This window comes from Hyla sarda, chromosome 2, assembly GCF_029499605.1.
Source record: "Hyla sarda isolate aHylSar1 chromosome 2, aHylSar1.hap1, whole genome shotgun sequence".
Classification (NCBI taxonomy): domain Eukaryota; kingdom Metazoa; phylum Chordata; class Amphibia; order Anura; family Hylidae; genus Hyla; species Hyla sarda.
In genome coordinates this window covers 302337466-302481644 of record NC_079190.1, presented here as the reverse complement: position 1 = coordinate 302481644, position 144179 = coordinate 302337466, and the positions used below count along the sequence as shown (strand labels likewise).

Genomic DNA, 144179 nt, shown 5'->3' with positions numbered 1-144179 from the left:
TTTTACCTGGGGTGCCCAAACTTTTGATCCCCACTGTAATATCTGAAAATAATGGAGGAAGTAGTAATGAGATAGGGAGGGAGACTGATTATTTTGCATTATCTACATATTTTCTGTGGTACTTCCTCTTTTACAGCCCTATCTTCAAGGTGCCATGCTCTGAAGTATCGGTCAGTGTTCTGCACATGCTGGTTGATAAAAAGGTATGGAGTTATATGATGAGCTTTCCCAGTTTGTGGTTGAGTTACCATATTTGTGTTTTTGCTGTTTTTCTTTGTTTACTCCACTGGAAAACCTCTTTTTCTTTTTTCTTTTTTTATTAAATCAACTGGCACCAGAAAGTTAAACAGGTTTGTAAATTACTTCTATTAAAAAATCTTAATCCTTCCAGTACTTATCAGCTGCTGTTATGATCCACAGGAAGTTCTTTTCTTTTTGAATTTCCTTTCTGTCTGACCACAGTGCCTTCTGCTGACCCCTCTGTCCATTTTTGGAACTGTCCAGAATGGGAGCAAATCCCCATAGAAAACCTATCCTGCTCTGAACAGTTCCTAAAATTGACAGATGTGTCAGCAGAGAGCACTGTGGTCAGACATAAAGGAAATTCTAAATGAAAAGAACTTCCTGTCGAGCATATATAGGAGCCGATAAGTACTGAAAGGATTAAGATTTTTTAATAGAAGTTATTTACAATTCTGTTAGTTTTTGGCACCAGTTGATTTTAAAAAAAAATAGGTTTTCCAGTGGAATACCCCTTTTAATTTTAACCTAAATTGTCTTGTGAGCTCTGCAATGTAATCACCATTGCCATGGTTCATCGGATCATTTAGGATTAGGAAAGACTTGTTTTGCCAGGTGCTTCTTATAATTACATAGGAGTTAACTAAGGTTTTATTTATTTTTTATTTTTTTGCGGTGGTTTGGAGCAAAAAAGTTGCATGCGCTATTAGTGCAACTTTTAAGTACCTTTTCAGCACACAACAGATTTGATAGAAATCACTGTTAACAGTCTATGCTGTGTTAGGGGATTCAGTAGTCAGGAATTTATAAAAAAAATAAAAATAAATTTAAAAAAAGTTGCAGATTCCCTGTTTTGGAGCAAGTCTCTGCCAGGCAGGCACCATACTTAAACCATATGCCTGTGCCTAGTCATTTTTCTAACTCTTAGTGGGCACACTACCCTAACATGTGTCTCACTGTATGGTATAAAACTACAGCACCCAGCATACCCTGGCAGTGAGCACATGCTGGGAGTTGAAGTTTTGCAACAGCAAGAGAGTAATAGGTTGGGGCTTGCTGCCCTAACATGTATCTCTCTTTATGGCACACAACAACAACTCCCAGCACACCTTAAGTTTTAATAAATGTGAATAAGCCCCAACACCCAAAAAAAAAAAAGTTACTCTTTTCCCATTGTACAAAAAGAAAAGGAAAACCATTAAATAAACACATTTGGTATTGCCGCATGCGGAAATATCTAACCTATTAAAATAAAATGTTAATGGTCAAGTGCAGTGACTGGCGTAAATGTAAAAAAAAATACCAAAGTCCAAAATTGCAGATTTATGGTCTCATCATATCTCAAAACAGCGCAAAAGTGGTACCGATAAATACCTCAGATGATGGCTCAAAAAGCCCTCACACAGCCCGTATATAGGAAAAAAGTTAAGGGAGTCAGCAATGCAATACAGCAACATGCAGCACTTGACACAGCCACTTGTCCCTTAAGTTTGAAATTTTGTTAATTTCCCCTAGCTGTGTATTGTTCAGACAAACTGGTCATATGCTGTGTGCCATTTCATACATTTGATGCCCATCAGCACTTATACCACTGAAAGTTGTTTGTAAAACATGTCTACTACAGACAATAATGAAACATTCCCCCCACAATCTAAGAAAAAACTAATTCATTTCAAACTGTGTTTTTTGACTATGCGGGAACACAGAAGAAATTGTTGAAATTTGTTATACCCAGATAAATTGCTTACATGGTTAGACATGTATTTGACATATTTGCTGTTTTTCTCTTAACAGCTGCAGTATTTGCATCTTTTTGTTGAAACCATTCCTACACCAGGTCTACTAAAGAATACCCAAGACCAGATTTAAAAAAACAAATTAAAAAACTTATGCAAGTGTAAACAGAGTTTATGCTTTATTATAAATGCAGCTGTAGTTGTAACCAAACCTTTTTGTTTAACAGTTATTTGGCTGTATGCTACTTAACCCAAGTCATTCTTGCTATTAGGGATTTCCTGATACCATTTTTTTTAAGACCGAGTACGAGTACCGATATTTTTTCTTTCTTTAAAGCCTACCTGTCAGATCACTCAAAAAACAGAACTGTTATGTTTCTCAGTATCTCATCCTGATCATGTACATATCATTTATGTGTGTATAACCTATATTTCTCTCAGAATTAGCTTTATTTCTGTATTACCTTAATGTTGTCGACCAGAAGCAGGGGGGCGGGTCCCTTTCTCCTCCTCAGGTGACAACCACTCCCCCTCCCTCACTCTCCTCAGTCACTGGTCTGGGGAGTGAGCATCTGTAACCCTTTCCTTTTTGGTTTTATGCTATACACACACTGTGTGCTTACAGCTTTTGCAAAACGACAGCTCCCAGCATGCCCACACATCCTTTGAGTTGTAGTTTTGCAACAGCTGAAGGCATATGATTGGTAAAACTCAGATTTACAGCTGTGTTCCTCCTACTTTTGCAAAACTACAACTCCCAGCATGTCTACATATCAATTGGCTGTGCAGGAATGCTGGGAGTTGTAGTTTCTCAACTGCTGGAGGCATATGATTGTAGTCCCCCTGTATTAGACACACACACACACACACACACATTGACTTCATTTATTCATACACATGCACATTACCTAGACATCACAGATATACACACATACATATATATCTACACACATATATACATGCAGGGACACTTTTTAAACACAAAAAATCCTCCATTCAGTCCCCATCTTCAGTTACCAGCTTCTTTCATCATCTGCTCACAGGCAGCAGTGTACTCCCGCCCCTCTGCCCTTCTCCTCACATGAGGAGACTGTGAAGTAAACACACAGTGAGGGAGCCGATCACAGCAGCTTTAGATCTGCAGACCTGTCAATCATGAAGTGGGTCCATGACATAGGTGATATCGAGTGGACATAGCCAGGCTGGAATGTATCCCAGGAGGCAGGGAGGCCGTTTTTTGACTGGCTTTTTCAGTATGAAATACTGAAAATTTCTTTTATGAAAGCAATTGCAAAACCTATTGGTTTTGCATGCTTTACAACATATCAAAAGATTTTATATCTGACAGTGCCCATTTAAGGGTACATTCACACGGGCGGATCCACCGCTGAAGGACCGCTACATGGTGCCTTTAGTTGTGCCTGCTCGGAGTGGCAATACACCGCTACGAGCAGACACACTGCGATGTGTGAGTAGCAGCGTGCATGACTTGTGTATTCGCACATCGCGGACGCTCTCTGCCTAGCTCATGGGGTGCAGCCGCGATGTGACACTGTTTCAGTGTGTCTGCTGGTAGCAGCATATTGCCGCTCCAAGCAGGCACATCTAAAGGCAGCATGTAGAGGTCCTTCAAAGGCGGATCCGCAGCGTAAAATACGCTAGGGATCTGCCCGTGTGAACGTACTCTTAAGGGAAAAGTTTTTTTTTTTTTTAACTTTCTATAAGGGAAAGGGCTTTTTTTTTTTATATTAAAAGATTTATTTCCTTTTTTTTTTAGGGGGTGATTCATATTTATTTATTTTTATTGGGAAGGGATTAATTCATATCTTTTTTTTACAAAAATGTTTTTTCACTTTTTTTTGGTCCCTATAGGGGACTTTTTGATTCAATCTGTAGATTGCATACTGATCAATGCTATGCCATTAGCAGAGCAGTGATCAGTGTTATCGGTGCTCCTTTACTACTGCCTGCCATGGTTGGCTTCAGTAATGGAGTGGCGTTCGGACGGCACGGAGCAGGGTAAGGGACCACCGGCTGTCCTCACAGCTGATCGGGACACCGTGATTCCGATCAGCATCCCTGAGCTAACCTGCAGGACTCTCAGGACTTCTAGACGCTGAGATCAACTGCTCGGCACGCTTCATAGCTCGGTTCCGGACGCAGGGCGTGAATTTATGCCCAGCGTCCTCTAGGAGTTCAGCTGACCGCACCTCCATGATACCTGCCGGCAGGACTCCCGCCGGTGGGTATCGGATCATGTTGGCCATTTTGTGTATAATCTAAGTAGGCCACAATTCTCAAGTTTCATCTCTACAAAAAGTGCCAGTCTGGGAGTAGAATACTTCTTGTCTTCTTAGATATTTATAGCTATTTAGATAAGATAGACAGATAGATAAGGGGACTAGTTACACTCTCTAGACGACACTACTACAATTCAGCCAAGGGAAAAAGGGGGTGAATGGAGAGAAAGGGGGTTGAGATAAGAAACTGTGAAATAATGTCTCATCGGAATGAACATTAGTTATATATATATATATATATATATATATATATTAATCAGTAGGACCTATGATATTGTCATATACTGTTAGTATTGTAAAGGACATCAGTATATATCTATTATCTTATATATGATTCTCATAGGGAGCATTGTTCAATGTTATTGTAACTAACAATCAATTACCAAGACTAGACAGACAGATTCACACGACTGTGTGAAAAAGAATCATCCATTGTATCATTATCTTTCCAATAAATTTGGATGTCTAGTTGGTGAATGTCTATATGAGAATCCAGGTTTTAATTACTTATATGTGTCACACCTACAAAATTGTGGCTCCATAAGTCAAGTGTGGAATGTGGGTTTAAGACCAGTTATTGACAGTTAACCCTTAATGGTAATGATGCTAATTGCTTTTGCAATAGCACCCCATAGCCTATGACTAGTTGACATTACACAGACAGGAAATGCATTATGGGCGATATGCTCAATGCATTCTGGGTATTATAGTGTTGTCATAGTCATTACCATATGTACATGCCCAACCTACATTCATTGGGGAATTCCAATGTGAACTGTACTGGGCTGTAGAGAACACACAGACACAGGAGAGAGGTCCAATCAGGTGGGAAAGCCATGTGAGATTCCAGCACACTGACTGATCACACTGTACCAGACCAATGGCTGTCCATGACGATGAGATGGATCGTTCAGTGTTCCTAAGAGCTGAAGCGAGGTTCTTACATAGACTTGGTAAGAGACACAAAAATGGTATTCCATTTAATTAAGACCAATTTGGATAATGTGGATGGAATTATACCATTTAGATTGGCAAATAAATTAATTAAATAAAATAATTATCTCCATATTGAGATTATAGTTTTAGGATATTGTGAGACTTCATTCTACCTGTAGAAGAATCAGGACTCGTAATCTATCAAAGCATTAAATAATTGCTTAGACATTGATAGAATTCCTACTTGCCAAACTAAGTGTTATAAGTATATTTCCCACACAGGAAACTTGCTTCAAGTTTTTCCTCCTAAAATATAGTCTGGCGAGATCATAAAACTCTATTTGTCTTAATGTCTTACCAAGATCATGTATAGAAAAATAGTCCAGAATGGGGTGGAAGTATTCTTCCATGTTTATATCCTAAGATGGATTTCCCCTTTCTTGGAGTCATGTGATTTATAGTTGGTTAGAAGGGGGCGGGAGTGTATTTAGCATTCCATATTGATATGTCTCTGATTAGATATTGCCCATTTTAATATCATGAGTTTCCTCTGAACACAGTGATATGTAACCTTTTTCTTATATGATATTCCTAATCTAGTAGCTTTTGTTTTATTTTATCAAGTTACTTACTACTCACATGTATTGTTCTACTATATATAGTCAATTAACAAGCTTGTAATGTTTACTAATATATCTAATTGATATTCATTTGAATATATCATTGTGTTTGTTACTCATTTATGTTTATAACCTTATAACCAATAAATCTGCATACTTTTATAATACCTGTGTATTATTGTATATTGCAAAACTACATTCATCAGCATTAATGTCGTCCCGTCATAAAAAGAACTTGTTGATATTTGAGGAACTAGTCGGACTCAGATGTGAATTGTATTGATTGGCGTTGTCTACAATTCACCAGGTCATAATTTTGATATTTTTAATAATTTTCCAATTTTTCATAACTAAGAATTTTTATGACCATAATACATTCAGAATCGAGTTATTACCGTATGACAGGGACATATGCACATTTGTGTGAAACTAGCCTCAGTCTCTGACTCGAATCACAGCCTCTGCTGATGCTTTAAGGGTGTGTTCACACGCGATTATTAGCAGCAGGTTTCCTGCTGCGAGTTACACTACCATTGATTTTAATGAGTTCAAATGAATGGTAGCGTAACTCGCAGTGGATTTCCCGCAGCGGGAAACCCACTGCTAGTTACTAGCGTGTGAACGCACCTTTAAAGTAGGTTTTAAAATAGCTTGGATTATTTGTATTTTAGCTTTTTTTTTGATTTTTTTTTACACCTAGACTATGTAGTAACTAAGTCTGGGTCCATGTTTTGTTTTGGTTGTACATTGTCTTTATATGTTGGAGTAAGAGCAAAAAAGTATGCCGTTCCATACTGTCTATTTTCCAGATACAGCACTCGTGTGGTAAGTGGTAAGTCTTTGCTTTTGGGAAAGAAACTGAATGTAGTCACTAGTGGACTATGTTTGGCCTATTAAAGTCAGTGGTTATATGGCAGCATACCTTTTAGATGGCATCCCGGCAATTTACAGCTCAATTGTGACATCAGCCTTTCCAAATCTGTAGGATTCCTTTGACTTTGCTTTGACTTTGCTTTGAAACACAAGCCATTAGACCATTTTTCAAGTAACTTTACCTGCTCATGGCTGTGGATGTGGAAGTTTATAGGGGAGAATTTACCAGACCAGCATTTCACACATTTATCTTTTTTTTCTTTTATTAGTATGGCTCTTGAAAATATAGTTGAATGTATCATTCATATGTGGATCATGTGGACAGATGGCATCGCTGTTTTTTTAATTCTTTTTTCTTTTTCAGGAAAAACTAAATCAATCAGAGTTTGATCTCTTGCTTAACCATCTAGGTCACGCTGCAGAAAAATTCTCCAAGTCTATGGCATTTTCTAAATTATTACTGGTTCTTTTGACAAGTAAAAAGAACTTGGTGAGAAATATTTTTCCATTTTGACGTTATTGTTGTTAATGCAAGCAGAACAATTCTATTTACTGAAATTAGCTTACAGTAAAATGAAGAATGTAAGAAATAAAGTAAAAAAATTGTCACTGTTGTGCCCAACTTGAATTGCTGCGGTAAAATCATGTACATCGACTCTGCAGGGACTCGCACAGATGTCATGTGTTGTACTTATGGGAAATGTCTGACAACATCACAGCTCTTGCAGAGTACTGAAAAATATAGGGTTGGTTATAGAAGATTATTTTCCTATTCTAATTCCTGCCTATTGGGAAAAAATGTTAAAACTACCAGGGAACACCTTTAGGCTAGATATCAGCACAGATTATTTTCTGGCTTTTTTTCCCCTCTTTTTAAACTTCCATTGCAGTTATTGAGCCAAACCCAGAAGTGTATTAAAAAGAAATGGGAAATACGAAGGACATAGTTACACTTCTCCTTCCTGCTGAACCCTCTTCTTACTTTGGCTTAAAAACTGCAGTGGCAGTTTTCAAAAAAAGTCAGAAAGAACCTGTGTGGAAACCTAGCCTTAAAGGGGTATTCCGGGCAAAAACATTTTATCCTCTATCCAAAGGATAGGGGATAAGATGTCTGATCGCAGAGGGCCTGCTGCGGAGACCCCCCGCGATCTCCCTGCAGCACCCCGCGATCAGACATCTTAACCCCTTATGCTTTGGATATGGGATAAAATGTTTTTGCCCGGAATACCCCTTTAAGGTAAGATCATAAAATACCCTTCATTCAGTGCAGTATAACCTATTTATTTATTTCTATTACGCCTAGTGTACACATTACAGTTACCTCTTATGATATGCAATTCAGTGTTTGTATGTTGTGTAAAGTAAAGTTTCTAAAATAACACCATAAGAAAAGACGATATACCCAAAAGCGCACACCCACTATTCATGTACAATTAGAAAATATACTTTATTACAATTTTCACATGGATGATAAAGCAGACAAGGACACTTAAAACCATCTAAAAGACCCAAAGGCCCCTACACAACAGGGGGGAACCCCCCCAAAAAAGGGAAGACCACTCCCAGGGCACCTGTTAAATCAAGATATTGCAATGGTCCCAATAGTCCATATAAATACAACCTCATTCAATATGGAAAAGTAGGGCTATTGACAACAGATGAAGGATAACCCCGCAGGTGCCCCCCTGGACCCCACATGCTCCGTTTCCTGTCTGCAACTTCCTCAGGGGTGTTGTTAAATCACACAAACTCCGCTTTATATATACAACTTAATTACATAAATGAAACACAGGAGGAGATACCTGGTGGGCCGTGGAGACATTCAGACTTGCAGTGCAGGACGCCAACAAGCGCCCGTTTCCACTTCCGGGTATTCCCCTAGTCACATCCGTTCTGGTCAGTAATCATGCGCATGCTCACATCACCACACACTCCGGTCCATCATCACTCATCAGCGTATGCGCTATATATGCTGCGTTAGATTCTCCACACCATTGCCAGCACATTTGCATTGACTTCCCAGTGTACTGCGTGTCAATACTTGTGTGCTCTCATGCATTGCATATTCAGCTCACATGCATCATGATACTACTGTCCAATGCGCATGCGTCCTAGCAACCATTTCTCTATACCCACAATTCTGGCAGCCCAAACAATAGGATACAATATAAAGGCAATCTATTAAATTTACCATACACCCTTAGCAAAATAACAATTCCCACACTTATATAAAAATGGATCATTTGTGATTTGAAAAGCCCATAAAGAAATGTTTCTGTCATTGTGTACCTCACCATATTAACCTATGTACAATACACAACCATATATATATATGTATATGCATATACATCTCCCATACATACACACACATATACACATACATATATATACACACATGCACATATACACAAATGCTTACACATACATGTATGTGTAAGCATGTTTGTGTGTGTATATGTGTATGTATGGGAGATGTGTATGTATATACATATGTATAAAAGTATGGTTGTGTATTGTATATAGGTTAATATGGTGAGGTACATATATGTGTAAGGGATAGTGCTTTTGATAGAAATTCCTTTATGGGCTTTTCAGGTCACATATGATCCATTTTTATATAAGTGTGGGAATTGTTATTTTGATAAGGGTGTATGGTAAATTTAATAGATTGCCTTTTATATTGTATCCTATTGTTTGGGCTGCAAGAATTTTGGATATAGAGAAATGGTTGCTAGGACGCATGCGCATTGGACAGTAGTATCATGATGCATGTGAGCTGAATATGCAATGCATGAGAGAACACAAGTAGTGACACGCAGTACACTGCGAAGTCAATGCGCATGTGCTGGCAATGGTGTGGAGAATCTAACGCAGCGCATATAGCGCATGGGCTGATGAGTGATGATGGACCGGAGTGTGTGGTGATGTGCAAATGTGCATGATTACTGACCAGAACGGATGTGACTAGGGGAATACCCGGAAGTGGAAGCGGGCGCTTGTTGGCGTCCTGGACTGCAAGTCTGAATGTCTCTACGGACCACCAGGTATCTCCTCCTGTGTTTAATTATTTTAATTAAGTTGTATATATAAAGCGGAGTTTGTGTGATGTAACACAACACCCTGAATGACGGGCAACAGAACGTGTGGGGTCCAGGGGGGCACTTGCAGGGTTATCCTTAATCTGTTGTCAAAAGCCCTACTTTTCCATATTGAATTAGGTTGTATTTATATTATTACTTACAGGCCTAATATCCTTATCATCTTCAAACTGAGGAAAGTTTATATGTGATTTGCACTTTATTTATTCTGTGATGTTTCTGGGCTATTGGGACCATTTCAATATCTATGTCTTGATTAAGCAGGTGCCCCGGGAGTGGTCTCCCCCTTTTCTTGGGGGGGGGGGTCCCCCCTGTTGTGTAGTGGCCTTTGGGTCTTTCAGATGGTTTTAAGTGTCCTTGTCTGCTTTATCATCTATGTGAAAATTGTAATAAAGTATATTTTCTAATTGTAGATGGATAGTGGGTGTGCACTTTTTGTTATAACGTCTTTTCTTGTGGTGTTATGTTAGTTTGCTGTATAAAGTTTATCTAGAATTATAATACTTATTAGTTTCATTCACTGGCAAGCTGTACAATCCATTAACTTCACTGTAGGAAAAAGTGGAAGTAAACTTAAATTACTGCAACCCCTGCTTCCTCCCTCAGGAGACAGCAAGCTAGCCAGAAAGATACTGCTAAAATAACTTAAATATCTTATCTAGAAGGGGAATTGAAGGCTTATTCTTTCCTGCGATAACAACAGCATTTGCATTAATATAACCAAGCGATCTTTTTATACTTTTTACCCCTCCCCTATCAGAATGCACAGTCAACCAACAGGCTTTTATAGATTTGTAGCCTGTGATCAGGTGCACTTCCACTGTATCAGTAACACAGCAGAAAAGATCATGTGAGTAAATTAGTGAGAATAAGAAAAAAGTTACCTAAACCCACTGGGAGGTTTTCACTTCAGGAATGCTTTAAGGCTAGGTTCACACTACATAATTTCCGCATGCAATTCCACTTTGAAATTGCAGGCAGAAATTCTGCTTACTAAAATGTATTGTATAGTGAATGGGTTTCCACAGGGGAAAGAGAGGCACAAGGGGGAAATGATAAAGCACAGGGGGGATCACAGGTTGAAATGATGAGGCAGGCTACATATTCTTTTTCCTCTGAGATATTTGTATTAGGACTTATGATTTGCTGGACTAGTTGCACGTTTTACTCACACCCTTTTATTTTAACATATAATCTGTTAAGAAGGCAAATAATTGGTAAAATTAACATGCTAAATTTAATATACATGTCAGTTACCAACTATATAAAATAGTAATACCATAAAAAAATGCCCATTGTCATGTTTTGACCCCCTATAGGTTTTATTTCTACACCTACAGAGTTGTTTGGGGCCCACTAGACACCTGGGATGCATGGCAAAAACTGTTTAAAATTGAAACCATTAAAGGGGTTATCCAGGCCAAAACTTTTTTTTTATATATCAACTGGCTCCGGAAAGTTAAACAGATTTATAAATTACTTCTATTAAAAAATCTTAATCCTTCCAATAGTTATTAGCTTCTGAAGTTGAGTTGTTGTTTTCTGTCTAACTGCTCTCTGATGACTCACGTCCCGGGAGCTGTGCAGTTCCTATGGGAATATTCTCCCATCATGCACAGCTCCCGGGACGTGACATCATCATTGAGCAGTTAGACCGAAAACTTCTGAAGCTAATAACTATTGAAAGGATTAAGATTTCTTTAATAGAAGTAATTTACAAATCTGTTTAACTTTCCGGAGCCAGTTGATATATATAAAAAAAGGTTTTGCCTGGAATACCCCTTTAAATGACCAGCATCTGATTGATCTACTATGTTGGTCATTACTAGAAATATAGAATTTCTGCAAATTTTGAGGCCAAGGTTTTACAAGTGGAGTGGATGGTTTTACAAATTGAAAATCATTTTGTTACACTGGAAACATAAAATGCAGTGTATATAAAAGTATGCAGCATCAGCAGCATTATTGAGAAAAGCAAAGAAAGACACAAAATATATATGACATTTTTCTGGTTAGTCTTTGATACCAGAGATGTTGGCGGAATGGTGGAAAGTAATTTTTTTTTTTCTTAATAATACCTGGGCATATTGATTTAAAAATAAATAAATAACTTTCTCCCCTCCCATCTCTTTTTTTATAGATATACTGCTATGAAAAAGACATATCTTGCAAAGATTCTCTTGTCTTTCATTAAGGTCTAAATGTTATATAGTTTGAATATAATTACCTATTATTTCTCATTAGAAAAATAAACAAAAAAAAATGTTTTCCCATTTTTCCAGGCATTACAGTCTGGTGTCAGATGCTGATGGGCTCCTGAGCGCATGCCATGGAGTATAGTTCCTAATTGTTGTTTGCCCCTGTGCAACAATATTTGTAGTCAAAATAGCTGTTGTGGTATATGTTACTTTGGGCTTTTCTTGTCCTGGCTCTTTAAAAGTCATTAGGCATCCAATGCAGTGATCTGCAACCTTTGCAGCTGGTGCAGAACTATAACTCCCAACATACCCAGACAGCCTGCTCCAGCTGCGGAGCCATAGGTTGCAGATCACTGCTCTATATCACGCAACATGCTGGGAGATATCATTTTGTCAGATCCAACAAAAAACATTTTTCTTTAATATATTACTCAGTACCTAATCCTGGCCATGTACATCAAATTTTCATGTGTTTAGCACCTTAAATTTTTTTAAATTACTTTTAATTTAGCTCACTAGTCTGAATTCCTCTCAAAGGGAGGGGGCGTTGCCTCAATGTGCAGGTCTCTGCCCCCTCCCTTAGTATTCTGTCTGTTCACATCTCCTCTAGCATTAGCAAAACTACAACTCCCAGCATGTCCTCACTGACAGTAGCGGGACACAAGCTGACTGTGGGAGGATTTTTCCTCCAGCCGTGAGCCCTGCACTCACAGCTTTCAATCAAGGAAGTGTGCCCATGATGCAGGGACACAGCAGGAAGGGGGGGGGGGGGGGGGCAGTTGTTTGACTGACTGGCTTTTTCAGTATGAAATACTGAATATGTTCTAATGAAAGCAATTGCAAAACCTATCAAAAGTTGTTGTACCTGACAGTGCCCATTTAAGTCAGCAGCATAGAAACATAGAATTTATCGGCAGATAAGAACCATTTGGCCCATCTAGTCTGCCCAATAATCTGAATCATATCAATAGTCCCTAGCTCTATCTTATATGAAGGATAGCCTTATGCTTATCCCATGCATGTTTAAACTCCTTCACTGTATTTGCAGCGACCACTTCTACAGGAAGGCTATTCCGTGCATCCACTCTCCATTACTCTCTCAGTAAAGTAATACTTCCTGATATTACTTTAAAAAAACTTTTGCCCCTCTAATTTAAAACTACGTCCTCTTGTGGTGGTTTTTTAAATACCTTCTTTTAAATATGCTCTCCTCCTTTACCGTGTTGATTGCCTTTATGTATTTAAAAGTCTCTATCATATCCCCGTCTCTCCTTTCTTCCAAGCTATACATGTTAAGGTCCTTTTAACCTTTCCTGGTAAGTTTTATCCTGCAATCCATGTACTAGTTTAGTAGCTCTTCTCTGAACTCTCTCTAGAGTATCTATATATCCTTCTGGAGATACGGCCTCCAGTACTGTGCACAATACGCCAAGTGAGGTCTCACCAGTGTTCTGTACAGCGGCATGAGCACTTCTATCTTTCTACTATTTATACCTCTCCAAGCATTCTGCTAGCGTTTCCTGCTGCTTTATTACATTGTCTTCCTACCTTTAAGTCTTCTGAAATAATTACTCCGAAATCCCTCTCCTCAGATACTGAGCTCAGGACTGTGTCCAATATTCTATATTTTCGCCGAGGGTTTTTACGCCCCAGGTGCATTAACTTGCACTTATCCACATTAAATTTCAGTTGCCAGAGTTCTGACCATTGTTTGTTTTCCTAAATCCTTTTCCATTTGGCGGAACCCTCCAGGAACATCAATCCTGTTACATATCTTTGTGTCATCAGCAAAAAGACACACCTTACCAGCGAGACCTTTTGCGATATCACTAATGAAGATATTAAACAAAATTGGTCACAGTACAGATCCCTGAGGTACCCCACTCATAACAAGACCTTGCTCTGAATATAATCCATTGACTACAACCCTCTGTTGTCTGTCGCTCAGCCACTGCCTAATCCACTCAACAATATGGGAGTCCAAGCTCAATGACTGTACTTTAATGATAAGTCTTCTATGTGGGACAGTGTCAAAAGCCTTACTAAAGTCTAGATATGCGATGTCTACTGCCCCACCGCCATCTATTATTTTAGTCACCCAGTCAAAAAAATTAATAAGATTTGTTTGACATGATCTCCCTGAAGTAAACCCATGTTGTTTTTCATCTTGCAATCCATTGGATTTTAGATGTTCCGCAATCCTATCCTTTAGTAGGGTTTCCATTAATTTCCCCACTATTGATGTCAGACTTACTGGCCTATAGTTTCTTGATTCCTCCCTACTACCTTTCTTGTGAATGGGCACGATATTTGCTAATTTCCAATCTTCTGGGACGACTCCAGTTACCAGTGATTGGTTAAATACATCTGTTAATGGTTTTGCTAGCTCACCACTAAGCTCTCTTAATAATTTTGGGTGTATCCCATCAGGCCCCTGTGACTTATTTGTCTTCACTTTAGACAGCAAACATAGAACCTCTTCCTCTGTAAAGACACATGCATCAAACAATTCATTAGTCTTCCTCCCTAATTGAGGTCCTTTTCCTTCTTTTTCTTCTGTAAAAACTGAACAGAAGTATTCGTTAAAGGGGTAGTCCGGCCCTGAGGCATCTTATCCCCTGTCCAAAGCTGTCACGGAAGGGCGATACTCCGGGCCCGTGGTCGCCGCCCCGCCGTTTGTCAGCTGGCGCCGCGGCATGCAGCTCAAACAGGTGGGTGGTGAATACAAGATTGCGGGGGTCCCCAACTGCGGGACCCGCGTGGTGAGACATCTTATCCCCTATCCTTTGAATAGGGGATAAGATGTTTCAGGGCCGGAGTACCCCTTTAAGGCAGTCGGCTAGCCCTTTATTATCTTCTATATACCTTGTTTTTAATTTAGGTATTCCTTGTTTTAATCACCTTTTTTCATTTAAATATCTGAAGAATGTCTTATCCCCTTTTTTCACAGACTGAGCTAGTTTTCCTTCTGCCTGCACTTTAGAAGTTCTTATAACTTGCTTGGCCTCTTTCTGCCTAGTCTTGTAGATTTCCCTATCTTCATTGCTCTTTGTTGTTTTATAATTATTAAATGCTAGCTTTTAGTTTCTGATTTTGGCAACTTCTGCTGAGTACCACAGTGGTTTCTTCCTTTTCCTGCTTTTACTGACAAGTCTAGTGCAATTTTCTGTTGCCTTCAATAATGCGTTTTTTAAGTAGTCCCATTTCTCCTGGACTCCATGTAATTCGTTCCAGTCTGATAGGGACTCATTTATGACTAATCTCATTTTTGAAAAGTCTGTTTTTCTAAAATCTAAAACTTTTGTTTTTGTGTGGTGTGACTTCTTCACTGTTCTTATATTAAATAACACTGACTGGTGATCCCTTGATCCCAAGCTTTCGCCTACAATAACATCATATACCAAATCCCCATTTGTGAACACCAAATCCAAAATGTCCTCCCTCCGGGTTGGCTCCTCAACCGCTTGTTGTAGAGATAATCCCAGTAGGGAATTTAGAATATCTGTACTGGCAGAACTAGCTATTTTGTTTTTCCAGTTTATATCCGGAAGATTGGAGTCTCCCATAATTATAACTTCTCCTTTCATTGAAATTTTAGCTATTTCTTCAACTAGTAGATCATCTAATTCTTTAACTAGATAGTTGACTATATATCACACCTACACGAGTTACTGTCTGATTACCAAACTGCAATGTAACCCAAACTGACTCTATGTTGGCCTTACTAACTTGTATTAGGTTAGATTTTATGCTATCTTTCAAATATAGGGCCATTCCTCCTCCTTTCTTGCCTTTTCTGTCTCTTATAAAGTATAAAGAGTATCCTGATATGTCCAGGTCATTACTTTCATTAAAGGACAACTGTAGTGGAACACTTTTATATATTCCCGGGCCTCAAAAACAAACAAAATAAACTTATGCATACCTTCCTACGAGCCCCCGTTAGTCCGACACAGGCCTCACGGTCCGGCAGTGCTAACCTCCTTCCACTTTCTGGGGACGGGGACGCTGCAGAGCTGCCTGCGTATCACCTGCCGGAGCGATGTCCCGCCCCGGCCGGTGATAGGCTGAGCCCACTGTCATATAAGAAGCTGGCCAGAGCTCCTAACATGACAGTGGGCTCAGCCTATAACCGGCCGGGGCAGGACATCGCTGCTGCTGGTGATACGCCGACGGCTCTGCGGCGTCCCCGTCCCCAGGAAGTGGAAGGAGGTTAGCAGAACTTCAGAAAATGAAACTGTGGATGCAAAATCCTGTACATCATTACCAAGTGTGATAAAAGATTTCTTCACCTCTGAAACTTCATTGCAAGCCAGGCCATTTGTCCCTAGATGTACAAGAACATCCATGTCCCCTTCCTGCTTTGCTTGCTTAACGATATTAAGAATACGTCTTCTATCTCTTCTAGCAGTAGCACCCGGGAGACATCTCACAAAACCATTTTCCTTAAGCTCCACACTTCTTATGATTGAATCACCCAGCAACAGCTTTTTCCTTTCAGATTTTACTTTATCATCTTTGTCCTTGGCTGCAGTCTTGCATACATTAGACATAGGAGTGAATGGTTCCTCACCTTCTGTGCTTGAGCCAATATCCATGTTGCCCTTACATTCTGAGAGCAGAGCCATATTTTGTCTGTTGTATATCTTCCTCTCCCTTTTATGTGTGTGTGTATTGTGTTATAAAAGGTAATCCAGCTAAATCAGTTTTTCACATAAAAATTCTAATAAAATATGATTCTACAAATTGTTTTTTTTTTAAATTAAAGTGGCAGGGAAAGTCATTTGTTTTTCTGCCAAGCACATCCTTAATTTTAAGTTTCGGTCCAAAATGTGCACCCCTATTTACTTCATAAGACTGTGTGCAAACTTTGCACAAATGCACAGTATCATGTAAAAATCTATCTTTCTAAGAGTTGCTATAGCTGGCTGCCTGATTTACAGTGTATATAGTCATGGAATCCCAGAGATTAGAGTTCGCTCCGTGCACCAAATGACTGGTGCCGCAGCAGAGATCGCGTGGGTCCCCAGCGGCTTGATTCCCACGATGCAACATCTTATCCCCTATCCTTTGGATAGGGGATAAGTTGTTTAGAGCGGAGTACCCCTTTAAGTATCACCATATTGTTTTCATATAGGTTAGCTATAATGCCATTTGTCATGACTGTCAATACTGCTGTGTTAAAGGGGTTTTACCAAAAGGACAAATACGTCTAAACTAAATATATTTACTATGTACAAGCATTTCTGAAAATGTCTTGTTTGAAAGATATATGTACACTTACTAATCTCCATGTGCCTTTTTTCCTTTTTTTTTTCTTATTCTTGGTGCACAAGGAACATCCTCTAAAACGGTCTGGCATACTCGGTTCAACTGCATATTGCTTGTTAGTCTCTACTGTGCATAGAGAATTTTACAACTTTTACGTAACTGCTGGAGGGATTGCAGTCCAGTTACCAGACTTTCCGTAAAGGGCTTTTACCATGAATCTAATGTGAAATAAGGTACAAGTTTACCTAAAGTGGAGTTCCCTTTTAAAGAATCTAATCGACAACTGCCAAAGCACTGTTCCCCTTTCTGTTTTGGCCCCCTTCTGTCGGTGTAAGGCCTTTTTCACACAGCAGTATTTAGGTAGGTATTTTGCGTTAGTGTACGTTGCAGATCAGTGTTGGCAAAGAAGGCAAAGCATCTAAGAATAGTAGCTGTGTCTATTCTTGGATGCTTTGCCTTCTTTGCCAACACTGATCTGCAACGTACACTAACGCAAAATACCTACCTAAATACTGCTGTGTGAAATACTGCTGTTCCTCTGTAGATACGGAGGAAATCACACAAAAGCAGTTTGCTGGGGAAAAATCATATAGCTTGTGTGCATGTGCTGAGAGAAAACAAAACACCCATGGCAAACTACAAATTCCTAAACACACACCTCACAACAAACATGTATTACTGGAGGGACACACCTACAAAGTCTGATACTAGGAGCAGGTTACAAACTGAATATCAAAAGCCTCAAAATGATTGAAGATTCTGTTTACTATAGGGTAAAATATTTCAGGTGCATCACACAGTGCATGAAAGTATTTTATATTTAATTTGTTTTTCAGGTACAGCCATCCCATATTGGACTCCTGACTAATTCACTCAACTCAAACCAAACGTTTATGAAAAAGTCCTTGCAAAATGCTCTGAAAAAAGTCCATGAGAGTTTTAAGTGAAATATTTACTGTACCTGTAGGCATTGGAGGCAGCATACAGAGGTATTGACTTTATATTGGAAGGCTGGTTCACACATCTTAAAGGGAACCTGTCGGCACATTTTGGGGCATAAAAGCAAGGGCAGAGGGCACGATAGTAACTAGCAGCGGATTTTCCACTGCGGGAAATCCGCTGCGAGTTACGCTACCATTGATTTAAATGAGTCCACAGACAGTCCGCAATAGTGTCAGATTTGCAGACTGTCCACGGACCCATTCAAATGAATGGTAGCGTAACTCGCAGCGGATTTCCCGCTGTGGAAAATGCGCTGCTAGTTACTATCGTGTGAACGCACCCTTAAAAAGGTTTCCTACCACGTGTTTGTTGCAGGAAGTAAGCGGTGTAAATTACCCCAAAAATATTTTTTGTCTGATGCAGAGTATGCTGATGAATGCTAGGTAGTCATCGTGGAAGAGACCAAGCCGCAACTAGTCATGGCTCTCTGCCTGTAATTGCATTCCGCAGGCATGATTGAAAGGCAAAGGGGATTCTATGGCCCAGATTTATCAAACTATGTGAGAGTAAAAAATTTAGTGATTTTTCCATTTTCCACAGCAAGCAATCACAGCTCAGCTAATGAGCTCTGGTAAAGTGAAAGCTGAGCTGTGATTGGTTGCTGTGGAAAAATCACTTCAACTTTTTCTCTCATACAGTTTGATAAATCTGGGCCTATATCTTTTGCTGCCATGATGTAGAAGCCGCTTTGCCTGTCAATCACACTTGCATAGCACAATTACTGGCAAAGAGCAGTGACTACTTGTGGCTTGGTGTCTGCCATGATGACAACAGCATAGCATTCATTACCTTACCCGCGTGCGGAATTAGAAGTAATTATTATTTTTTTTTTTTATTGAGCAGTAACACCGCTCACTTCCTGCAAGGAATACAAGATAGTAAACCATATTAAAGGAGTACTGCAGCCATAGACAAATGAAGATAGGGTATAAGTGTCTGATCGGAGAGTACAACTGCTAGGACCCCCGCGATCTCCCGTACGGAGAGCTGGCACTGCCTTGGCTCTTCGCGGCTAATGCTCGTGTTGTCGACATCATTAAGAGGTCACCAGACACGCCCCCTCCATTCAGCTCTATGGGGGAGACGGGGATGCACAAACGCTGCATCTCCACCTCTCCCATAGAGATACATGGAGTGTTGACCGCAGCATCATGCTGTGACCAACTCGCCTCCTGCACGGGGAGAGCCATGACAGTCTGATCGACCCCCCCCCCACAATCAGACACTTATCCCATAAACAATTTTGTATAAAAAAATTGGTTGCAGTAGCTTAACTTTGGTTGAACATGGATATTTGCACTCAAGTACAGGTGTGAAATATCATATCTGTACCCTTGCATATTATTGTATTTCTTTTTTATTTTGCTATTGCAGATTTTGATTACACTTTATGCACATGTGTATGGGGGACAGTCATCTTGCCATATCTGCGGTTATCTGAAACGATAGTCTGGAGATGGTCATTTACTTCTTCTAGACAAGCCCCGTGACCCGTGCTGAGGTCGTTGCAAGGAAGAGGACCGTGTCATCTGCCTCTATCTGTATAAAATAGTCACCACTATATATAATGGCTCATCATATTGCTCATAATTATATTCTTCTATACATGTTATTTTCTATGGATCTAATATACTATGTATATATTTTTGTGTATAGATACATTTGTAAAAAATAAAGGCACCAAGTATACTCTCTGAAATAATGCTATATATTGCTAATGTAGAATAGAATCAGTTCTCTATGAGAACACTGTAAGGTCCATTTCAAACAATCAAATGCCAGTAATGGAGGTGCATGGACGAAAGAGCTAGAAGTTAATTAACATCACAACATGGAAGATAAATCCTGCACTCCCCGCAAAAAATCCGGTAGTTGTATCCTCCCATCAATGGGATATTCTGCAAGGGAGATGCTGAGTTTGCACGGGGGGGGGGCTCAGAGGCTACAGCCAGTGGTTTATTGCGATTGACGCACATCTCCCCGCCTTTATCTTCCATGCTGCAATATATATTTTTGTGTATGGAATGCAAATTACTTAAAGGGGTATTCTGGTTTTATACATCTTATCCCCTCTCCAAAGGATAGGGGATAAGAAGTATGATCGGAGGGGTCCTGCCTCTGGGACCCCCACGATCTTGGTGCTGCCTCCGAGATGTGACGTCACGGCCACACACCCTCATGACGTCAGGTCACGCCCCCTCCTTTCATGTCTATGGGAGGGGGCGTGACGGCCGTCACACCCCTCCAATAGACATGAATGGAGGGGGTGTGGCTATGACATCACGTATAAAGCCTGAATACTCATTTAAAAATTTGCCAACTGCTTGGAATTGTGTTTAGAAAAATGTATACCCACATCACCTGCCCCCACAAGTATACGGTGGTATTTTAACAAAATTTTAAGCAGTGGCCAAGTTTTAAAATAATTCAAGAGATTCTGGTTTTGTTTTTTCGCTTTGCTTAGGCTGCCGATAGAGATGAGTGAAGTTACAGTGATTCGATTCCTCACAAACTTCTCGGCTCGGCAGTTGCTGACTTTAGCCTGCATAAATTATTTCAAATTTCAGGTTCTCCGGTGGACTGGAAAGGGTGCATACAGCCCTAGTAGACTCTCTCCCAGGACTGTATCCACCTTTTCCAGCCCACCAGAGCACCTGAAAGCTGAACTAATTTAAGCAGACTAAAGTCAGCAAACGCTGAGCCGCGAGGTTCGTGACAAATCAAATCACTGTAACTTCGCTCATCTCTAGCTTTCTCCCTTGCTGCTGCTTTTCTGACAGTAATAGTCTGATAGTCCTTGGTGTGCAGCATTTACTTATGTCAGAGTTTGCACAAGAACCTGCTTGCAGCATTGTCTCATCTCGGCCACTAATTGGCAGGTACTTCTACCAACACAGCACCAGGATCTACTGTGCAGTAGGGACTGACACAGTGAGGAAGGTGGTGGAGTAGAGGGTTAGAAGGTAGTGTAGTATAGTTTTTTTTCTGCTTATGAGCAGCCTGAGCACAGTTAGAAGTCTAGTGGCAGCTTTTTTAAACACAAACAAAACATAGAAAACTTCATTTTTTTTTTTAAAACAAAGTATATTAGAAAGATTTCTTATTTACCATAAGGAGTGCAATAGCAAAAATGTGTTTTAAATGAGAGTGCCCATTTAATCAAACCATTGCTTCATTCCCACCTGCAACTGACAAATTATGCACTATTTCACAAAATACTATTCAGTTAAAGTGGCATTTTGACCCTTAAAACACATGCAATGGTCTGAAAATAGTAAAGAATAACATTTTCTGCAATATTTGTTTGGAATTTGCCATAAGTCACTAGGGTCCCACGTTACCTCAAGTTTTTAAGCACAAATGCATAGTTACAACATTGAAAAAAAATCTCTGGATTATCTATTTAGGTGTCTCCCTACTTGTCCAGAGCAAATTTTCCCCCATCTTTTCACAGACTTTGGACTCCTGCTGGCCTGGCAGAAGTCCAAACACAGGAAATGCAGTCTGGAGTGCTGAGGGTGGTGTGTGCAGACTCATCCAATCATATCTCCTCTGACACTTAACTGCCGTTTGCTGTTGGTTGCAGAGTAAGGGAGGAAGTTCTCCCCTGTAAGTCTTGAGATGATGTCACGTCTGCTGGGTAACTCTCCTTCCCAGTCTGTGAACCTGAGGCGGAGCAGAAAATACAGAGCAATATCAAGGTAGAAAACTAAAAAATAAAAAATAATAAATAATAAATAATAATAAAAAATAATAAAAATAAAGGCATGGGGTGGTTTATCAGGATGGCAGTGAACTGGGAGAATTATAAAATTTATCAAGTTACTGAAAGGTACTCTTTAAGGGAAGTAATATTCATATTTCCTTTATAAAAGAGAAATGACCCGGCACCCAGGACACTTCTTGCGAACACTTGCAGCTTTATTGCTAGGAGCGGGATACACTAGGATGCACAAACCAACAGCGCAGTTGGTTTGTGCATCCTCATGTATCCCGCTCCTAGCAATAAAGCTGCAAGTGTTCGCAAGAAGTGTCGTGGGTGCCGGGTCATTTCTCTTTTATCAAGTTATTTGATTCATCTGACTGCTAGACACGGGCACCGGATAGTCTGCTGAGAATGCACAAACCAACTGCGCTGTTGGTTTGTGCATCCTAGTGTATCCTGCTCCTAGCAATAAAGCTGCAAGTGTTCGCAAGAAGTGTCGTGGGTGCCGGGTCATTTCTCTTTTATCAAGTTATTTGATTCATCTGACTGCTAGACACGGGCACCGGATAGTCTGCTGTGTGTTCGTTCACCTGCTGATTTTTGTGGTGAGGATGTAGAAGAGGTTTTCTTCTGATGACTCTTCCATGAAGATTGTACATATTTGTACAAGTATCTCTTTATAGTGGAATAGTGTACCACAACTCCAGTGTCTGCCAGATCTTTCTGGAGGGATTGTGCAGTCAAATGTGGGTTTTGAATTGTTTTTCTCACAATCCTGCAAGCTATTCTGTCTATTTTTCTTGGTCTTCCAGATCTTGCTTTAACTTGCACTGTTCCTGATGACTGCCATTTCTTAATTACATTCCGAACAGAGGATATTGACATCTGAAAACAATTTGCTATCTTCTTATAGCCTTCTCCAGCTTTATGAGCGTCAACTATTTTCAGTTTCAGATTTCTAGACAACTGCTTAGAAGAACCCATGGTGCTGATTGTTGGGGCAAGGTCAGATGAGTCTGGGCATTTAAAACCTTTGAGATTGACATCACCTGGTCTTCCCAGATGATGATTTAGAACAATCCATGACACTGGCAAGTCTCAGCTTTGCAAAGGGGTCAGTGCATGCTATAAATTCTGCAGGGTGCCCAAACTTTTCCATTTTTTTTTCCATTTAAATGATGGAAATAAAATCCAACTTTTGTTGACATATTATAGGAATGTCTAATCTTTAATTTGATGCCTTTTGGAGATTTTCCATCTTTCCTTCACTTCTTTATGCACATTAATATACCTGGGGTGCCCAAACTTTTGATCCCCACTGTATATATTGCAGGAGCAATATTTTCTTGTATTTTTTGGAATGAAAGTTTTTTAAACGTGTTGTGTGTGTGTGTGTGTGTGTTTTTTTTTATTTATTTTTTTATTTACTTTACTGGCTAAGTAGTGGAAGCAGTCTTATGGACAGAGTACATTACTAAGATGGGGCTTAGCGTTAGCCACAAAAAGAGCATGTGCTAACCTCTAATTATTACACCACTACCCACCGCCACAGGGGTGCCAGGAAGAGCTGGTACCAACAGGCCCTGAGTGTCAAAAATGGCGCTCCTGGGCCTAGGCGTTAACAGGCTGGGGAAGTTACCTCAGACTGTTGCTGCTAGGTTGGTATCTGGCTGAGAATAATAATAGAGGAACATTTTTTTTATTATTATATAATTTTTTTTATGCAAAACGTGTGTGTGGTTCCCCGTATTTTCATTCTCAGCCAGATACCAACCAAGCAGCTACAGCCTGACGTTACCAGGGTGGGTGAGGACCATTGTTTTTTTGCCCTCCCCAGCTTAAATAACGCCAACATTTTTGGGGGGTTTTGCCGTAGATTTTGTGGAGAAATGAATGATGTCATTGCAAAGAACTGGTGGTGCAAAAAACAAGCCCTCATATAGGTCTGTAGGTGGAAAGTTACAGGAAAAAATGTTTTGTATATATATGTGGGAAGCCTTTAAGGCTGAATTTGTGCAAGGGGCGTGAATTCCCACGCCCCTCACCTCTAAGCGGAGCCATGATGGGGGCACGACTATAAAACGCCCCTCCACCATGCAGGCGGGGCGTACGAGTCATTTTTCGGAAGGAGTGGGTGTGTGCAGGGGGCGGAGTGGTTCCAGCACGGTAAGCCCGGGTTATCCCGGTTTCACAGCAGCCACCCACCTAATGTTCCCCTCGCCCGTACACCGCCACGCTCCCGGTGTCCGCCGGGGAACCTCGCCCCGTCGTTCACTCCCTCATGCGGCATCCATTCCCTAGCAGCAGCGGCGGCGGCGTTCACAGCCGCCCCGTGCGCTGCCTCGTGCCTCCCGATGGGTGTCCGCGGCGGTGCCACGTGGGAGGCCGGTCACGTGCCTGCGACACTGCTCTGGCCTCCGCCGCCGTCCCGTTCACTCCTGCGGCGTGTTCAGGCATCTTGTTGCCGGGGCAGCGCGGCGGGGTCACGTGGTGCGTGCAGGGTGGTTCAGAGCAGCGCAGCCTGCTGGCGAAGTTTGGAACTGGCCAGGCGGGCTGCCGCTAATCAGTGTGCAGGATACGGACAGTGGCCTCGCTAGTGTGGAGCTTGTCTGTGCCCTGCTTGGGTGTGCTTTGGGGGATGGACTGCTCCTTGGCATGCTGAGGTGGCCCCTCCCCAGAGGATACCCTCCCATATTTCTGATGTAGACCACCAAGTGAAACCCACACTGGTTGTCCTGTGGCACCTTGAATTCACTGCAGAATATTATTCACGTGTGCATGCATGAATTACAGAGTCCGTGCCTCAGCATTTGTCCCATAGCTCTCACAGCATGCTTACCGTTGCAGTCATTTATAACATTCATACAGTGCAGTCATTTATAACATTCATACAGTGCAGTCATTTATAACATTCATACAGTGCAGTCATTTATAGCATTCATAACGTGCAGTCATTTATAGCATTCATACAGTGCAGTCAATTATAGCATCCATACCGTGCAGTCAATTATAGCATTCGTACCGTGTAGTCATTTATAGCATTCGTACCGTGCAGTCATTTATAGCATTCGTACCGTGCAGTCATTTATAGCATTCGTACCGTGCAGTCATTTATAGCATTCGTACCGTGCAGTCATTTATAGCATTCATACCGTGCAGTCATTTAAAACATTCATACCGTGCTGTCATTTATAGCATTCATAACGTGCAGTCATTTATAGCATTCATACCGTGCAGTCATTTAAAACATTCACACCGTGCTGTCATTTATAGCATTCATACAGTGCAGTCATTTATAGCATTCATACCGTACAGTCATTTATAACTTTCATACTGTGCTGTCATTGATAGCATTCATACTGTACAGTCATTTATAACTTTCATACTGTGCTGTCATTGATAGCATTCATACCGTGCAGTCATTTATAGCATTTCATACCGTGCAGTCATTTGTAGCATTCGTACCGTACAGTCGCTCATAGCATTCATACTGTGCAGTTACTTATAGCATTTATACCATACAGTCGCTCAAAGCGTTCATACTGTGCAGTCACTCATAGCGTTCATACCGTGCAGTCACTCTTAGATTCCATACCGTGCAGTCCCTCATAGCCTCCATTCTGTACAGTTACTCAGTGTTCATACTGTGCAGTTACTAATAGCAGCCATACCGTGCAGTCACTCATAGCGTCCATACCAGGAAATCACTCATAGCGTTCATATTGTGCAGTTACTAATAGCATTCACACCGTGCAGTCACTCATAGCGTTCATACTGTGCAGTTACTAATAGCATTCATACCGTACAGTCACTCGTAGCTTTCATAACGTACAATCACCTATAGCCGTGATTCCGTGCAGTCACCCATAGCTGTCATATCGGGCAGTCATAGCGCCCATACCGTCCAGTCTCTTAGCATTCGTGCGGCACATTGCTTATACGCTTCCTACGCTCACATCGGTGACATGAGTACGGTATTCACACTCACAGCATCACTGCTCTTACGACATCGCAGTTCTACACCGCACGTAGGTTACAAACGCATACACGATCACGGCGTCTCACGCTGCGTGGGGGCGCTCGCGGCATATGCTCTGCATGCGTGGGCTACATGCGCCCTTAGGGAGACATGCGGAGCGTGCGGTCAGTGTTTGGCGCGGGGTGTGCGCCCATGGTGTCACATACTGTGGGTACAGTCAGGGTCGTGTACAGCTCATACGCCCGCAGTGTCATGCTTTGGGTAACAGTCAGTGTTGTACACAGTGTATACATTCCCACTGCCGTGCAGTGGGTACAATTTACAGTGTCGTGTAGTTAGTGTTGTTTACAGTACATACGCTCATAGCGTCACATAAAGTAGGTACAGTCAGTGTCGTATAATACTTACGCTCGTAATGTCACATACAGTGGGTAAGTTGCAACGTTGCATACAGTACATACGCTTAGTGTTCATGTTAGGGGTACAGTTCAGTGCTGTGTACGGCACATGCGTTCATGGTGTTATGTGCAGTGGGTACAGTTAGAGTACAGTATGCAGTACTTATGCTCACAGTGGCATATGCAGTAGGTACAGTTAGTGTAGTATGTAATACATACGCTCATACTTCATATGCAGTAGATACAGTTACCGTCGTACACAGTACGCACGATCATAGTGTCACATGCAGCAGGCATGGTCAGTGTTGGATACAGTACATGCGCTCTTAGGGTCACATGCAGTAGGTACAGTCACAGCATGGCATGCAGTACACACGCTCACAGTGCCATGCAGGAGGTATGGTCACATTGTTGTATAACAGTACATACGCTCACAGTGTCATATACCAGCAGGCACGGTCAGTGTTGTGTATAGTGCACGCGCTCATTGCGTCACATACAGCAAGTACAGTCACAGGGTTGAATGCTCATACCACCAGCATCGCTTATGTGCTCGTCGTTGTCATGTTGCACTCACGTGTGCCTTCCATCTCATACGTGCTGATGTCTAGCTTCATACTGTGTTATCGTACACATGCTCATAGCTCATACAGGTCATACACGCATAGCTTCACACGGTGTACACTACACATAAATTCATAGCGTCATACTGTTCAGATGTTCATTGCTTGTACGGTACAGGCACAAGCAGTTACTCTCCACATATGTCTGGCCATTACACTTCATACGTTGTGTTTTCACGGAACATACGATTGTAGCATTCTACGGTACATACGCTTGCAATATTGGTTATCACATGGGTGTTTCCCGGTACATAGCAAATGCTGTATATTGTTTTACACTAACATACCTATAGAATTTAAGCACATGTTACAGCATTCTCCAGTCACTGGGTATAGGCTCGCAGCACGCATGTTGTATTTTCACTAAGTTAAGTTGATGTTGGGCATGATCATGGTTGCTATAATGCTTGTCCTTAGTGTACTGTATGGTAGCAATCTGTGTCATGTTGTTACATTCCATTACTCGCGTACTCTGCTACAAGTCAGGCATATACGAGACGGTTTCTCATCATGTTCATCCACATAGTGTTGTCACAAGCTCACTACCATAAGTAACATACTATGCACACATTAGTTTCACCACGCTTATTTTGCTCTGCAATACAGTTGATGTACCGGCTATTGGCTTCTGTAGCTGACAGGATTCACGTACATCACCATAGTAACTGCACGTAGTCACAGTTTAAGCGTCCGTATCTCGTCACACACTCACTAGTTACCTTTCGTCTTGTCCAAGGGAATGCATAGGTCTTTGTCGCTGGAATATTCTTATGCATATCGTCATGTCCTAAAAATAACTACGTCACGACACATAGGTGGTTGTACCAGTCATACCTGCCACGTCTGCGGCAGGAGGCACTGCTTATTAGTTGTTACAGACACGTCTTTAGAGCTACTACCTCACAATCCATAGGTGGCTTTGTAATCCAGTCATGCCTGCCACACCCGCAGGGGGTGCACTGCATAGTTGTTACTGACTCATCTTCAAAGCAACTACGTCATGACACATAGGTAGGGGTATACCCGTTATGCCAGCCACGTCCGCAGGGGGGTGCACTGCATAGTTGTTGCTGACACGCCTTCAGAGCAACTACATCTCGACACATAGGTAGTTGTATACCTGTCATGCCTGCCACGCCTGCAGGGGGATGCACTGCATAGTTGTTACTGACTCGTCTTCAGAGCAACTACAACATGACACATAGGTAGTTGTATACCCGTCATGCCTGCCACGTCTGCAGGGGGATGCACTACTTGGTTGTTGTTACTGACACATCTTCAGAGCAACGACACCGTCATACATAGGGGTTCCACATCATCGTCTCCTGCCACACCTGCAGGGGATTTACAGCATAGTCAATGTTTCCCTTACTCAAGTCATAAAGTTTATTAATTTCACGACGCACAAGTGGTCATCGTCTCGAACCAACCAATCTCGTCCACGCTTGTCAGCGTCACGCAAACTTCCGTCACGTCCACAGACACTAGGGTTACTCAAGACCTGTCACACCTACAGGTATTAGGTTCGAATCAGGTTTGTCTCGTCAGGCAAAACATCTATGCAAAGACCTGTCACATCTACAGGCACCAGGTCGCTTAAATGCCTGGCAAAATCTACCGAGGGTCTGTCACATAGGTTGTGTGTCACCAACTAACAATTAATTTTTGCCACTTATTTAGCAGGGAGTGGAGGACACGTCATGCCTGACAAGCTTTATTGGTTTCCCCTTTCTGCAAGGCACAGTAGGTATGTCGACACGCACGAATCAGCTAGTACGTAGTCAGGTCCCGTTTCCAGTGTCGGGCCGCACGTAGTAGGCATGAATACCATGGCTTCGCTACGTCAAGCACTGCCTCTTGTGTTTGCTAGCCAGCAGGCATAACTCTTGTTTCTCTAGTTCAGTTATTACAGTTAGGGGAGATAGATATGACTAGTGTGTGGCCTTGGTCATCATGGTTAGGGACAATGTTATTAATTCTACTTATTGATTTTTTGCCCTCTATAGGCGTGCCCTCAAACGCGGTTTTGGGCACAACTCAACCGCTTTGTTAGTCTTTCTCTTTTTATAGGTGTACAGGGTTGCATGTAAAGTACAGTCTCAAGTATGAAAGAACTTCATCCACCTGTTAAGTCAATGTATAGCCGTGTATAATTTGTATTCAAATATTGCAACCACGAGAACGAATGTAAGCCCTGTGCACAAGTGGGAAGCCTTTAAGGCTGAATTTGTGCAAGGGGCGTGAATTCCCACGCCCCCGCACCTCTAGGCGGAGCCATGATGGGGGCACGACTATAAAACGCCCCTCCACCATGCAGGCGGGGCGTACGAGTCATTTTTCGGAACCCTCCCAACCCGCCCTTATTTTCATCATTTCACCATAGGGCATGCCCTCTATAGGCGTGCCCTCATACGCGGTTTTGGGCAAAACTCAACCGCTTCGTTAGTCTTTCTCTTTTTATAGGTGTACAGGGTTGCATGTAAAGTACAGTCTCAAGTATGAAAGAACTTCATCCACCTGGTAAGTCAATGTATGGCCGTGTATAATTTGTATTCTAATATTGCAACCACGAGAACGAATGTAAGCCCTGTGCACAAATATATATATAAATAAACTGGCCCCAGAAAGTTAAACAGATTTAGCAAATTGCTTCTATTACAAAATCTTAATCCTTTCAGTACTTATGAGCTGCTGAAGTTCAGTTGTTGTTTTCTGTCTCTGATTACACCTGTGTCCGGAACTGTCCAGAGTAGAACCAAATCCCCATGGCAAACCTCTTCTACTCTGTGCAGTTCCCGAGACAAGCAGAGAGGTCAGCAGAGAGCACTGTTGCCAGACAGAAAAGAACAACTCAACTTCAGCAGCTAATAATTATTGGAAAGATTAAGATTTTTTAATAGCAGTAACTTAAAAAAAGTTTTTTTCTTGAATACCCCTTTAAGAGCATTATGATTCTTAGACGGTGAGGTGGAAAAAAAAAAGTGAAAAAATGAAAAAAAACTTCTGTCTTTAAGGGGCTAAGGACTCTGCTCTGGATTTCAGTGTCCTTTTCTGGCTCTACTACTCTTTCCCTAGCAGCTGGGTTCTTCAGGGATCAGTCCTGGGTCCTCTACTCTTTTCTTTCAACACATCCCCCATTAAAAAAAAAGTAGATTTGTTGTCCAGTACCATTTCTACGTGATAACTCGACTATATACCGTGACCCCTTGACCTATGATGGCCCGACATACGATAATTTCAACATGCGATGGCCTCTCAGAGGCCATCGCATGTTGAAGGCAGCATCAACATACGATGCTTTTTATGTCGGGGCCATCGCATAAACTGCTATCCGGCAGCACTGACTGCTTCAGCTGCCGCCGGATAGCCGCTTACGGTGCCCCATGTGCTCCGGTGATGGTCACTCACTTGTCCTCGGGGCTCCGGCGCCTCCTCTTCGGGATCCTCTACATCATCAGCGCTCTCCATCGACATCATCACATCGCTGCGCACGCCGTCCCGTCATCCAATAGGAGCGGTGTGCGTAACGACGTGATGGCGGCGACTGAGAGCAAGGATGCCGGGGAAGCAGAGGCCTTGCCAGAGCGTTGGGGACGTGGCAACAGCGATGGAAGGCGACATCCCGGGCAGCGGTGACGAGCGGTGATGGTCCGGAGCGGCGGGACAGGTGAGTATAACTTTGTCTAACAGTGGTCTACAACCTACGGACCTCCGGAGCCAACGGCTGTCCGGGCATGCTGGGTGTTGTAGTTTTGCAACATCTGGAGGTCTGCAGGTTGTAGACCACTGTTCTATATTTTACATTGTACAGATCCCTCAACATGCGATGGTTTCAACAAACGATGGTCTGTTTGGAACGGATTACCACCGTATGTTGAGGGACCACTGTACAGTACTTCTTTCTGTGACATCACCCCTACAAAATACCAAAGACTGTCTCTCTGCTGTATCAAACATCATGTCATCTCTATATCTAAAACTGAACTTCTTGTATTTCCTCCATCAACTAATCTACCTAAACCATATGTGTGTGGTACTACCATAACTCCCGAGCACAAAGCTCGCTTTCTTGAAGTTATACTAGACTCAGATCTGTCTTTCATTCCCTATATTCAATTCCTTCATATTTCTGCCACTGCACCTCAAAAACATCGTCAAAATAATCTGCTTGTTTCTCACTATCGAAACTGCTAAAACTCTCATTATTGCTTTAATTCTTGCCTTGACTATTGTAACCCTTTACTAACACGCCTTTCCTTCTCTAAGCTCTCCCCTCTCCAGTCCATCCTAAATACCACTGCCAGACTCCTCATCCTCTCCAGCCATTACAGCGATTCCTCCCCCCCTGTGCCAGTCACTACACTGGTCACCCATTCAGTCCAGAATAGAGAACAAAGGGGGAGATTTATCAAAAACTGTGCAGAGGAAGAGTGGTGCAGTTGCCCATGGCAACCAATCAGATTGCTGCTTTCATTTTTAAAGAGACCTGTGAAAAATGAAAGAAGCAATCTGATTGGTTGCTATGGGCAACTGCACCACTCTTCCTCTACACAGGTTTTGATAAATCTCACTCACAAAGCTCTCCAGAGTGCTGCACCTCTTTACATCTCCTCCCTTATCTCTGTCTACCATCCGACACTTCTCTGGAGTGCGATACCCAGAACCCTCATACTGATACCAAAGATCCACAATTTTAAACGTGCCCTAAAGACACATCTCTTCACGCAGGACTATAACATCCCCTGATTCGGTCTCCCATACTATCACTTTGTCCCCTTCTGTGACCTCTGAGACATCTAAAGTGCCATATTTGCCATATCCTCCCATGCCTTACGCACTTTAGACATAAGGTGATAAGCTAGTGACTGGTTCACCCTTATTTATGTAACATCCCCTATTTATAAAACATGGCTTTGTATCAATAAAGCCATTGTATCAATAAAGCACTTTCTGCCTTTTGATTTAACCCCATTCCACTTTATTTATTTATTATCCTGTTGGATCAGCTCCCGATTCCCCCCACTGACATCAATGCATCAATGGGGAAGATAAAATCCACAGCTGTTCTGAATTCTGCTGCAGATCTATAGAAAACTGTATTTTTGGAATGCATTTTGACTTTTAATCTTTAAAATGTAGGGTCATACATCAGTCCTGATTAACTATTTTAAACCCAAAATGTTTTGTCAGGCTGCGTGCCAAAAACCCCACTAACTCTCCATTTTACTGAGAGAACCAGAAAAGTGGGTGTGACCACCAAAAAGGGGCGTGGTACGGACATTTTCACAAAAACCCAACATATTTACTAAAGTTTCCACAGAAAATGTAGTGGATTTGATCTGAGGAAAACTCTGCAGATCAGAGCATGTGGGGGGAAAAAAAAAAAACTGTAGGATGAAATGCAAAATGTACAAAAACCTTAGTAAATACCATGGAAAATAAATTGTAGGGAATTAAAACCCACAAAGAAAACTACACTCCACTCTTAACCACTTAGGTACAAAAGGCGAATTCACAACAGCGATCTGCGACAATTCCGATCATACGGGTCACATGTGACCCGAAGACCCAGAATTCAAAGGTGATCGGTGGTGTACTATACACCACCAATCACCTCCTGTAGCTGGGGGGGGAGGTGGCGATCCCGTCGCCTCCCCAGGAACGCTGCTTTTGATCGTCTGACCAATAGCAGCTGGCAGAGGAAAGGTTAATGTCCCCTTCTCTCAGCTCTGCTAGCCCACCTACTTCAGTCAGCGTCTGCCAAGATCTGTGCCCCTCAGGGCTGAAAAAGTGTCCTCCAGTGTCCAATAGCTCAGGGTGAGTTTCCAATACAGGGACAGGTAGGAGCTAAAAAGAAAATAAAAAAAAATTCCCCTAATAGATCCTTAAGGGTTCCCCACAGATTTTGCAGCTCTTCCCGGGCCCTTTTAGGGTGCTTCATTTGCCCCCAAGCATTTTCGGTGGAGGAGGCATACGCTTTACTTGCCTCCGACTCCAAATCTGCCAGTGAGGACGAGGAAGAACCTACTTTTCTGTGTTCTTCCTTGTCCCCCTCATCATCTAGCACTGATGATGATCCCCCTGCATGGCGGCGGAGACTCCGCCAGGCGAGGCCACACATCCCTCATGATAGTGACCCAATGGCTAACTCTAGTACGAGCGTCCATGCTGCTCGCAATAGGAGTTCGTCCCCCCAGACAAGCGTACCGGAACTCCCAGTGAACCTGTCTGGAGACCCACAGAGGGATATCAGCCACGGATTCGTGTGTTTGTTGGCGACTCAAGAATGTGGATTGACACAGCCGGATACACTAAAATAGTGAAAAAAATAATTAAAATAGTCTTATCATGTGGCGGAGCAAACTAACTTGTACGCCCAACAGTTCATTGCCCACCACCCAGATTCGCTTTTGGCTAGGACCAATGAATGGTACGCCATCAATGCAGCCGAAATGAGGACATTTTGAGGTCTCGTGCTGCATATGGGCTTAGTCAAAAAACCAAGTGTCAGGCAGTTCTGGAGTGGGGACAGTATGGTCATGGCACTGAGGCGGTTCTATGCCATTCGGAAATGCCTGCATTACACTGATAATGCGGCATTTCCCCTCCCTAAGTGAACCAGCCTATGACCGGCTTTACAAAGTGAGGCCGGTCCTAGATCACTTTGTGGCAAAATTTTTGGAGGGCTACGTACCCTTCAGGGAGCTCTCAGTAGATGAGTCTCTTATCAGTTTTAAGGGGAGACTCCTTTTCTGCCAGTATATTCCCTCGAAGCGTGGACAACTTTTATACCAGCATCCCTCTGTTCACATCCCTTGCCGCCAGATGCACGGCCGCTTGTGGGACCTTACGGAAGAACCAGAGAGGCCTCCCTCTAAATTTGATCCAGACATTTATGCCCAAGGGTGAGCCGCGTGCCTTTACCCATAAAAACCTGTTGCTGGTCAGGTATAAGGATAAGAGGGATGTCCTTATGCTGACCACAATTCATGGTAACGGCAGCTCACCTGTCCCTGTGCGAGGTACCACAACAACGGTCCTCAAGCCTGATTATTCTGGACTACAATCAGTATATGGGGGGGAGTTGATCTCTCTGATCAAGTCCTCAAGCCATATAACGCAATGTAGAAAACACGGGTATGGTACAAAAAAGTTGCGGTCTACTTGGTGCAGGTTGCCATGTACAACTCTTTTGTACTGTCCCGGTATGCTGGCAACAGAGGGACATACCTTCGGTTCCAAGAAGAAGTCCTAAAGGTCCTGATCTTTGGCGACCGGGAAAGAGCAGGCCGGAGTTCCCAAGGAACTGAAGTTATAGGTGCCAGGATCGTCCCAGGCCAACACTTTCCAGGTGAAGTCCCCCACACTGGAAAGAAGGGACGATCCCAGAAAAAATGCAGTGTGTGTAACAGGAGGAGGATATGGAAGGACACCACCACTCAGTGTGACACTTGCCCCGATCATTCGGGCCTCTGCATTAAAAACTGCTTCAGGGAGTATCACACTTGCATGCGGTACTAAATTTTCCCTTTTCATTTTTCCATAATATGACCCCGATGTACCAAGTCCTGAGTACATTCCAAGTTTTAACCCCATAAACCATTAAATTGCCCAAAAAATAAAAAAATAAACTGATAAGACCTCTGGGGGTATTTTTTTTCCAAAAATGGGTCATGGATCACTGAGTCATTATCAGCAGGGACTTTTTTATGTTGCCTCAAATGTGCAGCGCTCTCTCTCTACCTGAGCGTGGTGCGAATGTGAGGCAACAGGTTAGGGACGGCCACACACATCACATTCCCAGAATGATGATTCAGAGCATAGGGTTTGGAGTGTGCATATTTTTTAGTTTTGGCTATGCTCTGGGTCATTATTCTGGGAACATCACCTGTTTTATAATTTTATGTCCCACTGTACCCCAGTTATTTACCCCATGTAACGCTCCTTGAGGGGGGGGGGGTCCCACTGTTCTGGCTCCATAGGCAGCTATGCAGAAGCTCAAGGCCCCTGACTGCGCTCCTGCTCTTCTGTGACCGGTGTGCACCCGCAGAGCTGCTAACATCCAGATATGAGGTCTGTCCTTATTCCAAAGAAATGTATTTACAAATTTATGGTGACATTTTCTCCTATTACCACTTGTGAAAATGAAAAAATTGGGGTAACCCCAGCATTTTAGTGTAAAAAATTAAATTTTTCCTTTTCACATCCCACTATAATGAACATTTATCAAACACCTGTGGGGTGTTAAGGCTCACTGGACCCCTTGTTACATGCCTTGAGGGGTGTAGTTTCCAAAATAGTATGCCATGTGTTTGTTTTTTTGCTGTTCCGGCACCATAGGGGCTTCCTAAATGCGACATGCCCCCCATTTCAGCAACATTTGCCAATGGGACTCCTTCTCTTCTGAGCATTGCAGTGAACCCACAGTGCACTCGACGTCCACACATGGGGTATTTCCATATTCAGAAAAGAGGGGGTTACACATTTTGGGGGCATTTTCTCCTATTACCCCTTGTAAAAATGTAAAGTTTGTGGAAAAGCCAGCATTTTAGTGGTAGAAAAATTTCTCAAAAACATGGGGCGTGGTCTGGATGAGGAGCTGAGTGATCGCACTCTACAGTGCTCCCGCTAGCCCGGCTCTTATTACCCTGATAACCCCGTTTATCCTGGAGCCCGACTCACCTACCTGGATCCCTGGTCCTGTGGAGCGTCAGGGTGTGGTCTCGGTGCGGCCGGCGGAGGGAGTTGTGGCCAGGAGGAGCTGGGGTGCTGTGCCACGGGACGGAGTGGTGCCAGAGGTCCTGGTGAAGAGGAAAGGTGCAGGGGAGACCGAGTGCCGGAGAAGAGGCGGTGGGGTCCAGGAGAGGATTGGTGAAGGCCCGGGACCTGTGGTGTGGTAGTCTTCCCCTGGGAGCGGCGGCCATTGCCCTCTGTGCTTCGTAGGCGTGGCCTCCTGTTTCTGTGGAGACTCCCGCGACGGGGCTAAGTCTGAGTGCTGAGTGGGGACCCCTCCTGCTGTAGTGCCCTGCTCAATTGCCTGGACTGTACTCCGGTGCCCTGCTCATTTGGTGCCCTCTACCTGGTTGCTGCTGGAGCCTAAGGAGTTGCTGGGACTTGTGGTGCCATACATTGCTGAAGAATCCTATCTGCTTGCTGTGAGTCCCTGGAGAGTGCTGAGGGTGTAGTAGGGCTGCCATCATATTCACTGCCCTGCGGTGGGTTCCTGAATACCCCTGGGATTTGTGGTGCATCACTTCCTGAGGGTGCCTGTGTGGACTGCCCCTGTGAGTCCCCCCTCTCTGCTGCTGTAGTTGCTGGGATTTGTGGTGCTTAAATTGGCTGCTCCTCCTTGCTGACTGCTGCAGTGTTCCCTCTCTACATCTCCTGCTTGGACTTAGTGTGCTGCTGAGACCTCTAGTGCTGCTCCCTTTCTGCTGGAGGAGAGGCTGGGACTTGTGGTGTTTGCCTTGCTGGCCATCTCCCTGTTGACCCTTGCGGTGCTGCCTCTATACATCTCCTAATCGGATTGTGTGCTGCTGGGATTTCTAGTGCTTGGTCACTCTGCCCTGCTTGCTGAACTTTGTGGTGCTCACGGGGCCCAGGACAATGGGTGGTCCGAGGGGGCGTAACAAAAAAACAAAACCTGCGGCCGAGGCTGCGAGACATTCTACTGAGGATGAGGCCTCCTCTGATGAAGGGCCTCCATCTGAAGATACTCCCAACTAGACGGGACTCCTGTGTGCCTACCCCGCTGGCCTCCAAGTATTCAGCTCAGGCCGCTAAAGCCCTTAGCCAATTTGCTAGGTCTGGGGAGGCTGTGGATGGTTCCTTCCCGGTTCCGTCTCCACCCCTGTATCCGGGATCTCCTGGTTCTGAGCGGTGTGGCTCCCCCCCCCCCCCCCCCCCCCCCCCCCTCACTCATCCGGCCTGGCGGACTCTGTGGATCAAAAGTTTGACCGGTTGCTGACTGCATTCACCTCTTGCCAGTCCATGATAGTATCCAAGGTTGATGAACTCAGACAAGACTTCGTTATCCTGCGTCATGAGACCCAAAAACTTTGTGAACGTACTGGGGATGTGGAACGCCAGGTTTCTACTATAGAGGATACTATTCAACCCATTCCAGCTCAATTGTCTGCTATGCAGAGGCAGATTAAGACCGTTTTGGACAGAGCTGATGACATGGAAAATAGGCTCCGGCGCAATAATATCCGCCTGGTGGGCCTCCCTGAACGAGCAGAGGGCACTGATCCTGTGGCCTTCCTGGAGAAGTGGCTGAAGGAAATCTTACCACCTGACACCTTCTCGCAATACTTTACAGTGGAGAGGGCGCACAGAGTTCCGGCCAGACCTCCCCCCTCACCCCCGGGGGCTCCTGCTAGGCCTTTCTTGGCGAAACTCCTTCATTACAGAGATAGAGATGCTATCCTGAGAGCTGTACGCACTAAAGGGGAGGTGCGCTTTGAAGACAGCCGAGTTGCCTTCTATCCTGATTTTTTCGGTGGAACTACGAAAGCAGCGCACTAGGTTCACAGAGGTGCGGCTCTGACTCCGCACTAAGGGCTACCGATACACCATGTTGTTTCTGGCTCGTCTGCGGGTGGTGGATGGATCTGCCACCAGATTCTTCACATCGCCAGAAAAGGCTCTGCACTGGGTGGATGCGGCTCTGGGGGCTCCTGCCGCGGCCCCTCCGGACTGAGTTGGGCGCTGTGTGCTGCTGGAGCTCTTCTTCTTGCTTCCTAGTTAGTTAGCTGTTAGCCAGGGGATAGGTTAGGCTCCCCTGGGCCCGACCTAGGACTTTTGCACTGGACTCTGGCTCTTTCTCCGCCCATAGGGTCCTAGCATGGGAGTGAGTTGGCCCGAGTTATTTAGTTATTGGGTTGGGTTGGTGGGGGGGGGGGGGGGTGCCTGGGTCCGCTTGGGTCTTTTGTACCCTCCATACCTCCGTAAGTTTAGAGTTTAGGGTATAGGTCTGCACAAGTTTAGTGTTAGACAGAGATTGTTGGGGATGCATTTGTTTTGCCTTGTTTTTCTATTTGTTGGTCTCCCTTTTTGTTTGTCTATCTGATCTTCTGTATATGTGGTGTTTTTGTTTATTTGTTGGATGTATGGATGCGTGTGATCCCGGTTCTCGACCTCCCCTTGCTCCCGGTCCCCCGTGGATCCCTCCTGCATTTCAGCGATATAGTGGTACACGATGGGGGTAATAAAGGTGGTTAGTTGGAACGCTAGGGGGCTTGGTTCTAAGTTTAAAAGGGCCCTGTGTTTGGATTATGTAAAGCGCCAGTCTCCCCATATTATTTGTCTCCAGGAGACTCACCTCACGGGGCAAAAGGTTCTGGCCCTCAAGGGCCTGGATAGCAAGGGGCTACCATGCTTCGTATTCTACTTATGCTCGGGGGGGGGGGGGGGGTCGCAGTACTCGTCTCCAAGTCTTTACCGCTTGTTGTCTCTCAGGTGGTCTGCGACCTCTTCGGGAGGTTTGTTATTCTTCACTGTTCCCTGGTGTCTTTTTCCTTTGTTCTCGTCTCTGTGTATGTCCCTCCCCCTTTTCATGTGGAGCTGTTGGAACTTGTTACTAATAAGCTTCTTTCTTTTCCCCCTGATCCTGTTCTCTTTATAGGTGACTTTAATGTAGTTCCGGATCCAGTCCTCGATCACACCACTGCTGCAGATCCTGGCTCGGCCTCATTTAATTCCTGGCGAGCGACGTTGGGCTTGACCGACCTCTGTAGGTGGAAATGCCCTACGGAGGCATCCTTCTCCTTTTACTCCTCGGCTCATAGGTAATTTTCTCGTATTGACCTGGTGTTGGCATCCAAGGATCTCCTCCCGGCGGTAAGAGACTTCTCCTACACCACTAGAGAGATCTCAGACCACTCTGCTGTGTTAGTAGTTTTACAACTTGGCCCTAGTCCCCCATCCAGTATTTGGCGCATGCACCCCGGGTGGTTACAGGCTAGTGCAGTTGGGGATGCGCTTGGGGTTGCCCACACTCAATATTGGGAGCATAATGCCTCTTATCCTGACCCGTTAGTTCAGTGGGATGTATATAAAGCTACAATTAGAGGGGCTTTCATAGCTGGGGTTGCGGGACAATGGAAGATCAGGTCGGCCATGGAGAGTAAACTGCTACAGGAGGTGGGTGTTTTGGAGGCGGAGTATGTCAGGAACCCCTCTCCGGACAATGAGCGAGCATGGGCAAGGGCTCAGAGGTCTCTTTTAGTTGTACAAAAGGAAAGGGTTCAGCTACGGATGGCGGCTAGGGAGGCGGCTCTATTTGAATTTGGTGATAAAAACTGTAAATTGCTGGCTTACCTGGCTAGGGATAATAGTCCTCCGACCTCTATTCCCTGTATTAAGGGGGGGGGGGGGGGGTGATGGTGACAGATCCTGGACAGGTTAATTCTGTTTTCCGGGCTTTTTATTCGTCCTTGTATGCGGCCCCTCCTGTGCCGTATCAGGGGGAAATTCTGTATTTCTTGCGGGATTTATCTCTTCCCTCAGTCGGGCTCAGATGGAGGCGTAAGATGCTCCAATCACGCTGGAGGAGGTGGCTCAGGCTATACGGGATCTTCCTCATGGGAAGACTCCTGGGTTGGATGGGATGGTAGGGGATTGGTACAGCATAAATGAGGGGAGACTGGCCCCTATTCTTTGTAAGGTATTTCACTCTATAGCTGCAGCTGATGCGCTCCCGGACTCTATGCAGGAGACGCTTATTGTTGTACTTCCTAAGCCCGGTAAGGACCCACTGTTTCCTGACTCCTATAGGCCTAGCTCCCTTTTAAATGTGGATATTAAGATTTTGGCTAGAGTCTTGGCTACCCGCCTGAATGGGGTTATTTGTTCCATTGTTCACCCGGACCAGACTGGGTTTATGCCCAGTAGAGCCACTGATGTGAATGTCAAGCAGCTACAACTCAATATAGCAGCGGTGAAGGGGGGATTCCCATCTGGTGTGGTTGTCAGTTTAGATATATATCTAAGGCCTTTGACTCAGTTTTGTGGTCCTATCTCTCGGAAGTATTAGGGACGGTTGGGTTGGGCCCTCGGTTCTGTGCTTGGGTGCGCTTGCTGTATGATAGTCCCCGGGGCCTGTATCCGAACTATTCTAGAGGTTTCCGACCCTTCCCTCTGGGATGGGGAACTAGGCAGGAGTGTCCGCTCTCTCCCTTCCTTTTTGCGCTGGTGATGGAGCCCCTGGCTGCAGGTATCCGGGGTGACTTTGATATTTGTGGTATCCCCAGAGGGTCTATAGTTGAGAAGGTGTCCCTCTATGCCGATGACACTCTGGTATATCTGGCAGACGCCGAAATGTCGCTGGTGTCCCTTATGGACCTCCTTGGTAGATTTGGGGCCATTTCGGGTCTGACAGTTAATTGGGCTAAATCTTCCCTTATGGCTCTCTCCCGTCCCCTCTCCCGGTTGGGGTGCAGGTGGTTTCTCGCTTTCGTTACCTGGGAGTGGATATGACTCCGTCCCTGTCTGACTATATTCCTCTGAACCTGGAGCCATTACTGCACTCCACTGTGGAGAGACTTAAGGCATGGTCTATGCTTCCTCTGTCACTGGCTGGTAGGATTAACATTTTTTAAATGATCTACCTCCCTAAATTCCTATATTTGTTTCACCTGGCCCCGGTGGCTCCCCCTAAGAAATACTTTAGTTCGCTTTGTGGTGCTCTGGGATCCTTTTATTGGCAGGGGAAGCCTCCCAGACTCGGTCGAGCCCTTCTTCAAGCCTCTAAGCGGCGTGGCGGCTTAGCTGCCCCTGATATCTCGAACTATTTTCTTGCCTTCCAGCTAGTCTATGCAGCGTGGTGGATCGACCTGGTTCTCTCGAACTCTCCTACGGCTCTGGCTGGTGCGATTATGGGGTCTTACGAGGCTCTGACGAACACGCTCTACAGGTATCACTCTGGTTCTACATTCCTTCTTCCTCTGCTGACTATTGCCAGGGTTTGGTCCGTAGTGTCGAGCAGGGTTCCGCAACCTCTGGTATCTCCTAGGGCACCCTTGTGGGGGAACGTACATTTGCCTCACCTACATGGGTTACAGGTAGCCAGTTTTTGGGGAACACAAGGAGTCAAATTTGTGATCCACTTGTTCCGAGAGGATCAGGTTTTCCATTCCTTCTTGGAGATGAGAGAGCGTTATGGCATCCCTGAGAATGCCCTGTTTAGGTATTTCCAGCTTCGGCAAGCGGTTATGGCTCAGTTTGGCTCCTTGACGTTTACTCCAGCTTTTTTGGATGTTGAGCTTCTCCTGGGCACCACGGACCTCTCCAAGCCTCTTACTCAAGCCTATACCCTTCTTCAGTCATTAGGGCCGAGCCCTTTCTCACGGGCCTTTCTGAAGTGGGTTGAGGATATCCCTGGTCTTACTAAGAGTCAGTGGAAGGAGGTTGAGGGGTCGTACTATGCGACAGTGGTCAGTAGTAGGGATATGCTGATTCAGTCTAGATACCTCCTACGCTTGTATTACACCCCTGCTAGGCTTAAGCGCATTGGGATCTCTGTCCTTGGACTTGTGCTTTTGGTGCTCCTCTGAGGTTGGTACTTTACATGCGGTGTGGGAGTGTCCTGTCATAGTTGTTTTTTGGAGGGAGGTCATGGGTTTTCTGGAGGAACATTTAGAATTTCCTTTCATACTGGACCCACTGGTGTGTTTGTTGGGGGTTCTTAATGACCTGATCGCTAGTAATCATAGACATTTATTGCTACATTTCCTACTGTTCTGTGCCCGTAAAGTGGTTGTCATGAAGTGGAAGGATACCTCTGTCCCTCCTTTGTCTAGGTGGATAGCCCTGGTAAATAAATATGTTCCGTTGTACCAGGCATTGTTTATTAGTCGTCGGTGTCCCCGGAAGTTTGACAAGGTTTGGACTCCCTGGCTGCTTTTAGATGTTTCTGCTGATCCGCCGGGTGGTGGGTCTCTGTTGACAGACGCTGGTTGATTTCGCATTTAAGGAGTTGGGCTGGGGGGGGGGGGGGATTGCCGGGATGTGTGTGTGCTGGGGTGTCTGATTGTCTTTACCCTCCCTTGTTGGTCTCAGTAGTACCTCGTGTACCCGAGTGTTCTTTCCGCAACACTCTCCTTATTGTTGATGTGGACCCTGGGACCTCATGGGAGGGACTCTGTATGTGTGATTCTTGTTTCGCCATGTTGGCGTTGCTTGTTACATTTTTTATTGGAAATTTTTTTATAAATACTTTTTTTTTAAATTACTCATCCAACTTTAATGAAAAGCTCACTGTATGCCTTCTTAATTTCCTTGAGGGGTGTAGCTTCCAAAATAGTATGCCATATGGGTTTATTTTTTGCGGTCCTGGAACCATAGGGTCTTCCTAAATGGGACATGTCCCCCAAAAATCATTTCAGCAATATTTGCTTTCCAAAAGCCAAATGTGACTTCTTCTCTTCTGAGCATTGTAATGCGCCAGCAGAGCACTTGACGTCCACACATGGGGTATTTCCATACTCAGAAGAGATGGGATTACACATTTTGTGGGGCATGTTCTCCTATTACCCCTTGAAAAAAATAAAAAATTTGGGGGAAAACTAGCATTTTAGTTAAAAAAAAAAATATAAAAAAAAACATTTTCACATCCAAATTTAACGAAAAGTTGTCTAACACCTGTGGGGTGTTAAGGCTCACTCTACCCCTTGTTATGTTCCTTGAGGGGGGTAGTTTCCAAAATAGTATGTCATGAGCATTTTACGTACACGTATGAGGTATTTCCTACTTGAGAGAATATTGGGTTACAAATTTTAGGAAGAGTGTAAAAAATTAAGATTTTGAATTTTCTCCTTCAATTTGCTGCTATTCCTGTGAAACACCTAAAGGGGTAACAAACTTTTTGAATGTCATTTGGAATACTTTGAGGGGTGCAGTTTTTATAATGGGGTCATTTATGGGGTATTTCTAATATAAAAACCCTCCAATTCACTTCAAAACTGAACTGGCCTGAACTTTCAATTTTGAAAATTTTGTGAAAGAATGGAACATTGCTGCTGAACTTTAAAGCCCTCTGATGTCTTCCAAAAGTAAAAACATGTCAACTGTATGATGCAAACAGAAAGTAGACATATTGTATATGTGAATCAATATATAATTTAATTGGAATATCCATTTTCCTTATAAGAAGAAAGCTTCAAAGTAAAAACAAAATGCTATATTTTCAATTTTTTCATCAAATTTTGCCATTTTTCACCAAGAAATGAAATTTTTCCACTAACATAAAGTAGAATATGAAATTTTTCCACTATCAAAGTAGAATATGTCATGAAAAAAACAGTATCGGAATCAGAATGAAACGTAAAAGCATCCTAGAGTTATTAATGCTTAAAGTGACAGTGGTCAGATGTGCAAAAAATGTCCGGGTCCTTAAGGTGAAAATGGGCTGGGTCCTTAAGGGGTTAAAAACTGCTTCAGGGAGTATCATACTTCCATGCAGTACTACATTTTCCCTATTCATTTTAATTTCCCATAATTTCACCCCAATGCACCAAGTCCAGAGTACAATCCATATTTTAACCCCATAAACCATTAAATTGCCCAAAAAAATCTATCAGGTTTTTTTTTTTGTTGTTGTTTTTTTTATTCCAAAAATGGTTTATGGGTCACTGAGTCACTATCATCAGGGACTTTTTTATGTTGCCTCAAATGTGTAGCGTTCTCTTTCCACCTGAGCAGTGTGCGCATTTAAGGCAACCGGTTAGGGATGACCACACACATCACATTCCCAGAATGGTGATTCAGAGCATAGGGTTTGGGGTGTGCATATTTTTTTGTTTTGGCTATGCTCTGGGTCATCATTCTGGGAACATAACCTATTTTGTCATTTTACAGCCCACTGTAGCTCACTGTACCGCACTTTAGTAACGTAGTGTACCCCATGTAATGTGCTCCTTGAGGGGTGTTCCGCTGTTCTGGCTCCATAGAAGCCCAGTAAATGCTCAAGGCCCCTGACTGCGCTCCTGCTCTTCCGAGACCTGGTGTGCACCGGCAGAGCAGTTTACGTGATATTAGGTATGTCTTTACTCCAAAGAAATGTATTTACAAATTTACGGTGACATTTTCTTCCATTACCACTTGTGAAAATGAAAAATTTGGGGTAACCCCAGCATTTTAATGTAAAAAAATCTAATTTTTCCTTTTCACATCCCACTTTAAAGGAAAACTGTCAGCTTGCTCCCCCTGCAGGCTGGTAGTATGGGGGACGCTGATCAGTTTGATGCCTACCGTTCCCGAATCCGCTGCGCCGTTCGCCAGTTATCTTTGATTTTTGGTATATGCTAATTAGGTGCTGACTGGCACAGGCCGGACTAACTGGCACTCTGACGTCAGCGCCGCTGGCCGAAGCGCCACCCAGCTCCTCAATATTCCTCCCCTCCCTCTTCTCCCCACTCTGTAATGAAGAGGGATAGGCAGAGGGAGGGGAGGAATATTGTTGAGCTGGGTGGCGCTGCGGCCAGCGGCGCTGACGTCAGAGTGTCAGTTAGCCCGGCCTGTGTCAGTTAGCAACTAATTAGCATATACTGAAAATCGAAGATAACGGGCGAACGGCGCAGCGGATCCGGGCACGGTAAGCATAAAACTGATAAGCGTCCCCCACAATACAAGCCAGTACCACTGGTTAGTGCTGGGGGGAGCAAGCTGACAGTTTTCCTTTTAACAAACATTTATCAAACACCTGTGGGGTGTTAATGCTCACTGTACTGCTTGTTACATTCCTTGAGGGGTGTAGTTTCCAAAATCGTATGCCATGTGTTTTGTTTTTTGTTGTTGTTTGCTGTTCTGGCACCACAGGGGCTGCCTAAATGCGACATGCCCCCCAAAAACCATTTCCGCTAAATTTCCAAAAGCCAAATGTGACTCCTCTTCAGAGTATTGTAGTGCGCCCGCAGAGCACTTGACGTCCACACATGGGGTATTTCCATACTCAGAAGAGATGGGGTTACACATTTTGGGGGGGAAAAGCAAGGGTTTTTTACTCTTGTAAAAATTTAAAATTTGGGGGGAAACCAGCATTTTAGTGAAGAAAAAAAATTCCTTTATACATCCAAATTTAACGAAAAGTTCTCAAACACCTGTGGGGTGTTAAGGCTCACTGTACCCCTTGTTACGTTCCTTGAGGGGTGTAGTTTCCAAAATAGTATGCCACTTGTTTTTTTAGTTTTTTGTTTTTTTTTGCTGTTCTGGCACGATAGGGGCTTCCTAAATGCAACATGTCCCCCAAAAACCATTTCAGAAAAAGAGTCCTCTACTGCGCCCGCATATTACGAGGTATTTCCTTACTGGAGAGAAATTGGGTGAAAAATTCTGGGGGGGATTTCTCTCCGTTTACCCCTTGTAAAAATTCTAAAACTGGGTCACCAAGAACATGCGAGTGTAGAAAATGAAGATTTTGAATTATCTCCTCCACTTTGCTGCTATTCCTGTGAAACACCTAAAGGGTTGAAACACTTACTGAATGTCATTTTGTATACTTTGAGGGGTGCAGTTTTTATAATGGGGTAATTTATGGGGTATTTCTAATATGAAGGCCCTTCAAATCCACTTCAAAACTGAACTGGTCCCTGAAAAATTCAGATTTTGAACTTTGAAGCTATCTGATGTCTTCCAAATGAAAAACATGTTGGATACAAAGAGAGAAAACGGTGCGCACCTCGTGCAGGTAAACCAGGTATGATCGTAAATAAAATAGATAGGTGGGCCAGCAGGATGGTCCCTTACCTTGGAGTGTTATGCTCAGAGCATAACACCTACAGTAGCTTTGGGATTAGAGAGGGGTCGCAGCATCCAGGTTCCTCTGGACTCTGAGTGGCGGAGTCCAGTGCATCAATAGAAGAGCGGAGCGGATAATCCGATCACGGAAAAATTGGAACATCTGAAGGAGCGCAGACCTCTAACGGCTTAGTTAAAGTTATTTATAATAAATAACTTTAACTCAGCCGTTAGAGGTCTGCGCTCCTTCAGATGTTCCAATTTTTCCGTGATCGGATTATCCGCTCCGCTCTTCTACCAAATTAAAAACATGCCAACTTTATGATGCAAACATAAAGTAGTCATATTTTATATAGAGCTGCAGCTAATGATTATTTTAATAATCGATTAGTTGTCGATTATTTTATCGATTAATCTGAATCATCAAAATGCCAAAATAAGGGGTCCAGGTGATTCTACTTGATGAATTATGTACAATGGCCATATTAAAAGTTTCTAGAATGTTAAGTGACCAAACAGCAATTTTGGACTTTTTTTTTGTTTGTTTTTTACATTTACGCCGGTTGCTGTACAGAATCATCATTATTACTGATTCTGTACAGAAACCAGCGTACATTTAATATTGTTGCATGGGTAAATGTCTGAACTATTTACCTCTTAAGGACGTGGGGCATATGCATACGTCCGTGGGATCCGGATGCCTGCTGAAATCATTCAGCCGGCATCCCGGGACATCCCCCCCCCCCCCCCCCTTGTCGGCGATCGCAGAAAATCGCATGTCGATGCAGACATGCGATTTTCTGCGATTCTGGTTCCCGACGATCACCGGGCGGGGACCGGAACGGGATGCCTGCTGAAATCATTCAGCAGGTATCCCGTCTCATCGCCGGAGGGGATCCTGAGATCCCCTCATACAGACGATCGCCGCAGTACACCGGTAAACACTTACCGGCCGTCTGCGGCGCTTCCGGGTCACGTGGGTCACATGTGACCCCATGACGCGGATAAGGATGATGATCGGTGGTGTAACAGACACCAGCAATCATCACCCATAACGTACTGGGGGGCGGCACTGTTGCTGCGGCCCCTTGGCACAGAAAACAGTAAAGGTTAGCTTTAGATTAGGTAGGGACAGTTGGGAGTTAAAAAAAAAAAAAAAGATTATTTTTAATTTTTTTTGCAGCGTACAATCAGTAGGTGTCCGTGGGTCCGTAGCACCTTTAGCTGCGTGACCCCGGCCCAACTGGGTCGCGCAGATCTTTTTTTTTTTTTTTGCTTAACGTGTGGCTGGACCCTCTTAGCTATATAAGAGCAGTCCGCCACCGTTAGCTAAAGCCCACCCGCTGCTGATCAGTCCCGTAGTACTGATCAGCGGTTTTTTTTTAGGTGCAGGCACTTTTTTGGGTTATAGCGGCTTTTTTATTGCAGGCCTGTGCTGTGTGGACGGACCGTACCTCTGTGTGCGGCCTGCCCCACCGCTGTCAGGGATTTATCACTGATCAGCGTTTTTTTTCGGGGTTAATCGTTTTATTATTACATTTTTCGGGTATTTTGTGTGGGGGGTCTGTGTACGTGCCACCAGCCACTGTTGTGGGCTGAGTGGCTGGACCCCCCACTGACGTCTGTGCTCCCTGTCACCACCAAGCGCTAATCGGTGCGCACACCACTGATTAGGTACACGCTTTTTTTTGGCGCAGGGCTTTTTTTTTTGCGCTAGAAGTCCTTTTTTTAAAGTTTTTTTTCCCCCTTTTTAGTTTATATGCTTTCTGTTAGGGCGGATTTAGTTAGGTTACCGCAGGTTAGGGAGGTATTATCGCACCACTTGCAGCACATACACCAATAAAGTTTTCCCCCCACGTATATACACTTCACCCCCATTAGAGTAGGGAAATGGCCCGCATGGCGTTTTCAGCAGAGGAGGCATATATGCCATACTTGCCTCCGACACTGAAAGCGTCTCAGAGGACGAGGAAGACCCCACCTTCCTTATTTCCTTGTCCTCCTCATCATCTAGTTCTGATGGTGAGCCACCAAGTCGGCGAAGACGCCGCCAAGCGGGTCCGCAAACCTCCTCTGCTCCTGACCCTGTGCCCCATGCTAGGATGAGTCCCCCTGGCGCTCATACTAGTCAAGCCCCCCGGCCAAGTTCACTGGTGCTCCGTACCGGAGAACTTATCTGAACTGAGCCAGCGGACCACGAGCCCGTGATTCCTGAGTTTGTTGGCGACTCATGAATCAAGATTGACATTGTCGGGTTCACTGAAATAGACTTCTTTAGTTATTTTTTCAGTGACGACTTTGTCAATCTGATGGTTGACCAGACAAATCTATACGTCCAACAGTTCGTCACCGCTCACCCGGGCTCACTCTTGGCTAGGCCCAATGGCTAGGCCCAATGGCTGGTTCACTTCGGGGCCAAATTTTGGGAGGCCTATGTCCCTGGAAGGGAGGTCACTATTGATGAGTCTCTCATCAGCTTTAAAGGGAGACTCAGCTTCCGGCAATACATCCCTACCAAGCGAGCGCGGTATGGCGTGAAGATGTATAAACTTTGCGAGAGTACCTCAGGGTACACTTGCAAGTTTATGGTGTATGAGGAACGAGATTCCCGCATTGAACCCCCAGATTGTTCCCCCACTCTGGGTGTTAGTGAGAAAATCGTTTGGGGCCTTTTGCACCCATTGCTAGATAAAGGTTACCACCTTTACGTGGATAACTTTTATACTAGTATCCCTCTCTTCACATCCCTCGCCACCAGATCCACGCTTGCTTGTGGGACAGTCCAGAAGAATCAAAGAGGCCTTCCTTACTATCCCCTGCAGACTCCTATCCCCCGGGGTGAGTCCCGTGCCTTTTCCCATGACAACCTGTTGCTGGTCAGGCATAAGGACAAGAGGGATGTCCTTATGCTCACCACTATTCATGGGAACGGCAGCACCCCTGTCCCTGTGCGAGGTACCGTGGGACCGGTCCTCAAGCCCGATTGTATTCTGCACCACAATCGGTATATGGGGAGAGTTGATCTTTCTGATCAAGTCCTCAATCCATATAATGCCATGCAGAAAACACGGGTATGGTACAAAAAAGTTGCGTTCTACATGGTACAGGTTGCCATGTACAACGCTTTTGTACTGTCCCAGTACGCTGGCAACACAGGGACATTCCTGCAATTTCAAGAGGAAGTTCTAAAGACCCTCATCTTTGACCGCCAAAGAGCGGATCAGAGCACCTCTGGAACTGTGGGCCCCGGATAGTCCCCGGCTAACACTTTCCAGGTGAGGTCCCCTACACTGGAAAGAAGGGACGATCTCAGAAAAAATGCAGTGTGTGTCGCAAGAGGGGGATTCGTAAGGATACCACCACTCAATGCGACACTTGCCCCGATCATCCGGGCCTCTGCATTAAGGATTGCTTCAGGGAGTATCACACTTCCATGGAGTACCAAATTTTTTATCCTTTCACCTGATTTTCATTCCCCAGAATTCAACTCCAATGTACCAGTCCAGAGTACATTGTCTTTCAAATTTTAAAACCAAAACACCACCACTCCCCAAAAAAAAAAATCCCAAAACCTCTTTCCCAATACCCCTGTTATCTTTTTTTTCCCACCCAAAAAATGGGTCATGGGACACAGTCAACAGCATTGGGGTTTTGCAGTTGCCTCAAATGCGCAGCGCTCTCTCTTCACCTGAGGGGGGTGCGCATTTGAGGTAACAGGTTAGGGACAGCCACACACATCACATTCCCAGAATGATGATTCAGAGCATAGGGTTTGGGGCAGGCATAATTTTTACTTTCGGCTATACTCTGGGTCATCATCCTGGGAATTGGCATATTAGTATTAAAGTTGCAATTTTCATCCCCCCCCCAATAGTACACTTCATCCATTCCTGGAAAATAAATTTAGGGAACACCCGTCTGTTCCAAATGTCCACTTCACTCCTGTACACCTTCCCTAGGGGGTGTACTGTTTGTAGTATTCTCACATGTGGGTGTTCCTTTCTTGTATTTTCCTCTGAATGTATGTAACTGCTAGGTCCGTAACAAACATCCGCCTCAAATGCGAAGAGTTCTCGCTCAAGAGCTCTGTCGTATTTCCAGGCGACAATTTGGAGTCACATGTTAGTTGTTCCCAGAAAGATGAAGCAGAGCATAGGTTGAAAATTGCAATTTTCCAAAGCTACCCTTCATCCATTCCTGGAAAATAAATTTGGGAAATACCCGTGCATTCAGAATGTCCTCTTTAGCCCTGTACCCATTCCTCAGGGTGGGTACTTTCTGTAATGGTGTCACATGAGGGTGTTTCATTTTTGTATTTTTCTCTGAATGTATGTAATAGTCATCTACTGATATGCCATAGGCCTCAAATGCAAACAGACCTCTATGACTTATGAGCCTTGTTGTGTGCCTGCCCAACACGTTACCCCATATGTGGATGTGTTTCCATAGTCAGAAGAAAAAGCACTCCAAAATTTGTAACCCAATTTCTCCAATTACCCCTTGTGAAAATGTCAAAAATTGGATAACCCCAGCATTTTAGTGTAAAAAATCTAATTTTTCATTTTACAGCCCACTGTTCAAAAAACCTGTGAGGTATAAGTACTCACTGTACCCCTTGTTACCTTCCTTGAGGGGTGTAGTTTCAAAATTGGGGTCACTTGCTGGGGTTTTTTTTTTTAGCTTTTATGTCAGAACCTCAACCATTGCAGTGCAAAGCACCACTTTAGTCCTCAAATCTCATCGGTGCTGTCTCACTCCTAAGCCCTGTTTTGCACCCGCATAGTGCTTTACTGCCATATATGGGGTATATTCTTATTCTGGAGAAATTGGGCCACAAATTTTGTGGAGCTTTTTTTCTTACTACTTGTGAAACTAAAAAATTTTTGGTTGATACCAGCAATTTAGTATTAAAAATCTAATTTTTCACTTTTACGGCCCACTTTTCAAATAACCTGTGAGGTGTAAGTACTCACTGTACCCCTTGTTACGTTCCTGGAGGGGTCTAGTTTCCAAAATGGGGTTCTGCTGTTCTGGCTCCATGGGAGGTTTGATAATGTACATGACCTTGACTTCAATTTCAGCAAAATTCTCTCTTCAAAAGACCAATGGCGCTCCTTCTCTTCTGAGACCTGTAGTGCGCCAGCAGAGCACTTAACATCCACATATGGGGCATTTTCTTAATTGGGAGAAATTGGGCTTCAAATTTTGGGGTCCATTTTCTCCTATTACCCATTGTGAAAATTAAAAATTTTCAATTTAGTGTAAAAAATTTTTTTTTCCATTTTCACGTCCAACTTCAACGCAAAGTCGTCAAACACCTGTGAGGTGTTAAGGCTCACTATACCCCTTGTTACGTTCCTTAAGGGGTGTAGTTTCCAAAATAGTATGCCATGTGGGGGTGTGGGGGCTTCCTAAATGTAACATGGCCCCCAAAAACCATGACAGCAAAATTCATTTTCAAAAATCTCACAGTTGCTCTTTCCCTCTCTAGTCATGTTGTGAGCCCACAGAGCGCTTTATGCCAACATACGAGGTATTTCCGTACTCGAGAGAAATTTTGCTACAATTTTTTTTTCACCTAATACCACTTTTAAAAATGAAAAAAAATGGGGCTGCAATGGGGCTCCTCTACTTTGCTGCTATTCTTGTGAAACTCCTAAAGGGTTAACAAACTTTCTGAATGTCATTTTGAATATTTTGAGGGGTGTAGTTTCTTTAATGGGGTCATTTGGGGGGTATTTCTCACAGAAAGGCACCTCAAATCCACTTCAAACTTAACTGGTCCCTGAAAAATTCAGATTTTGAAATTTTCATGAAAATTTTGAAAATCGCTGCTATACTTTGAAGCCCTCTGATGTCTTCCAATATAAAATTTATTTGGAATATCAATTTTCCTTACAAGCAGAGAGTTTCAAAGTTAGAAAAATGCTACATTTTCAAAATTTTCATGAAATTTTGGGATTTTTCACCAAGAAAGGATGCAAGTAACGACAAAAATTTACCACTAACATAAAGTAGAACATGTCACGAAAAAACAATATCAGAATGAAAGGTAAAAGCATCCCAGAGTTATTGATGGTTAAAGTGACAGTTGTCAGAATTGCAAAAAAATTGTTCCGTCCTTAAGGTGAAAATGAGCTGCGACCTTAAGGGGTTAAAATAAAATGTTAATGATTTACTTTAATTTTAATAGTTCAGACAATTAACCATGTATAGGAAAAGGGGGAGCGGTTTATTTACATTTTATTTGTTTTTATACTTTACACTTTTTAAATAGCACTCCTATACACATGGGGGTATTTTCAGACTGCATACCCCTCCCCCCCATGTGTATAGCAGTGTATATGTACTACACACTGTTTTACCCATGGGGGTATGTGCAGAGCATTGCATCCTTGTGTCTGTAGTACAGACACAAGGATGCAATGCTCAGCACATACCCCCATGTGTATACTAGTATGTGTACTACATGCACACTGCTATACACATGGTAGTATGTGCAGAGCATTGCATCCTAGTGTCTGTACTACAGACACATGGGTGCAATGCTCTGCATATACCCCTATGTGTATAGCAGTGTGTGCAGAGCATTGCACCCCTGTGCAGAGCATTATACCATGTGTATAGCAGTGTGTGCAGAGCATTGCACCCCTGTGCAGAGCATTATACCATGTGTATAGCAGTGTGCATGTAGTAAACACACTACTATACACATGGGGGTATGTGCAGAGCATTGCATCCTAGTGGATGACACTAGGGTGCAATGCTCTGCAGATACCCCCCATGTGTCTGTCAATATGCAATAACTGCAGTAACAGTAGCAGGGCACAAGAAAACTGTCCTACCGGCGGCAGTTGTATGGAGTCCTCCATGGCAGGCTTGAGGCTCCATAAGTGTAGAGCGTCCACAATCGGCAGGGGAGGGAAGGAGAACAGAGCAGCAGCACACGATTGGTGAGCAGTGAGTAGTGGAGGGTGGGTCAGGGGACTTAACTAAAAACATAACAGAGGCTGCGGCGGTCCGGACTAGCGTGTGACCACGCGACCGCAGTACCGTTATGACAGCTGGCGCCCGAACAACGAATCAAACGATTATTCGATAACTGGATTCGTCGACAACGAATCCCGTTATCGAATTTCATCGATAACATCTATTAATCGTTGCAGCCCTAATTGTATATGTGATTCAATATAGAATTTATTTGGTACGTCTATTTTCCTTACAAGCAGAGAGCTTCAAAATTAGAGAAATGCTACATTTTTATGAAATTTTTGAATTTTTCTGAGAGAAATTATGCAAGTATTTGCGAAAATTTACCACTATGTTAAAGTAGAATATGTCACGAAAAAACTGTCTCGGAATCAAATTCCTAAGTAAAAGCATCCCAGAGTTATTAATGCTTAAAGTGACAGTGGTCAGATGTGCATAAGACGCTCTGGTCCTTAAGGGGAAAATGGGCTTGGTCCTTAAGGGGGTAATAAACCAGTGCCATTGTGTAGACACTGCATATTTCTCCCTGCAGTAAATCCACCAAGCAGAAAATATACAGTGTGTTTTACTCCAGGCAGCAGGCCTGTGTGCGCAGTGAGGTTTAGAGGTAGGTCCAGTGTGTCACACTGGCCTTCACATCCCTTAGTTCCATCCTTGTAAGTTTGAGGTCCCTTTCCTCCCTCCCACACATCAGCCACCCCACCTATTGAAACACAAATGAGCTGCATTCCAATCAATAGACCAGTTGCAAAAATAATCTCTCTCCCACTGAGCAGTCGCTCCACCCATTGAAGTAGACAGACTCCCTGCCATCACCTGACTAGTGATGTCACGTCTGGACACACTGCAACCTGGGAAAACCCGAGACCTGAGTAATTTTGTATCCTGTGAAAAATAAATATCGGGGCAAAAGTCATAGAAGAATTGCAAGACCACCGTCACACACAGGTAAAGACACTATATTATGAACAGCAAAAAGAAAAATAGCCAGCACAACCATCTAATACACAGGTGTACGCTGCTGTGGCAAATACAAGGTATACAAAAAAGAAGGTTGCAGCAGTACTCTTGGTGAAAAAATGGAGGCTCTAATGGGAACTTTTTGATCATAATGTTTTCCCCATCCACCTCATGGAGGTGATCTCATTTCGGATGGGACCCTAACACTCAACGCTGCTGGGCACATGGCCGCTGACTGCGTGACATGCTGGGTCCACTATCAATTTAAAAAAAAAACTCCTGTGAAACAGGGAGGGGTGCATGGCTAAAGAGGGTGCCACTCCCCCTAAATTGCGCAACAAAAATAAAAATAGCCAGCACAACTACCTAATACAAGGGTGCAAGGTGCTGTGGCAATTACAAAGTATACAAAAAAGAAGGTTGCAGCAGCACTCTTGATAAAAAAAAATTGAGGCTCTTAGCGCACTTTTTGATCAAAACGCGGCACCCATCCACCACGCCGAGGTGGCCTAACACTCATTTCATTTCATCTCATTTTAGGGGGAGTGGCACCCTCTGTATTCGTGCACCCCTCCCTGTTTCATAGGAGGTTTTTTTAAAATGATAGTGGATCCAGCATGTCACCCAGTCAGAGGCCATATGCCCAGCAGAGGTGAGTGAAATGAGTGTTAGGGTCCCATTCGAAATGAGTCCACCTCTGCGTGTTGGATGGGGGACACGTTTTGATCAAAAAGTGCGCTAAGAGCCTCCATTTTTTTTATGCAGCTGCAACCTTCTTTTCTGTATACTATGGGGGAGATTTATCAAGGGATTTAGAGCAGTTTTTTTGCTTACAAAAGTTACACAAAAAGTCGCATGTACGTCTAAGCAAATTTTTTGTGCGACTTTTGGCTGTAAGCAAAAATTAACAAAAGAGCATACCAAAGAAAATTTCAGTTTTCACTTTGCAGTAGTCAGGGATTTATCAAGTGCGAAAGTCGCACAAAAGTCACAACCGCCTCCAAAGCAGCGTAAATGTAAGCAAGTCTGGAGCTGGCTTACAAGACTTGCTTTGGAGAACGGAACTTCATAGTTCCCGCTGGGAGCCAAGATCACGGCTCCGGCAGGAAATATTAAATCATATCTGTACAAAGGAGCCCGGGCTGGCATTACTGTGCAGCCGCCCGGGCTCCGTTTTACCCCCCCACCCCTCGATAATCTCCCGCCGACAACCCCCCCCCCTACCCCTCATCTCCCCCTGCTCATCTCTTCCCTCACCCCCGCTCATTCATCTCTTCCCTGTCATCTGCCGCAATACCCCCCCCCCACTTTTCTTTCCCCCACTGCCGCTCCCCCCAGCTCGTCTCCCCCCTGCCCAGTAATCTCCCGCAACCCGTCGCTTATCTTTCTTCCGCCGCTGGGCAGTTTCATCTTGACACCTGTACATCTCCCACCCAGCCGCTTGCTGTTACAGGACTATAACTCCCAGCATGTCCTTTCAGTGAGGACATGCTGGGAAATGTAGTTGCAGCGGTGAGCAGGCCGGTGGTAGATGCATATTTCCCGGTCTGGGCTGTGATTGGCTGAGACCGACCAGCCAATCACAGCCCAGACTGGCATATATGCGTTTACACTGTAGCTTCATATTCCGGGGAGCCGGCCAGCCTGCATATACCACCAGCCCGCTCACCGCTGCAACTACAACTCCCAGCATGTCCTCACTGAAATGACATGTTGGGAGTTATAGTCCTGTAACAGCAAGCGGCGGGGTGGGAGATGTACAGGCGGCAAGATGAAGCTGACCAGCGGCGGAGGAAAGATAAGCGGGGGGTTGCGGGAGATTATTGGGCAGGGGAGAAATGAGCTGGGGGGGGGGGGAGAGATGAGCTGGGTGGAATGAACTAGGGGGTGGGCGGGGGTGCCTCCAGCTGTTGCTAAACTACAACTCCCATTACAGGAGTAGTAGTTTAGCAACAGCTGGAGGCACCCTGTAGCTAAACTACAACTCCCATCATGGCAGTTGTAGTTTAGATACAGCAAGACTCCAGCAGTTGCTAAACTGAAGGCTTGCTGGTGCTAAATTACAAATGATGGGGGTTGTAGTTTAGCAACAGCTAGAGGCCTCTTGTTTGCAAACACTGGTTTAGGGATTTTTTCCCAAAGGCAGGGGGCCATAAACGTACAAACCAATTTCTGTGTTCTTTTCTTCTCATTTCAGATCCATGTATGGACTTCAGATTCGGTGGACTACGTCGATGACCAGTGTTTTTCTTTATTTGCTCTACAGGCTTAGTAGTGGAAGCTGTCTTATAGACGGAGTCCATTACTAAGCCGGGTTTAGCCGTTAGCCCCAAAAACAGCTAGTGCTAACCTCCAATTATTACCCTGGTACCCAACACCACAGGCGTGCTGGGAAGAGCCGTTGCCAACGGGCCCGGAGCGTCAAAAATGGCGCTCCTGTACCTAGGCAGTAATAGGCTGGTGTTATTTAGGCTGGGGAGGGCCAGTAACAATGGTCCTTGCCCACCCTGGTAACGTCAGGCTGTTGCTGCTTGGTTGGTATCTGGCTAAGAATAAAAATAGTGGGAACCCTATGCATTTGTTTTTTTTTTATAATAAAAAAAGGGGTTCCCTGTATATTCAGTATCAGCCAGGTACCAATCAAGCAGCAACAGCCTGACGTTACCAGGGTGGGCAAGAACCATTGTTACTGGCCATCCCCAGCTTAAATAACACCAGCCTGTTACCACCTGGGCTCAGGAGCGCCATTTTTGATGCTGTGGGCCTGCTGGGTCTGGCTCTTCCTGGCACCCCTGTGGTGGTGGGTATCAGGGTAATATTTGGGGGTTAGCGCTGTTTTTTGGGCCTAATGCTAAGCCCCGGTTTAGTAATGGACTCTGTCTATAAGATGACTTCAATTACTAAGCCTGTAAAGGAAATTTAAAAAAAACAACACATTTAAAAAACTTTTATTCCAAAAAAACACTCCCCCACAAGCCCTCGTTAAACATTTTATTAATATTAAACAAAAACAAAAAACGTGGTTCATCGTAGTCCACCGAATCTGAAGAAGTCCACAGGATACATGGATCTGAATTGAGAAGAAAAAAAATGGGTTCGCACATTCAGGGGGAAAAAAGTTGTAAAAAAAAATGTAATAAACACACATACATTATATATATATATATATATATATGTGTATATATATATATATGTGTGTATATATATATATATATATGTGTATATATATATATATATATATATATATGTGTATATATATATATATATATATGTGTATATATATATATATATATATGTGTATATATATATATATATATGTGTATATATATATATATATATATATATATATGTGTATATATATATATGTGTATATATATATATATATGTTTTTTTTTTCCAGCTGTGACTTGAGGTGGGGTAATAAAGTGTTGTTCTGAATTCATATTTATTGGTTTTTGCTTATGTGTGCTAAAAAAAAATGGTATTCAAAAGTGATTTATTGATTTTTGCTTATGTGAGCCAAATTTATCAACCCCCCTGTGATAGTATAATAAATGTGTCACACATAAGTAAAACCAGGAAAAAAATTATAAATCTCCCCCTATGTTATGAACCACACTAACTTTACAGAACTTGTAGCATAGTCAAATAAAAATTTTTTTTACTGGAATACGCCCTGCGCCTGCTCCCCTTCTATGACTCTGGCTTAGGAGATGTGTCTAATGCCAGACATTACCAATCTCTGTGATGCCCGCCATTATTGAGCACCGATAACACTGATCAATGCTATGCTATGCGTGCGTAAATGTTTGAACTATAAAGATATAACGTTAATTAAACTGTGCAGTCAAAGTCCAAAATTGCATATTTTTGGTCATTTTGTATACCCTAAAAAAATTTATTAAAGGCGATGAAAAAGTCCAATCAAAACAAAAACGGTACTGATAAAAACTACAGATCAGGGCGCAAAAAATTAGCCCTGAAAGAGTTATGATTTTTAGAAGGTGAGGAGGAAAAAAACGAAAATGGAAAAATGGAAAAACCCTGAGTCATTAAAGGGTTAATGGCTTGAACATAGTTTCTGGGGGCTAGGTTTAGGCCACTTTCTGCCTGTATATTATATTATCCAGTGGGTCTGAATAGCACAGCAGACCACACTATTTAACCCCTTAAGGACGCAGGACGTAAATGTACGTCCTGGTGAGGTGGTACTTAACGCACCAGGACGTACATTTACGTCCTAAGCATAACCGCTGGCATCGGAGCGATGCCCGTGTCATGCGCGGCTGATCCCGGCTGCTGATCGCAGCCAGGGACCCGCCGGCAATGGCCGACGCCCGCGATCTCGCGGGCGTCCGCCATTAACCCCTCAGGTGCCGGGATCAATACAGATCCCGGCATCTGCGGCAGTTCGCGATTTAAATGAACGATCGGATCGCCCGCAGCGCTGCTGCGGGGATCCGATCATTCATAACGCCGCACGGAGGTCCCCTCTCCTTCCTCCGTGCGGCTCCCGGCGTCTCCTGCTCTGGTCTGTGATCGAGCAGACCAGAGCAGGAGATGACCGATAATACTGATCTGTTCTATGTCCTATACATAGAACAGATCAGTATTAGCAATCATGGTATTGCTATGAATAGTCCCCTATGGGGACTATTCAAGTGTAAAAAAAAATGAAAAATCCCCTCCCCCAATAAAAAAGTAAAACGTCCGTTTTTTCCTATTTTACCCCCAAAAAGCGTAAAAAACATTTTTTATAGACATATTTGGTATCGTAAATGTCCGAACTATTAAAATAAAATGTTAATGATCCCGTACGGTGAACGGCGTGAACGGAAAAAAAAAAAAAAAGGCCAAAATTCCTACTTTTTTAATACATTTTATTAAAAAAAAATTATAAAAAATGTATTAAAAGTTTTTTATATGCAAATGTATCAAAAAAAAAGTACAGATCATGGCGCAAAAAATGAGCCCCCATACCGCCACTTATACGGAAAAATAAAAAAGTTAGAGGTCATCAAAATAAAGGGATTATAAACGTACTAATTTGGTTAAAAAGTTTGTGATTTTTTTTAAGCGCAACAATAATATAAAAGTATATAATAATGGGTATCATTTTAATCGTATTGACCCTCAGAATAAAGAACACATGTCATTTTTACCCTAAATTTTACGGCGTGAAAACAAAACCTTCCAAAATTAGCAAAATTGCGTTTTTCGTTTTAATTCCCCCCAAAAATAGTGTTTTTTGGTTGCGCCATACATTTTATGATATAATGAGTGATGGCATTACAAAGGACAAATGGTCGCGCAAAAAACAAGCCCTCATACTAGTCTGTGGATGAAAATATAAAAGAGTTATGATTTTTAGAAGGCGAGGAGGAAAAAATGAAAACGTAAAAATTAAATTGTCTGAGTCCTTAAGGCCAAAATGGGCTGAGTCCTTAAGGGGTTAAGGACGAAGCCCATTTTGACCTTGTGACCAGGCCAATTTTCGTTTTTTCCTTCTCCCATTCTAAAAATCATAACACTTCCAATTTTGCACCTACAGACCCATATAAGGTCTTGTTTTTTGTGTCGCCAATTGGACTTTGTAATGACATCAATCATTTAATAACAAAATCTACCTCAAAACCCCAAAAATATATATTTGTGGTGTGAAATTGCAAAGAAAAAATATATGTTTTGGGTTCTACTGTTCTACATTTTTCGGTGAAATCCGCGTGGCACTGCGCCGTCACCATTGATTGCTACACAGTGCTCGCAGAATTCCGCACAAAGAATGAACATGTTCATTCTATGTGCGGAACAATTTCAGCAGCGGAGTTGTGCGCCGCTGAATTTCCTCTGTGTGACTTTTACACTGATTGTAATGTTCACTGTGCGGAATTCCCCTAGAAGACATACCCTTAGAAGGAATCATTAGATTCCTCATACAGATCAATGGAGTTCCATAGAACTCCATTTATCTGTGCTCATTTGATTGAGCCTGGCTAAAGAAGGCTCAATCAAATGAAGAGCCACAGACACCAATGATGCAGAGGTAAGCCCTCCGGCTACCTCCACAGTAATCGTGCTGCGGGGGGGGGCGATCAACCCCGGTGATCTAAAGGATTAACAGCCGGCCGCAGAAATTGCCGCATGTCTGCTATTAGTGACGGCCCCCAGCTACAAGAAATAGCAGGGGGCTGCCTGATATGGTCGTTAACCAGTTAAATGACGGACATCGGAGCAATCTTCGATGTCCGTCATTTCAGGCAGATGTCAGCTGCTGATAGTAGCAGGTATCTCCCGTTTATGATGCGGACCCAACCCACGTCATGTCCGCTCACCCTACCCATGACTTCCATGTATGTCATAGGTAGGGAAGGGGTTAAGCCACACCCACCGAAATTATTGGCTGAAAATTCCCTTGCCTGAAAAAGACATTTTCGGCCAATAATTTTCAGCAGCCGAAATTTTGGTGCACCCCTAATTTTAATAGTTTGGACATTTACGAACGTGGCGGTACCACATATGATTATTTTTATTACATTATTTTATTTAAAAAATGGAAAAAGGGGGTTGATACAAACTTATATTAGGGAAGGGGTTCATTCACTTAACTTATTTTTTTAGTCCCCATAGGGGCTATAACATGCAATCTTCTTATTGCATATACTGATCAACGCTGTGCCACAGCATAGCATTGATCAGTGTTGTCTGTGCTCGGCTGGCTTTGAGCAGCAGAAGACCCATCGGATGATAAGGAGCAGGTAAGGGCCCTCCCGCCTTCCACTCAGCTGATGGGGACCTGCGATGTCGCGATCAGCTCCACTGCACTAACTGGCACTGGTTAACCTGAACTTTAGACACTGCGATCAACTTTGATTGTGGCGTCTAAAGGGATAATGCAAGGCATCGGCCCAATTGGCGGTGTCCACTGTGTTTAAATAGTTTTCCACTCATGAAAACGGTTTAAACCCCGTTAACGGGACTAGGGCATACAGGTACACCCTCGGGCCTTAACCCCTTAAGTACCCAGGGCATATGGATACACCCTGGCTTCCTGGTAGTTAAGGACCCAGGGTGTACCTGTACGCCCGTGGGAGTTTCGGTCACCGCTGGGCGGGGACTGGACCGGAATGCCTGTTGAAGTCATCAGACCCCCCCATGTCGGCAATCGCTGCAGTCATCAGACCCCCCATCAGACCCCCCATGTCGGCGACCGCCGGAGAATTCACACCAACAATCTGCGCCGATACGGGTCACGTGTGACCCGCTTACCGGGAGATACTTGGTGATCGGGGGTGTAGGATAGACCCTCAATCACCTCCTGTATCTATGGGGAGGTGGCGATTTTGCCACCCCCCCCCCCCCCAGGAGCGCTGCTATTGGCCGGACGATCGTCCAGCCAATAGCATCGGGCAGGGGAGGGGTTAATGTCCCCTTATCGCAGCTCTGCTGGCTCACTGAGTTCAGCCAGAGGGCAGAGCTGTGAGAGACCATTTAGTCAGGGGGAGTTGTCAGTGAAGGGAAAGGAAAGAGGTAAAAAAAAAAAAAGAAAGTAAAAAATTCCCCCCCCCCCGACCCCCTAATAGGTCCCCAAGGGTCCGCCGCAGCTTTTTCAGCATGACCAGGGCCCTATTTGGGGTTCAGGGTGCTGCGATTTGCCCTCCCCCTTCCCCCCACCCATATGATTTCTAAACACACACCGTTATATAATATAGTCACACCAAACACACATTACATACTTCCCCCCCCCCCCCCCACACACACACACACACACCCCCCGTACCAGCCACCGTAGAAAAAAGGCGATGGCTCACCAGGCATTTTCGGTAGCGGAGGCATACGCTTTACTTGCCTCCGACTCTGAATCTGCCAGTGAGGACGATTCTACAGTCCTGTGTTCTTTCTCGTCCTCCTCATCATCTAGTACTGATGAGGAGTCCCCTGTACGGGGGTGGAGACGCCGCCAGGCGTGGCCACGCACCCCCCATGATAGTGGCCGGCACTAGTACAAGCGACAATGCCGCTCGTACTAGGAGTCCGACCCCCCAGACAAGTGTACCCGAGTCCCCTTCCAGTGAACCTGACTGGAGACCCCCAGAGGCTTATCAGCCACGCATTCCGGAATTTGTTGGCGACTCCGGATTGACACGGCTGGATTTACCGAAATTTTACAGTTTACAGTTATTTTTTCCGTGACCGCTTTGTCAATCACATGGTGGAACAGATGAATCTGTACGCCCAGCAGTTCATCGCCCACCACCCAGATTCTTTTTTGGCCAGGTCCAATGAATAGTACGCCATTGATGCAGCAGGAATTAGGCCATTTTGGGGCCTCCTGCAGCATATGGGCCTGGTGAAAAAGCCCAGTGTCTGACAGTACTGGAGCGGGGACATCCTATACCAGATCCCACTTTACAGTATGGCCATGACACGGAAGCGGTTCGAGGCCATTCGGAAATGCCTCCATTACACTGATAATGAGGTATGACCACCCTGAAGTGATCCCGCTTATGACCGGCTTTACAAAGTGAGACCGGTCATCAATCACTTTGGGGCCAAATTTTTGGAGGCCTACGTACCGCTTAGCGAGCTCTCGGTAGATGAGTCTCTTATCAGTTTTAAGGGGAGACTCATAGTCCGCCAGTGTATTCCCTCGAAGCGGGCGCGGTATGGCATGAAGCTCTAAAAACTTTGTGAGAGTACCTCCAGGTACACTTACAAGTTTAGAGCATATGAGGGACGAGATTCCCGTATTGAACCCCTAGATTGTTCCCCCACTCTGGGTGTTAGCGGGGAAATTGTTTGGGACCTTGTGCACCCATTGCTGGATAAGGGTTACCACGTGTACCTGGACAACTTTTATACCAGCATCCCTCTGTTCACATCCCTTATCGCCAGATCCACGTCCGCTTGTGGGACCGTGCGGAAAAACCAGAGAGGCCTCCCTCTAAATTTTGTTCAGACACCTATACCCAAGGGTGAGTCCCGTGCCCTTACCCATGAAAACCTGTTGCTGGTCAGGTATAAGGATAAGAGGGATGTCCTTATGCTGACCACAATTCATGGTAACGGCAGCTCACCTGTCTCTGTGTGAGGTACCACAACAACGGTCCTCAAGACTGATTGTATTCTGGACTACAATCAGTATATGGGGGGAGTTGATCTTTCTGATCAAGTCCTCAAGCCATACATCGCCATGCGGAAAACACTGGTATGGTACAAAAAAGTTGCGGTCTACTTAGTACAGGTTGCCATGTACAACTCTTTTGTACTGTCCCAGTATGTTGGCAACACAGGGACATTCCTCCAGTTCCAAGAAGAAGTCCTAAGGGCCCTGATCTTTGCTGACCGGGAAAGAGCAGGCCGGAGTTCCCAAGGAACTGAAGTTATAGGGGCCAGGATCGTCCCAGGCCAACACTTTCCAGGTGAGGTCCCCCACACTGGAAAGAAGGGACGATCCCAGAAAAAATGCAGTGTGTCACAAGAGGGGGATACGGAAGGACACCACCACTCAGTGTGACACTTGCCCCGATCAGCCGGGCCTCTGCATTAAAAACTGTTTCAGGGAGTATCACACTTCCATGCGGTACTAAATTTTCCCTCTCAATTTAAATTTTCCATAATTTGACCCTAATGTACAAAGTCCAGAGTACATTCTAAGTTTTAACCCCATAAACCACTAAATTGCCCAAAAAAATTTTTCATAAAAAAAAAAAAAAACTGATAAGACCTCTGGGGGTATTTTTTTCCAAAAATGGGTCATGGGTCACTATAATTGGGGACTTTTTATGTTGCCTCAAATGCGCAGCACTCTCTTTCCACCTGAGCGGGGTGCGCATTTGAGGAAACAGGTTAGGGACGGCCACACACATCACATTCCCAGAATGATGATTCAGAACATAGGGTTTGGGGTGGGCATATTTTTTAGTTTTGGCTATGCTCTGGGTCATCATTCTGGGAACATAACCTATTTTATGTCCCACTGTACCCCATTTTAGTAATTTAGTGTACCCCATGTAATGCCCCATGAGGGGGGGGGGGGGGTCCCGCTGTTCTGGCTCCATAGGCAGCTATGCAAAAGCTCAAGACCTGGTGTGCACCCTCAGAGCAGTTTATGCCCAGATATCAGGTATGTCCTTACTCCAAAGAAATGTATCTACAAATTTACAGTGACATTTTCACCACATGTGAAAATGAAAAATTTGGGGTAACCCCAGCATTTTAGTGTAAAAAATCTAATTTTTCCTTTTCACATCCTAATGTAATGAACATTTCTTAAACCCTTAAGGACCCAGCCATTTTACACCTTAGGACCCGGCCATTTTTTGCACATCTGACCACTGTCACTTTAAACATTAATAACTCTGCAATGCTTTTAGTTATCATTCTGATTCCGAGATTGTTTTTTTCGTGACATATTCTACTTTAACTTAGTGGTAAATTTTTTTGGTAACTTGCATCCTTTCTTGGTGAAAAATCCCAAAATTTGATGAAAAATTTGAAAATTTTGCATTTTTCTAACTTTGAAGCTCTCTGCTTGTAATGAAAATGGATATTCCAAATATTATTTTATTCACATATACAATATGTCTACTTTATATTTGCATCATAAAATTGATGAGTTTTTACTTTTGGAAGACATCAGAGGGCTTCAAAGTTCAGCAGCAATTTTCCAATTTTTCACAAAATTTCCAAAATCACTATTTTTCAGCGACCAGTTCAGGTTTGAAGTGGATTTGAAGGGTCTTCATCTTAGAAATACCCCACAAATGACCTTGTTATAAAAACTGCACCCACCAAAGTATTCAAAATGACATTCAGTCAGCATTTTAACCCTTTAGGTGTTTCACAGGAATAGCAGCAAAGTGAAGGAGAAAATTCACAATCTTCATTTTTTACACTCGCATGTTCTTGTAGACCCAATTTTTGAATTTTTACAAGGGGTAAAAGGAGAAAATATATACTTATATTTGTAGCCCAATTTCTCTCGAGTAAACACATACCTCATATGTCTATGTAAAGTGTTCGGCGGGCACAGTAGAGGGCTCAGAAGGGAAGAAGCGACAAGGGGATTTTGGAGCGTACGTTTTTCTGAAATGGTTTTTGGGGGGCATGTTGCATTTAGGAAGCCCCTATGGTGCCAGAACAGGAAAAAAAAAAACACATGGCATACCATTTTGGGAACTATACCCCATGAGGAACGTAACAAGGAATAAAGTGAGCCTTAATACCCCACAGGGTTTTCACGACTTTTGCATACGTAAAAAAAAAAAAAAAAATTTTCACTAAAATGTGTGTTTCCCCCCCAAATTTCACATTTTTGCAAGGGTTAATAGCAGAAAATACCCCCCAAAATTTGTAACCCCATCTCTTCCGAGTATGGAGGTACCCCATAAGTTGACCTGAAGCGCACTACGGGCGAACTACAATGCTCAGAAGAGAAGGAGTCATATTTGGCTTTTTGAGAGCAAATTTTGCTCGGGGGGCTTGTCGCATTTAGGAAGCCCCAATGGTGCCAGAACAGCAAAATAACCCCCACATGGCATACCATTTTGGAAACTAGACCCCTTGAGGAATGTAACAAGGGGTACAGTGAGCATTTACCCCCCACTGGTGTCTGTCAGATCTTTGGAACAGTGGGCTGTACAAAATTTTTAATTTGCGCAGCCCACTGTTCCAAAGATCTGTCAGACACCAGTGGGGTGTAAATTCTCACTGCACCCCTCATTACATTCCGTGAGGGGTGTAGTTTCCGAAATGGGGTCACATGTGTTTTTTTTTTTTTTTGCGTTTGTTAAAACCGCTGTAACAATCAGCCACCCCTGTGCAAATCACCTCAAATGTACATGGTGCACTCTCCCTTCTGAGCCTTGTTGTGCGCCCCCAGAGCACTTTGCGCCCACATATGGGGTATCTCCGTAGTCGGGAGAAACTGCATTACAAATTTTGGGGGGCTTTTTTCTCTTTTACCTCTTGTCAAAATGAAAAGTATAGGGCAACACCAGCATGTTAGTGTAAAAAATGTATTTTTTTACACTAACATGCTGGTGTAGACCCCAACTTCACATTTTCATAAGGGGTGAAAGGAGAAAAAGCCCCCCAAAATTTGTAAGGCAATTTCTCCCCAGTACGGCGATACCCCATATGTGACCCTAAACTGTTGCCTTGAAATACGACAGGGCTCCGAAGTGAGAGCGCAATGCGCATTTGAGGCCTGAATTAGGGATTTGCATAGGGGTGGACATAGGGGTATTCTACGCCAGTGATTCCCAAACAGGGTGCCTCCAGCTGTCAACGGCTGTCCGGCAATACTGGGAGTTGTTGTTTTGCAACAGCTGGAGGCTCCATTTTGAAAACAGTGGCGTACCAGACATTTTTCATTTTTATTGGGGAGGGGAGGGGGGCTGTGTAGGGGTATGTGTATATGTAGTGTTTTTTACTTTTTATTTTATTTTGTGTTAGTGTAGTGTAGTGTTTTTAGGGTACAGTCGCACGGGCAGGGGGGGTTACAGCGATTTTCCCTCTGCGAGTTTGAGCTGCCGCACAAAATTTGCTGCATCGCAAACTTGCAGCCTGATACTCACTGTAAGCCCCCTGCCCATGTGAATGTACCCTGTACATTCACAAGGGGGGGACCTCCAGCTGTTGCAAAACTACAACTCCCAGCATGCACAGTCTATCAGTGCATGCTGGTAGTTATAGTTTTGCAACAGCTGGAGGCACACGGGTTGGGAAACACTGAGTTAGGAAACAGACAATGTTTCCCAACCAGTGTGCCTCCTGTTGTTGCAAAACCACAACTCCCAAACATTCTCAGGCATGCTGGGAGTAGTAGTTCGGCAACATCTTTAGAGCCAGATGTTGCTGAACTACAACTCCCAGCATGCTTGGAGTTGTAGCTTGCAACATCTGGAGGACTACAGTTTGCAGACCACTAATACAGTGGTTCCCAATCTGTGCCCTTCCAGATGTTACAGAACTACAACTCCCAGCATGCCTGGACAGTAAGGACATGCTGAGAATGTGTAGTTTTGCAACATCTGGAAGGGCACAGTGGTCTCCAAACTGTGGACCTCCAGATGTTGCAAAACTGCAACTCCCAGCATGCCCAGATGCCAAGGGCTGTCTGGGCATGCTGGGAGTTGTAGTATATAGGGTCCCAATACAGCAATGCATGTCGCTTTACGGCGACGTGCATTGCTGTAAAGGGCCCGACCGCGGCTAAAGATCTACTTACCTGTCGCCGCCGCCATCTTCCTCGCCGGGATCCGGGTCTTCAGGGACGAGGTAAGTACCGGGGCCGGTCCCCAGCACTCCCCCGTCCCCCGCCGCATCCTCCGGTCTTCCTCCCGTCCTCTCAGGACTTCCAGGGGCCGGGCAGGACGGGAGGAAGTAACCGCCCCCCCCCCCGCGCGATTGGTCGGTTAACTAACCGAAAAATCGCAGGGGATCGGAGGAGGTGGCCGGCTTGCCACCTCGCTCCTATGCTTTAGCATGGTCCAGCCGGGATCATGCGAAATTACCGGGCGGTCGGGCAGCCCGGTATCGCCGCAGATCGCAAGGGCGATTTCCCTTGTGATTTGCGGCGATCGCCGACATGGGGGGGCCTACATGGCCCCCCTCGGCGTTTTCCCTGGATCCCTGCTGAAGGATTTCAGCAGGGATCCGCTTCCGATCTCCGCCGGGTGAGCGGCGGAGACCAGGAAAAGACATGACGTATGCATATGTCATGGGTCCTTAAGACCCAGGGTGTGATGACGTATGCATACGTCATGGGTCCTGAAGAGGTTAAACACCTGTGGGGTGTTAAGGCTCACTGTACCCCTTGTTACGTGCCTTAAGGGGTGTAGTTTCCAAAATAGTATGCCATGTGGGGGATTTTTTTGTTGTTCCGGCACCATAGGGTCTTCCTAAATGGGACATGTCCCCCAAAAACCATATGTGACTCCTTCTCTTCTGAGTATTGTAGTGCACCATTAGAGATGGGATTACAAATTTTGGGGGGCATTTTCTCCTATTACCCCTTGTAAAAATGTAAAATTTGGGGGAAAACTAGCATTTTAGTGAAAAAAAAACATCCATCTTTAACAAAAAGTTGTAAAAAACCTGGGGTGTTAAGGCTCACTGGACCCCTTGTTACGTTCCTTGAGGGGTGTAGTTTCCAAAATATTAGGCCATGTGTTTTTTTTTTTTTTTTTTTGCTGTTCTGGCACCATAGGGGCTTCTTAAATGTGACATGCCCCCCAAAAACCATTTCAGGAAAAACTCACTCTCCAAAATCCCACTGTTCCTCCATCCATTCTGAGCCTTGTAGGGCACCCACATAACACTTGACATCCACCTATGAGGTATTTCCTTAATCGTGAGAAATTGGGTTACAAATTTTAGGAAGATTTCTCTCCTTTTACCCCTTGTAAAAATTCAAAAACTGGGTCTGCAAGAACATGCGAGTGTAAAAATTGAAGATTTTTATTTTCTCTTTCACTGTGTTGCTATATCTGTGAAACACCTAAAGGGTTAAACTTTCTGAATGTCATTTTGAATACTTTGAGGGGTGCAGTTTTTATAATGGGGTAATTTGTGGGGTATTTCTAATATGAAGGCCATCCAAATCCACTTCAAAATTGAACTGGTCCCTGAAAATTTTTGATTTTGAATATTTCGTGAAAAATTGGAAAATTGCTGCTGAACTTTGAAGCCCTCTGATATCTCCCAAAAGTTATCATAAAGTAGACATATTGTATATGTGAATCAATGTATAAGTTATTTGGAATATCCATTTTCCTTATAAGCAGAGAGCTTCAAAGTAAAAAAAAATGCAACATTTTCAATTTTTTCATCAAATTTTGGAATTTTTCACCAAGAAATGATGCAAGTATCGACAAAATTTTACCACTAACATAAAGTAGAATATGTCACGAAAAAACAATCTCGGAATCAGAATGAAAAGTAAAAGCATCCCAGAGTTATTAATGCTTGAAGTGACAGTGGTCAGATGTGCAAAAAATGGCTGGGTCCTACACTGAAAAAAAACAAACTTTATTTTATTTTCATTTTTTTAAATCAACTGGTGCCAGAGAGTTAAACAGATTTGTAAATATCTTCTTGTAAAAAATCTTAAAACTTCCAGTACTTATTAGCTGCTGAATACTACGGAGGAATTATTTTCTTTTCTTTTTGGAACACAGATCTCTCTGCTGACATCACGAGCACAGTGCTCTCTGCTGACATCTCTGTGCATTTTAGGAACTAGTGAAGAAAAGAGGCCAAAAGAACCACACAAGGTGCCTAGTGCATTATCCCAATTTGCAACCCAAAGTGCTAATATTGTGCTCACCTTGAGCACAATAGATATGCGCATATTGCCCAAATGTATTGGGTGCAAAAGTGTGGTGGATTCCCGGGAGTGCTGCGATGCCGTAGGGATGTGAAGGTAGGTGCAGGACTGTCCACAAATAGTACAGGAAACAAATGAAAACGATCCCTCTCTAGGCGCTGCTTCTCCCCTAATGGATTCACACAGAAGAGGTTTGTCAGATGAAATATATTTTTTATAAGCGAATTAGCCAATTGACTAATAAAGAATATATTTCATCTGACAAACCTCTTCTGTGTGAATCCGTTGGGAGAAGAAGCGCCTAGAGAGGGATCTTTTTTTGATTTGTTTCCTGTACCTTTTTAGGAACTGTCCAGAGCAGCATATGTTTACTATGGGGATTTTCTCCTAGTCCGGACAGTTCTTAAAATGGACAGAGATGTCAGCAGAGAGCACTGTGGACGTGATGTCAGCAGAAAGCTCTGTGTTCCAAAAAGAAAATAATTTCCTCTGTAGTAAGGATTAATATTTTTTAATAGAAGTAATTTACTAATCTGTTTAACTTTCTGGCACCAGTTGATTTAAAAAAAATAAAGTTTTCCACCATAGTACCCCTTTAACCCCTTGGGGACCGAGCCCATTTTGACCCTAAGGAAGGGAGCATTTTTTTGCACATCTGACCACTGTCACTTTAAGCATTAATAACTCTGGGATGCTTTTACTTATGCATTTGATTCAGAGATAGTTCTTTCGTGACATATTCTACTTTATGTTAGCGGTAAGTTTTTGTCAATACTTGCATCATTTCTTGGTGAAAAATGCAAAAATTTCATGGGAAAATTAGAAAATTTAGCATTTTTATAGCTTTGAAGCTCTCTGCTTATAAGGAAAATAATGGAGTTTATTTACTAAGAGTCGAGTGTAGGTTTCTTTGTGGGTTTTGATTTCCCACTGGTATTTTCCCAAGGTATTTACTAAAGTTTTGTAAACTACATTTTGCACTTTTCCCTACATTTTGCTTTTTTTTACAACTGTTCTGATCTGTCGGGTTTTTCTCAGCTCTAATACACCACTTTTTCGGTGGAAACCTTAGTAAATATGTTGGGATTTTCCAAAACTGTCGTGGACACGCCCCTTTTGTCGGGACCACGCCCACTTTATCACATGGTCACGCCCCTTTCCGGGTTTTCCTTGTAAAATGGAGGGTTTTGTTTTTTTTTTGGTCGCAAATTGTGTCGCAAGGGACGTGCGACACAATTTGGGCGCAAAACCCGACAAAAAAGAGTCGGGATCACGTTAGTAAATAAACCCCAATATGTCTACTTTATTTGCATCATAAAGTTGACATGTTTTTACTTTTGGAAGACATCAGATGGCTTCAAAGTTCAGCAGCAATTTTTCAAGTAATTTTCAAAATCTGAATTTTTGGTGAATCAGAATTTTTTAATTTGAGGGTCTTTATGTTAGAAATACCCCATTATGAAAACTGCACCCCTCAAATTTCAGGGGTATTCAAAATGACATTCAGAAAGTTTAACCCTTTAGGTGTTTCACAGGAATAGCAGCAAAGTGGAAGCAAAAATTCAAAATCTTCATTTTTTACACTAACATGTTCTTGTAGACCCATATTTTTTTATTTTTACAAGGGGTAAAAGGAGGAAAAGCCCTCCAAATATGTAACTTTATATGTGGATATAAAGTGCACTGTGGGTGCACTAGAGGGCTCAGAAGGGAAGGAGCGACAATGGGATTTTGGAAAGCAAATTTAGCTGAAATGGTTTTTGTGTAGTGGTCTCCAAACTGTAGCCCTCCAGATGTTGCAAGACTTCAACTTCACGCATGCCCAGACTGCCCAAGCATGCTGGGAGTTGTAGTTCCGCAACATCTGAAGGGCCAGATGTTGCTGAACTACAACTCCCAGCATGCCTGGACAGTCTCGGCATGCTTTGAATTAACATCTGGAGCGCTACAGTTTGGATACCACTTTATAGTGGTCTCCAAACAGTGCCTTTCCAGATGTTGCAAAACTACAACTCCCAGTATGCTGAGACTGTCCAAGCATGCTGAAAGTTGTAGTTCTGCAACATCTGAAGGGCCAGATGTTACAGAACTACAACTCCCAGCATGCCTAGACAGTCTGGGCATGCTGAGAGTTGTAGTTTTTTTTGCAACATCTGGAAGGACAGTGGTCTCCAAAATGTGGCCCTCCAGATGTTGCAAAACTACAACTCCCAGCATGCCCAGACAGCCAAAGCCTGTCTGGGCATACTGGGAGTTGTAGTTTTGAAACTCCTAGATACAGCAGTGAAGACAACTTTACGGCAATCTTCACTGCTGCATCTGGGAAACTGCCCCCCCTGCCGCCTCCTGTCGCCTCCTGTCAGCCGCCTGTCCCTGGTTGCCACGCGAGCCCAGGTAACTGGCATTGGCGGTCCCCGCCGCATTTATCGCCCGCACATCGCCGCCATCTTCCCCCGCTCTGCCCCCCGACATCCAGGGGCAGACAGAGCTTGGGAAATAAACATCCCCCCCGAATCGCAGGGGATAGGAGGAGGTAACACCCCTGCCACCTCACTCCTATCCTTTAGGATAATTCGGGGCTGCTCCGATCATCCCTATTTTCCTGGCTATCGGGTCATCAGAGACCCGATCAGCCCGAAATAGCCGCGAATCACCGATCTGAATTGAGGACCCCCCCAGGCATTTGCACGGAATGCCTGCTGATTGATTTCAGCAGGCATCACGTTCCGATCCCCGTCCAGCTAGCGGCGGGGATCGAAATTCCGACGGGCATACAGGTACGCGCTTGGTTCTTAAGTACCAGGACACGGGCATATCCATACGTTCGTGGTCCCCAACAGGTTTAATACCTGTATACCCTTCGTCCTGGTAGGGTTAGGCCTGCTAAATAAACATTTAGAGAGGAATTCATCATTGTATTCAGAGCTTTTTTTTTTTATAGAATTCTTCATAGCCATGTCTACGGTTAAGTTTACCGTAGAGCACTTTCTACTGTAGAATCGAATTCATTAACTGCGGTTTTTTTTTTATGCAAAAAAAATGCGCAAAAGCACTTATCTTGCGCAAATATACACCACTTCGGAGGACACGTACCAAAGTGTCAGAAAGCATCTTAGAATGTGAAACTTGTGTTTTCCTTTGCATTTTGGAAATATAATATATTAACTATTTTGGGAAGTTAGGACTACTACTCCCATCATGGGACAAACTCTACTTATGTTGGGAGTTATTGTTCAGGGGCTGAGGGGCAGATAACACCGGGTCATTCTCCAGAGACCCGCAACAATCCGCATGAATTAACTACAAAAGCCGGCGGCATATGCGGCTACACTGCGCTTTTCACCAATCAGAGCTCCCGTCTTCCGGCGGCGGGAATTATGAATTAGTGTATACAGTATTCCCCGCCGCCGGGAGATGGGAGCTCTGATTGGTGAAAAGCTATACACCAATTAGAGCTCCCGTCTCCCGGCGTTAGGGATTATGAATTATGAGAGCTGTATACAGGAGCCAGCGGGGAGCGCAGTTGAGCCGCCGGCTTGTTAACTTAATAAATGCAGATCGCAGCGGGTCTCTGGAGAATGACCTGCTGCGATCTTACCCTCAGCCCCTGTACTATAACTCCTATCATGGACAGAGTCTGTCCCATGATGGGAGTAGTTGTAGTACTGAAGTGCTGAGGGATGGCACTTGCCACTACTCTCATCATGGACAGAATCAATCCATAATGGGAGTTACAATCTAGGGGCTGAGGTGCAGATTGCAGCAGGTCATTCTGATAAGACCCACTGTGATCTGCATTTATTAAGTTAACAAGCCGGCGGCACATGCGGCTACACTGCGCTGCCCACCGACTCCTGTATACAGCTGTCAAATTTCATAATGCCCGCCCAGGAGACAGGAGCTCTCATTGGTGAATAGCTATCCACTAATCAGAGCTCCTGTCTCCCGGTGGCAGGGATTATGAATTATGAGCGGTGTATACAGGAGCTGGCGGGTAGCGCAGTGTAGCCACATGTGCCGCCGGCTTTTACAGTTAATAAATGTGGGTCTCTGGAGAATGACCTGCTGTGTTCTGCCCCTCAGCCCCTGTACTATAACTCCCATCATGAACAGAGTCTGTCCCATGATGGGAGAAGTTGTAGTACCGCAGCCCTGAGGAATGGCACTTACACATCCCCTGGCTGTGGGACTTTTAGAACTACTACTCCCATCATGGACAGACTCCATCCATGATGGGAGTTATAGTCCAGGGGCTGAGGTGCAGATCGCAGCAGGTCATTCTCCAGAGACCCACTGCGATCCCCATTTATTACCTATACAAGTCGGCGGCACATGCGGCTACACTGCGCTCCCCGCCGGCTCCTGTATACACTGTCATAATTCATAATCCCCACCGGGAGATGGGAGCTCTGATTGGTGAAAAGCTAGTTACCAATCAGAGCTCCGGTCTACCGGTGGTGGGGATTATGAATTATGACAGTGTATACTAGGGATCGACCGATATCTTTTTTTAGGGCCGATACCTATACCAATAATCGGTGGAGGTTAGGGCCGATAGCCGATAACTTATACCGATATTCCGGTATAAGTTATCGGCTATTTATTCCCCCGCGACACCGCTGCAGATCATTAATTTAAAGCGGGCGCTTTAAATCAATGCACTGCAGTGGCTTTTACGGTGCCATAGGCCGCCGCCGCCGCCACCCGCTTCGCTCTTCTCTCCCCCTGCCTGTCTGGGGGTCCTGAGTCCTATCACCGCCACCGCTCCCCCCACCGCCGCACCGCGACCGCCACTGCACCGCGACCGCCCCCGACCCGCCCGGGCCCCATTGCCTCCCCCATCCCCGGTTTTAGAATTACCTGTTCCCGGGGTCCACTCTACATCTGGCTCCGGTGGCATCCCCCTGAGCTGTCACTGTGCGCACTGACGGTGACGTCACGTTGCGCACGTCACTGCGCACAGCATAACGCAGGACGGAGCAGGAGCAAGAAGTAGCGTGGGCCCCGGGAACAGGTAATTATAAAACCGGGGATGGGGGTGGGGGGTGCGACGCGGTGGGTCGGGGCATTATCGGCAAGGCAATTGCCGATACCGATAATGCCCAAAATCATGATTATCGCCGATAATATCGGCCATACCGATAATCGGTCGATCCCTAGTGTATACAGTATTCCCCGTCTGTAGCCGGCGGGGACTCCAGTTGAATCAGCATGTGCTGCCGGCTTGTTAACATAATAAATGCAGATCGCAGTGGGTCTCTGGAGAATGACCCGCTGCGATATGCACCTCCGCCCCTGGACTATAACTCCCATCATGGATGGAGTCTCTCCATGATGGGAATAATGAACACTGAAAAAAATACCTTACTAGAGTGAGTAACTGTGCACTAGAAACTGACAGTGCCGTTAAGATAATGATGAAAAGCCATAATGGTGAAATTAATATATACAAACTTTATTGAGAAAATGCATAAAATCACAGAAAAGATTCAAATGTGCAAAAAAAACTGAAAGTAAAGGCACCAGAGTACAAGAAATAGGTGGGCAAAGGTCCTGGAAGTGCTAGTAAGATGGAGCATACATTGCCATATGTGAACTATGATAAGTGAGTAGCAGGTCAAGCATAGGCATAGGCCATACAATGACATAAGTTCACAATTTCGGTATCAGAATGCAGGAGACAACCAATAAACCATTGCATAATAAGGGTGCCAGACCTTACCCACCAGACCCCAACGATCGTTTGGCTTCCAATGCTTCCTCATGGGGTGTGACTAGGGTCTCATCACCAGACCATAAGTAGTTAATGACCACCAATCAGATATGAGCCCCTTGATAGACAAACACAATCCCCCAATCAAATATCAGCAGTATCCCCCAATCAAGTGATGGCTCCTACCCTCCTATGTGCGCTAGTAATGGAAACCAGGTTCTCAGCAAGATGTTTATGCAGTGGCCGCTCGCATTCTGGAGTATGCTGCATGTACTTCCGGTTTGCATTGGAAATCATGTGACCGTCCGGTCACGTGATCATCCCGTATGCAACTGAGCGCACCAGGGAGCGGTGACCCGCGTGACCAAAACACTGGCCATGTGACCCGGCGTCCCCGCGCGCATGCGCCGAAAGAAATAATATCTGCGGAGATGGAAAAGCGCAGCGCATGATGCGAAAATTAGAAAGAAAGTGCAAACACAAAGTGCTAAAGATATAAGGTAACCAAATAGCTAGGCAAGTGCAGAAAACAAGAGAGCAAACTGCAAATGTGAACATGCATTGAACTAGGTGAAATGAGTGAATCAAACAGTGCTAGAGGAAACCCACTATTTATTAGTGACATCATCATTATATGGAAGGGTTCTCGGGATGAATTGGATGACTTCATTAAAGGAGTAGTCCAGTGGTGATTCAGTGGTGAGCAACTTATCCCCTATCCTAAGGATAGGGGATAAGTTGCAGATCGCGGGGGGTCCGACCCCTGGGGCCCCCCGCGATCTCCTGTACGGAGCCCCGACAGCCCGCTGGAAGGGGGCGTGTCGACCTCCGCACGAGGCGGCGGCCGACACGCCCCCTCAATACAACTCTATGGCAGAGCCGGAGCGCTGCCTTCGGCAATCTCCGGCTCTGCCATAGAGATGTATTGAGGGGGCGTGTCGGCCGCCGCCTCGTGCGGGGGTCGACACCCGCTATCTCGGTGGAGAGCCGGGGCCCCGTACAGAGAGATCGCAGGGGGCCCCAGTGGTCGGACCCCCCGCGATCTCACACTTATCCCCTATCCTTAGGATAGGGGATAAGTTTTTCACCACTGGACTACCCCTTTAAAGAGTTAAATAACAGCCAGCATAATATAAAGTTGACATATGAAAGTGGCAGATGTGGCATGGAATTTCTAGACATCTTGTTTCATGTTGATGATGATGGTTACCTACACTCTGATCTCTATAGGAAACCTACCTCTACAAACGCATTCCTGCATGCAAATTCAGCCCATCCAATGAAACTCATCCGCAGTATACCCATCAGTCAAGTTTTACGTGCGAGATGGATCTGTTTGTCTATGTAGTCTTTCGAATTACAAGCAAGGGAGCTCAGTCAAAGGTTCCGGGATCGTGGTTATGATGAGACATGTATTAAACGGCATACAAGAGAGCGAAATTCAACAACAGAGACTCACTACTTCAGCAAAGACCATCCAAACATATGGATAATCAGGTGAGATTTATTACGACCTATCACTCGCAATCCAGTCTTGTCCGTCAAGTTATGAAGAAATACTGGGATATCTTGATGGTTGATCCTGTCTTAAAACTATATCTGCAACCTTATCCATCACTTACATACAAAAGAGCAACCAACCTTCGGGACACATTGGTCCACAGCGATTATGGTGGCCAAATGCCTTCCAGGCTCTTTGGTTCTAAAGGTCCCGCATGGGGATTTAAAGCATGTGGATCATGTGTAGCATGTTGTAACTTAGTTGTGGACACCCATTTCTGGGACTCCAACTGATCAAAACAATACAAAATTACGCACACAATAACTTGTAATATGATCGGCATTGTATACCATGTCGCTTGCCCTTGTGGTCTCATTTATATAGGCCTTACCACAAGGGAATTCAAGAGAAGGATCCGAGAACACATCTTGGACATACTGGCTGCAAAAGATGAACATGTCGTCACATCCCTGACAACTATACCACGTCATTTTAAACTACAATACTCCTGCGACCCTTCTGGCCTCCAATTCCGAGGTATTGATCGGATTTTTCCGGGATCCAGGGAGGGTAATTGGAAGAAACTATTAGCACAGAGGGAAACTCAGTGGATCTTCAGACTCAGAACGGTTCACCGGATGGGTCTGAATGATTCACTGAGTTGCCCCCTTCCTTTGAGCGTTCTACCACCATTCTACCACCAGTACTCATGCTTTATCGGGTTATAAATTATTCAATTAGTCTGTTACAGTAAGATCCGATCCGTTAGTGACTGTCCTATGGGCTCTCACCTTTTATTTCCATTTTATTACCTTTTGGTTTTTATCATTGGTTTTAAGTTATTCTTCTTATTTCTATTTTCTTTCAGCAGTGTATGTCGCTGCGGTTTGCTCAAGCCTAGACTCGTCTCATCACTATTCGCAATACCATTTTTTTTCTTCATTTGCCTTCACATTTGCCTCCTGTATTGTCCTTTTTTACTCCTTGTTTTTTTTTTTTTATCATTGTTTATATTCATTTACAGTTATATTGACATTTATTTTGATGTTCATTTTCATTATTATTCATTTTATTTTTTCTATTTTATAATCCATTTTAATATTTTTTTGTCACAGGTATCTAAATTTAAATATATTATCCATCACTTGCCGCTAATCTACTGTGTATTTTACATTTTCACTAATAAATAGTGGGTTTCCTCTAGTACTGTGTGATTCACTCATTTCACCTAGTTCACATTTGGGGTATGCACTCTTGTTTTCTGCACTTGCCTAGCTATTTGGTTACCTTATATCTTTAGCACTTTGTGTTTGCACTCTCTTTCTAATTTTCACATCATGCGCTGTGCTTTTCCTTCCCCGCAGATATTATTTCTTTGGGCGCGCGGGGACGCCGAGTCATGTGGCCTGTATTTTGGTCACGCAGCTCACCACTTCCTGGTGCACCTGCGCACAGTTGCATTCGGGACGGTTACATGACTTCCGATGCAAACCGGACTCTGTGTACTCCGGAATGCAAGCGGCCGCAGCTTACACATCTTGCTGCGCACCTGGTTTCCATTATTAGCGCACATGGGAGGTAGGAGCCATCACTAGATTGGGGGATACTGCTGGTATTTGATTGGGGGATTGTGTTTGTCTATCATGGGGCTCATATCTGATTGGTGGTCATTAAATACTTATGGTCTGGTGATGAGACCCTAGTCACGCCCGGCGAGGAAACATTGGAAGCGAAACAATCGTTGGGGTTTGGTGGGTAAGGTCTGGCACCCTTATTATTCAATGGTTTATTGGTTGTCTCCTGCATTCTGATACCGGGATTGTGAACTTCTATGGCCTATGCTTGACCTGCTACTCACTTATCATAGTTCACATACGGCAATGTATGCTCCATCTTACTAGCACTTCCAGGACCTTTACCCACCTATTTCTTGTACTCTGGTGCCTTTACTTTCTGTTTTATTGCTTATCTGAATCTTTTCTGTGATTTTATGCATTTTCTCAATAAAGTTTGTATATTTTAATTTCACCATTATAGCTTTCTGCAACATCATTATCTTATCGGCACTGCCATGATGGGAGTAGTAGTCTCCTAAAGTCCCTCAGCCAGGGGATGTGCAAGTGGCATCCCTAAGCGTTGCGGTACTACAACTACTCCCATCATGGGACAGACTCTGTCCCATGATGGGAGTAGTAGTCCAAGGGCAGAGGGATAGATCGAAAGGGAGTCTCACTCCTGAGACCCCCTGCAACCTTTACTGCTCCACCCCCTAGTGATTACATAATTAGGGGGCGGAGCTACACTGTCCAGTCCTGAGTCAGTTCTCATTATGCGTTTTGCATAATGGGAACAGAGCATTTCTGGCAGTGTGTTCCCAAACAGGGAGACTCCAGCTGTTGCTTAACTACAGCCTCCATGACGGGAGTTGTAGTTTAGCAACAATTGGAGGCTCCCTGTTTGGGATCACGCTGCATTATGTGCACTCTCCCCAGGGGAGACTGCGACGATGACCAGCTTTTTTTTTTTATTTCAATAAAATGGTTAAAGAGGGAGTTTTTTTTTTTTTTTAAATAAAACATTTTTTTTCAATGTGTCGTGTTTTTTTATAATAGAATTTTCAGGCTTAGTAGTGGAAGCTCTCTTATGGACGGAATCCATTACTAAGCCAGGGCTTAGTGTAAGCCCCCAAATCAGCTAGCGCTTACCCCCAATTATTACCCTGGTACCCACCGCCACAGGGTACCAGTACCAACAGGCCCGGAGCGTCAAAAATGGCGCTCCAGGGCCTAGGTGGTAACAGGCCAGTAACAATGGTCCCCGCCCACCCTGGTAACGTCAGGCTGTTGCTACTTGGTTGGTATCTGGCTGATACTTAATATAATAGGGGGAACCCTATGCTTTTTTTTTTTTTTTAAATAAAGTGTGTGGTTCCCCCATTTTCTCAGTATCAGCCAGCCAAGCAGCAACAGCCTGGCGTTACCAGGGTGGGCGAGAACTATTGTTACTGGCCCTCCCCAGCCTAAAATAACACCAGCCTGTTACCGCCTAGGAGCGCCATTTTTTTTGCTCCAGCCCTGTTGGTACCGGCTGTCCCGGTACCCCTGTGGCGGTGAGTACCAGGGTAATAATTGGTGGTTAGCGCTAACTGATTTTGGGGCTAATGCTAACCCTCAGCTTAATAATGGATTCTGTCAACAAGACTGCTTCCACTACTAAGCCTGAAAATTCAATTATAAAAAACACAACACATTGAAAAAAATGTTTTATTTTAAAAATATATATAAAAAAAACTCCCCCACAGCCCTCATTAACCCTTTTGACATTTAAAAACCGCTGTTCATCACTGCAATCCACTGAATCTGACGTAGTACTCTGCATTCACATATCTAAAATAAGAAAAAAGAAAAAAACAACAAAACTACAACCATTTCTGTGATTTCTACACGATCAAAAAGCTGGTTTGAAATTTTTGATGTCAACTGGACTCTCACCCCTTTGAAAATATCATGTAAAGCAGACAATATACGTGGACACGCCCACTTTTGAAAAACTGACGTGAACAGTGTAAACCGCAGCACAAAGCTCTTTGAAAATGTGGTTGATACTTTTTGGCGCCAAAATTGATTTAATTTTTTTGCCACAAAATTCTTTGAGACTCTCCCCCTCTGTGTACTTTATAAAGATTTATGATTTTACTATTGTGTAGAGTTTTGTTCGGCACACACTGCTGCTCCAGCACTTCTAGCTATGTGAGCAGTTTACCATGTGAGGTAGAGAAGGAGTGCACGGTAGAGCGGGCGGGGCGGGCGTTGTTATATTTGCACAAAATTTATCAAAGTATGTGCACAACTTTAGTAAATCTTGAGAAAGAGTGTAAATTAGACAGCAGTGTAAAGAGGTAGAACTGTGTCTAAAATAGACACCGAATGATACATGTCCCTCCAAACACTACACAAATTGGCCAAAGGGGAAATTTTTCAAAACCTGTGAGGTAGAAAAGATGCCCAGTAGCAACCAATCGGATCATTTCTTTTATTTTTCAGAGGCCTTTTGAAAAATTAAAAGGGTATCTAAATTTTCCTCTGCACATCTTTTGATAAATATCCCCCAAAGTCACCAGGCCTCTACATTCAGGTCATTAAAGCTAACAGACTGCTGAAATGTGTCACAGTATATATCAGTATTGTTTTTAATGTGGACATAGGGTGAACCCAGCCTAAATCTTCTACTCCAACAATGTCACAACTTGGCAACACCTGCCAGGTGCGCACGTACCCCCTAGCTACCCACCACCTATAAAAACTATCCGCTTCGTTGTTCTATACACGGGTAGCAGCGAGGAGTTGGTCTCACACAAAATGGCTGCTGTGTGAGAATCGCCTCCTCCCGTCTCCTTTGTACTAATCTACAACGGAGCAGCTATGTCGTACTGTCCACTACGCGCGCGGCCGTACTCACGAGCACAGTCTACGCCGTTTACGTAGCCCACCCCCCTCCTTCTTCGGGACAGCCGTGACTGGCGGCGGGAAACGGGAACGGAAGTGACGGAGAAGGAATAGGATGATGAAGCTGAAGAGCAGCCAGACCCGGACGTATGACCGGGACGGGTATAAGAAGCGGGCGGCGTGCGTATGCTTTCGGAGCGGGGCCGAGGAGGAAGTGTGTATACTTCAGTCATTTGCCTGCGCATGGGGAGGGCTGTCCGGGAATAAGGCTCTGTTTACACAATGTGTCATTCCGCTGTGACGGAAGGCGGTAATGGTGGGAGAGGCGGCTCTTGTCTGTCGGCTATACAGAGTCAGGGCGGCCCCGGGAACGACAGGTTTTGTAGAGTAGGTGTCGGCTTCGTGTCTACAGGGCTGGCCAGCTCTCCCGTGGCCGCTTCACGGGCTCTGCTCCGTCCGGTGTAGTGAAGAAAACGGTGTCTTGAAGCGTTCTGTGTCCCGAACAGCTGATGAAAGTGCTGTTCGGTGATTCGGTTGGGAGGATCTATTGGAAAGGTTCAGGGTGTAGGCTGGTTTCTATTGTTTGCAGTAAGGCAGGGTTCACACCTGTGTTTTAAGCACCAATAGGAGCCCTTTAGTGCTGAGCGATATGGCCTAAAATTAATATCACGGTATCTTTTTTTTTACTATCACGGTATTACCGCCTGTCCCCCCCCCCCCCCCCCCCCCCCCCCCCGCCACCCCGTGAGCAGGGTCCCTGTGCCCACTAGCGGTGTCAAATGTGCCCCCTCCCTCCCCACGAGCACTACTATCACCGCTAGCGGGGTCCCTGTGCCCTTTAGCTGTGTCAAATGTGCCCCCCACGAGCGCTACCATCACCGCTAGCGGGGTCCCTGTGCCCACTAGCGGTGTCACAAGAATTCTGAGCGCAGCTCTGTTCCCCGTCCCTGTCAGCTCGTAGGGTACGAGAACAGATTTAAAAGCCTCGCGCGCAGCTAACGTAGTACTGAGCATGCGCAGTACTATGCAAATAGCGTAGGGCTAACGCTGGGCTCCTAGCGTTGCCTACGTTAGCCCTACGCTATTTGCGTAGTGCTGCGCGTGAGGCTTTTAAATCTGTTCCCATACCCTAAGAGCTTACAGGGACGGGGAACAGAGCCGCGCTCGGAATTCTTGTGACACCGCTAGTGGGCACAGGGACCCCGCTAGCGGTGATGGTAGCGCTTGCGGGGGGCACACTTGACACCGCTAGTGGGCACAGGGACCCCGCTATCGGTGGGGATTGATCGTTCTCGCGGGGACACAGTAAATGGATTAGCCGCGCTGGGCTCTATAATTCATCCGGAGGGTGGGGGAGGGGCCCGACCGGTATAGCGGTATGGGCAAAAATCCATACCGTGGGAGAAAAAAAAACTTTATCCGGTTCATACCATTATACCGCCCAGCACTAGAGCCCTTGTCAAGTTCCCCTCAAAATGTATTGGACCAACCAGCCCAAACTGCTGTTCTATCTTGTCTGGTGAAACCCAAACCCCTGAAGCATCCCTTTAAGGTCTATTCACATGTACAGATTTGATGCAGCAGAAAATCCTGCAAATCAAATCTGTGCATAATACTGTAAGGCCCCTTTACACTACAAAATGACTCGGTTTTAAAGGAGTACTCTGGCGCGCACTTTTTTCATTTTATCCCGTCCGGTCTGCAAAATAAAAGAAAACGCACTTTCTCTTACCTGCCAATGAGCCCCCGGAGCTCCGGTACACTCCGGTACGGGTGTTCGGTCCCCGGGCTGTATTCTTACTTCCTGTAAGTCACACGGAGCTTCAGCCTATCACTGGCCGAGGCGGGACATCGCTGCGGCCGGTGATAGGCTGAAGCTCCATGTGACGTGCCGAGCTAACAGGAAGTAAGAAGAATACAGCCCGGGGACCGAACACCCGTACAGGAGCTCCGGGGGCTCATTGGCAGGTAAGAGAGAGTGCGTTTTCTTTTATTTTGCAGACCGGACGGGATAAAAAAAAGTGCGCGCCGGAGTACTTTTTTAAAGATCCGTACGAAAAGCAGCTTTAAAACGGCAGTTACAAAATCCTATATGGCCGTTTTAACAGGATTTTTCTAATTATATAGCCGTTTTAACCCGTTATAACCCATTATTAATTACGGCTGTTATTTTGTGAAGGAAGATAGTAACGGGAGAAATGGTTAAAACGGCTATTAGAAAAATCCCATAGCCTATAATGGGATTTTCTAACGGCTGTATAGGATTTTGTAACTGCCGTTTTCAGCTGATTTTCAGACGGAACTTCGTACGGATCTTTAAAATGGAGTAATTTTGTAGTGTGAAAGTGGCCTTAGTGTGAATAGACCATTAAGGCTGGGTTCACATCCGTGTTGTGGAGCTCTATAGCTGAATTACTGGGCTGGAATAGAGGGTGTCACAACTGATGTCAATGGAACCAGACAGGCCTCATTCACTTTGAATGGGGTCTACCAGGGTTTCCATTAGATGTCCATTATTTTGCAAGTTTTAGCAGGGGGAAAAATGGAGCTGCGAATGCTGATGTGAGCATAGTCTAACTCAGTGGAGATTATTGGACTTTACTTATGTCTGGTTTGTAATGGATATGCCAGTGACAGTTTTCACTACACAGCAGAACAGAACCTCTAATTCGGGTTTGAACTTGACCTTAAAGGGGTATTCCAGGCAAAACCTTTTTTTATATATCAACTGGCTCCTGAAAGTTAAACAGATTTGTAAATTACTTCTATTAAAAAATCTTAATCCTTCCAATAGTTATTAGCTTCTGAAGTTTTCTGTCTAACTGCTCAATGATGATGTCACGTCCCGGGAGCTGTGCATGATGGGAGAATATCCCCATAGGAACTGCACAGCTCCCGGGACGTGAGTCATCAGAGAGCAGTTAGACAGAAAACAACAACTCAACTTCAGAAGCTAATAACTATTGGACGGATTAAGATTTTTTAATAGAAGTAATTTACGAATCTGTTTAACTTTCTGTAGCCAGTTGATATATAGAAAATGTTTTGGCCTGGAATACCCCTTTAAATTTGGCAGTATCCTTAAAAATGCACATGGTACAACATGTGAAATCAGCCTGAGTCCACATTAGTGGTAAGAACCTGCCAGACCACTGGTCTGAAGTGCAAAACTGGTCCTCGCTGTCCGATTGTCGCTCCATTGCTCCAAGCCTGATATCCAGGCTGGAGCAGTCAAGCACAGGTTACACAGATCAATGCTATACTATGGCATAGCATTGTTTAGTGTATGCAGTCAAAAAAAAAATTTGAATGTGATTTAACCCCTTCCTGAATAAGTTTCAATCACCCCCCTTTTCCAATTAAAAAAATGTATGTAAATAAACATGGTATCGCCACGTGCGCAAATGTCTGAACTATAAAAATGTACGCCCAGATTTATCAAACTGTGTGAGAGAGAAAATTGAAGAGCTTTTCCCATAACAACCAATCACAGCTCAGCTTTCACTTTACCAAAGGTTGTTAGCTGAGCTGTGATTGGTTGCTCTGGAAAAATCACTCCACTTTTTCTCTCACACAGTTTGATAAATCTGATCCATAACGTTAATTAAACTGCACGGTAAATGGTGTTTACGTAAAAAAAAAAAAAAAAGCCAAAATTGACAATTTTTGGTCACTTTGTATATCCTAAAAAAAATGTATAAAAAGCGATCAAAAAGTCCCATCAAAACAAACATACATACATCCCCGTATACAGAAAAATTAAAAAAAAGTTTTAGGGGTCAGAAGATGACAATTTTAAACATACTTATTTGGGTGCATGTAGTTATAATTTGTTTTAGGTAGTAAAACCTTTATAAATTACGGTATTTATCGGCGTATAACAAGCACTTTTTAGGCTAAAATTTTTAGCCTAAAGTCTATGTGCGTGTTATACGCCGATACCGCCCCAGGAAAGGCAGGGGGAGAGAGGCCGTCGCTGCCCGCTTCTCTCCCCCTGCCTTCCTTGGGGTGTAGAGCCCTGCTGCCGGCCCTTCTCACCCCCTGGTTATCAGCGCCGCTGCCCGTTCTGTCCCCCTGACTATCGGTACCGGCGCCGATAGCCAGGGGGAGAGAAGGGGCAGCGGCACCCATTGCCGGCGCCGCTGCCCCGTTGCCTCCCCCCATCCCCGGTGGCATAATTACCTGGGTCGGGTCCGCGCTGCTGCAGGCCTCCGGCGTGCGTCCCCTTCGTCGTTGCTATGCGCTGCGCGGCCGTGCATAGCAACGACGCAGGGGACGCACGCCGGAGGCCTGCAGCAGTGCGGACCCGACCCAGGTAATTATGCCACCGGGGATGGGGGGAGGCAACGGGGCAATGGGTGCCGCTGCCCCTTCTCTCCCCCTGGCTGTCGGCGCAGCTTCTCTCCCCCTGGCTATCTGCGCCGGCAATGGGGCGCCGACACCGATAGTCAGGGGGACAGAACGGGCAGCGGCGCCGATAGCCAGGGGGAGAGAAGGGCCGGCAGCAGGGCTCTAGACCCCAGGAAAGGCAGGGGGAGAGAAGCGGGCAGCAACGGCCTCTCTCTGCCTTCCTTTCCTGGGGATGTATCGGGGGATACACTCGCACACACGCACCCTCATTTTACCATGGATATTTGGGTAAAAAACTTTTTTTTACCCAAATATCCTTGGTAAAATGAGGGTGTGTGTTATAGGCCGGTGCGTGGTATACCCCAATAAATACGGTAGTTATCCTTGCGACCGTATGGACCTACAGAATAAAGATAAGGTGTCATTTTTATCAAAAACTGCACTGCGTAGAATTGGAAGCCCCGAAAAGTTACAAAATGGCAGTTTTTTTTTTTTCAATTTTGCCCCACAAATATTTTTTTCTGGTTTCGCATTTTGTGGTGAAATGATTGATGTCATTACAAAGTAAAATTGGTGGCGCAAAAAAAACCCTCATATGGGTCTGTAGGTGGAAAATTGAAAGCGTTCTGATTTTTAGGAGGAGGAGTATAAAATGGCCTGGTCCTTAAGGGGTTAAGTGCATGCATGTCTGGGACATGTCACAGGCTTCCTTCAGAAATAGATCATAACTTTTTTTCTTGGCCTGAAACAAAGACATAAACAAAATTGCACTTTATTTTTGGACCTCCGTGACAAAGTTTTAGTTGCACTTATCCCAAAATAGTGTGTTAGTACATGTGTTTGTTTTTTGGCATTTTTCTCGTTACGTTTTAGGTCATTCTTTAGTGTATGTGTCATTTGCAAAAAACTTTTTATATAATGTAGATAATAACATTACATGTATATTTGTAATATAGTTTGGTTAAAAAATTTGTATTTTTAGCTGAAAAAATGCTGTCTTGCCACTGCAGGGAGGGCAAGCGGGGCTCTGTGCGGGGAGGGCAAGCGGGGCTCTGTGCGGGGAGGGCAAGCGGGGCTCTGTGCGGGGAGGGCAAGCGGGGCTCTGTGCGGGGAGGGCAAGCGGGGCTCTGTGCGGGGAGGGCAAGCGGGGCTCTGTGCGGGGAGGGCAAGCGGGGCTCTGTGCGGGGAGGGCAAGCGGGGCTCTGTGCGGGGAGGGCAAGCGGGGCTCTGTGCGGGGAGGGCAAGCGGGGCTCTGTGACACACGTGAACTCACATAGCATGATGATTGATGAGCCAGGAGCTTATTTTTTTTTTACAATGATTATACAATTTTTTTAACCAATGTATATTACAAATATGCATATAATGGTATTATTTACATTATATTAAAAGTTTTTACAAACTATTTTAGAATTTATATTGCAGAATGTGTGAGAAACAAAGCCAGTAAAAAAATATATGCACACACGTTTACATATGCATGTTTTAAAGGGGTACTCCGCCCCTAGACACGCCCCCTTGGATACAGAACAACATGTCTGATCGCGGGGGGCCCGGTCACTGGAACCCCCCCAATCTCTGTGCTGGAGCTTCGACATTATGGTCACCAAAGACTGGGGCTTCCGTGATCGTGACACCACTCCGCCTCCATTCATGCCTATGGGAGGGGGCGCGACGGTTGATAGACAGCCTTCATGCCTCCTCCCATTGAAATGAATGGAGGGTGCATGGCGGCTGTTAGGGCTGGGCGATATGAGAAAAAACGTGTATCACAGTATTTTTTTTTTTGGAAGTGATGGCGGTTTCGCGGTATATAACGGTATTCCCCCCCCACCCCCATCTGACCTGGGTGCTGCTTCTCTCCCAACACCCCCCCCCCCCCCCCCCCACAATTATCAGCTGTGCTGTCCCTCATCTGTCCCCACATCATGTCATGTCATGCGCTCCTCTGCTCATCCTCCTATGAGTTGCGGGCCGCCAGCGCTAGGAATCTGTACTACAAATAATGTTTCCCGAGCTGCAAGAATAAACAAAATAAACTTTATCTAACCTGCCTAAGTTCCCCCGTTGCTCTGCTACCGTCTTCACTGTCCTGCGCTGTGGTCCTCTTGCAGTTACCTTGGGACAGGAAAGTCACAGAGCAGCCAGCCTATCATCGGCCGGGGCGGGACATCGCTGTGGCCGGTGATAGGCTAACTGCTCTGCGACGTTCCCATCCCCAGGACCGCAGCGGAGGGACCATGAGGAGGGACCACGTCGGAAGGTAAGTTAAAGTTTGTTTTGTTTATTTATGCAGCGTTATTTGTAGTACAGATTTCTAGCGCCAGGCCCGCAAATGGTATGAGGATGAGCAGAGGAGCGCACGCGGGTGACATGATGTGGGAACAGATTATCTGCGCTGATAATTCGGGGGGGGGGGAGGGGGGGCGGGTTTGAGCAGAATAGCGCTCGTGGGTAAAAATATGATTAGTTCCCCGATATGGGGACAGCGCGCTGTGGCGGATAATTCACTCATTCGATGGGGGGAGGGGCCCAACCGGTATTGCGGTATTGGCAAAATTTATATCGTGAGGGGGGAAAAAATCGGTATTCGGTATGAACCGGTATACCGCCCAGCCCTAGCGGCTGTGATAGCCAGTCATCCGGCACAAAGTGGTGTTTGCTCTGTGTATCAGATGACTGGGGGGCCCCAGCAGCTGTAACCCTGCTATCAGACATGTTGTCCCCTATCCTTTGGATAAAGGATAACATTTCTAGTGAAGGAGTACCCCTATAAGTGTTTTTTTTTTCTTCTCTTCACATCTATGGGAGAAAAAACACCATAGTTAGTGTGCTGCGTTTTTTGGAAAAATTGCTACCTAGTCTCTCAAAAAAAATGCCACTCAAGGGGGAGAAGAATGCTATAAACAAAAATCATTGTAGGTATAGCTTTTATGTTCTACTACTGTCTCCCAGTTAACATCTAGATGCATTGTTTTTTTTTTCTGTAACAAACATTAATCGTTTATGACGTTTTTATCATAATTTTTTTCAGAAAAAGGAAACCCCCACCAGGGAATCTGTCATCTATTGCATTCCTCCCAAACTGCGGGCAGCATAAAACTGGTGCAGGTATCACGATCCCTGCACACTAAGAATTACTCTGAGCATGTCAGAGTAAGGCTAGGATTCCACTGAGGTTTTTGTTTTATGTTTTTTTTTTAGGCTTAAAAACTGCCACAGATTTTTACCTAAATTTTTGTGTTCTTTTTTCTGGTGTTTTTGCCTTTGAGTGGAATTAGCACTTTTGGCCCCTTTTGGCGTTCTTTTTATTTTAATTTTTCAACATAGAGGTCCGCAGGTTGAAGACCACTTATGAAGGGATTGACAGGGGGTGATGATGAAGGGGGGGGGAATGATGATGATGAGGGGTCTGGATGATTACATGGGGGCGGGATGATGTATTTCCCACCCTAGGCTTATAGTCGAGCCTAGGGCTGCAACTAACGATTATTTTAAAAATCGATTAGTTGTCGATTATTTAATCGATTAATCAGGAAAAAAATGTCAAAATGCCAAAAAAGGGGTTCAGCTGATTCTACTTGAAAAACTATGTGCAATGGCCATATTAAAAGTTTCTAGCATGTGATGTGACCAAACAGCAGCAATTTTGGATTTTTTTTTTTTACGTTTGCGCCGGTTGCTGTCATTATTAATGATCCTGTACAGAAACCAGTGTAAATTTGATACTGTGCATGGGTAGCTGTCTGAGCTATAAAAAAAAATGTTAATGGTTTACTAATATTTTAATAGTTCAGACAGTTAGCCATACGGTAGTATCAAATATGTAAAAGAAAAAATGATTTTACTTTTTTGTATAGCAATAGGAAAAGGGGGATCTAATTTTTATTGGGAGCAGTAAATGTAATTATTATTATTTTTTTTTAATATAGCACTCCTATACACGTGTATATGCAGATTGCAGTCCATTGCTTTTACAGACCCCTTTAGACAGCAGGCCCCCCCCCCTTTAGACAGCAGGCCCCCCACTTTAGACACCAGGGCCCCCCTTTAGACCGCAGCCCCCACCCTTGTAGACAGCTCACCTGCAGCTGTCCTCTGTCGGGGCTGCCGTTCCGCTGCACAGTTCTAGCGTCCGCATCATGTAGTCCTATGGAGGACCATGTGACACACACGTCACTCTGCTTCCTCCGTAACGTCATGCCGGGCGCAGGGGAGGAGGTGGAGTGTTGTGTGTGTCACATGGTCCTCCATAGGACTACATGATGCGGACGCTAGAACTGTGCAGCGGAACGGCAGCCCCGACAGAGGACAGCTGTAGGTGAGCTGTCTACAAGGGTGGGGGCTGCGGTCTAAAGGGGGGCCCCGCCGCTTCCTTGCTCCTAGCGCCCCGCCAGGACAAGCCTATTTTCTGCTGCTCATCTCTGTACCCGACGGAGATGAGCAGCACGTCCCGGCGCTGCGCTGATTGCACTAAGAGCAGGGCAGGGGCGGGGACATGTCGGGCGGCGGTGAATAAACGAATGAATGTAGCCTATATGCGGGACATGTCGGCTTCATTCATTCACTGCCGCTGCATTGCCATAGAATGAAATTTGCCATAGAATGAAATGCTCCGCCTCAATCACATCCTTTTGGCTCACACTTGTCACGTGACATATTTAACCGTCACGCATCGACGCGCACAGCAGTCTGTTTGGCTATCACAGGGAGAGGATCTCCTCTCCCTGTGATAGCTGAAGCTGCACGGAGCCATCCGAAGGCAAATCTCATTCTATTGCAATGCATACAGACTGCGCATGGCTAGCTGGCCTGCGTAGGGAATGACAACTGAGCACGCGCAATACTAACTTTAGCCCTACGCTATTTGCGTAGTGCTGCGCCTGCGCAGTACTACTTTACCTGCACCCGATGCTCTACTGTATGTTCCCCGCTCCCTGAGAGTTAACATGATGGGGAGAAGTAAGCGCTCGCAGGGATGCACGCTGATGACAGCGCTATCGGGCATAGGGATCCCGATAGCGCTGTGGATCTATCACGCTCGCGGGGAGGCATGCTGATGACAGCACTATCGGGCATAGGGATCCCGATAGCGCTGTAGATCTATAAAACAGTAAATGTAATAAAAGAGTAAATGTATGAGCTTCTGTGGCCCGATTGAATCGGGCCACAGAGCCCATGTGAGCTCCGTGCAGCTTCAGCTATCACAGGGAGAGGAGATCCTCTCCCTGTGAAATCCAAACTGACACTGCTGTGCGCGTCGATGCGTGACGGTTGAATATGTCACGTGACAAGTGTGAGCCAATAGGATGTGATGGAGGCGGAGCATTTCATTCTATGGCAATGCACCGCCACTGACGGCAGACACCGAATCGGGCGATTATTCGATAACGGGATTCGTTGACAACGAATGCCGTTATCGATTTTAATCGAATAATCGTTGCAGCCCTAGTCGAGTCAATAATTTTCCTGGGTTTTTGGGGTAAAATTAGGGGCCTCAGCTTATATTCGGGTCTGCTTATACTCGAGTATATACGGTATATAAGTAGTCAGGGGTGTGGAAATTTTAAAAAAATAAATAAATACTTGTCCAAGGGACTAAAGCGGAACACAATCCACTTGTCCTGGTAGATGAAATAATTTCAACCAAAATACTACGTTCCATTACACTAGACCACCAGGGATGGTTATAAGATCCCTTTAGACACTACTCTCAACTTTGACAGCAGTGATCTAATGGTTTACTAGCCGGCCATGGCGATCGCAGCATGCCAGGCTATTAGAGGTGGGAGAGTTGTAGCTCCTCTTACGCCCGAGGCAACCACAGAAAAGTCTAGATGTAACTTTTTGATCACCTTATAAAAAATTTCTCATATGAAGTGACCAAAAATGAGCAATTCTGGACTATTTTTTACATTTACACCGTTCACCATACGATTTAATCAACATCATATTTTAATGGTTTGGACATTTTCACATGCAGCGATACCACTTATGTTTATTTTTGTACATGATTTTAATTTAAAAAAAATTGGAAACTTTTATTAGGAAAGGGGCTTATTCACATATATACGCACTTTTTTAGACTTTTTAGTATTTTTCAGTCTTCATAGGGACTTGTATATGGAGTCTTTTGATTGGAAAACACTGAACAGCGCTGTTACTGGGGGGGTGTTCTGCTTCTCCAGTTTATGTGGTGCATTTTATTTACTCTAATTTATGTGTCATTACGTTGCATTTAGTTACTAGATAAGTACAACACCCAGCATGCCGTGATACAGCCTATGGTTGTGTGGGTGTTGCAGCATGTTGCACTGTATAGTAGTACAGTTAAGGTTATTGTGTAGCATGCTGGGAGTTGTAGTTTTTGTTTGTGCAGAGCCATAGGTTGTGTCAAGAAATACTGGGAATTGCAGTTAGTAACTACAACACCCAGCATGCCCTGATGCAGCGTATGGCTCTGCAGCTGACCCGAACCAAAACTACAACTCCCAGAATGTTACACTTTATAGTTCCACAGTTTAGGTTATGGTGCAACATGCTGGAAGTTGAATTTATGGTTCGGGCGTATTTGCGTGCATCCGTGGGGCTCTTGGTCGGCGGGCGAGATTCTGGTGGTGCAATTTAGTGCGGGTGGCCAGAAGCCACTAAAAATAAATAAAATTAGATTGCACAACTGGCAGCAGCACCCCCCCCCCCCCCCCCACCACACACACGAGACACGGGCCCTTGGGCACTGCCCTAATGCCCGACGTGTCAATCCGCCCCTATACAAAACATACATATCATACGTGCATCGGCCACTGCCCCCATATCATACACACACCCGCCACTGCCCCCCCACATCATACATTACATACACACATCACACATACATCATACACACATACACTCACACCATACAAATGCATACATCATACATACACCCGCCACTGCCCCCCCCACATCATACATTACATACACACATCACAGATACATCATACACATATACACTCGCACCATACATATACACCATACATATGCACACATCATACATACACCCGCCACTGCCCCCCCACACATCATACATTACATACACACATCACAGATACATCATACACATATACACTCGCACCATACATATACACCATACATATGCACACATCATATATACACCTGCCGCTGCCCACCCCACATCATAAATTACATACACACATCACAGATACATCATACACATATACACTCGCACCATACATATACACCATACATATGCACACATCATACATACACCTGCCGCTGCCCACCCCACATCATAAATTACATACACACATCACAGATACATCATACACATATACACTCGCACCATACATATACACCATACATATGCACACATCATACATACACCCGCCACTGCCCCCCACACATCATACATTACATACACACATCACAGATACATCATACACATATACACTCGCACCATACATATACACCATACATATGCACACATCATACATACACCCGCCACTGCCCCCCCCCACATCATACATTACATACACACATCACAGATACATCATACACATATACACTCGCACCATACATATACACCATACATATGCACACATCATACATACACCCGCCACTGCCCCCCCCCACATCGTACATTACATACACACATCACACATACACAGTTCACATACACTCACACCATACATCTGCACACATCATACAGACACACATCACACATACAGACATCATACATTACATACACACATTACACATACACTCACACCATACATATGCACACATCATACACACATCACACATACAGACATCATACATTACATACACACATTACACATACACTCACACCATACATATGCACACATCATACATACACCTGCCACTGCCCCAACACATCATACATTACATATACACATCACACAGACATCATACATACACACACATACACTCACACCATACATATGCACACATCATACATTACATACATACACACATCACACATACAGACATTACATTCACACATACACTCGCACCATACATATGCACACATCCCACCATACATATACAACCACCCTTTCTGCCGCCACTGCCTGCATTCTTGGCCTCCTCATCTGAGCTGGCCATGCGTGGACATCAGAGCTGTAGTCCCAGCGCAATAGCAGCTAGGCCGCATGAACTCTCTTTTCACCCACAATAAAGACCCACCGGCTGGTGTGAGGTTGCATGGGTTTGAAAATCTCACCTCACACCGATCGTCCTCTCCACTCCCCTCCCCCCACCCCTGCTTTGTGTTTTCCCCATGCAAACTTGAAACCTCCCCGTGGTAGATCAGGTCCTGTGGAGACAGAGCAGGGGGAGGGGGAGGGAAGGAGCTGTGTACGATGAGGGGAGGAGCTGTGTACCGAGCTGTGGACGTCTCTCCCCCTGTCGTCTTGTGTAATGTAGAGCTGTGTCCTCCATCCTCCGGGAGGGGGAGATAAAGGGGCGTGGCTTAATTGTGTCATGCAAACATGTGACCTCGACACTCTGAGTGCCGGTGTGAGGTGCAGACTTGCATCGGTTCCTGCGCGTCACACGGGCATTAAAGAAAAATAAGGGAGAAGTCTGTCTGTCCCTGCTTGCCCGATACAGGGCTAAATCTATGAAAAATTCACTTGTCCGGCGCCCAGAACTACATGTCCCGGGCGTCAGGCGATAGGATTTCCACATCCCTGAGTAGGGTATCATTTTAACCGTATGGACCTGCAGAATAAAGATAAGGTGTCATTTTTACTGAAAAATGCACTGCATAGAAACGGAAGCCCCCAAAATTGTCGCACAATGATTTTTTTTGCCATTTTGCTGTAGATTTTTTGGTAAAATGACTAATCTCACTGCAAAGTAGAATTGGTGGCGCAAAAAATAAGCCATCATATGGAATTTTGTGTGCAAAATTGAAAGCGTTTTGAATTTTAGAAGGTGATCAGGAAAAAAATGAAAATGCAAAAAACGGAAAAACCCTGCGTCCTTAACCCCTTAAGGACACATGACGTTCTCATACGTCTCCATGTCCGAGTCCTTAAGGACACATGACGTATGAGAACGTCATGTGTTTTGCCGGCCCCCCGCAACCATCTGGAGCGGAGCCGGCGCCCGATGCCTGCTGAAATCGATCAGCAGGCATCGGGGCATATCGCCCAGGGGGGTCATGATGACCCCCCATGTCGGCGATCGCGGCGCATCGCTCGTCAATTCAGACGAGCGATGCGCTGCGATTCCGTTCCCCGCCGCTCGCCGGGCGGGGATCGGAGCCGGATGTCTGCTGATTTCTATCAGCAGACATCCTGGCAGTGTGCCGGAGGAGGTCCGGAGGACCTCCTTTACCGGCGATCGCTGCAGGACGCCGGTAACTACTAACCGGCGTTCTGCAGCGGTTCCAGGTCATCAGGGTCACGTGTGACCCTGTGACCTGGATATAGATGGTGACTGGTGGTGTAGTATACACCACCAATCACCATCCATGCTGTACTGGGGGCTGGCATTGTGGCCACCCCCTCAGTACAGTTGTGATTGGGTGGCCAAAGTGGCCACACCAATCACAATGTAATGGGAGGGGATCTGGTGGGCTAGGAGCACGTTGCTCCGTTCTGCCCACCATTCCACAGAGATCTGGTGTGCAGGACGGAGCCCCGTGCTGCCCACCATCCCCTCAGTAAAAAAAAAGTGCCCCTTGCCCCCTTTCTGTGGCCCCTTGGCACAGAAATCCCCAGGGATAGCTTTAGATTAGGTAGGGACAGGTTAGGGTTAAAAAAAAAAAAATAGTTTTTAATTTTTTTTTTTTGGCGTACCTCAGTGGGTGTCCGTGGGTCCGTAGCACCTTTAGCTGCGTGACCCCGGCCCTGCTGGGTCGCTGCGGTCTGCCGTCAGCCTTTTTTTTTGGCGCAGATCTTTTTTTTTTTTTTTTTTTCACTAAGCGTGTGTGCGGACCCTCTTAGTTATAAAAGAGCGGTCCGCCACCGTTTGTTAAAGCCCACCCGCCGCTGATCAGTCCCGTAGTACTGATCAGCGTTTTTTTTTGTGGTGCCGGCGCTTTTTTTCGGGTTTTCTAGCGTGTTTTTGCCCCCATAGGCGGTCCGTGCCACCAGTAGCAGGCGTGTACTGTGTGGCCGGACCGTACCTGTGTGTGCGGCGTGCCTCACCGCTGTCAGTGATTTATCACTGATCAGCTTTTTTTTTGTGGTAAAGGCACCTTTTTCGGTTAACGCGGATTTTTTTTTGCACCCATAGGCGGTCCGTGCCACCAGTAGCAGGCGTGTACTGTGTGGACGGACCGTACCTGTGTGTGCAGCCTGTCCCACCGCTGTCGGTGATTTATCACTGATCAGCGTTTTTTTTTTGGTTCAGGCGGGTGCATTTTTTTCGGGGTAAAGCGTTTTTTTATTTATTTTTTCGGGTTTTTTGTGTGGGGGTCTGTGAACAAGCCACCAGCCACTGTCCTGGGCTGAGTGGCTGGACCCCCCACTGACTTCTGCGCCCCCTGCCGCCACAAGCGCTAATCAGTGCGCACACCACTGATTAGATAAACGCTTATTTTTTTGGTGCAGGGTTTTTTTTTGCGCTAGAAGTCCCCCTTTTTTTTAAAAGTCCCCTTTTTATTTTATATTTTTTTCTGTTAGGGCGGGTTAGTTTAGTTAGGTTAGGCTAGGGCGGGTTAGGGTGGGTTAGGGAGGTAGTATCGCACCACACCACACGCAGCACACACACCAATAAAGTTTTCCCCCCCACACACACACATACCCGTATCCCCATTAGAGTAGGGAAATGGCCCGCAGAGTGTTTTCGGCGGAGGAGGCATATGACCTAATTGCCTCCGACTCTGAAAGCATCTCAGAGGACGATGAAGACCCCACCTTCCTTATTTCATCGTCCTCCTCATCATCTAGTTCAGATGATGAGCCACCAAGGCGGCGAACTCGCCGCCATGCGGTGCCGCAAACCTCCTCTGTCCTTGAGCCTGTGCCCCATGCTAGTATGAGTCCCCCTGGCGCTCATACTAGTGAAGCCCCCCTGCCAAGGTCACTGGTACCTCGTACCGGAGAACTTGACTGGGCTGAGCCAGCGGACCACGAGCCCGTGATTCCTGAGTTTGTTGGCGACTCAGGAATCAAAATTAACATCGCCGGGTTCACTGAAAAGGACTTTTTCGGTCATTTTTTCAGTGACGACTTTGTTAATTTGATGGTTACACAGACGAATCTGTACGCCCAACAGTTCGTCGCCGCTAACCCGGGCTCACTTTTAGCTAGACCCGGCGGCTGGACTCCAGTCGATGCAGCCGAAATGAGGACCTTTTGGGGCCTTGCGCTGCATATGGGTATAGTTAAAAAACCCTGTGTCAGGCAATATTGGAGTGGGGACGTCTTTTACCAGACACCCCTCTACAGTATGGCCATGACACGTTCCCGGTTCGAGGCCATTCGGAGATGTTTGCATTATGCTGATAATGCGGCATGTCCCCCCCGAACTGATCCCGCGTATGACCGCCTGTATAAAATCAGGCCGGTCATCAATCACTTCGGGGCCAGATTTTGGGAGGCCTATGTCCCGGGGCGGGAGGTCTCTATTGATGAGTCGCTCATCAGCTTCAAGGGGAGACTCAGCTTCCGGCAATACATCCCGACCAAGCGAGCGCGGTATGGCGTGAAGATGTATAAACTTTGCGAGAGTACCTCCGGGTACACTTGCAAGTTTATGGTGTATGAGGGACGAGATTCCCGCATTGAACCCCCAGATTGTTCCCCCACTCTGGGTGTTAGCGGGAAAATCGTTTGGGGCCTTTTGCACCCATTGCTAGATAAAGGTTACCACCTTTACGTGGATAACTTTTATACTAGTATCCCTCTCTTTTCATCCCTCGCCGCCAGATCCACGGTCGCTTGTGGGACAGTCCGGAAGAATCAAAGAGGCCTTCCGCCCCATCATTCCCTACATGCTCCTATCCCCCGGGGTGAGTCCCGTGCCTTTTCCCATGAGAACCTGTTGTTGGTCCGGTATAAGGACAAGAGGGATGTCCTTATGCTCACCACAATTCATGGGAATGGCAGCACCCCTGTCCCTGTGCGAGGTACCGCGGGACCGGTCCTCAAGCCCGATTGTATTCTGGACTACAATCGGTATATGGGGGGAGTTGATCTTTCTGATCAAGTCCTCATGCCATATAATGCCATGCGGAAAACACGCGTATGGTATAAAAAGGTTGCGGTCTACATGGTACAGGTTGCCATGTACAACTCTTTTATACTGTACCAGAACGCTGGCAACACAGGGACATACCTGGAGTACCAAGAGGTAGTTCTAAAGGCCCTCATCTATGGTGATCGCCAAAGAGCGGGTCAGAGCACCTCTGGAACTTTAGGTCCCCGGATCGTCCCCGGCCAACACTTTCCATGTGTGATCCCCAACACTGGAAGGTCGGGACGAACCCAGAAAAGATGCAGAGTGTGTCACAGGAAGGGGAGACGGAGGGACACCACCATTCAGTGTGACACTTGCCCCGATCATCCGGGCCTCTGCATAGGCTGCTTCAGGGAGTATCACACTTCCATGGAGTACTAAATTTTACATCCTTTGCCCTAAATTTCATTCCCCAGAATTCGGCTCCAATGTACCAGTCCAGGGTACATTATCTTCCAAATTTTATACCAAAATACCCTACCCCCAAAAAATCAAACCCAAAACCTCTTTCCCAATGCCCCTCATAATATCTTTGTCCCCCAAAAATGGGTCATGGGACACAGAGTCAACAGCATTGGAGGTTTGCAGTTGCCTCAAATGCGCAACGCTCTCTCTCTCCACCTGAGCGGGTTGCGCATTTGAGGTAACAGAATAGGGACGGCCCCACATATCCCCTTCCCAGAATGATGATTCAGAGTATAGGGTTTGGGGCGGGCATCATTTTTACTTTTGGCTGTACTCTGGGTCATCATTCTGGGAAAATAATTGGCATATCAGTTCTAAAATTGCAATTTTTTTCCCCCCCATAGTACACTTCATCCATTCCTGGAAAATAAATGAAGGGAACACCCGTCTGTTCCAAATCTCCACTTCACCCTATACACCTTCCTTAGGGGGTGTACTGTTTGTAATAGGCTCACATGTGGGTGTTCCTTTCTTGTATTTTCCTCTGAATGTATGTAACTGTTAGGTCCGTAACAAACATCCGCCTCAAATGCAAAGAGTTCTCGCTGAGCTCTGTCGTATTTCCAGGCGACAATTCGGAGTCACATGTTAGTTGTTCCCAGAAAAATGAAGCAGAGTATAGGTTGAAAATTGCAATATTCAAAAGCTACCCTTCATCCATTCCTGGAAAATAAATTTAGGAAACACCTGTGCATTAAAAATGTCCTCTTTACCCCTATACCCATTCCTCAGGGTGGGTACTTTCTGTAATGGTGTCACATGTGGGTGTTTCATTTTTGTATTTTCCTCGGAATGTATGTAACCGTCAGCTACTGATATGCCAAAGGTCACAAATACAAAGTGACCTCTATGACTTCTGAGCCTTGTTGTGCGCCCGTCCAGCACGTTACCCCATATGTGGATGTATTTTTATAGTCAGGGGGAAAAGCCCTCCAAAATGTGTAACCCAATTCCTCATATTACCCCTTGTGAAAATGTTAATAATTGGGTAACCCCAGCATTTTACTGTAAAAAAATCAAATTTTTCAATTTATGGCCCACTTTTCAAAAAACCTGTGAGGTGTAAGTACTCACTGTAACACTGTTACGTTCCCCAAGGGGTCTAGTTTCCAAAATGTATGCCATGTTTTTTTTTTTTTTTTTTTACTGTCCTGGCACCATAGGGGCTTCCGAAATGCGGCATGTCCCCAGAGCAAAATTTGTAACTCCTCTTCTGAGACCTGTAGTGCGCCAACAGAGCACTTTTCACCCCCATATGGGGTGTTTTCTGAATCGGGAGAAATTGGGCTTCAAATTTTGGGGGGTATTTTCTGCTTTAACCCTTTGTAAAAATGTAAAATTTTTGGGAAACCAAGCATTTTTGGTAAAATGTATTCTTTTTTTTTTGCATATGCCAAAGTCGTGAAACCCCTGTGGGGTATTAAGGTTCACTTTACCCCTTGTTACGTTCCCCAAGGGGTCTAGTTTCCAAAATGGTATGCCATGTGTTTTTTTTTTGCTGTCCTGGCACCATAGGGGCTTCCTAAATGAGGCATGCCCCCAGAGCAAAATTTGCTTCAAAAAAGCCAAATGTGACTCCTTCTCTTCTGGGACCTGTAGTGCGCCAGCAGAGCACTTTTCACCCCCATATGGGGTGTTTTCTGAATCGGGAGAAATTGGGCTTCAAATTTTGGGGGGTATTTTCTGCTTTAACCCTTTGTAAAAATGTAAAATTTTTGGGAAATCAAGCATTTTTGGTAAAATTTATTCTTTTTTTTTTGCATATGCCAAAGTCGTGAAACCCCTGTGGGGTATTAAGGTTCACTTTACCCCTTGTTACGTTCCCCAAGGGGTCTAGTTTCCAAAATGGTATGCCATGTGTTTTTTTTTTGCTGTCCTGGCACCATAGGGGCTTCCTAAAAGAGGCATGCCCCCAGAGCAAAATTTGCTTAAAAAAAGTGAAATGTGACTCCTTCTCTTCTGGGACCTGTAGTGCGCCAACAGAGCACTTTTCACCCCCATATGGGGTGTTTTCTGAATCGGGAGAAATTGGGCTTCAAATTTTGGGGGGTATTTTCTGCTTTAACCCTTTGTAAAAATGTCAAATTTTTGGGAAATCAAGCATTTTTGGTAAAATTTATTCTTTTTTTTTGCATATGCCAAAGTCGTGAAACCCCTGTGGGGTATTAAGGTTCACTTTACCCCTTGTTACGTTCCCCAAGGGGTCTAGTTTCCAAAATGGTATGCCATGTGTTTTTTTTTTGCTGTCCTGGCACCATAGGGGCTTCCTAAATGAGGCATGCCCCCAGAGCAAAATTTGCTTCAAAAAAGCCAAATGTGACTCCTTCTCTTCTGGGACCTGTAGTGCGCCAGCAGAGCACTTTTCACCCCCATATGGGGTGTTTTCTGAATCGGGAGAAATTGGGCTTCAAATTTTGGGGGGTATTTTCGGATTTAACCCTTTGTAAAAATGTCAAATTTTTGGGAAACCAAGCATTTTAGATTTTTTTTTTTTTTTTTTTTTACATTTGCAAAAGTTGTGAAACCCCTGTGGGGTATTAAGGCTCACTTAATTCCTTGTTACGTTCCTCAAGGGGTCTAGTTTCCAAAATGGTATGGCATGTGGGCGGTTTTAGCTGTTCTGGCACCATAGGGGCTTCCTAAATGCAACATGCCCCCCAAAAACCATTTCAGAAAAATATACTCTCCAAAATCCCCTTGTCGCTCCTTCGCTTCTGAGCCTTCTACTGCGCCCGCCGAACAATTAACATAGACATATGAGGTATGTGCTTACTCGAGAGGAATTGGGCTACAAACACAAGTAAAAATTTTCTCCTTTTACCCCTTGCAAACATAAAAAAATTGGGTCTACAAGAACATGCGAGTGTAAAAAATGAAGATTTTGAATTTTCTCCTTCACTTTGCTGCTATTCCTGTGAAACACCTAAAGGGTTAACACACTTACTGAATGTCATTTTGAATACTTTGGGGGGTGCAGTTTTTATAATGGGGTCATTTATGGTGTATTTCTAATATGAAGACCCTTCAAATCCACTTCAAACCTGAACTGGTCCCTGAAAAATATTGAGTTTGAAAATTTTGTGAAAATTTGGAAAATTGCTGCTGAACTTTGAAGCCCTCTGGTGTCTTCCAAAAGTAAAAACTCGTCAATTTTATGATGCAATCATAAAGTAGACATATTGTATATGTGAATAAAAAATAAATTTATTTTGAATATCCATTTTCCTTACAAGCAGAGAGCTTCAAAGTTAGAAAAATGCAAAATTTTCAATTTTTTCGTCAAATTTTGGGATTTTTCACCAAGAAATGATGCAAGTTACCATAAAATTTTACCACTATGTTAAAGTAGAATATGTCACGAAAAAACAGTCTCGGAATCAGAATGATAACTAAAAGCATTCCAGAGTTATTAATGTTTAAAGTGACAGTGGTCAGAATTGCAAAAAACGCTCCGGTCCTTAAGGTATAAAATGGCCTAGTCCTTAAGGGGTTAAGGGGTTAAATGTAAAAATTATATATTTTTTTCAAATTTTTTTACATTTTTATTGTATTTTAACGGTGCGTTTACTATGAGCAAATCGAGAGGCATTCACGCTGAAAAATATACGTGCCGAAAATAGAATTTTCTTTTTGCGCAGAATTTGCATGGAATTGCGCGTGGAAATGGGGAAGAAAGAAGTGAAGGGGTTTTCAGCCATTTCCACGCAAAAACGATGTCGGGCGTATTTTTTTAAAAATGATTGACTTTTATTGATTTCTGCTTGCAGATTCCGCTTGAAGAATGAACATGTTCTTTCTTCAAGCGGAACGGAATTCAGCATCGGAATTCCGCTAACAGAATTTCCGCTGTGTGAACAGGACAGCGGAAAAACATTAAAGTCAATGGGCAGAGGAGATGTGAATTTGGAGCGGAGAATTCAAGAGGAATTACGTGAGTAAATTCCTCTTGAATTACTCAGTGTGAACGCACCCTTATAGTGTGTTTAACCCCCTTAAGGACCAGGCCATTTTACACCTTAGGACCAGAGCGTTTTTTGAACATCTGACTACTGCCACTTTAAACATTAATAACTCTGGGATGCTTTTAGTTAGCATTCTGATTCCGAGACTGCTTTTTCGTGACATATTCTACTTTATTTTGGTGGTAAATTTTCGGCGTTACTTGCATCCTTTTTTGGTGAAAAATCCCAAAATTTCATGAAAATTTTGAAAATGTTGCATTTTTCTAACTTTGAGTGAAGCTCTCTACTTGCAAGGAAATGGATATTCCCAATAAATTTTATTTTTCTTCACAAACACAATATGTCCACTTTATGTTGGCATCATAAAATGGACATATTTTTGCTTTTTGAAAAAAATTAGAGGGCTTCAAATTACAGCAGCAATTTTCAAAAATGTCATGAAAATTGCTAAATCTGAAGGGACAGATGTTACAGAACTACAACTCCCATCATGCTTGGGCAGTCTAGGCATGCTGAGAGTTGTAGTTTGGCAACATCTGGAGGGCTACCGTTTGGGCACCACTGTAACAGTGGTCTCCAAACTGTGCCCCTCCAGATGTTGCAAAACTACACCTCCCAGCATGCCCAGACAGCCTTTGGCTGTCTGGGCATGCTGGGAGTTGCAGTTTGGCCTTCCTAGTGGTTGCCACAGTAAAGTTCACTGTACTTTCAATTCCCCCCTCCCCCACAGTAGTTTCCCTACCTGACCCAGGATCCAGCAGTCTCCAGCAACGATCGGGGTCTCCAGGCATCTTCTTCTGCAGGTACCTACCTCCATCTTCTTCCCACGATCCCCTCGACAGCCAGGGGTGGCCAGAACGGGGGGGTTGCCATGGCAACCCACTGTCCTGCTCTGCCATTTGTCAGAATCAATTCTGACCAATGGCAGGGGATAGGAGGAAATCACAGCATTGCGACTTCACTCCTTCCCTTCAGGATGATCTGGGCTGTCACTGACAGGTCAGATCATCACAATTTTCCAGGTGATCGGGTCACCAGAGACCCGATCAGCCCGGAATAGGAGAAAATCGCATGTCAGCAGGAATGCTGTTCCGATCTCTGCCCAGCGTGCGGCAGAGACCGGAGAAACACCAGGATGTTCTGGAACGTCCTTGGTCCTTAAAGCCCAGGGTGCAGGGACGTTCCAGAACGTCCTTGTTCCTTAAGAGGTTAAGAAAGTGTGATTATTATTATTTTTTTTATGTAGTACTACTACTCCCAGCATGGAACAGACTGTACTGTTTAATAGATACTATTAATACTATATAATACTACTACTACTAATAATAATAATGCTGTTTAATTTACTGTACTAATAGACAGATCGCCCCGGGTGTAATGTATAGATGCGGGCGGCACGGCTGCTCTTCTATGGTCCCCTGCACTGCTGTATATATACCTATTATTCAGATTTCCCTCGGACAGTTGTGAGTGGCTGGAACCATCTGGCCAATTGCAGCGCTCTGCGGGAAAAATGAATCTGTTATGTGAATAACTTCACATTGCAGAACATAGAGCCGGATAGCGGAGAAGAGCGGCCATGCTGCCAGCTTCTATACATTTATATAGGAGGATGGCAACGGGTGTCAGAAGTGACACCCAGGGCGATCTCTCTATTTGTACAGGTACTGCTACTCACATCATGGAACAGTCTGTTCCATGCTGAGAGTAGTAGTACCACCTTATAAAGAAAAAAAGTTACACACACACTTTATTAAACACATTAAAGGGTACTCTGGCGCTAAGACATCTTATCCACTATCCAAAGGATAGGGGATAAGATGCCTGATCGCGGGAGTCTCGCCGCTGGGGAACCCCGTGATCTTGCACGCAGCACCCCGTTACAATCAGGCCCCGGAGCATGTTCGCTCCGGGTCTGATTACTGGTGATCACGGGGCCAGAGCATTGACTTCACGCTCCGCTCAATGCAAGCCTGTGGGAGGGGGCGTGACCCCCGCGATCAGGCATCTTATCCCCTATCCTTTGGATAGGGAATAAGATGTCTTATGGCCGTAGTACCCCTTTAACATACATTACTAATAAAAAGTGTAACAACATTTATTTAAAAAAATATATATAATTTTTTCATTTAAATGGCCCCTTTCTAAGTTTTTATTATTGTCAACTACATTTTTAGTTCCCTTCCCGCCCACATAAATTGATCCCTGTTTAAAAATTTATAAAAATTGTTATACAAAGTATAAATTTCATTAAATACAATTTTTCCATCACTAATGTATCTTTTTTTATTTTTTTATAAATGGTACCCAATAAAAATTTTATAAAAAAAAGGTATTTTCATCCCTTTTTTTGGATCACTAAAGTCCAAAAAATAAAAAACGCCTGCAAAAACGCCAAAGTTAACCCCTTAAGCGTTTTTATAAAAAGTGACCAAAAATGTTGGAATTTTTTTCACATGTACGCCATTGACGGTGCGGTTTAATAAACAATATATTTTTATAGTTTGGACATTTACACACGTGGCGATACCACGTATGTTTATTTACATTTTTTTATGGGGAAAAGGTGGGTGATGCTGACTTTTATTAGGGAAGGGATTAAATCACATATTTTTTTTTTTCATTCCCCCCGCAATGTTATAGGGGACTATAACATTACATACACTAATCTCTTACACTGTTCACTGCCATGTATTAACATGGCATTGACCAGTGTTATTGTCGCTTGACTGCTCCTGCCTGGATCTAAGGCACAGAGCAGTCATTTGGCGATCGGACACGCAGGAGGCAGGTAGGGATCCTTCTGGTGTCCTGCAAGCTGTTCGGGATGCCGCATTTTCACCGCGGTGGTCCCGAACAGCCCAACTGAGCTGTCAGGATGCTTTCGGTTTCACTTCAGATGCCGCGGCAACTTTGATCGCCACATCTGAAGGGTTAACGCCGGGCATCACCGCGATTGATGTCCGGTATTAGCCACAGTTCGTGGCGGTTGATGGCAGTCGGGACCGACCCGATATGCCGCGTGACCCACATGTTATATTGCGGGAGTCGGTGGAGGACGTAAATATACGTCCTGCGTAGTTAGGGAGTTAAAACCCACATGGCCTTTTTCTTGTCGTCTTTTCACTTCCATAGACTTCTATGGGAGGAAAACACCCGAAAATGCTAAAGTCTCAACAAGAGGTCATTTTTGAAAAACTGCCAAGGAGCCAAAAATTGCTGAAAAACACCCAAAGGATTTAAAAAAAAAAAATGCCAAACTGAAAAACGCCAAGTGGATATGGCATTTTTCAGTTCCCTATTGACTTGCAGCTAACATCTGGCCGCAGCATTTTTTTCATGAGGAAAAAAAAGCAGCATGGGAAAAAAAGCAGTGCGGCAGAATGGGCGTTTTTTTGGGGGGATGTCTTTGTGTGAAAAACCTTTAGTGGAATTCCTGCCTAATCATAGTTAAAGTGCCCCATCTCTCCCGATCAGTGTAGACAGTGTGTGCTGTTTATGCTGCCCTTTGTGCAGTATAAAATGGATGATGAGTTCCCTTTTAAAGGATTTTCCAAGATAAATTAAAAAATGTATATTACAGGGTTCTGAAAAAACAAAGTACAGCATTTTCACCCCTCTTCTGATCATTGATGCATTTATGCCTCTCTGGTCCTCATCGCTGCAGAGCCTGCTCTGTTAACTTGGATGTCACACTCTCCTGACTCTTCTGATAACCTAACATCCTGGACACATTACAGCCAATTACTGACCTCAGCGGTATGTGCCGTAAACTTTTTAAGTTTAGTGTTTGGCTGCAGTATGCCCTGTGGACAGCATCAAGGGGGGTATTTATATCAAAATCTGTGCAAAGGAAAAGTTACCCAATTGCCCATAGTAACCAATCTGATTGCTGCTTTCATTTTGCAGAGGCCTTGTTAAAAATGAAAGAAGTGAGTTGTTTGGCTGCTATGGGCAACTTTTCCTCTGGACAGGTTTTAATGAACCCCCCAATTGAGCAGGGAAGTAAACTGAGGCATCTGTGAGGACCAGAGCAGCATCAGTTCACTTAAAAAGCAAAGAATGGGTGAATATGCTGTCTGAAAAAATAATAAATATATAAAAAATTGTAATCTTAGAGCCTTAGCAGGCTGTCAAATTTGCTTAAAAACTAAAAAAAAAAAAAAAAAAGTTAAAAACTTCCCTGTTATGAGTGCTAATTTTATTCCTTTCGGGAAATTTTAGAAGCAATAATTGCATAGATCAGTGCTCTGCTAGTACAGTTTGCAAAAGGTAGACTGTATTATTAGCAGATCCCACCACGATGCATGGACGATGTTCGGACACCCAGCAACTGTGGCTTTTAAGTGGTTAAACGTGTTGTCACCTAGCCTTGTAGCTCCAGCATGCCGTACATGTATGGCATAGTGCCACAAGACAAAGACAGTCATACTGTACATGTACGTCATATCACCATGGGTATAAAAAATTACTACACTATCACTGACAAAAATGACACCCAAGTGTCAATTAGCTATGTTAATCCAAAAACAACCTCAAAAGAATAGCTACAAAAAATCTTTGTTATTGTGATAGGGTTTTAATGTTGATATAATAGACAGGTATAATACATAGAATCAACACTTCTCCTAATATATCATAATTTGATACCACAGATCCCAACGCGTTTCCGCATGTAACTGATATACACTGGTTCATCAGGGGATCAAAGAAAAGTGGTATACAGAAAGAGGGAAGAACACATTGCTACAGAACATGGTTTACATAACACAGATGAACAAACAAAGACTGGGGGTATGATTAGTTGCAAAGCAGATTATATATTTACACTTGGCACTCCACATAGATCACATATAATTGCTGGGCAAATTGCTTGTAGTCTCTTAAATTGGACAGCTTTTGGGCCTATAACAGATGACATATAGGACATACCACAGAAAAAAGCATGTCACTGCGTAAGCAAAGCATGTATGTGTAGCAGCAAACAAAGCAAAATAAAAACAAGAAACAAAAATGCATACAATAGACAAAGAAATACAGAAAAACAACACATATATACAGACACATAGATTTATCAATATATAAAATACTGATACTAGAGATACTTCAGAAAATCATCAAGGTAAGTAGATAGAAAAAGAGAGTGAAAATTGACCTCAATAAGTTAGTAGGTTAGTTTAAGACATTGAGAGGTGAACGGATATGATCCACCGCGCACAAGAGGGGAACTAAAATAGTCCGTATTTAGTTGTTATTCAGCAATTTAATTTGAGTGTAGGGAACAAGATCTAAAATATCAATAGATCCATAAACCTCAGAACAGAACCCCATAATCTGGAAAGATGTATATATAATACAATACAGGAATTTAGGTGCACTACTGTGGTAGATGTAAACAATGACATTTGCTAACCCTCAACACTGAAGTTAAAATTGAGACATTCGCCAGTATATCCTTATATGAAGGACATACCTGAGCCCGCACACAAACGCCAAGGTTTCTCAAGTGACACGGGACCTAACGCTAAACCTACCTGTGCGTGATAAGCAAAACCAGGGGCCAGTGGGCAATCACGGCAGCATTAAGTCCGGCTCACAGACTGCTCCAGGGTTACCTCCAGTGTGGCTAAGCACACGTACAATGGGAGGTGGGAGAAAGGCTATAAGCCCCACCCAAGTTGGCTGATATGTTGCTGGCCTCACAGATGCAAATTAATGCTACCTATAGTGATGATACAGGAGCATTAGTATAACAAAAACAAAGACGTGGCCTCAACCCCTAATGCAGTTGTGCATATTTATTGGGGGAGCAGATCCTACACTTGTGGTCCTTTTGCTAAGGGCAATCCCCAGCATAAAATGCATACAATGGAGGATTCCTGCAGCAGACCACAAGTACCACAATGGCATCCTACACCATTGCACTTTATGCTGGGGATCGCCCTTAGCAACGGGCCACAAGTGTAGGATCTGCTCCCCCTATATATATGCACAACTGCATTAGGGATTGAGCACCTCCTGCCATTTGAGGCCTCGTTTTTGTTGTTAAATTTATACTAATGCGCCTGTATCATCACTATACGTAGAATTGCACCTGTGAGGCCGGAAACATATCAGCCAACTCGGATGGGGCTAATAGCCTTTCTCCCACGTCCCATTGTATGTGTGCTTATCCACACTGGAGGTAACCCGGGAGCAGTCTGTGAGCCGGACTTAATGCTGCTGTAATTGCCCACTGGCCCCTGGTTTTGCTTATCACGCACAGGTTGGTTTAGTGTTAGGTCCCGTGCCACTTGAGAAACCTTGGCGTTGGTGTGTAGGCTCAGGTATGTCCATCTAAGGATATACTGGTGAATGTCTCAATTATAACATCAGTTTTGAGAGTTAGCCAATGTCATTGTTTACATCTACCACAGTAGTGCACTTAAATTCCTGCTTTGTATTATTCTAATTATACATCCACACCTTTTTATCTGGTGTAGGATGCCAATGTGGTACTTGTGGTCTGCTGCAGGAATCCTTATACTGGGGATCTCCCTTAGCAACGGACCACAAGTGTAGGATCTGCTCCCCCAATATATATGCACAACTGCATTAGGGGTTGAGCACCTCCTGCCATTTGAGGCCACGTCTTTGTTGTTTAAGATGTGTATATATACACACGTATACAGGGGCCACAATACCTCCAATGCAGATAGCCAGATATTGACATAGTCCCTCAATACTGATATGGTCTTTAAGCCAGATAAACGCAATATCTTCCAGTAATCTAAATAATTCCTGTAGAAACCTAAAATTAACCGCTTATAGTGACTACTATGAAGGAAACAATTTTATAGACGGCTACCACCACCATATATGAAATGTCTTACCTATAAGGCTGTCCCTGCATACATGCCCATTCCAACAGACTGCCAGTGAAGGTGTTATTAAAGCTACCCCCTAGCCACGGAAATTCCACGATAGAGATCTATAACAAAGTATACAGTGATAATATCTCATCACCATACCACAAGAATGATAGTCACAAGTGCATACATTTACTGTTATTTCTTACCTCCCGCCCTGTGTAACAATAGCTTACACTGCAGATGCCTATCCAAACTGCATGTCCTAACTGTCCCTCATGCTCTCATTAAATAACCCCTAAGTGGAGCCTAATCGCGCTCAGCCAATTGTGTCACTTCTGGCCAGGATACAAGATACAGATCCTATAAGCCTCTCGCGAGCCGGTCATGTGATCACACACATCACATGATCGCACTGGAATAGTCCTCACATCACCTATGGCTAAGGCTAGGTTCAGACTACGGAATCTCCGGGCAGAAGATTTCCGCCCGGAGATTCTGAATGAGGCCAGGACTGCGTGGACACTGTAGTCTCCAATAGACTGCAATGTGTTCCGCAGAAATTTCCAAGCGGATTTTCCGCTCACAGATTCTGCTTTACAAATTCCGAAGTGTGAATTTGTGAACGGAAACCCATTCACTACACTATACATTTTAGCAAGCGGAAATTCCGTAGTCTGAACCTAGCCTAATAGTGCACATTATATATTCACGCGCATTATCCAAAATGACGCACTTCCGCCCATCTGCCACCTTCAGTGTCTATATCTGCCCATGGCATCATATCCGGCGCATCTCATTGCCATGGTACCATAATCTAATATGATGGGCCTTATCATTCCATTCACAGGGAAAAAGAGAGAAAAAATAGAAAGGGGAAAACTTTTAGAGAGCAGTAAAGAGGAACAACAATTCTTTTGTATATAAATGAATAATCATATCAGGAGAAACTGAAATAAATTAATGAAAAATACAATAAAGCATAAAAGGAATGCAAAATAGATAAAATGAATGTGTCTATGAGACATCATACCTGTCCAATGACATATTCACATTGCTCATTCGAGCCAACGGTCTTAAGGTTTTCTCCCTTTTAAGAAATAGAGTAAGAGTCATGCATGATAAATGATATCGCCTCACATACAATGGCACTGTGTACCATGGCAAGTGAGGTCATACAAAAAAAAATGTCTTCCCAGAAAAAACGGAGGGCGGCCTAATGGCAGGGGTGACTTAAATGTAACAACCGTATGTCAAACATTCATTTAGACCTAATGGCCTGCTAGTACGCATCGGGAAAAATACATTTTGATTCTTATAGTAGGATCCGTCTATCCCATGTACGAATAACTTCTATAACACAGAAAGTAATATATCTGGTGTCCCATAAATTATAAAACCGGGAATGGGGGAGGCAATGGGGCAGCGGCGGCGGTCGCCGCGGGGGGGGGGGGGGGGGGGGGGGGGGGGCGTTGTAGGTGATGGGACTCAGGACCCCAGGACAGGCAGGGGGGGAGCGGCGGTCTCTGGCACCGCAAAAGCCGCTGCAGTTCATTGATTTAAAGCGCCCGCTTTAAATCAATGATCTGCAGCGGTTTCGCCTGAGGGGGGATAATTAGCCATTAACTTATACCAGAATATCGGTATAAGTTATCGGCTATCGGCCCTAACCTCCACAGATTATCGGTATCGGCCCTAAAAAAACGATATCGGTCGATCCCTACTTTACTGACCCCCAAAAAAGTTGCCATGGAGGAAGGGGCAATTAAATTGATTGGTACATATGACATCCAGGTTGAGAGGGTCAGGAACATTTTGATAAGACACTCATTTTACTTGCGGACCAGGATCTTACAGATATACTCCCGACTTCTCCAGCAATAACTTTTAGGAGGGGTAGATCAGTTAGAGAGAGGCTGGTGCACAGTCCTTTCCAAGGACCAAGGAGAGAGAGCACTTGGCTAACGAGGAAACCCCTTGGCATGTTCCGTTGCGGTAAGTGCAGGGTGTGCACTATTCTTCAACAGTGCTTCCGCTCCGTTGTCACGGGTAGGGAATACAGGATCCGTGATTTTGTGAACTGTGATACGGAAGGTGTAGTGTATGTCGGCACCTGCAGTTGCCCCCCACAATATATAGATAAGACGAGGAGGCCCTTTAAGAAAAGAGTGTGGGAACGCATTTGCGATATAGAAAATAGAAGAGACACCCCCGTATCACAGCACATATGGGAAAAACATAAAGGGGAAACCAGATCTATTACTTTCTGTGTTATGGAAGTTATTCGTAAATCCCCCCGGTGGGGGGAGGTCGCATGGGATATCCTACAAAAATAATCCGAATGGATTTTTAGGATGCATTCTAGCAAGCCATTAAAAATGAACGTTTAACATACAGTTATTTCGTTTAGGTCACCCCTATCATTAGGCCTCCCCCTGGGAAGACTTTTTTTCATATGACCTCACTTGCCATGGTACACAGTGCCATAGTATGTGAGGCCATATCATTTGTCATGTATGACCCTTACTCTATTATTTCTTATAAGGGAGAAAACCTTAAGACTGCTGTCTCGAATGAGCAATGTGAATATGTCATTGGACAGGTATGATGTCTCATAGACACATACAGTCATGGCTGTAAATGTTGGCACCCCTGAAATTTTTCAACAAAATGAAGTATTTCTCACAGGAAAGGATTGCAGTAACACAGGTTTTTCTATACACATGTTTATTCCCTTTGCTTGTATTGGAACTAAACCAAAAAAATGGAGAAAAAAAAGCTAATTGGACATAATGTCACACCAAACTCCAAAAATGGTCTGGACAAAATTATTGGAACCCTTTCAAATTTGTGAAAAAAAAGATTGTTTCAAGCATGTGATGTTCCTTTAAACTCACCTGGGGCAAGTAACAGGTGTGGGCAATATAAAAATCACACCTGAGAGCAGATAAAAAGGAGAGAAGTTCACTTAGTCTTTACATTGTGTGTCTGTGTGTGCCACACTAAGCATGGACAACAGAAAGAGGAAAAGAGAACTGTCTGAGGACTTGAGAACCAAAATTGTGGAAAAATTTCAACAATCTCAAGGTTACAAGTCCATCTCCAGAGATCTAGATTTGCCTTTGTCCACAGTGCGCAACATTATCAAGAAGTTTGCAACCCATGGCACTGTAGCTAATCTCCCCGGGCGTGGACAGAAGAGAAAATTTGATAAAAGGTGTCAACGCAGGATAGTCCGGATGGTGGATAAGCAGCCCCAAACAAGTTCCCAAGATATTCAAGCTGCCCTGCAGGCTCAGGGAGCATCAGTGTCAGCGCAAACTATCTGTTAACATTTAAATTAAATGAAACGCTATGGCAGGAGACCCAGGAGGATCCCCCTGCTGAAACAGACATAAAAAAGCAAGACTACATTTTGCCAAAATGAACTTGAGTATGACAAAATCCTTCTCAGAAAACGACTTGTGGACAGATGAGACCAAGGTAGAGCTTTTTGGTAAAGCACATCATTCTACTGTTTACCGAAAATGGAATGAGGCCTACAAAGAAAAGAACACAGTACCTACAGTGAGATATGGTGGAGGTTCAATTATGTTTTGGGGTTGTTTTGCTGCCTCTGGCACTGGGTGCCTTGAATGTGTGCAAGGCATCATGAAATCTGAGGATTACCAATGGATTTTGGGTCGCACTGTACAGCCCAGTGTAAGAAAACTGAGGTTGGGTCCGAGATCTTGGGTCTTCCAGCAGGATAATGAGCCAAAACATACGTCAAAAAACACCCAGAAATGGACGGCAACAAAACGCTGGAGAGTTCTGAAGTGGCCAGCAATGAGTCCAGGTCTAAATCCCATTGAACACCTGTGGAGAGATCTTAAAATTGCTGTTGGGAAAAGGCCACGTCCAATAAGAGAGATCTGGAGCAGTTTGCAAAGGAAGAGTGTTCCAACATTCCAGCTGAGAGGTGTAAGAAGCTTATTGATGGTTATAGGAAGCAACTGATTTGTCATTTTTTTCCCCAAAGGTTTGCAACCAATTATTAGGTTAACCCCTTAATGACGCAGGGTATTATCGGTTTTTGCATTTTCATTTTTTCCTCATCACTTTCTAAAAATCATAACACTTAAAATTTTGCACCTAAAAAAACATATTGTGGATTATTTTTTGCACCACCAATTCTACTTTGCTGTGACGTTTGTCATTTTACCCAGAAATCCACGGCGAAACGGGGAAAAAAAATCATTGTGCGACAAAATTGAAGAAAAAAAATGCCATTTTGTAACTTTTGGGGATCCGTTTCTACGCAGTGCATTATCCGGTAAAAATTACACCTCTTTATTCTGTAGGTCCATACGGTTTAAATGATACCCTTCTTATTTAGTTTTGATTTCGTCGTACTTCTGGAAAAAAATCCTAACTACATGCAGGAAAATGTATACGTTTAAAAATTTCCTCATCTGACCCCTATAACTTTTTTATATTTTTCTGCATATGGGGATGTATGAGGGCTCATTTTTTGCGCCGTGAGCTAACGTTTTTATCGGTATCATTTTTGTTTTGATTGGGATGATTTGATTCGTTTTTATGTTATAAAAAGTGACCAAAATTACGCTATTATGGACTTTGGCATTTTTTACGTGTACGCCATAGACCGTGCGGTTTAATTAAAGGAGTATTCCAGGCAAAACCTTTGTTTATATATATCAACTGGCTCCGGAAAGTTAAACAGATTTGTAAATTACTTCTATTAAAAATTCTTAATCCTTCCAATAGTTATTAGCTTCGGAAATTTTCTGTCTTACTGCTCAATGATGATGTCACGTCCCGGGAGCTGTGCATGACGGGAGAATATCCCCATAGGAACTGCACAGCTCCCGGGACGTGAAGCTAATAACTATTGGAAGGATTAAGATTTTTTAATAGAAGTAATTTACAAATCTGTTTAACTTTCCGGAGCCAGTTGATATATATAAAAAAAAAAGTTTTGGCCTGGAATACCCCTTTAACAATATATTTTTATAGTTCGGATATTTACACACACGGCGATACTACATATGTTTATTTTTATTTACAGTTTTTTGTTTTTTCATTGGGAAAAGGCGGGGGGTGATTCTGATATAACACAGAAAGTAATAGATCTGGTGTCCCATAAATTATAAAACCGGGAATGGGGGAGGCAATGGGGCAGCGGCGGCGGTCTCTGGCCGGAGCGGTGGGGGGCGGTGTCGGTGATAGGACTCAGGACCCCTGGACAGGCAGGGGGAGAGGAGCAGGTGGCGGCAGCGGCCTATGGCACCGCAAAAGCCGCTGCAGTTCATTGTTTTAAAGCGCCCGCTTTAAATCAATGATCTGCAGTGGGGGGGGGGGGGGGGGTTGGGGGGATAAATAGCTGATAACTTATACCGGAATATCGGTATAAGTTATCGGCTATCGGCCCTAACTTCCAAAGATTATCGGTATCAGCCCTAAGAAAATCGGTATTGGTCGATCCTCAGCTGTGATCTGAAGTTTTTTTTTTATCGGTACCATTTTTGTTTTCATCGCTTTTTATTTATTTTATTTTTTTTATTGTATAAAAAGTGACCAAAAATACGCTATTTTGTACTTTGGAAGTTTTTTTGCGCGTACACTATTGATCGTGCGGTTTAATTAACTATATATTTTTATAGTTCTGACATTTATGCAAGCGGCGATACCACATATGTTTATTTTGATTATGTTTATATATAAGGAAGGGGTTAATGTGCGAGTTTTTAAACTTTTTTTCTTTTTTACACTTCTAGTCCCTTTTAGAAGGAATCATTAGATTCCTCATATAGATCAATGTGGTTCCATAAAACCACATTGATCTGTGTGCTCTGCGCTCGATTGATAAAGCTTGGACCTGCCAGGCTTTATCATTCTGAGTGCAGGAGCTGGCACTACAGGAGAGGTAAGCCCTCAGGCTACCTCAGCAGTGGATCCACCCCACTGGACCACCAGGGACGGGATAAAGGCACCTTTAGACGCCGCTCTCAGCTTTGACAGCGGCGATCTAAAGGGTTAATAGCCGGCCACATGCCGGCTATTAATGCCGGCCCCGAGCTACAGGAATCAGCTGGGGGCCGCCCGGTATGATGCAGGCTCGAGACTGGAGCCTGCGCCATACCCAGTGAACGGCCATGGTCGTTAACAACAGGTTAATTTGCATTTTATTTTCCCTTTCATGCTTTATTGTATTTTCATTGATTTATTTCAGTTTTTCCTGATATGTTTATTCATTTATATACAAAAGAATTGTTGTTCCTCTTTACTGCTCTCCAAAAGTTTTTTCCCTTTCTATTTTTTCTATCTCCTTTTCCCTGTGAAATTAATAAGGCCCATCATATTAGATTATGGTACCATGACAACGAGATGCATCGGATTGGATGCCGTGGATGGGCAGATATAGACACCGAAGCTGGATGTACGCCAGACTAGTTCGATGATGGGCGGAAGTGCATCAATTCAGATACTGCGCATGAATATATCATGCGCACTATTAGCCATAGGTGATGTGAGGACTATTCCAGTGCTATCATGTGATGCGCGAAATCATGTGATCTACGCGATCGCATGACACACTCATGAGAGGCTTATAGGACCTGTATCTTGTATCCTGGCAGGAAGTGACGCGATTGGCATCCCGGCTGAGCGCGATTAGGCTCCACCTAGGGCGGTGTTTCCCAACCTTTTTTTGGCTCGGGGAACCCTTCTGAAAAATATTTGCGGGCAACCCCTACCGAAGAAAAAAAAAAAGCCAAAAAGCCACAATACAATGTACAACATAAATTTATCTGTGGGTATGTAGATTACAGTGCTGCTTTATACAGCAACTCACAAGTGACGTCTTCTAAAATCAGCGTAGTTTCCTTCTCTTCTCCATCTGGTCCGTGCCGTCAATTTCTTCCAGCCACAATTCTTCACCGTTAAACCTGCAAAACAAACCTATTAGGCTCCGCACTTTACCAGCATTACCTTTTTAGAAGTGAGAAGGAATACGGGCGTGTAGGTGTAACGAGTGCAGAAAGTGCTGGGTTTCCTTCCCTCCCCCCTGCTCCGCCGGGGCGGGAGATTTTAAAAATAAATAAAAAATTGCCATCTCGAGTCCGCGGAACCCCAGGCTATTCTTGATAGAACTCCAAGGTTGGGAATCACTGACTTCGGGGTTATTTAATGAGATCATGAGGGACAGTTAGGACATGCAGTTTGGATAGGCATCTGCAGTGTAAGCTATTGTTACACAGGGCGGGAGGTAAGAAATAACAGTAAATGTATGCACATGTGACTATCATTCTTGTAGTATGGTGATGAGATATTATCACTGTATACTTTGTTATAGATCTATATCATGGAATTTCCGTGGCTAGGGTGTAGTTTTAATAACACCTTCACAGGCAGTCTGTTGGATTGAATTCGAGTAGAATACAGACATAGCGCACATCTACAATCTTGTATAATGATCCAATTGCTTCTCAGCACAATATCAAAAACTAACAGGTTGTTAGTATACATTTTTGATCAAAAAGTACAAGCCCACTCGCCATGTCAAGGCCACCTATTCAGAGTGGGTCCCTAACGTCCCTAGCATAAAATGGCGTAGCACCGGGCGGCGACCACCACCGCCGCGACACAGATGCCCAAGAGTGGGGAGCGACCCACTGGCAGAGCGGCCCCAATGCCTCTCAAACCAGTCTATGGGCCGCACCCGCCCGCAGACACAGCGCCACGGCAGCAACGGACGCCGCCCCGCACCACACCAGTGTGAACAAGGTGTAAAGGCTTACTTACCTTGCTCTCCCAGTCAGACTGGGAGGCTGCTAGGAGTGAAATGGCCCTAGTGTGGCTAATTACCACCATATAGGTTTGGGCTGAGGGGGTGGGGAAGAGTGCAGCACATGTTCAAAAAAAAAAAGGAAGGATAGAAATCACAATATGAATTCGAGTAGAATACAGACATAGTGCACATCTACAATCTCCAAAGTCTGTTGGATTGGGCATGTATGCAGGGGCAGCTCCTTCATAGTCACTATAAGCTGTTGATTTTCGGTTTATACAGGAATCCTTTTGATTACTGGAAGATATTGCGTTTATCTGGCTTATAAAGACCATATCAGTATTGAGGGACTATATCCATATCTGGCTATCTGCATTGGAGGTATTGTGGCCCCTGTATACGTGTATATATACATCTTTCCAGATTATGGGGTTCTGTTCTGAGGTTTATGGATCTATTGATATTTTATATCTTGTTCCCTACACTCAAATTAAATTGCTGAATAACAACTAAATACGGACTATTTTAGTTCCCCTCTTGTGCGCGGTGGATCATATCTGTTCATCTCTCATTGTCTTAAACTAACCTACTAATTTATTGAGGTCAATTTTCACTCTCTTTTTCTATCTATTTACCTCGATGATTTTCTGAAGTATCTCTAGTATCAGTATTTTATATATTGATAAATCTATGTGTCTGTATATATGTGTTGTTTTTCTGTATTTCTTTGTCTATTGTATGCATATTTTTTTCTTGTTTTTATTTTGCTTTGTTTGCTGCTACACATACATGCTTTGCTTACGCAGTGACATGCTTTTTTCTGTGGTATGTCCTATATGTCATCTGTTATAGGCCCAAAAGCTGTCCAATTTAAGAGACTACAAGCAATTTGCCCAGCAATTATATGTGATCTATGTGGAGTGCCAAGTGTAAATATATAATCTGCTTTGCAACTAATCATACCCCCAGTCTTTGTTTGTTCATCTGTGTTATGTAAACCATGTTCTGTAGCAATGTGTTCTTTCCTCTTTCTGTATACCACTTTTCTTTGATCCCCCGATGAACCAGTGTATATCAGTTACATGCGGAAACGCGTCGGGTTCTGTGGTACCAAGTTATGATATATTAGGAGAGTTGATTCTGTGTATTATAACTGTCTCTTATTGTGATAGGGTTTTAATGTTGATATAATAAAGAGATTTTTTGGCTATTCTTTTGAGGTTGTTTTTGTATAAAAAAAAATTACATGTGAACACAGCCCTAACTTCCTATGCATCTGTTACCCCACTCTGTGTTCGCATGTAGTATTTTGATCCTTATTTTAGTTTAAACTGTTTTAATTTGCATAATCAAAAACTGGGAATAACTGAGCCTTGTATCAGGAAACGGTAAATACTATTGTCATCAGTCACCTGCACTACAAGCCTATCCCAATAGATTAAGCTGATGACAGATTCCTTTTTAGAGTAGGGTCACACATGTCATATTTTGCTGCATATTTTGCTGCTATTTGCTTCTGCATATTGTCCTACCCATTGAGGTCAATGGATAGAAAAATTAGCTGCAGAATAAATGCAGCAAAATATGGCACATGTGAGACTACCCTTAAAAAAGGGATGGTCTGAGAGACAACTCATCTTAATAATGTGCAGCAGCTACCTCACCAATATCCCACAGAATAAAGTTAACATCATTGATGTAATACAACTAATTTTATATATATATATATATATATATATATATATATATATATATATATTACACATACTCCAAAGTAGATCGTAAAAAAAAATTTTCCTCTGGCAAAACAATCAAATATTTTTACGCTGACAGATAAAGTTATGGTATGCAGAATGCAGTGATAAAACAATAAAAACACTACATTTTTAAAGATTTAACCTAAAACCTAATTTGAATAGGTCATTTTTGACAATAAATTTCCTATAAGGGTAGGGTCACAGGTGCCATATTTGCTGCATATTTACTGCAGCTGATTTTGCTACCCATTGACTTAAATACAGTAGATACACAGCAAAATATGGCATGTGTGACCCTACCCTAAATAAAAAAAAAAATATATGTGTGTGTATGTATGTTCCACAATCCCATCCAAACGGCTAAAGATATTAACATGAAACTTGGCACACATGTTACTTATATGTCATAAACAAACATAGGATAGGTAATTTAACCCTTACACACCCCCTATTTGCCAGGGTCTGGGTTTTTGTTTAAAGTCCCATACAAGTCTATGGCAAATATGTTACTGCAACGGCTGGAGATATTACGATAATACTAGGTCACATGTTACTTACATGTCAACTTAAAATATAGGATAGTTAATTTAACCCTTACCTACCCCCATTTGTGAGGGTCAGGGTTTTTGTTTAACCCCTTAACGACGCAGGACGTATATTTACGTTCTGCGCCGACTCCCGCGATATGAAGCGGGATCGCGCCGCGATCCCGCATCATATCGCGTCGGTCACGGCGCTCATCAACGGCCAGGACCCGCGGCTAATACCACACATCGCCGATCGCGGCGATGTGCGGTATTAACCCTTTAGAAGCGGCGGTCAAAGCTGACCGCCGCTTCGAAAGTGAAAGTGACCCGGCTGCTCAGTCGGGCTGTTCGGGACCGCCGCGGTGAAATCGCGGCGCCCCGAACAGCTAACAGGACACCGGGAGGGCCCTTACCTGCCTCCTCGGTGTCCGATCGGCAAATGACTGCTCCGTGCCTGAGATCCAGGCAGGAGCAGTCAGGCGCCGATAACACTGATCACAGGCGTGTTAATACACGCCTGTGATCTGTGTAGAAGATCAGTGTGTGCAGTGTTATAGGTCCCTATGGGACCTATAACACTGCAAAAAAGTTAAAAAAAAGTGTTAATAAAGGTCATTTAACCCCTTCCCTAATATAAGTTTGAATCACCCCCCTTTTCCCATAAAAAAAATAAGTGTAAAAAAAATAAAAAAGAAACATATGTGGTATCGCCGCGCGCGTAAATGTCCAAACTATAAAAATATATCATTAATTAAACCGCACGGTCAATGGCGTACGAGCAAAAAAATTCAGAAGTCCAAAAAGCGTATTTTGGTCACTTTTTATACCATTAAAAAATGAATAAAAAGTGATCAAAAAGTCAGATCAAAACAAAAATCATACCGATAAAAACTTCAGATCACAGTGCAAAAAATGAGTCCTCATACCGCCCTGTATGTGGAAAAATGAAAAAGTTATAGGGGTCAGAAGATGACATTTTTAAACGTATACATTTTCCTGCATGTAGTTATGATTTTTTCCAGAAGTGCGACAAAATCAAACCTAAATAAGTAGGGTATCATTTTAACTGTATGGACCTACAGAATAATGATAAGGTGTAATTTTTACCAAAATATGCACTGCGTAGAAACGGAAGCCCCCAAAAGTTACAAAATCGCGTTTTTTCTTCGATTTTGTCGCACAATGATTTTTTTTTTCCGTTTCGCCGTGAATTTTTGGGTAAAATGACTAATGTCACTGCAAAGTAGAATTGGTGACGCAAAAAATAAGCCATAATATGGATTTTTAGGTGGAAAATTGAAAGGGTTATGATTTTTAAAAGGTAAGGAGGAAAAAACGAAAGTGCAAAAACGGAAAAACCCTGAGTCCTTAACGGGTTAAAGTCCCATGCAAACCAATGGGAAATTTATGTTCCCACTTAACATCCGTACGGCTGGAGATATTTCAATACATGGTACACATATTACAGATCGGGATGGGAGGTCAGGATAGGAGGTCGGGGTATGAGGACGGGATATGGGGTTGGGATATGACAACAATATATGAGGATAGGACATGAAGTCAAAAGCTTCCTCTATTGATTTTCCTCCACAACAAGGATTAGGAAGGGCAACACCGGGTACTCAGCTAGTAAATAAATAAATAAAAGAGTTGATTACATGAATTCTGACAGCATGATCACATGCATTTACCTTAATACGTAAGTTAGTAGTGCAGGTTATCCTGAATAAAACACTGTTTACCCACCCTCTTTCCTGAGATCTCCACCCCCATCTTCAACATTCATCTAGATTCACTTTCACATCTGTATGCTGTGAGGGTATTTGCCCACGTGACCTCTCTGCTCGGAATGCAAGGACAGACGCCGCTGACTCATTACAGGCCTGGCAGGAGACCAAACTCAGGAAGTGGGTGCGGGGCATGGCTCAGCTCTTGCAGGCTTCAGTGATGCTGGGGAACGCTCACTTTCTTCTGTCGGGAGCTCACACATTGTGAGCAAGGGAAAAGGTATGATGCAGAGCTTTTGAATCTGTTGGGGATGAAGGGGGTACCTGTATGCCCTTGTCCTGCTCCCCTTCTATTAAATGCACTCAGGAGCTGAGCGCGGGCCATAGCATGGTGGTCCCGGAGGCTATTTGTTGCTGGGAACTGTGGCTAATGCCGGGTATCACCGATCACGGTGTTGCCCGTTATTAACCCCTTAGAAGCCACCATCAAAGTTGACTGCAGCATCTACAATGTTAAAAACCACTGCCTGGCTGCTTAGCGATGCTGATTGGGACCACTGCGGTGAGGGCCCTTACGTGCCTCCTTGCTGTCCGATCTGTGCCTCAATGCTACAGTCAGCCATAGCAGGCTGGAGCAATCAAGCACATACAAGGCTAATCAATGCCATGCTATGGCATAGCATTGAGCAATGTATTCAATCTAATGATTGCATGTTGTGTTAAAAAAAATAAAAGTTTGAATCACCCCCTTTTCCCATTTAAAAATAAATAAATAATGGAAACAAAAATAAACATACGTGGTATCGCCGCGTGCATAAATGTCAGAACTATAAAAATGTAATGTTACTTTAACTGCATGGTCAATGGCGTATACGTAAAAACATACCAAAGTCCAGAATTGCATATTTTTGGTCACTTTGTATACCCTAAAAAAAATGTATAAAAAGCGATCAAAAAATCCCATCAAAACAAAAATGGTACTGATAAAAACTACAGATCATGGCGGAAAAAAAAATGAGACTTCACAAATCCCCATATATAGAAAAATAAAGTTATAGGGGTCAAAAGAGGGCAATTTAAAACATTAAAATTTTCGTACAAAAAGTTATAATTTAAGAAGTAAAACAAATTAAACCTATAGAAGTTGGGTACCATTTTAATCGTATGGACTTAAAGAATAAAGATTAGGTGCCATTTTTACTGAAAAGTGCACTGCGTGGAATTGAAATCACCTAAAAGTTACAATGTTTTTTTTTGTTTTTTTTTTTATATTTTGCTCCACATATGTTTTTTTTTTTTTTTGTTTCGCCATAGATTTTGTGGTGAAATGATTGATGTCATTACAAAGTAAATTTGGCACAAAAAACAAGCCCTCATATGGGTCTGTAGTTGGAAAATTGAATGAGTTATGATTTTTAGGTGAGGAAGAAAAAACTAAAGTGCAAAAAATGAAAAATGGCCCAGTCCTCAAGGGGTTAAAGCTTGGAAAAATGTTATAAGGGCTGGAGGGGTCTTAGGAGTAGTTAAGGAATATAATCTGTTAGTTTATAAAATATGGTTTGACAGGTACTTTAAGCTTCATTTACCTTATGCTATGCAGTATGTACAGTAATTAGCTTTATTTTTATGTGAACTGGATTTTTGTGTTGCTGTATTTTAAATAAAGATTGATTTTGTCTCCACATACTTAAGTGCTGGAAGAGTGTAGTAGTTTAGTGTGGAGAAGCTTTTATTTATTATCTTGATTCTAAAATTTAGTCTTCTGTTTGAATCTCCACAATTAAGAAGCATAATAATTATGAAAGAAAAAAATAAAATTAAATACGTACAAATATGCAGAACTTAATTTTTGTTTTTCAGGTGCTGTTAGTAAGTAGCAGCCGCTATCCAGACCGTTGGATTGTACCTGGTGGGGGATTGGAACCAGATGAAGAACCCAGTGCAGCAGCTGCTAGAGAAGTTTGTGAGGAGGTATCAACTGCGTTCAGTCCTTACACATCCTAATATAAAAGGAGTTTGTCGGATGGTTTTACACAGTGTAACTAATCACAGCACCATGTATAAGTTATAAGATCATTCACAGTCCTACATTTAGATTTGCCAGCTTCTGCTTGTGAGGCAAGCAATTTGCGTTTTTTTTATATATGCAAATAAGCAGCAAGTGCCCAAAGGGCAGGGCCGATTACCTCTATTACCATTCATTTTCATTGCCTACAGGACACAGACTGTCGATCAAATGTAGAAGGAGGAGTCAAGCATTGACATGGGAAATGAAAGGCGCCCTTGAGGTGATTTGCTGTGCCCTATGAGCATTTGCTGCTTATTTGTTTATATGAAGAACACAAATTGCTTGCCTAATGGTAGGCCCTACCTGGTGCTGTGATTAGTTATTCTATGTGAAACTATCTGACAGATTTCTTTTTTAATATATTATGACAAATGGTGGGGTTAAATGTGCACTCTTATTAAAACAAATAATTGCTATTGCACTCCTTATGATGAATAAAAAATATTTCTAATGTACATTTTTCAAAAAAAAAATTCTATGTTTTATTTGTGTTTAAAAAAAGCTGCCACTAGGTGTCTCCCTACTTGTTCAGAGCACATTTTCCCCCATCTTTTGCACAGACTTTGGACTCCTGCTGGCCTGGCAGAAGTCCAAACTCAGGAAATGCTTTAGTGCTGAGGGGAGGGGGGGGGGAGCAGCCTTATCCAATCAGAGCTCTCACGCACTGAACTGCTCTGGGCTGTGTGTAGCAGAGTGAAGGAGGAAGTTCTCCCCTGTATGGCTTCAGACGATGTCACGCCTGCTGGGTAGGTAATACAGAGCAATATTAAGGTTAAAAAATAATAAAAAATAAAGGCAGAGGGTGGTTTATCATGATGGGGCAGTGATCTTGGAGGATTATAAAATTTAATGAGGTACTCTTTAATAATCTTTAAAACTGTTAATGCCTAATCCCTGTTAGTTAAATTTGATCAAGAATTTAATACTGAAATCTATTACAAAACGAAAAATGGTTTATTAAAATGTACTCCTTTATTGTAGATTCAGCATAAAAACTTGTTTCTGACAAAAAACCCATAGGGGGGATTTTAACCCCTTAACGACCACGGACGGAAATGTACGTTCTGGTGTGGAGGTACTTTGCGCACCAGGATGCACATTTAGGTCCTGTACATGACAGCGAGCATCATGGCGGTGCTTGCGTCATGCACTGCAGGTCCCGGCTTCCAGCAGCAGGGGACCCGCCAGTAATGGCGGACATCAGTTATCGCACTGATGTCTGCCATTAACCCCTCAGGTGCCATGATAAATACAGTTCATGGCATCTGTGGCAATGCGCATGGCATCCGATCATCTAAAATGGAGGCCAGAGGTCCCCTCATCTGCCTCCGGCCATGTCCCGGAGTCTTCTGCTCTGTTAAAAAAAAAAAAAAAAAAAGTGAAAACTCCCCTCCCCCCAATTTAAATGTAAGTTGTCCCTTTTTCCCATTTTAACACCCCCCCCCCCCCCCAAAAAAAATAATAATGTATAGACATATTTGGTATCGCCGCATGCGTAAATGTCCGAACTACCAAAATATAATGTTAATGATCCCGTACAGTGAACGACGTGAACAAAAAAAAAAGTCCCACACTGCTTTTTTGTTACAATGTATTCCAATTTAAAAAAAAAAATTTTATAAAGTGATTTAAAAGTTTCATATACGCAAATGGGGTTTTGATAAAAAAAAGTACAGATCATGGCACAAAAATACAGCCACGTATATGGAAAAATGAAGTTATAGGTGGTCAAAATAGGGCTATTTTAACCTCTTCAGGATGCAGGGCGTATGCATACGCCCTGCATCCTGAGTCCGTAAGGACGCAGGGCGTATCCATAGGCTCGTGGGAATTCCGGTCCTCGCTAGACGGGGACCGAGCCGGGGTGACAGCTGATATCTATCAGCAGGCACCCCATGCAAACCCCTGGGGGGTTCCTGTTACCCAGCAGGAGTGAGGTGGCATGAATGCCGCCTCACGATCACGTAATTGATCGGTTGGAACGACCGACCAATCACGACCCTGCTGGGCGGCGATTGGGATGGCGGGGATCGGGGCCGGCGGGGGTCTCCTACCTTCCCCTGGACCGGCGGGGGTCCGGTGGTGGTGGTCCCGGCGGCAGGAGCGGGTTTTTTTCACGTACGGGGCGCTATGAGGGCTCATTTTTTGCGCCGTGTTCTGAAGTTTTTATCGGTACCATTTTTGCATTGATCTGACTTTTTGATCGCTTCTTATTCATTCAAAAAGTGACCAAAATACACTATTTTGGACTTTGGATTTTTTATGCGCGTACACCATTGGCCGTGCGGTTTAATTAACTACATCTTTTTATAGTTCGGACATTTGCGCATGCGGCGATACCACATATGTTTATTTTTATTTACAGTTTGTTTTTTTTATGGGAAGAGGGGGGTGATTCAAACTTTTATTAGGGAAGGGGTTAAATGACTTTTATAAACTTTTTTTTTCCACTTTTTTTTATGCAGTGCTATAGCTCCCATAGTTAGCTATAACACTGCACACACTGATCTTTTACCCTGATCTCTGCAAAGCCATAGCTTTGCATGGATCAGAGTAATAGGGGCTTGATTGCTCAAGCCTGTAGCTCAGGCTTATAGCAATCAAACGCCGATCGTACGAGATGGAGCAAGGTAAGGGGGTCTCCGTTCGCGTCCTAGCTGATCGGGACATTGAGATTTTATCGCAATAGTCCCGTTCAGCCTGAATGAGTTGCCGGGAAGCGTTTACTTTAATTTTCGACGTGGCAATCAACTTTGATCGCCGCGTTTGAAGGGTTAATAGCACGCGGCACAATGATCGGTGCCGCACGCTACTAGCCCAGGGTCCCTGCTATGAATAGCAGACGGGACCGACCTGGTGTGATGCGGGGTCACGGTGTGACCCAGTTTTAAACACCGGGCGCAGGGCACTACCTCCGTTTGGAGAAGAAAAGATTTAGTCTCAAGGGGTGACACGCCTTCTTTACCATAAGAACTGTGAATTTATGGAACAGTCTACCTCAGGAACTAGTCACAGCAGGAACGATTAATACATTTAAAACAGGGTTAGATACATTCCTGGAACAAAATAACATCAATGCTTATGCAGAAATATAAAATCCCATCCCTTCCCCCAATATCCCACCACATCCCTACCCTTCAATTCCCTGGTTGAACTTGATGGACGTATGTCTTTTTTCGACCGTACTAACTATGTAACTATGTAAGGTCAAAATGGGCTTGCTCCTTAAGGGGTTAAACAAACGACTTAATTTTGTGGAAAAATTTAGTAAAATTTGTCCATACCTAAAAAAGGAAAACACTACAAAGCTGCCTTACACCTTGAAGGGTTACTCTGCCCCTACACATCTTATCCCCTATCCAAAGGATCGCAGGGGGTCCAGCTGCTAGGACCCTCCACAATCTCCAGCCTGCACTATGGTGTTCTGAACATGGAAGAGTGGAGCTTCCGTTCTGGTGGCATCATGCCAAACCCCCTCCATTCATGTCTTTGGGAGGGGGAATGACGGCGAGTACATAGCCGTCACGCCTCCTCCCATTGACATGAATGGAGGGGGTGTGCACCAGATGACTGGGCTGCTGCGCTGGAGATCACAGGGAGTCGCAGTGGCCAGACCCCTGTGAACAAACATCTTCTCCCCTATCCTTTGGATAGAAGATAAGATGTTTGGCTAGAGAATAATACTCCTTTCTACAGTCCTTGAATACAGATTAGGCTCGGGCTTTAATCCCAGCCAATACTCACAATTTGCAGGATCAGACTTTAGTCCGATCTCAGCAGTTTAACCGCTACATGCCAGAATCAACTTGCTCAAGAAAGTCAAACAGATTTGTAAATAACTTAAAAAATCTTAATCCTTTCAGTACTGATGAGCTGCTGAAGTTGAGTTGTTCTTTTCTGTCCAAGTGCTCTCTGATGATACCTGTTTCGGGAACTGTCCAGAGCAAACCTCTTCTACTCTGTGCAGTTCCGGAGACAAGCAGAGATGTCAGCAGAGAGCGCTGTTGCCAGATAGAAAAGAAGAACTCAACTGGAGCTGCTGATATTTATTGGAAGGATTAAGATTTTTTAATAGAAGTAATTTACAAATCTGTTTAACTTTCTGGAGCCAGTTGATATATAATAAGTTTTTCCCTGGAATACCCCTTTAATGTAAGCCATGCTAGGTACAGCCAAGCATGTCAAAAGTTTTCATCAGTCAAGGTCTGAGTATTCAGATGTCGATAGATCATTAGAACTGGTCAAGATCTGAACACGAACCCGACTGATCAAAACTTTTGATATGTCTTTATGATATATCAAAAGTTTTTTATGGAATTGACAGTGCCCATTTAAAGTGTACCTATGATTTTAACAAACTTCTGACATGTTATAGTGATATGGCAGAAGTTTTGTATTTGGGGGGATCCAGGTGCTGAGACCTTTACCATTTGCTAAAAGGAATGGGCAGAAGTGCGGCTGCATGTGCTTTGCCCCTTCATCTCCGCTCTGCATACCTAAAGCAAGCGGTATACAGAATTACAATGGAAAACTTTGGGACTTGCGGGTATTCCATATATTACTTGTTTTAGATATAAAGGGGCACAGTGTGTGCAGCCGTGCACACCTGCGCCTTCATGCTAGCATTCGGTGGGTGTCCCAGTACCCAGACCCCCTCCAATACAATTTTTCTGTAATGTAATTATAACATGTTTTTTAATTTTTATGAGAGGTACACTTTAAAGATTTTTATCTAGGTTTATATACATTTTCAGTTCTGCTTTAGACAATTCTTTGCTTTATAGCTGGTTTAGGTGGTGACATACAATAACTCTTTTATGTCTCCAATAGGCTGGTGTTAAAGGAATATTAGGACGTCTTCTTGGAGTATTTGAGGTAAGGAAGCCCTGTGAAATGGAATTATAAAAAAAAAAATGTGTATTTAAAGGGGTATTCCAGGCCCAAACTTTTTTTTTTATGTATCATCTGGCTCCGGAAAGTTAAACAGATTTGTAAATTACTTCTATTAAAAAATCTTAATCCTTCCAATAGTTATTAGCTTCTGAAGTTGAGTTGTTGTTTTCTGTCTAACTGCTCTCTGATGACTCAAGTCCCAGGAGCTGTGCAGTTCCTATGGGAATATTCTCCCATCATGCACAGCTCCCGGGATGTGACATCATCATTGAGCAGTTAGACAGAAAACTTCAGAAGCTGATAACTATTGGAAGGATTAAGATTTTTTAATAGAAGTAATTTACAAATCTGTTTAACTTTTCGGAGCCATTTGATATATATATAAAAAAAAGTTTTTGCCTGGAATACCCCTTTAATTTATTAATGTTCCCATGCAGAAAGTTGTAACCATTTTTGATCTTCAAAAAATTAATCCACAAAAGTGGCTGAAGACAAAATCTGTCACCAGTGTCACCTGCACTAACCTGTCGGTACCGTCAGGACAGCAAACTCTGCAGCAAAAATACGCATGTGTGAACGCACCCTAAGAATGTAATATAGTGTATTCTTATCAACAGCTCACCGTTTAGATATCTATCTATGCTGTGTGTGTGTGTATATATTACATTTAAAGGTACTAAATACTTCATTGTTGTTTAAAGGACATCTGCAGCGTGATTAACATTTATCCCCTATCCACAGGATAGGGGATAAGTGTTTGATCGCGGGGGGTCCGACCGCTGGGACCCCCTGTGATCTCCTGTACGGGGCCGCGGCTGTCCCGTGCATTGGGTGTGCCAGCCGCAGCATGACGTTGCAGGCGGCGCGCCTCCTCCATACATCTCTATGAGAGAGGCGGGAGGCAGCGTTCGTGCCTCCCCGTCTCCCCCATAGAACTGTATGGGGACGGGGAGGAGACGGGGCGTCACCGTCGACCTCTAGGTCGACGCTACGTCACCATGAGGGGATAAGTGTCATACCGCTGCAGTTGTCCTTTAAGTTTTTGCAACACTAACCATCATCGTGAGGACACCCCTTTTTTGAGAAATAAATAAACTAAAAAATATATATTTTACCGTATACTAAAAATAGGGAGTGTGACTTGATTTTCTTTTTTTTCACCCACATTTTATTCTCCACAGAATTTTGAACGGAAACATAGAACCTTTGTTTATGTTTTGACTGTAACAGAGATCCTTGAAGATTGGGAGGATTCAGTTAATATTGGTATGTCCAATTAGTTTCTCTCAATTGCATAATGTCACTGTCAGGAATGTGTTTTAAAAATGATTATTTTATAGAATAATTTATATATTTTTTTACAACATTCTTAATATTTTGAAGTTTGACCAAAGCTACAAACCTTTTTATTGTGTAATCAAAGGTTACATTGTACCCTCAAAATAATGTGTCACTTCTGTCATACTTCTGTTGTTATGTATGTATGTATGTGTAAGGTTAGCTACTCAACAATATAAGCAGCCATTATCCAAGTAGTATATGGTAGAGACCTGGTTAGGAGAGAGAAAGCAAATGTGTAACTGACAGGGTAGGGAAAAATAAGGGAGGGTGAGTGGGTGTGGACTAATAATAACAACCAAGAGTATAGGCATTACAAACAGCCAATGTTGTTGCTTGCAGGGTACATTGAATGTGTGTTCTAAAATTCAACAAGAAGAATCATTAAAAAATGAATGTTTTGCATGGTAATGATGAAAACTGTGAACTTAAATGACAATTCCAGTCACTCCTTCGTAGGACGGAAGCGCCGCTGGTTCAGCATTGAGGAAGCGGTACGTGCTTTGCAGGGCCACAAACCTGTGCAGGCATCCTACTTCCAAAGCCTGAGACAAAGTTGCCATCCTAACAATGGAGCCATCCCTGTGCCAAGCCAGAGTGCACTACCTGATATCAGATGACCTACTCTTGTTACGGACTCAATCCTTGTTCCCTCACTCTTTCTCCAAACCCTGAGAAGCAGATTCCAGCAGACAAAGCTTCACTGAAAGTGCTAAACTCCAATTGGCTTCTGACGTTGTGTTGTGCAGCAATGGATTGTGCATGCTGTGATTTCCCTTTCATATTTGGCATGGACATGTTCAATTATTAGTGCCCTGTCACCTTATTTTTACCTTTACCTGTGCCATGATTCTATTTTTTTTTTCCACTCTTACTGTATAATTTCATCCTTTCAATTGCTTATTTACATTTAACACCTTTGCCTTTCTATCTCCAGGTCTGGTTTTCACAAATGCTTCACCTTCATTGTCCTAACATTTTTATCTGGTATGTCAAGCTGCTTTAGTATGATTATTTCAGTGTGATGGAGTATTCAAAAGTGGTGGTAAGGATTCCTTACTCATTTTTGGTAATTTTTATGTAATTTAATTTTTTTTTTTTTTATGATTAACAGTGTTATTTTAAAAGGCAAAGCTATTACAGTTATATAAACCACTATATGTGGGCTTTGCAAAAAGTGAAAAAAATATTTTGAACATTTTTTTTCTTTTCAATTTACTATATGTTCCATAAAATTTTTGATGGTTTTAGGGGTATTTCATTTTCATTAAGTGATGGCATATAACTAGGATATGCTATAGCTTTTTGTTTGGTGGGGATTTTACCTCAGTGACCCAACTGATCCTGACAATTAAAGAACTACAGAGCTAAAATAGTGACCTTTTTTTCTCAGAATCTGTTGTATCTCAAAAGTCAAATAACCCCCAGTCATAAAGTGATGGCATATGCTATTGATATGCCATCAATTTATGAGAAGTTCTGTATAGAATAGGCAATGCAAAGGGCACTCAATACCAAAGATTCATTCATGTAGCTCCTTTATAAAGGTTTCAAGGTCATGACAGCAGGAAATGTTGTCAATGGCCGTTTTCACTTTTATTTTATTTTTTAAGAAGGCATAAAAAAGCGGGCGTATCCATGAAACAGCTGTTACCCAACAATGCCGCTGTCATAACCTCAGAATTTTTTGAATTAAGCTACTTGAATGAATCCACGGGGTGAGTGCTGCTTATATTTGCTACTTCTCATGAACGCTGTATTAAGATATTCAGGACATCTCCAGGGAAGTGTATATGTGTGTGTGTCATATATATATATATATATATATATATATATATATTATAGCTCCTAAGCTGCTTTTCTCAGAGAGGGATTTGGATAAAGACACAAAGGATGGCAGGATGACTTATTTTCCTTACTCTCTCCAGATAGCTATTGAATGATATTTAGACAATTAAATAGGTTTATGAGAGGGAAAGGATGGCCTATGGGTTTAGTTCCCCGGGGAACCCCTTTAATTTTTTTTGCACTATATGTTCCTCATTTTAGTTACTGATAAGTAAAGAAAATCTTCATGTTCACAAATTGTACACAGTAATAAGGTACCAGATATTACAGTGTGCCCTCAAAATAATGTCGCCGCCATCCTATTTCTGTTGTCATATATAATATATACATATGTGTGTGTGTGTGTGGGGGTATTTTTATCTCTCATGCTATTTTGGAGAATTTCCTATTTTAGTTTATTACAAAGATTTTCTCCTGTTCCGGTGTTTCCATAATACTGTAATTCTTACTGATCTATCTACTGACCTGTCTTCTTTAATAATGACAGGAATTTAAAAGCTGTGACTTACAAATTGTAAGGGTGTTTGTTGTTGTTTTTGTTTAGTTTTTTTTTTTTTTTATATATTTATCTGGTGACACATTTACTAAATTGCTCATATATGTGTGTGGTCACCATCTCATGTGGTTAAAAAAAAACAGAACCCACTACCTCTTAGACTGTATGCTCACGGTTAAGATATCTAATGGAAAGGGTTGTTCTCTGCAGGACAACTACTTTTTACAAACCCTATTTTATTCACATTGCAAGAGTGATGGTTTATCTAAGGTACTTTGGAGAAGATTTATCAAAACCTGTGCAGAAGAAACGTTGACCAGTTGCCCATAGCAACCAATTAGATTGCTTCTTTCATTTTAAAAAATGCCTCTGAAAAAGGAAATAAGTAATCTGGTTGCTATAGGCAACTGGTCAGCTTTTCCTTGGCACAGGTTTTGATCAATCTTCCCCTTTTTGCTTAGCCTTCATATTTCTAAATGTATGGACAATGAATGGTGCAGACTTGTGTGGCCCACTATTTGGCTACAGAAAATGGAGAACCCTTTCCCATTTACTTCACATAAAAGCATGAAAAGTGCTTAAAGGGGTGCTCCGGCCCTAAGACATCTTATCCCCTATCTTGCATTCAGCACCCACCTCTTTGAGGTGCACGTCACGCTGCCAGCTCATAAACTGCCAGGCGCCGACCACTGGGCCGCAGTATCGTGACGTCATGACTCCGCCCCAGTGTGTCACACCCTGCCCCCACTATGCAAGTCTATGTCCGTCACGTCTCCTCCCATAGACTTGCATAATGGGGGCGGAGTCGTAATGTCACTACTCCAGCCCCGTGGTCGGCACCCGGCAGTTTGTGAGCTGGCAGCACGGCATGCAGCTCAAAGAGGTGAGTGTCAAATGCAAGATTGCGGGGGTCCCCAGCGGCGGGACCCCCACGGTCAGACATTTTATCCCCTATCCTTTGGATAGGGGATAAGATGTCTTAGGGCCGGAGTACCACTTTGACTTTGTAGAAAAACACTTCTATACCATAACAACTGTTCACATATAGGTGGAGATTCATTAAAACATGTGCAGAGGAAACATTTACTAGTTGCCCATAGCAATCAATGAAATAGTTTCTTTCATTTTTCAGAGGCCCTTTTAAAAATGAAAGAAACAATCTAATTGGTTTCTATGGGAAACTGGTCAACCTTTCCTCTGCACAGATTTTTCTAAATCTCCCCTATAGTGTGCAACAATATTCTTTTACTGAATAAATCATATTCTGATTATATGTAAAGCCAAGCATAATTGGTAATACAGCCGGTTTATTAATAAAATAATTTATACACTTTGCTGCTTGTAACCGCTGTAACTATTATTGTCCGTTAGAAAGGTTTGCTTGTAAATGACATGACTGTACCGTTAGAATTGTACAGTTTTATTATAGCTCATCTACTGCATCCAATCAAGTACTGAGAAACAAAATCTATTTCCTAAGGAAAATAACTGAAGGATTACAGTCACAGTGCTCCTCCACTATACATGTAATTCAAGCTGTAGCAAGACTTAATTTAAGGAAGAATTCTTTCATACATCTATTTAATGAATTTGTTAGGTTCTGTTTGGCTCAGGCTGGACTCTTTGTAGAAACTATAAGAAACTGAACAGATGACATGCACTAATACCTTTTATCCTGTATTCTCTAATGCAGCCTTGCTCGAGCATGCATTACACTGAGGTTTTTGTAGAACCAAACAGAATATTGCAATTATTATATTGACAACAATATATTTCTAAGATTAAGTACTCGCTATTGTTTTTTTTTTTTATAGCTACATTTTAAGATAGGGATAGAAAGTGTAGACAAGAGGTCCCCAAGGCCTTTCCCTGACACATCCTTTTTCCATTTTATTCAGTGGTTAAGTGTTTGTGATTTAGTAGAATTGGAATGGAATACTCCTTAGCTGTTAGAATCGAATTTCATCTTGTAAAAGAGCTGTGTAGTCTATTGTGTTATAAATCTCTGTTCTGCAATTTATTTGCGGTGTATTATCCCGCATATCATGTCTTAGTTTTAGGCATATCGATTAGGGTTTTCCTGAAACAGTAGAATGCCCAAATTCACATTGCCATTGTTCCATTTATCTAAAACTTTGACTTTCGTGTCATTCTACATATTATGAACGCTCAGGCTTTTCCATGAACCCACAAATGTAGCTTCATATTTGCAAATGAGATCTACAATTATATACTAACTTGTTGGAGGTGACAGCTCTCTTCTTTCACTATATCTAAATAACTATCAGGTACTAACTTTAAAGGTTTGAACCCAACTCATATGATGTTTTACCTATTTAGCAAAATATGTTCACCACATTCAAATTTGGTCTGTATTTATTGTATGCTGAACATAAATACAGAAAAAGAAACCTAATTGAAAGGTTTAGACTTTTCTGTGCATTGCTTTTGCCTTAAAGGGTTACCCTGCTACCCAGTATCCGGAACATTGCGTTCCGAACACTGTGAGGGCTTCCGTGTTCACACCCACCCCCTCGTGATGTCATGGCCTGCCCCCTCAATGAAAGTCTATGGGAAGGGGGTGCGACGGCCGTCAAGCCCCCTCCCATAGACTTGCATTCAGGGGGCGGGATGTGATGTCACGAGGAAGCAGGCGTGAACACGGAAGCCCTCACACAGTGTTCGGAACGCAATGTTCTGGATGCTGGGTAGCAGAGTAACCCTTTAAAATTGTGAATTGAAAATACTGACCAATTTTGGCATGGAGCTAATGTTATTTTGATGGGCTATTGACATGGGCATGAAAATATATAAAAAAGAATGTGCTTATTTCATCCATTTTGCACATAGTAATGCCAATTCAGGTCTATAGAGTCCTCAAAATACAGATGCATCCATATTTTAATGATGTATTTTGTATTGCACCAGTATATCCCTATTGCCACATCCATATTTCAGCACCTTTCTTCTGTATTTCAGTTTCCTCTTTAGAAGATACCCCATTAGTATTATGGATATGTAATGCTCTTGACATACTGATGCAAAATAATGTGTAATACTGTGGATCTGTATTTAGTATTATAGTTATCCTCACGTGAAACAGTCCTAAATTTGGTTCCCTAGCTAATAGGCTTTTAACTTCTGGGTTGCAAAAGCCTGAGACTTAACTTATAGGTTGTAGCCCGAACATCATGTAACCCAGGGGCATTTATGGTACGTTTGCTTTATTTGTTATGGCAGATAATATATTGCTTACAAAATACCTTTCCTTTGGTCCATCAATTGTAATTCTATGTGAACATAGACCCTTTATTAAACAATACAAATGTATTAACTTGTAGACTATAGTAAAATATAAATAAATACATTTCAGATAAAGAGAAACTGAAACTGGTTTAGGGATGTGAGATGAATCCTCATATCATTGACACTATTAATGCAACTAATCCTTCTTTTCTTTGCTATGTGAAACAAATAATAAACAGGAAAACATGAGGAATTATACCTTTTGTGACACTGCACTAGAAAGGGTTTAAAGGTAAGATTATTATCTCCCTGAAGCTTCCTATCCCAAAATAATGGATGAAAGGTAGAAAAAAGGATGTTTCTTAAGGTAGATTAGTACATTGAAACCTATCAAGATGTACACCTTGAAAATGGTACCCTTTTGGCATATGTTTGGCCCATATAAGTCTATGGGTACTGCACATTATTAGTCTGGATACTGCCAACTGTATGATCAAATGTAGTGTGAATTGAGCCTTAATTACACAAAGAGAAATCTTTTATCAGGGAAACCTTGCTGGAAAGTAAACTGAAAGCTATAAACCTGTATGTACACAGAAACATACAGGCAAACATTGCTACTAGAAAACATAAAGGGCTATTCCAAATTCAGCAAACAATTGGTTTTTTTTTTGATTTTTTTTTGTATAATGAATCCTATACAGTTTCCAGTATACTTTCAGTATAAAATGCTCGAAGATTCACAGATCTTTGCTTGTTGACATTTACTAGAAAATTTTCAGTGTATAATCACCTGAGCAGATATATGATGGTTCACATTCAGTGACTGCAAGCTATGATTGGAACTAGAGATGAGCGAAGTTACAGTGATTCGATTCGTCACAAACTTCTCGGCTCGGCGTTTGCTGACTTTAACCTGCATAAATGAGTTCAGCTTTCATGTGTTCCGGTCTGGAGACTTTCTCCTAGGACTGTATCCACCTTTTCCAGCCCACCGGAGCACCTGAAAGCTGAACTCATTTATGCAGGATAAGTCAGCAACTGCCGAGCCGAGAAGTTCGTGACAAATCGAATCACTGTAACTTCGCTCATCTCTAATTGGAACAAACCTATTTAAAAAATGTTTGATACAGAAAGATATTGAAATATTGTATAATTTTTTTTATTATACAAAGAATATGATGTAGATATTGAAACTGGAATAGTCCTTCAATGGTTAAGAATCATATTCAGAAAACACCAGTTTAAAGGACACTGCCGAATGTGTTCATATGCATTTGAAAGATGACACATTTTACATTCATTAAAAATGTCATTTAATAGTGTAGTGTTTTTTGTAAAATGATTAACTATGATTTAACAAAATAAAAAAACAAATTTGTTACTGATTGTTTTTTGCTTTTGTCTGTTTTGTGACTGAATGTATATAGATATGTTTTTAGCTACCATGCATGCCTATATGTCTGCAAAATTAGTATAGCTAGAAAAGGCTGGGCACTGTAGCAAACTTTTCAGTGGAATTCCTCAGGGCATTGGGTCTAAAGCCACCAGAGGCCTTGTTCAGTGATCACCTCATTGTTCCCCAGGGCATATATGCAACCCACCCCACAAAGAAAATAAAAATATTTATCTCAAAAAGCTTGGAAACAGCACATCAGCAGTGCACGGTCCATTGACATACTGTATAATCAAAATCAACACTGTGGGTCTTACTGATTACTAATGTGCTTCTTCTAAAGCACTGATCTATTTATAGTAGTATACTGCTAAATAATAGTCATAGAGGCGTAGATTTATCAAAACCTCTCCAGAGGAAAAGTTGCTGGGTTGCCCATAGTAAGCAATCAAATTGCTTCTTTCATTTTTGAAATCTGGTTGCTATGGGCAACTCGGTAACGTTTCCTCCGGACCGGTTTTGATAAATCTCCACCACAGTCATCAAATATTACTGCTACACAAAGAGCAAGTACAAGACCATACATATAACCATCATACTGTTACTGAACAAATCTCATTATACCAATAATAACACTATAAAATGTCTAATACCATACTTCCCAACCGTCCCGGATCCGGCGAGACATTTCCGCTTTTGCGGTGATGTCCTGCTGTCCTGGAACGGCTCCCACATGTCCCGCATTTAACCCCTTAAGGACGCAGGACGTAAATGTACGTCCTGGTGAGGTGGTACTTAACGCACCAGGACGTACATTTACGTCCTAAGCATAACCGCGGGCATCGGAGCGATGCCCGTGTCATGCGCGGCTGATCCCGGCTGCTAATCGCAGCCAGGGACCCGCCGGCAATGGCCGACGCCCGCGATCTCGCGGGCGTCCGCCATTAACCCCTCAGGTGCCGGGATCAATACAGATCCCGGCATCTGCGGGAGTTCGCGATTAAAATGAACGATCGGATCGCCCGCAGCGCTGCTGCGGGGATCCGATCATTCATAACGCCGCACGGAGGTCCCCTCTCCTTCCTCCATGCGGCTCCCGGCGTCTCCTGCTCTGGTCTGTGATCGAGCAGACCAGAGCAGGAGATGACCGATAATACTGATCTGTTCTATGTCCTATACATAGAACAGATCAGTATTAGCAATCATGGTATTGCTATGAATAGTCCCCTATGGGGACTATTCAAGTGTAAAAAAAAATGTAAAAAAATGTAAAAGTAAAAAAAAAAGTGAAAAATCCCCTCCCCCAATAAAAAAGTAAAACGTCCGTTTTTTCCTATTTTACCCCCAAAAAGCGTAAAAAACATTTTTTATAGACCTATTTGGTATCGCCGCGTGCGTAAATGTCCGAACTATTAAAATAAAATGTTAATGATCCCGTACGGTGAACGGCGTGAACGAAAAAAATTTTAAAAAGTCCAAAATTCCTACTTTTTTAATACATTTTATTAAAAAAAAATTATAAAAAATGTATTAAAAGTTTTTTATATACAAATGTGGTATCAAAAAAAAGTACAGATCATGGCGCATAAAATGAGCCCCCATACCGCCGCTTATACGGAAAAATAAAAAAGTTATAGGTCATCAAAATAAAGGGATTATAAACGTACTAATTTGGTTAAAAAGTTTGTGATTTTTTTTAAGCGCAACAATAATATAAAAGTATATAATAATCGGTATCATTTTAATCGTATTGACCCTCAGAATAAAGAACACATGTCATTTTTACCAGAAATTGTACGGCGTGAAAACAAAACCTTCCAAAATTAGCAAAATTGCGTTTTTCGTTTTAATTTCCCCACAAAAATAGTGTTTTTTGGTTGCGCCATACATTTTATGATATAATGAGTGATGTCATTACAAAGGACAACTGGTCACGCAAAAAATAAGCCCTCATACTAGTCTGTGGATGAAAATATAAAAGAGTTATGATTTTTAGAAGGCGAGGAGGAAAAAATGAAAACGTAAAAATTAAATTGTCTGAGTCCTTAAGGCCAAAATGGGCTGAGTCCTTAAGGGGTTAAAGGTGTATTCCAGGAAAAAAACTTTTTTATATATATCAACTGGCTCAGGAAAGTTAAACAGATTTGTAAATTGCTTCTATTAAAAAATCTTAATCCTTCCAATAGTTATTAGCTTCTGAAGTTTTCTAACTGCTCAATGATGATGTCACGTCCCTGGGATTGGAGTCATCAGAAAGCAGTTAGACAGAAAACAGCAATTCAACTTCAGAAGCTAATAACTATTGGAATGATTAAGATTTTTTAATAGAAGTAATTTACAAATCTGTTTAAAGGAAATCTGTCATCAGAATCACCCACACTAAACCTGTTACACAGGCTTGTAGTGCGGGTGATCCTGATTAAAACGCTCCTTACCTGGTTAAAAATGGTTGAGCGCTTCTTAAGATATCTTTATTTTTAGTTTTCTGTTATTCCCTGGCTTGGGACTCAGTGGGAGGTGTTATCATCTGGGACTCGGCCACACGTCATTCTAGCTGGGCGGAGCTGCCGCCCGGCTCATGAATATTCATGAACTTATCCTCGTAGTCTAATTCCTTTTTCTAGGTCTGGTGGGGAGGGCCGCGAGGATAAGTTCATGAATATTCATGAGCCGGGCGGCAGCTCCGCCCAGCTATAATGACTTGTGGCCGAGTCCCAGATGATAACACCTCCCACTGAGTCCTAAGCCAGGGAATAACAGAAAACTAAAAATAAAGATATCTGAAGAACCGCTGAACCATTTTTAACCAGGTAAGGAGCGTTTTAATCAGGATCACCCGCACTACAAGCCTGTGTAACAGCTTTAGTGCGGGTGATTTTGATGACAGATTTCCTTTAACTTTCCGCAGCCAGTTGATATATAAAAAAAAGTTTTGGCCTGGAATACCCCTTTAACTGTATATAGGCCTCCTAATGAGGCATCTACAGTCAATGCAGCACTCGATGGAAAGATTGACAGGGTCAAGAGCCATTGGCTCCTCATTGTGTCAATCCCTCTTGTGCCCGCTGGCTACATTTAACCAGCGGACACGAGGTATGGCCGAGCTCTTCCTCTACGCTCGGGTGACTCCGACGCCCATGTGACGTCATCAGACACCGCAGTGCAGGGGAAAAGAAAGGAAGAGGACGTGCTGAGAGAGGAAGACAGAAGAGAAGACACGTGGGAGGTAAGTATAGGTGCGGGGGAGCTTGCGAGGGACACTGCCGGTGGCCTACTGTGGGGGGGAGATCTGCCTACTTAATGTGGGGGATATCTGCTGCTACCCACTCTACTAAGGGGGGCATTATTACAGTTTGGGGCATTTATAGTTATTAGAAAAGGGTGCAGCCTAAATTGTTTTTCCCACCATGTTCTCCAGAGATGAGTCTTAACCGGAAGAAATCCTCATGGGTTCTGAGCTGGAGAAGAAAAAGCAAAGTGACCAACTCCGATCAGAGAAGACGTCACCTGATATAACAGTATGTAATCACTAATATGGTCTGTAGTGGTAATGATGGAGGTTGTTGTCAATCTATCAGTATAGGACGTCCTCCTAAATTTAGGAGACAGACTGAACATTATTGCTGTTAATAGTGTGTTCACACATACAGTATTCTGCACAGATTTGATGCACAGGATTTTCTGCTACAGATTTTTATGTAGATTAAAGGACTGAATTCAGATAAAAATCCTGCCCAGAATACTGTAGGTGTGAATAGACTGTAAAGAGAGATTCCCATTCTGTAGCTGCCTGCAGGTGTGGTTAGGGGCGTGGCTTATCCCTCTTTGCTCTTAGAAAAAGTTGGGAGGCATGCTAATACCACCACTCCAGGATCATTACCATCACATAGTGATTGAATAATACCACAATACTTTTACTGAATAACCACTATGACACTGTCTTATATCCCCCCCCCCCCCATATAGTGATAGATACCAGCCCTACATAGTTATGTGATTACAGTACAGTTACATCCAGTGTCTTATACAGGGTATCTCCTCTGGGGCTTTCTCTATGTGAAGCTCCAAGTAAAGGTATGTATAATGCATTCAAAAAGTTTGCAGACTCTGAGGGAGAGATTTACTAAAACATGTGCAATGGAAAACTTGCCCAATTGCCTATAGCAACCAATCAGCTTGCTTCTTTCATTTTAGGAAGGCCTGTGAAAAATAAGTGATCTGATTGATTGCTATGAGCAACTGGACAACTTTTACTCTGCACAGGTTTTGATAAATCTCCCCCTAACTTTTTTCACATTTTGTTATGATGTGGACATTAGCTTCCCCATTGCTCTTGATAATATTTGAGATATTTCTACACCTTGATTGGAGTCACCTGTGGCAAATACAGTAGATCACACAGGATTTGACACACCCCTATCTGTTAGAGGCTTCACAGCTGGCAATTCATATAACAATGCAAAAACTGAGCCATAAGATGGAAAGAACTGCCTGTAGAGCCACAAATCAGAAGGGTACAATAAAATGCTGTTGCACTGAAGGTTCTCAAGAGCACAGTGGCCTCCATAATTCTTCCATGGAAGAAGTATGAAACAACCCTGGGGTAAACACTTCAAACTCAGCTGCTGACCCTGAAATGAGAAAGCAATAAGGTATTAACTATAGGAACTTCATATAATGCAAATCAATTGACGGGTAAATGTCCTGAGCACTATGGGTGGACTGTGTACAGCTAGAGGCTCCACACCACTACAGTTAAACATCCAAACACAATAAAGAATGTACACGTAGTCGCAGAATATGCTTAAAGGGGTACTCCGGTGAAATTTTTTTTTTAAAATCAACTGGTGCCAGAAAATTAAACAGATTTGTCAATTACTTCTATTAAAAATTTTTAATCCTTCCTGTACTTATTAGCTGCTGAATACTACAGCGGAAATTCTTTTCTTTTTGAAACACAGAACTGTCTGCTGACATCACGAGCACAGTGCTCTCTGCTGACATCTCTGTCCATTTTAGGAACTGTCCAGAAGAGCATATGTTTGCTATGGGGATTTCCTTTTACCCTTGACAGTTCTTAAAATGGACAGAGATGTCAGCAGACAGCTCTGTGTTTCAAACGGAAAATAATTTCCACTGTAGTATTCAGCAGCTAATAAGTACAGGAAGGATTATGATTTTTAATAGAAGTAATTTACAAATCTGTTTAACTTTCTGGCACCAGTTGATTTAAAAAAAAAAAAAAAAAGTTTTTCACCGGAATACCCCTTTAACCCCTTCCCGACCTATGACATACCTGTACGTCATGAGTGGGAAGGTGTTCCCGACCCATGACATACAGGTACGTCATGAACATTTTTGCCGCTACTCGCGGCATCCCGCAGCGCCCGGTAAGATGGTGGCTATCACTGATAGCCACCCATCTTACCATGCGACCACGGGGGGTTTCATCCCCCACCCCCCCCCAGCGATCGCTGCTATCAGCTAGTCAAATCTGACTAGCTGATAGCAGTGTTTCGCCATCAGAATACTTAGCAGCGCAGTGTGTGAGTCCCGATCACGGGGATCGGGACACACACCGCTCTGCTAAGTGTCCCTGACCCGTCCCCCGGCGTCACTTACCCGGCCATGCGGTGTCCCGAGCGGTCCCGGCGCGAGTTGCAATTGTTGCTGTTGCAATTGTTGCAAAACTATAACTCCCAGCATGCACTGACAGACCATGCATGCTGGGAGTTGTAGTTTTGCAACAGCTGGAGGCACACTGGTTTGGAAACACTAAGTTTGGTTGCAAAACACTTGAAAGTTTATTACTTAACTTAGTGTTTACTTAACCCAGTGTGCCTCCAGCTGTTGCAAAACTACAACTCCCAGCATGCACGGACAGCCAAAGGGCATGCTCGGAGTTTGCAACAGCTGGATGTTTGCTCCCTCCCCCCAATGTGAATGTACAGGGTACACTCACATGGGCGGAGGTTTACAGTGAGTGCTGCAAGTTTGAGATGGCGCAAATTTTGCGCTGCAGCTCAAACTTCCAGCGGCAAACTTGCTGTGAACCTCTGCCCATGTGACTGTACCCTAAAAACACTACACTACACTGACACTAACCTAAAATAAAAAGTAAAAAACACTACATATACACATACCCCTACACAGCCCCCCTCCCCAAAAAAAAGGAAAAAACGTCTGGTACGCTTGTGTTTCCAAAACGGAGCCTCCAGCTGTTGCAAAATAACAACTCCCAGTATTGCCGGACAGCCATTGACTGTCCAGGCATGCTGGGAGTTTTGCAACAGCTGGAGGCACCCTGTTTGGGAATCATTGGCATAGAATACCCCTATGTCCACCCCTATGCAAATCCCTAATTTAGGCCTCAAATGCGCATGGCGCTCTCTCACTTTGGAGCCCTGTCGTATTTCAGGGCAACAGTTTTGGGACACATATGGGGTCGGGATATCGGGAGAAATTGCCTTACAAATTTTGGGGGGCTTTTTCTTCTTTAACCCCACAACAAGGCCCAGAAGGGAGAGTGCACCATGTACATTTGAGGTGATTTGCACAGGGGTGGCTGATTGTTACAGCAGTTCTGACAAACGCACAACAATAAATATCCATATGTGACCCCATTTTGGAAACTACACCCCTCACGGAATGTAATAAGGGGTGCAGTGAGAATTTACACCCCACTGGCGTATGACAGATTTTTGGATCAGTGGTCTGTGAAAATGAAAAATAAAATTTTTCATTTGCACAGTCCACTGTTTCAAATATCTGTCAAACGCCAGTGGGGTGTAAATGCTCTCTGCACCCCTTATTAAATTCCATGAGGGGTGTAGTTTCCAAAATGGGGTCACATGTGGGGAGGTCCACTGTTCTGGAACCATAGGGGCTTCCTAAATGTGACATGCCCACCAAAAACCCTTTCAGAAAAACTCACTCTCCAAAATCCCATTGTCGCTCCTTTCCTTCTGAGCCCTCTACTGCGCCCGCCGAACAATTTACATACGCATATGAGGTATTTCCTTACTCGAGAGAAATTGGGTTACAAATTTTAGGGTGATTTCTCTCCTTTTACCCCTTGTAAAAATTCAAAAATTGGATCTACAAGAACATGCGAGTGTAAAAAATGAAGATTTAGAATTTTCTCCTTCACTTTGCTGCTATTCCTGTGAAACACCTAAAGGGTTAAAACACTTACTGAATGTCATTTTGAATACTTTGGGGGGTGCAGTTTTTATAATGGGGTCATTTATGGGGTATTTCTAATTTAAAGACCCTTAAAATCCACTTCCAACCTGAACTGGGCCCTGAAAAAGTACGATTTTGAAAATCTTGAGAAAAATTGGAAAATTGCTGCGGAACTTTGAAGCCCTCTGGTGTCTTCTAAAAGTAAAAACTTGTCAATTTTTTGATGCAAACACAAAGTAGACATATTGTATATGTGAATCAATATGTAATTTATTTGGAATATCCATTTTCCTTTCAAGCAGAGACTTTCAAAGTTAGAAAAATGCAAAATTTTCATGAATTTTTAGATTTTTTTTACCAAGAAAGGATGCAAATAGCAGTGAAATTTTACCAATAACATAAAGTTGAATATGTCACGAAAAAACAATCTCGGAATCAGAATGAGAAGTAAAAGCATTCCAGAGTTATTAATGTTTAAAGTGACAGTGGTCAGATTTTCAAAAAATGCCCAGGTCCTGAAGGTGAAAATGGGCTGGGTCATGAAGGGGTTAATCATTCTTGTACTTTATCCTCAAATAGGCTTCATACACAACTTATTTTTAGCAACTATTTTTAAGTACAATAACAAAACATAATCACCCAAGTGCATAGTCGCTATGAGGGGCATTTACTAATCTTTTACTATGTAGTCTGGTTTTTACCCTGTTTTTTTCTACTTCATTTTTGACTATGTGCGACAAATTTACTAAATTGTTGCACTGCATTAATAAATTTGGCGCACATAGGCAAAAGTGGGAAATTTACTTCATGTAGTAGAAAAAATAGTCTGTTCTTTTTTCCTGCTGTCTGAATAGGTTTGGCTGCTAGGTTTCCTTCTGGATCTTTTGTTTTTGAGGTTTTTTTTAGCTTTTTCACCACATCTAAATAATTCAATAACTACAGTGGTCCCTCAAGTTACAATATTAATTGGTTCCAGGACAACCATTGTAAGTTGAAACCATTGTATGTTGAGACCATAACTCTATGGAAACGTGGTAATTGGTTCTAAAGGCACCAAAATGTCATCCAAAATAGGAAAAAGTGACAAAGAAAAATAAGTAGATAACTAATATAGATAAAGCAAATCCTTACATATAAAAGTAATAAAGATCTGCTGGGAGCTGTAAATCACTGTCTATGTCAGTGTTTTCCAGGCAGGGAGCCTCCAGCTGTTGCAAAACTATAACTCCCAGCATGCCTGGACAGCCAAAGGCTGTCCGGGCATGCTGGGAGTTGTAGTTTTGCAAAAGATGGGGCCACCCTGCTTGGGAAACACTGGTCTATGTAGAGGACAGGAGCTTCTTCAGGGTTCCTGTACAGTACAGGCAATGTCCCAAACAAGTAATGGAGTCGCCCTCACCTGGTGTCCAAAAG

The 144179-nt window shown here is 43.5% G+C and overlaps 2 protein-coding genes across 24 annotated transcripts in view; both read left to right on the top strand.

Annotated features, from left to right (window-relative positions):
• The window catches only part of FANCE (FA complementation group E), a 169533-nt gene extending 149566 nt beyond the window's left edge, over positions 1 to 19967 (top strand). For 14 of the 21 annotated variants that reach the window (XM_056557600.1, XM_056557598.1, XM_056557587.1 and 11 more), the window contains 4 exons: positions 137 to 203; positions 7070 to 7195; positions 17338 to 17505; positions 18109 to 18248. In XM_056557600.1, the coding sequence (XP_056413575.1) occupies positions 137 to 203; positions 7070 to 7195; positions 17338 to 17472 (328 nt within the window). In that variant the 3' untranslated portion in view covers positions 17473 to 17505; positions 18109 to 18248. Of the gene's footprint in view, positions 1 to 136; positions 204 to 7069; positions 7196 to 10563; positions 10654 to 17337; positions 17506 to 18108; positions 18262 to 19648 lie in introns of those variants that run through there. The other 7 variants (XR_008888839.1, XR_008888840.1, XR_008888841.1 and 4 more) reach the window with 7 other exon arrangements.
• Positions 19968 to 76179: 56212 nt separating this feature from the next.
• NUDT3 (nudix hydrolase 3) lies at positions 76180 to 135574 on the top strand. Of its 3 annotated transcripts, none has more exons than XM_056557586.1 (5): positions 76180 to 76206; positions 122157 to 122267; positions 127195 to 127239; positions 128439 to 128523; positions 129055 to 135574. In XM_056557586.1, the coding sequence occupies exons 1-5, from the start codon at positions 76195 to 76197 to the stop codon at positions 129213 to 129215; spliced, it is 414 nt and encodes a 137-aa protein (XP_056413561.1). In that variant the 5' UTR covers positions 76180 to 76194; the 3' UTR covers positions 129216 to 135574. The 3 variants fall into 3 exon arrangements, with proteins under 3 accessions (XP_056413561.1, XP_056413560.1, XP_056413559.1); XM_056557585.1 differs by lacking the exon at positions 76180 to 76206 and adding an exon at positions 80676 to 80869; XM_056557584.1 differs by lacking the exon at positions 76180 to 76206 and adding an exon at positions 80923 to 81042.
• Positions 135575 to 144179: the final 8605 nt, after the last annotated feature.

What these genes read in the sequence shown, in the direction of transcription:
- NUDT3 (XM_056557584.1), top strand. Translation starts at nt 80,938, where the DNA reads ATGTGTCATTCCGCTGTGACGGAAGGCGGTAATGGTGGGAGAGGCGGC. An exon ending in GGAACGACAGGTTTTGTAGA is followed by an intron (nt 81,043 to 122,156) that starts GTAGGTGTCGGC and finishes TTTGTTTTTCAG; the next exon opens with GTGCTGTTAGTAAGTAGCAG. An exon ending in GGAGGATTCAGTTAATATTG is followed by an intron (nt 128,524 to 129,054) that starts GTATGTCCAATT and finishes ACTCCTTCGTAG; the next exon opens with GACGGAAGCGCCGCTGGTTC.